General features: G+C 43.4%; 6 protein-coding genes across 6 annotated transcripts; all 6 read left to right on the top strand.

The window, feature by feature from the left end:
- Positions 1 to 62,267: 62,267 nt before the first annotated feature.
- Positions 62,268 to 63,842, top strand: LOC138104560 (inositol 1,4,5-trisphosphate receptor-interacting protein-like 1). Its single transcript, XM_069003846.1, has one exon. It carries the CDS (start codon positions 62,268 to 62,270, stop codon positions 63,840 to 63,842), a length of 1,575 nt encoding a protein of 524 aa, XP_068859947.1.
- A 6,364-nt stretch (positions 63,843 to 70,206) lies between these two features.
- Positions 70,207 to 71,781, top strand: LOC138104559 (inositol 1,4,5-trisphosphate receptor-interacting protein-like 1). Its single transcript, XM_069003845.1, has one exon. It carries the CDS (start codon positions 70,207 to 70,209, stop codon positions 71,779 to 71,781), a length of 1,575 nt encoding a protein of 524 aa, XP_068859946.1.
- A 7,094-nt stretch (positions 71,782 to 78,875) lies between these two features.
- On the top strand, positions 78,876 to 80,375 carry LOC138104558 (inositol 1,4,5-trisphosphate receptor-interacting protein-like 1). Its single transcript, XM_069003844.1, has one exon. It carries the CDS (start codon positions 78,876 to 78,878, stop codon positions 80,373 to 80,375), a length of 1,500 nt encoding a protein of 499 aa, XP_068859945.1.
- Positions 80,376 to 87,321: 6,946 nt separating this feature from the next.
- Positions 87,322 to 88,821, top strand: LOC138104457 (inositol 1,4,5-trisphosphate receptor-interacting protein-like 1). The gene has a single exon (XM_069003759.1). The coding sequence runs from the start codon at positions 87,322 to 87,324 to the stop codon at positions 88,819 to 88,821; it is 1,500 nt and encodes a 499-aa protein (XP_068859860.1).
- Positions 88,822 to 95,767: 6,946 nt separating this feature from the next.
- Positions 95,768 to 97,267, top strand: LOC138104456 (inositol 1,4,5-trisphosphate receptor-interacting protein-like 1). The gene has a single exon (XM_069003758.1). The coding sequence runs from the start codon at positions 95,768 to 95,770 to the stop codon at positions 97,265 to 97,267; it is 1,500 nt and encodes a 499-aa protein (XP_068859859.1).
- Positions 97,268 to 104,213: 6,946 nt separating this feature from the next.
- On the top strand, positions 104,214 to 105,713 carry LOC138104455 (inositol 1,4,5-trisphosphate receptor-interacting protein-like 1). Its single transcript, XM_069003756.1, has one exon. The coding sequence runs from the start codon at positions 104,214 to 104,216 to the stop codon at positions 105,711 to 105,713; it is 1,500 nt and encodes a 499-aa protein (XP_068859857.1).
- The last annotated feature ends 38,466 nt before the right edge of the window (positions 105,714 to 144,179 follow it).

Below are 144,179 nucleotides of genomic sequence, written 5' to 3'. Positions count from 1 at the left end.
TTTCTTCATTTAGTATTTATGACTGAATTGATAAATCAATCCTTTTTCCTCACAATCCATGATTTTTTTCTTCAAAATGGAGTCTGTAATTCAATTTGTGGAATAGTCTAAAAAAAAAATCTAGGACTAATGAGCTTTTTAGATACAAAAATATTACACATTTTCTAAAATGAGGAGTTACATTTCTTTGATAGGATATTTTAACTAGGTGACTCATATGATCCAAAAACCTTTTCATTATGAAAACTTAATTATGAAATAAAATATAAAATCTACATCTGTATATGGCAAATATGAACAGATAAAAATTCATATCTGTCAGATATCCTGTTATAAGCCACGTAGTATGTTGCTACATTCCAAAGCCTGGACTTGGCTAAATCTAAGCTGTGCTCCCATTTTAACTGATTAATTTTTTGACATGTAAAGTGCACTATTGAGCTTCTCAGGTTTACAGAATTATGACATTTTTGAGGGAATATCTGATCCAGGCTTGTCCATTTCACTTTCCAAAGATTTTTTTAGTATACACCACTCTGTAGTGAAAGACATGCATCAGTTCTCTTGCCATACAAAGTTATAAAGCTGGAGAGTGATCTGAAGGTTACATTTATTTGCTTTAATGAGACTTTACCATGCTTAAAGTACAGTGTATTGAGCAAAAGGTGAAGAGCTTTAATCGAAATCAAGTATACTGCAATAATTGAACAAGGGTATCATGTAAGAGAGGAGAAAAGAGTACAAGGGTTAAACATTACTTTGGATATTTGGATTGAGAACATGTTAACAAAGTGAGTTTGTTTTAAAAAGCAAGGATTTTCAGTCTGAGTGGGTCCTTTTGTGGCTGCAAAGATTTATATCATTTTAAAGCTATTTTCTAGCATAAATGCCTTCTTACTTAGCATGACAAGAAGCAAATAAAAGCTGTCTGATGTGCTCAGCAAGAACTTAATCCAGCTGGACAGAATGAGGTACAAATGCAATTAATATCTCTTTACCAGCAAATATATTATGGTTTATAGGGTCTTATTTTTCAGAAATTATTCCAGTAAAGCATCCTGATCAGTATCTAGCCTAGAAGATGAGATATTTTTTTAGCCATTAGGAGTTCTCTGAGCAATTGAATTTGCATTTAGTAGGCTCAGCTGCTAAAACTAACTGGAGATTTTTGGTTCTACCTCTTAGATATCTCAGTTAGAAACTGATTTTCCAGGTCAGTGCTCCCTAGTCCTTCAAATGATGTCTCCATTAAAATTACACAAGCTGGACTGAAAACTTCTCTTGTGATCTTGGTTTTACCAGCTTTCTCTGCACTAAGAGAGCTCCTCTAAAGATAGTGAGGATGTTGCTGGCCTTTCTTTTGCACTGTTTTGTACAGAACCCAAGAATTGGCATGATTTCCACCTCTATGGAAATGCCAGAGGATGCCAAAGATCAGCTCTTCATGAATAGTCTTCTATTTGTTATTCTTCTACTGCCTATCCTGTCTCTATGGCCCCTGGAATATGTTTTTTTTCTTGTCTGGACTTTCTCTGTTCCTAATGCTACTTCCTGGAGGAAGAAGGTTTAAGGATACTGAAGACCTTGAGAAGAAAGTTAATGCTGAGAAAGAAAGAACAAGGAAAGATGGTCTCTGCTCTACAGCTTTGAGTATTTTCCACTTCTTTCAAAGGTCTCAGTGAGACCTTGGCAAAGCTAAAAGGCCATAGAAGGACCAAAGCCACTTCATTTTTGTACTGTTTCTTTGTGTGTGGGTGGGGTTTTTTGTCATGTGTTTCAGAAATAGTCCCTGGATAAGAAAGGTTGATGGACTTTTTGTCTGGTTGGATTGTTCAGGCTCAACACACTGTGTTGTCCAGTACCTGTGGAGAAGGAGAGTAATTTTTGCAAGTCAGCAGTGAATGCTTTCATTCTTTTGGTTAAATACATTTTTAAACAGAGTGTCATATCTTCAGCAGACATCAACAACATAACTCCAGGAACAAATGTAGCTTCAGGAATCTATATCAGACCAGAACTCAGGCATCTTCCCTTCTCCATCATTTTTCCTAGAAGCTTCTAGGCATGTGGCTATAAAACTAGGAGCCAGGGGATTATAAGTACTAGTTCTCACTCTTTTCCTTTGTAAATGTGGGTATTTGGAGGGAAGCAAGACTCTAAAACCAGCAGTAAGTTTCAGATGTTATTACTCTGACATAGACTATCAAAAGATGATTTTTAATTCCCATGCTGTTTAGTTATCAAGCAAACAAAGGAAAACTATGTTATACAAATGGTTATACCTTCCAGCTTCAATGTAACATTCCTAAACTACAGATTACAACTGTGCATGAGAAGAAAATTCATATCCACACATTATATATAATATTCTATGTACTTTCCATTTTTTTCTTCCACTTGAGATAGGATTTCAAAGTCACATCTAACCCTTCATTCACAGGGCTTATGCAAGCTTGCATTGATGGATGAAACTCATACTCACCATGTGTATGGGAAAAAGCACTTTGTGTAATCCTCATAAATCCTGTAGTGATGTGAGTGCAGTTTCAGCTGGGATATTCCAAAGGAAAATGGAAGATCAAATTCCAACTGCATGTGTTAATTAGATAATATTCCTTTTTGTGCAACTGCTATCTCACGGGATTTGTGTAAGGATAGACAAATGTGTAGTTGATTGGGATATTCACTGATTGTCTCTGGAGGTCCAGGTTCTACCAAGAGCCACATGCATTAAGTTATCCCTCTTAATTTGCTATTAGACAAAACCATGACTTAATGTGGTAAAACTGGTTCTTTGTGTTCAAGGAGAGGTCACAGGCTATACTGACAGAGATGCTGTAGTTCAGGCCTGAGATGTGCTGGAAGGTTTGCAGGAGGAATCCAGCAGAGCTTCTTCTCCTACTATGCCCTGCTTAAGCAAACGCATCTCCATGGGGTAGTGAGGAGAAAAACTGGAAGAGCACCAGCAGCTATTTACACAACTGGAACCATTCCATCCTCAGTCAAGTGAAGCAAATAGCTGTAAAAGCGTTCTCTATTTCAGCCATCCAAGAACAACACCACAAAGTGGACATCACCAGAAGTCAGTTGCCATGGGCACACAAGCGTCTAACTGGGAGAACACCCACAGACACTGAACTTTGGTTCAGCAAACCCCACCTCCAGCTCTCTTTAGTGCAAGTGTTGCTATCATTCAGTTTTAAAAGCAACCTAGGAGCTTCAGGGGAAATATGTGGAGGCATTGGATAGATCCACTTCTGAGATGAGACAGGAAAGAGGCAAATACAAAATGCAGTTAGGCAGAGGTGGGATGTCTTGTTTTCTCACCCCAGGCTCCACAGACACTGGTTTCACTTGACGAGCTCTCCAAGTCTGTGTATCTAACCTAACACAGCCTGCCCAGTGTTCAAGTCTCAGGGAATCTTCAGATGAGTTCTGATAGGGATGGATAATTGTTGTAATTAATTAGAGAACCAGAACCAACAACTTGAGTGACACAGTCTCTGGAAGCACACCAAGCTTTTAAAATCTTACCCATGTTTTTTCAGTTTTGAACATGGCTAGCAGATTTCTTCCTCTGCTTGACTAAAAATAAAGCCCAAGGGCAACCAAGCAAAATTGGACCAAACTAGTTGGACAGTAAATTCCTACTTTTACACATTATTAAAGCTGGGCTAAATGAAAGAGGTCATTCTCTTTGCAGATGCTCCTGCATGTTCTTTTTATTTTAGAAACAAATTGTTAATTTTTTTTTTTCCATTTGAATGAGGCATGAACATAAATTCCTATAACGACACAGCCATTTGGTGCCAAATGCAATAAAATGTCATGACAACAAAAGCAATGATTATTCATAAGTCATCATTTAGTTCTGTTGCCTCCCTTCCTCCCAAGTAAGCTTCCCTCACTCTCTGCCTCCAGCCTTCCGTTCTACCCCTCATAAAAGAATTGAGTGGAAAAGAGATTCTTAATCCATGGCCAATGCCTTTCTCCAGGCTTCTTTTTTTTGTTTTGGACTGGCATGGACTTTCTGAAGAGCACAAACCTTTATAAACTGCCAAAGGAGAGGTTTTATCTCGGTGTCCAATGATCTAAACACACTGAAACACACTCACCTAAAGAAAGTGCTCCACAATAGCCTCCCACAACAATTTTATGACCCAGCCAACAGAGGTCAAAACTGTTACTCTTTGGAAAACATGATCTGCATCTATGTTAGTCTGAGTAGTGATCTCCAAAATAAGCAGTTCAAGAATTTAATCTAGGAACACCTACTAATTGTAGGTCATTTTTTTAGTTCAGCTTCTCTCTAAGTGAATTCTACATGTCTATTCGATTTTGGCTTTAGGAAACCCTGTGCCATGGGAGTTGTATTTCTTCAAATAAAGTATATCACAGCAGATGCAGTGTAGAACACAGTCTGACCAGGCAGTAAAAGCATTATCCTCTACCCAATATTTAATTTGTTGCTCTCTGATTTGGCTTGTTCGGTTTTCTCCCTTCTTGCATTCCCAAAAAATCCTAGTGTGCCTTCCATCAGGAATCATTGTCTCACTGTATCAGGAAGCCCATAGATCAATCACATAGCTACAGTATGAATTAGAAGATGCAGAGAATTTACAGAATAAATAAATAGCAAAATACTGATGTGTGAACACAGTAATGAGACCCTGAACTGTGTGGTGCATCAGAGAAAACTGAGAAGCCTGGATTAGGTTAGGTTAGATTAAATGTAAGAATAAAATTTACTGTGAAAGTGAGGTAATTTGGAATATTTTTTTTCCTTCTTCGTGTTTTTTTTTTTTTTTTTGAGAAATGGTGGCACTCTTGAGTTCTGTGTCCAGGAAATTTTATGAGTTTGGAAGGAAAAAGGCAAGTTTCTTAAGTCTGCCTTAAAGAGAAACAGAAACAATGTCTCAATTTTTACTCAGTAATAATAGAATTCATGCAGAATTTGGAAAACACAGGATCAAATTTTGTTTCTAACAACAAAAAAGTAATTGAAATCTTTCTCCTCCCACAGCAATCCTCTCACTGTTCAATAAAACAGAGTATGATTTCAAGTGAGTATGGCAATCTTATAATGTCAGAATGCTGGAGGTTCCTCCAGTCTCTCCTTTGAGAACGTTGATTTAAATATACATAATTCCATATAAAAATATCAGCCCTGGTTATCCCACACACTTTTTTTGAGGTGTTCACTTGGGAAGTGGTAGTTAGGTTCCACTTTTGTGCATCTTAATCTATGGAAAGTGAAAGCGTTGAACCATAATGCTGCCATGAAACTGCACTTAAGGCATTCTTCCAGGTGGGATGAAGTAGGTTCAAATGTCCTCAGCAGCGGGATGCATTGAACCTGTCCCTAAAAACCTGAAAAATCCTGAAAGCCTTGAATCCTGCCCAGGGCTTGATAGCTCATACTGACAGGATAGTGAGTCAGAAGAGCATCAGGCTGTTTTCCAGGAGTAGCTTTTTTCAGGACTGTCTTTTAGGTTGAGTTGCGGGACAAAGGAACAGGTTTTCAATTTTTAACCTTTCCAGAACTGATTTACCTCTTGCACGTTGTTAAACATGACCTTTTTTTTCTTCCTCTCTCCTTTTTATACAGTTGTGGAACAAAAATATACAAATTTACAGGTCTACTCTTTTCACAGCCCCCTCACAATCTATGCCAGCTGAGTAATTGCTATCAAGCCTTTTGTGGGCCTCACACTTGAGACAACTGCAGAAAAGTCTGGAAGAAGGGGAAGACAAAGACTAGCTGTGTCCATCAATGCACAAGGGTGGCACAGAGAATCCCTCAGACTATGTCACTTGGGATTGGAGAGACAGCAGAAACCCAAACTGAGCAGGGATACAGCGATGCTTTGACAGCAGGTTAGAGATAACAGGCACAGGATGACCTGTCAGTGCTCAGGCTTGGTGGGATGAAAGAAGACCCCTCCACTGATGCCAGTCAAGTCAGCTTCAAGTCAGGGGGTGTAGTTTTCTTGTCAATCACATATTAGACAGGACTTTGGAGAAGAAATCCAGTACCTCTGAGGAGGCTGCATTGTTCAAGAATAATATGTGATATGTTTTACTGGTTTGGATGCTTTGGTGTATGTCTGTAACTCAATTCCCCTCCTGTTTTTATGTAACATTTACTGGCTGTTTTCCCTTTCCCAACACCAGAACGATTCCTGTGAGAAGGCCAGCCAATTTTTCTCTATTAAAAAAGAATCAAGATTATAAGAACCATAAAATTATGCAAAATACTCAGCCAAAATGTCTCTCAGTGATCAGCTGAAAATTGTCCCCACAGGAAGAAAAGACATCTTCAGTTCAAAGGAGACAAGGGACCATCTTGTACTCTGCCTTAAAGAGCTGCTAAATCAGACTGGCTTGTGATATTAGCATAATGTTCACATTTAACACGTATGCTGCAGTAATTCCCACTAGTTGGCCTTTAAATTGCCTCAGCTACTGTAGCAGAACAAACCAGTGCAGAAACAACGAAGAATTTTCACATACTACACTTCCAGTGACTGTGGCAGTGGTCTCACTGCAATAAACACAGCAAGGGTCACAGTCTCAGTCTGAACAAATTTGCTGGTTAATACCATTGCAACTATCTCTGTCAGAGAAGATTGAATGGTTGTTTTATTTCATTTTATTTATTTTCTACATTTTATTCTATTTGGAAGTCACTGGGAAGACTGCGACAAGCCCTATCCCATTGTTACACTGCCATTAAGTCACATTAATTCCCTGGGGAATTTTTAAGAGCTTTGCTGATTCTGCATGCCCAGCTGTGTGAACAGAGCTTAAAAACTTGGGTTTCATGTGGAAAAAAATGCTTTTCTCCCATAGCTTTGTGGTAATTGACTTTGGGAAAAAAGGAACTTCAACTTTGCACACTTTAAGTCATATAAGAAAGCCAGAATAATTATATTGAGTAAAATTATCTGCTTCTGATAGCTGCAATCTGGGCATGTTCTTAAAATACCCACAGTCTGAGTAACTGTGCTGATCATCTATTAAAGCCGTGTGGAATCTTCAAGCTATGTTTACATTTTAATTGACAAAAATGTCAATATTCACAATGTATACAGTCAAGGCATAATGAAATCATGCTGCACTTTCCCTGCTTTATTACAAAAGTCTCAAGACACAGCAAAAAAAAAATTTAAAGATTCAGTGTATTATTATTTTTTCTTGGAAAAAATATCTCTAGGGGAAGCCATATTGTATTGTTTTAAAGCCCAACTTTAATGAGTGGAAGTTCAGGATATTTGGAGCCTACTGGGACTGTGCTGTTTGTTTGTGATCTTACCCACATTGCTGGTTTGGAACAGCAGGAGATGGTGCTGCAGACAGTTCTGGCATTCATGTTACAGTTTACTTCTTCACAAGAGTAACTTTAAAAAAAAAAAAAAAAGGATAGGAAACTTACTCTAGGTCCATGTTAAAAAAAAATAGAAAAAGAGAAGAGAAAAGAAAAACCACAAAAAACTGTATGAATTCACAAGTCCCCAGTTTGTTTTGCATGTAAAATAATTAAGATGGGACAGTTTTGATCTCTTTGTGGAAGAACATTGCAATACTAATATCAGAAAGAAAGTGACTTTGCTGGAGGTAGATTTATTTCACATTTATTTTCACATTGAGGAGATCTGATCCTCCTTCTTAATGTTTTTGTCATTCAAGTTATTACTCTGACAAGACAACTGGTCTAAATTCATGTGACATATTTGACTTACAATTTTGTACACTTTTTTACTGGTTTTATTCCCTTTGTGGATGCCTTTTCAGAAGGACATCAAGTATAACTTGCTTGTCCATATTTTCAAACTCTTATAAGTCTATTTCTACAGTTTCTCACATACCAAAGGAGCTGTCAGTCTCACCTATTAGGCTGTTATATGGTAACTGATTTAACAGTAGTCATCTTTGCAAAATTACCTTTCAGGCTTGTTTTTAGATTTTCCTAGCTGTGCTAGTTTGGACAAATTTGGAGGAAAAATATCCTCTGATAGAAGGCAGGTTACAACCACCCCTACTCCACCAGGTTCGGGAAAAAAAAAGGAAATTTTCCTCAGAGGAAAGTGAAAGAAACTATTTATTTGACAAACACACAAGAAAAGGATAATAATGCTAAATAATAAAACCTCTTGCTGTGGAGAGAAACCTGGGAAAATTTCAGAGTTCTTCTGTAGATATGGTCTCTCTCCTCCTCCTCGGAGCTGGATCGTGGGCCCACCTCCAGGGCCTTGGTGGAAAATTCTCCCAATGTGGTCTGATGTTGAAACAGTCCAGAAGAGAAGAAGAAGAAAAAAAAAAAAAAAATGAAGTCCCAGGAAAACAAAGTTCAACTCTCCATCTCCCTACGGAGAAAAGGAGCCAAAAGCTGGCTGAAAAGCAAGAAGGGTGCAGAAGCAGAGGAGTGTGTGTCTGCGACCTTGAAAAACTGCTTTGAGAAGTTTGGTCAGTTTTTTTCCTCTTCCCCCTCTCAGGATCAGTTTAAAGGCACAGAAAGACACAAAGTTAATTTCTGGGCATAGAGCAGTGATAGGGGAAACAACATCATAAAGTCACCCCAAGACATTCTACCCCTTATCCCATATTGTTGGCTCAATGCCCAAACTAATATATTCTAATTCTACACACACACCCCCCAATACATATATATATGTATACACAGCTGTGTACAAACAGTGACAGTGACCCTCAGCAAGCAGTGGTATGTAGGAATTTCACACTACAGGTGGTTTTCACCCAACAGTCAGATCTCCCTGCGGTGCACAACGTGTTGTTCCATCCTTCTGCATTACCCACCATGTGCAACCAGGTCCCTGAGCAAAGACAACTCCACGGATGGGTTTGTCTGTACTTGAGGCAGAATTAACCAGGTCCCTGAGCAAAGACAACTCCACGGATGGGTTTGTCTGTACTTGAGGCAGAATTAACCCAAACAGTCCTTCCTAACAGACCTCTGACATGCACTACTAGGACTTTATCTCCATCTGTTGTATGCAGGGATTCAGATTGGGCTGGACCAGCTCTATTGGTGGAACCTCAGGTGTTAACTAACCAGGTGGCCTTTGCCAGATGCTGCTCCCAATTTTTGAAAGTTCCCCCACCCAATGCCTTCAAGGTGGTTTTCAACAATCCATTGCACTGTTCCACTTTGCCTGCAGCTGGTGCATGGTAAGGGATGTGGTACACCCACTCAATGCCATGTTCACTAGCCCAGGTGTTTATAAGGCTGTTCTTAAAATGAGTCCCATTGTCAGATTCAATTCTCTCAGGGGTACCATGCCTCCAAAGGACTTGCTTTTCAAGGCCCAGGATGCTGTTCTGGGCAGTAGCGTGAGGCACAGGATAGGTCTCCAGCCATCCTGTGGTGGCTTCTACCATTGTGAGCACATGGCGCTTGCCTTGGCGGGTTTGAGGCAGTGTGATGTAATCAATCTGCCAGGCCTCCCCATACTTGTATTTGGACCACCGCCCACCATACCACAGGGGCTTCACCTGCTTGGCCTGTTTGACTGCAGCACACATCTCACAATCATGGATCACCTGGGAGATGCTGTCCATGGTTAGATCCACCCCTCGGTCTCGTGCCCACTTATAGGTGGCATCTCTGCCCTGATGGCCTGAGGCATCATGGGCCCATCGAGCTAGGAACAGCTCTCCTTTATGTTTCCAATCTAAGTCTACCCATGACACTTCTATCTTTACACCCTGATCTACCTGCTCGTTGTTTTGGTGTTCCTCATTAGCCCTACTCTTGGGGACATGGGCACCTACATGGCGGACTTTCACAACCAGCTTTCTTACTCGGGCAGCGATATTTTTCCACTCTTCAGCAGCCCAGATTGGTTTTCCCCTACACTGCCAATTAGCTTTTTCCCACTTTTCCAGCCATCCCTACAGAGCATTGGCTACCATCCATGAATCAGTGTAGAGGTAGAGCTTTGCCCACTTTTCTCTCTCAGCAATGTCCAGGGCTAGTTGAACAGCTTTGAGTTCAGCGAGTTGGCTTGATCCACCTTCTCCTTCAGTAGCTTCGGCAACCCGTCGTGTGGGACTCCATACGGCTGCTTTCCACTTTCGTTTCATCCCTACGATGCGGCAAGAACCGTCGGTGAAAAGAGCGTAGCGTGTGTCTTCTGATGGCAGCTGGTTGTACGGTGGAGCTTCTTCAGCGCGTGTCACTTGTTCTTGTTCCTCTTCATCAGTGAGACCAAAGTTTTCACCTTCAGGCCAGTTTGTGATTATTTCCAAAATCCCAGGGCGATTCAGTTTTCCCATACAGGCACGCTGTGTGATGAGAGCAATCCATTTGCTCCATGTGGCATTGGTGGCGTGGTGGGTAGAGGGAACCTCTGCTTTGAACATCCACCCCAGCACTGGTAGTCGGGGTGCCAGGAGGAGTTGTGCCTCAGTGCCAATCACCTCTGAGGCGGCTTGGATTCCTTCATAGGCTGCCAAGATTTCCTTCTCTGTCGGCATATAGTTGATGCCTCACAAAATTTTCTTCCTGTGGGCTGATACTCCACTGTCGTCCTCTGTTGCCACTTTCCTTGTGCTTCAGCTGCAGACTCCCTGGCTGTGTCTGAGCTGTAAAAATGGACAAAGACCATTCTGTGCCCCTGAGCCCTGATGACATGGCATGGCCTGACTTCACACACTGGGTTTTGCTTCTCTCCAAAGGATGCCAGGATGAAAATACCCAAACTGCCCATGGGAAACAGGCATGTGAAGTCTCTTGAACTGTGCCCAGGTATTGTTTGGCAACACTAAATGGGAAAAGGCAACACAGGGATTATGGCAACTGTTAAATAACAGAGATATTGGTGTGTTTAAGCTCTAACCTGTACCCTGGTCGTGGTTTTGTACACTACTAGTATAGGCATAATCTCTGGGGCTGGGACCAGCTTTTATTTTTGTTGGTGAATCAATGTTAGTCCAACAGGTTCTTTATTACTGACGAAAGCTCTTTGGAATGACGGAAAAGGTATCCTGTTACTATGGTACACTTCAGATTTTCCTGGGAAACTTAGCTTGTGAAATTAGAGTAAGATGAAAATGACTTTGCAGTGATATTTTTCCGCATTTTTTAAAATTATTATTTTTTTCTCTGTAACCTGAAACAAAAAGTCTTGAAGTCTTCTAAGTGAAACTACTAAAACCATCTGTAATATTTTCTGTTCAGCTGGAAAACAGAGAATCATTTTTCTTTCTGAGTACCATCGAAAGTGTGGCTGTCCACACAGCCCCTGTCAAGAAATAATATGGATGATCTAAGAGAAAGAAAAGCAAATCAGGAAACTGCCTGCAGAGATAAGAGGGAGGAGGATTTAAAAGGATAGTGTTTCCATAAATCAAGGCAACCGGTGACAGCTTTAAAGTAAGGGTCAAAAACATTGCGAGAGGTGTCACTTGGATAAGAAGTTAATCCAAGTTTCCATCTCTTTGCCTTTAGTGCTTGTTCAAGTGGAAGTTAAAGATCTCATGGCATTATTTCAGGATCATAAGAGATTGATATCCTGCCCAAATTCTCTCTTTCAGGATCATCAGAGACCTTTGCACCAGTATCAATACACACAGATTTATGTGATTGCTATAAACAAAGGGGCACATTTGTCTGCATACCATTGCTACAGTTTGTTCAGTTCACATGGCAGCAGAGAATTTTAAATTGGCACAAGAATGCTGGGTAGGGTACACTGCAAAACCCATCAGGATGGGTTTGCAATAAGAAAATAGAAAAAGAAATATAATAGAACTCTCTATCACAGAGGATTCAAAGCAAACATGAGAAATGGGCATCAGAGAGTTTCCCGATACCAACTGAACCAAATAAGAGGTTTGGCACAAATTTCTTAAAAATTCCCTGAGATACACAGTCTTTGGCAAGATGCTGTCACATCTTAATAGAAATTACTATTTCCACCTCAAAAAGGTGGAAACAGCTCTTGGGAGTCTGAAACTAAAGAGCTGAAGTGCCAACATTATAATTTAAGGACTGTGATTTTTTCATTGCTTTGCACAGAGTAAGTAGCCTTTACTCATGGGACATCCTTTAATGTGGGATTATTTTCTTGCAAATGAATTCAGTTGGTAGGTTTTGAAATGGAAAGTGCATGAGATAATTGGCCTGAGGAGGAGGCAAATGGTATTTGTGTGTCAATGAAGCAGAAGTCAAGCACCTGTGCTACTCCCACAGCATATCATCAACAGCAAAGGTATGATGTAAAAATGCAATAAAAAAAATCTTTAAAATAATCTGCTGAAAGTAAAATAAACTGTAGTAAATTTAGGCATCCCCAATCCTGTTTCATCCTTCCTTAATTTCATTGGCAGTCAGTTAAGCTGCTAAAGAGCTTTCATGAATAAGAGATCTATCCAGTGAGTTAAATTTGAAAGTAAAGACTTAATATTGCTCTGTTTAAAAATAGGAAAATAAGGGTTCCATATTCAGAAAAAATAGATATATACAAACTCAGTAGGGAAGCATGGTGCTCAGGAAGGGGAAACTGAAGGAAGTGCTAATATGATTTCACTGCTGTAATACTGCCATGAGTCTTACCCATCTATTTTCATTACCCAAATGGAAAAGGGGGGAATGAAAAAGGTCGAGGAAGTGACATTTTTCAGTATTAATAGCAAAAAAAGGAAATTAACTGAAAGGCACTTAATAGCTGGAAAAAATTGAAAATTCTGAGTCTGATTTTCCTCTTACACCAGTCTTACACCAGTAGACTGCTGGAAAAGTCTCAGGGCTTGATTCCCAGAATGATGATGAAGTGGAAAGGAGTTTCTTTAGGTGGCTGAGTTCCTGTCTAAATGATTATTTGAATGCTAAAGAGATTTTGGTCTAAGTGGACTTTTGGTAATCTGCAGTCTTGCAGAGAAGCCTTTATTATTCAAATCCAAATATAATAAGTCTTTTTTCAAAGATTCCTTTGGCTTCCACCAGCTATATTCTGACATATCCCAGTGGAGTGAAAGCAGTTCTTTCTAAAGGGAACAATATTGCAGGTGTAAGGTGGAATTTAAGTGGCTGCTCTAAGGGAACATACAAGCCTGGGCGATGCCAATTCACACAATCCCTGGGGAGGCAACAAGGCGATTTGCATCTATATGAGATGATTTCAGTTTTAAAGTGAAACACATGTGTTAGAGAGTTTGAAGCAAACTGACAGAATCCTTGTAACAGAACTGGAAATTATGAGCACCAGGAGTGGCCTGGCCCCACAGAGCACTAATGTTTAATCTACTTATCAAGATAACAATCAAGGAAGAATCAATAACATAAAAACAGTGGGGTTTCCTCCTAGGTAACAAGCAAATAAAGGAGAAAAAAGGCTTCCTGATTGATGCTTCAGTGATTGCCCAGACCATGGTAACTGCCTTTGCTTTGATGGCTAATTCCTGGCGGACACTGGGAGGTGGCTTTTCTAAAAAGGTGTTGAGGTAGCAGAAGGGCTTAAACATTTGAAGAGTCTTCAGCTGCAGTCATGACAACTAAATGCAGATTCAAGATTATGATTGAAATCTGTGCAATACTGCTATGAAATCAATGATTTCTTACAGTGAGAAAGCTGTCAGGATTAATTCATCAAGAAAGCAGAACACAGTCCAAAGGGTCATTACTGAAACACTGCATGTTTGGAGTCATTAGAAAACAAATTAAGCATAAAATGATATTTTAAAATATGCAAATCCCTGCCACTAATAACAGTTTTGAATTGTAATGGAAAATTGCTAGTTTAGCCAGGGAACCTTTACATTGCACAGAGATTGTAACAGTTTGCTGTTACATGAGTACTGTTAATGATCTTTAAAATAGTCATGGGCAGCACAGCTGGAGAGAGCAGGCATCACAGCTGTTTGGGAATTTATTTAAACTCATATGATTGCAATGACTACCAGAGTGGCTATTGCCACCTCACTGATGAATGTACCACTGTAAATAAATCCCCTGTAATTTCTTAAGTGGTTTCTTTTTGTTATCCAAGAACAGAGGGAAGCAGAAGAGTGTCAAAATGTCAGTGGGATGGCAGAAGGAAAATATTACCTGTCCTATCTAAAGAAATAAATTACTTTTTATAGAAATACCATGTTAAAAAGTGACTCTTCATATAATTATATTTCTTTTAAAAGCTTCTGGAAAAGCACTGGAAAATATTTAATAATATGTTTCACATGTTTGACTAAATGAAAAGTAATATAATAATTTTTTAAAAAATAATTTTATTTGAGATAGAGCAAAGAAATTACTTACTGATCTGAGAAAAAAAAATATTCTTAAATGGAAGCAAGAGCTCTTTTGATCAGGGAACAAAGAAATGAATAGTTCACAGTTAGCTGTAGATCCCAGAGCACTTGAAACAAGAACCGTAATTCCTATATTGCAGGTGGGGTGGCAAATAGACCTCAGTGCAACTTCTCTGTGAGTTCTCCAGGATTAGGGTGGGAGCAGAGCTGGAACACATTTGGTCTCTCCAGGAGAACGAGGCCAAGCTGGCGTAACAAAGCTGCTTTCAGTACACCAAGGTGTCTGTTTCCTGCGACAAGGGACATCTCCCTGGGTTGAGGCGCCTTGCAGGTTGGCGACCTCCCCACTACACTGCAGATCACAGCACGGACCTCAAGTTCCACATGGAAAATTCTGGCTTCAAATCACAGCCTGGCACTCCATATGCCTTCCCACTCTGCTGCTCTAGAGTGTTTTGCACAAATTTGGGTTCTTGGTCATGAAGCAGTTACATTCTCAGCTTTACACTTGAGTTTCTGTCCCCCAAGCCTCTGTGTGCTCCTGCCTCACATTTGATGGGCACAGACCACTCCTCCTGCACAAGAGGACATAGGTCAGTGTCCCTCACAGGGACAGCTGCATTTCTGGAAGATGTTCAGGCTTTGTGATGAGAGAAGGTTGAAATTTGCCTCCCTCATCACCAGGTGGGTGGGAACGGATGGCAGGCAGCTCTCATTTGGCGAGAACTAAGCAAAAAGTAATCAATGCCTGTAAGAGAGATGGCATCAATCCTTTTCACGCTCTCAGGGAAAATGAGGACCAGTTTGATTCCTGCCCTGCCCTGGGAGCAGCTATACACAGCTCCATGCTCAGTCTCACATGGGCTTTAAAACTGAGCTCAATTCAAACTTCTTTTTTTTTTAATTTTTATTTTCTTTAATAGTATCTTTTGTAAAATTCAATTCTATTCCTCCAGTTCCTATTTTCCAGGACAGTTCAAGTGTGCTGGCTGCATTACTCAAGTCAGGCTTTGGTTGGTTGGCATTTCTGTCCCTGGGGCATTTTGCTGGATTACTCTTCTGTTGCCTGTGCTGCTGCACTGTGGGGACTGAAAAGTGCCAGAACAAATGCAGGAGATGTGCCAGCTCTTGGTACACACCAAAGAATCCTGAAGCAACAACAACATTTGGCAGAAACAGAGACATTGTTAATAAAGCAAGCCACTAAAATCTGTGTTTAATCACCAGAGCACAATCTCCCCGCTTGCAAGAGAATTTTCAAATGAGAGGAAAACTGAAAAGACAGTTCTGAGTGTCACAGAAAGTGGAACAAAGTATGTGATCAGAGGTTTAACTCCTTAAAGCAGAATTTTGCTTCTTAAGCCACTTTTCTTTTACAAGTTGGAAAAAGATCATGCTTAGATGTACGTGTTTTATCACAATGTGAGTGAAATGGCCATATTTCACTTAAGTCCCCAGATACACACTAAACCATGCTTGTGTTGAAAGATTTTGCTAAAATATGGAAGTAAAAAGACCTACTAATGCTAGTTCTGCTGGTTTCCAGCACAGATTTCTCTCCTACAGATCATTATCTAGTATTTTGGGTGGGATAGCAGAGTCACTGAGAACTCTGGTAAAGACAGCTCCTTCTTTTGATGTGAATAATCCACATTCTGCCTCAGATTTGTATTTGTCTATAGGTCTAATTTATAACTTCCCACCACACACACCACTGAAAAGGAAGTTCAATACTTAGAAATTGCTGCAATAGCATAGGAATGCAAAATAGTCAGCAAGATATGACAGATATAAAGGCCACACTGGCGTGTTTCTCATCTTCCTCATTTCACAAGAGTGTTGGGGGGGGGTATTGTTTTGTTTTGCTTTATTCCTGCCAGGTTAGGTAAGTCAATTGTTGATTTTAAGGTATGCAAAACTTAAGGCAACTGGAGATGTGAACATGCCACTCTAAACAGAAATGTGACCCCTAGTTTTCCATCCCAGCTCAGTGATTCTCAAAAGCTATGACCACAGCTTTTGAGAATCACATGCTCATCTGGGATTAATCAGTGTTGCTCAGTGAAGACTGGTAAATTTACAACTGAGGATGGAGACCCTCTTCTAAGCCACTGGCAGTACAATGATTACTTTCCACTGAAACATGGTGTGCAGTTGTGAAATGTTTGCCAGGTAGAGTAGAAAAGAGTAAATGAAGTTATATATGTGCAATCCTTCAGCCAGACAGTTTTATAGGCTGGGTTAAGTTTCTAGGATCACTAATAAAAACAAATTATATCTCCCAATGAGTATTTTGGTAAAATTATAGCGAACTATCTAGGTGTTCCAGCAATCAAAGAGAAAAATACACCATTTTTGAATGTGGACTTACAAATGTGCAGCAATAAAAATAGCATTATATACAATCAGAAGTTATTCTTTGCCCAAAGTACTTCCGAAAGCATCTTAAGACTTCTCCTTTAATTTCTTGGGAAGCAACTGCATGGGCAACTGGCTGCTTCCCAGACACTCTATATTAATGCTCCATTCACAATTTACAATTTCCAAGGCTTTGACAAGAGTATGAAATTTAGTAAGGACACATCTAAGTTCCAGCTGACCCAGAAATGTGAGCTGCCATTCACTGTGCTGAGTTCTGTTGCTCCACTAATCATCTTTATTTTCCAGTGATTTCTACATTTTACTGAGAGTACATGTAGGATGAAGGACCACACACAGCTCTTCCTGCAAGGAGGAGACTTAACAGTCTCTTCTATGTTTCCTTATGGTTTGTGACTATTGCACCGCTAAGCCACAAAATGTTGCCTTAAATTAGGGTAACACCTCAGCCCAGGCATGCCTAAACATAATTAGCTTGTTCAGATTTTCACAGATGAATATTATTAAAGCTGTAATTTCTTCCAGGTCACAATAAGCTAACTTAAACAGAAGTGTTCCCAAACATTCCCGAGAAAAATCCAAATTGAACAAGATTCAAGGTTTCTCCTCAGAGTTATTAATGTAGTTCCCATCTTCACTATTAGATTCCAACAGAGAGTTCCACCTTGCTTTGTTTTCCTTCTGTCTGAATGTGCTCTACTGTTGGCTTGGAGGTTTTTTGTTTGTTTTTTATTACCATTCAGTTTTCAAACACCAGAAGTACAAATCACATCAAGCATTTCCAAAAACCCCTCAATGTCAGAAAGTAAACACACTGTGCTCATGCTGCTCAAAGAAAAGCTTTTAGTTCTTAAGTATTAAAAAAAACAGAGGAGCAAGAACAAATTCTTGGCCAATTTATATATTTTCCCCTCCAAGGATTCTGTGACAGTGCTGATTGAAAGCTGAGATTTTGGGGAATGGGGTAAAAAAGAGGACAGAATCCTGACCCTCATAAGCACCCCATGCAGCTGTAAAAATGAGACAGCAAGGGATAAATCTTGTTCAGTTACAACAAGACTGTTCATTGGTTTTACTGAGTTGCCTTGGTATTAAAAAAAAAAATCCAGCTGGACCTTGATGTGAACAGTTGTCTCCCAAATACACACTTTGCTTTCCAAAAGTTGCATTGTGTACTTTTATATAATGTTAGTTTTTCTCTTCAATTGCATAAATGCACATGGACAGAAAAGGTTTAATGCAAATGAAACTAAGAACATATGTTGCATTAACACAAACATTGTGCTGGCCCATTTTGTTTCCAAAGCGATCTCTCCACACCTGCTATTACTTCCATCAGACTAAGACCAGCCTCCCATCAGGTGCCCTGGACAGCATTCCATTTGGAATTGCTGTCTAACCAAGTCTTTAGGCAGCAAAATACAACACTTTTGGACTGAGCATCTTCAGGGATGTTTTTTGACTGTGGAGCACAAAGCCAAAACCGCAGGTCAGCTGGTCTCGAGGGTATGAGTGTGGAGTGCTACCAGCTACTGCTGTCCACTGCTGACTTACATGGATATACTCCCTGCTGCTGTCCTGGATCTGTGTATTTGAACATGGGGAGGTGGAAAGCCTGTCCCTCTGCAGGGGTACTGAGAACTATCAAAAGACTGGCATAAATAAAATTTAATGTAGTGCAGATTTAGATTGCATAAAATGTGCCTAGATATAGGAATATATATGCAGACTTTTATATATTCAGTACATGTCTAAGATCTTATAATTATCAACAGAGATTTTGATTTAATACCATTGGCAGCACGTGGAAAAGCCACTCAGCTCCTCTGAAAATAGACATCTATGGCATGACTCGTTTGCATGATGTATATGCATCTCGTGCCACACAAGACATGCTGCTTATCAGATGATACAGAACAATGGGGAGATGTATGACAGTGACAGCTGGAGCCTGGCTGAGATTCTATGAAATATTTCAAATGGCATTAGATTAGATTAGTTTAGGCAACCTGGCTTTTGGCCAACTGTGATCTCTAGCTTTTACTGTATTCAGTTAATTTATCTAAAGGTAGGTGTCTGACACCAGTTGAAATTCTGTAGGGAGTCTGAGACTTTCACAGGACTGGAAAATACAACAAGGGACTTACAGGGCAGCCATGTCCTTCTCAATTGGCAGAGGAAGGCCAAGCAGCTGCCACAGGGTACCTGAAATGCCACCAGAAATCTAACCAGACTAAATCCTGTGCTAGGTCTCCACTGACTTCTATGAGAGAGAGAAACATATCTCTTACTCACCTGAACATATATACATCATAGACTCCCAAATTTAGATCTAAATCAGATTTAGACCTGAACCCTACAAATTGCCAACTGCTGAGTTGTTAACAGCTTTTGTTTCCTCCCAATTTTTAAATTCAAAGTAAAAATTTGATTTTTTACTTGAGGTTGCATGGCACAATACTGTCCTGGTTTAGGTCATGGAAGCAACAGTAAGGAAACTTCTGTGATTTCTATTCTGAAAATCTATCCATTAATCCCTTTTAAAAATCCCTTCTTATCCTGGTATATATTCTCTTCTCTAGTTTTTCTGCTTGATATAAGTAATACAATGATTTTTAATGTGCTAAAGTAAAAGGATAATATCAAGATAATCGTTCAATGTTCTAATTAAATTGAATGATGGTGAAATGTGGCAGATGACAGCTGACAGATTGCCCATAAGAAATGGCAAACATTGTGATCATTGATAGGTGGTGGACCTCATACACAGGGCTATGAATTAAGTCCAACAGCAGAACAAGATCTGGAAAAGAATGAAAGAGAATAGTGTGCTGCTTGCCTCTGATGTGATGAGGAAGGCTGGTTTAATAGTTTCCCTGAACGGGTCACCACCAGTGAAAAGAGTATAAAAAAGAGATCTAAAAGCATGAACCCTTGCTCAGGATTTAGTAGTCTTAATGGCTACAAGCCAGAATGGTCTGAAATCACTTTCTCTGATTACAAGAGACAATGTGACTTAAGTTTAAATTATTCTAATATTAGCCATAAACCTACTGTACAGCCAGATGTTTGCTATGAATATTCTTTGCTTTGCTGAAGCTCCATCACTTATACCCTTACATACTCTATTTACAAAGCAAAGGTTTCTGCTAAAGAATTGTTTCTAGTAATGCTACCGTAAAACTGCTCTGAGTTTCTCTACTTCCACAAAGTAGAAGTATTGTTTACTGCAACAATTCCAGCTTTATAGAAATAATTTTCTATGTGTTTTAGCAGCAGATGGGTTTATGTCCATGATATAAAAATGAACACAAAATTATGAATGAGAAGAAATTGTCTAAAGCTCTCAGCTCTTTATCTGAAATGTTCAGCATAGCAAGGCTGCAGATGCTGTACATCCCAAGCAACGCTTCTCCAGTTCTCATTTGTTTGTTTCCATTTTTCTGAGGTTTTGTTTACTTTAGATTGGTTTGTATGGAGTTTTATCCATGTATCAGATAACAAAACTTTAGAGTGACCAGACAGAAAAAAAGTCAGCCAAACTCTAGTCATCACCACTGAGTGAAAAAATTCTCCAAGTGAAAAGACCAGAATAATTGTTTCAGGCAAATGAAGCACAAAGCTATTAGCTTGGCTTGCTGTGCTAAATTTCTGAGGACCATATGAAACAATCTTAATTTAAGCAAAATAAGTCCTAAGCAGTGGAACTGCTTATCCAGTGACTGATAAGGGGGGAGCATTGACTGACTTTGGGGATGTACAGTAAGATGATGTGTTTCCATTGTAATACTTAGCTCTCCAAGACTTTCAGGTGTCAGTATTCATTAATCCTACATATTTCTCTGCGAATAGAAAATATTTCACAGTAAAGTAAATTAATTGAAGTTTTCCAGAGCCTCCATACTCAGAGGACCATCATGAAAAAATGTCTTCCTTTATGTTTTAAAGACACTTGTAGCTTTATTCAGTTTAAGGAATGCTTATGTGCAGCCCTATAAACATACTCACTACTAGCTGTAGTCTGACATCTGTATTAGGAACAGTCAGCCTAAACTCACTTTATATGTAACAGACTGTACTCAGAGGATTACATTGTAATGGGGGACTTGAATCATCTTCTGGACCTGTCACTGCACAGAGGGAGTCTGGATTACAGTACTTATAAAATCCCACTCTGTATGTGAGGTGAACAAGGTAAACCTTGTCACCTCCAGCCTGGAATTCAGGGTCTCTCAGCTCTAAAGAAAGATCCTAAAGATCTAAAGATCCTCACACTTGATAATCCCTAAAACCACTGATTTTTTTAAAAGTAAGGTGCAGAATATTAAAGTACTGATTTTACTGTGGGTGAATTTGGGGTGAAGATTAGGATTGTGTATAGAGGCAATGTTCTACTGCTAGCGACTAGGTTACCAGTGCTTAATGTTTTAAAATACTAAGCTAAAGGTAAATAAAAATACAGAACTGTAATAGTCATCACAATATATAGAAAGCAGGTTATACATTCACTCATAAAAGAGAAACTATATCAATGTTATTGTGTAAACATTTATATAATGATAGACTTTAACCACAGAAAAGGAAAAATCAACATCCACATAAAAAAAATCAAGTTCCAGTTAAATGACTTACACATAGATTTCAATTAATGTGACCTTTATAGGGTTTAATAGTTCAGGCTCTTCTCATTAAATTGTTTAGCATTTTGTTGTTACAACAGAGAATTCAAACTCCTGAGTTGCCATTGGAAGTACCTAAAGAGGTATTACCATTTTTATTCCAAACATTTAAATAACCTCTGTAATGGGTCATTTGTTAGCTCACTGCTCAGATATCAGTCTGTTCCATGCTCTAGTTATAATGAGCAAGGATCCGTTTTCCAAGCTTTTTCTGAGGTTTTACTGGGCCTTTGCAATGTACAAATCTTGTGATGAACACAGTGTTAGAAACATGCACTTTACAAACTACCCATGACAAATGTACTTGATCACATCATGGGGGAAAAAAAAGAGATTTTGTTTCTTTTAGAATTATTTTATTGGACAAAAGTTTTGCTTTCAGTAAAGGAGAGAAGTTTTTTGTGTCTTATTATTTGAAAAATTCAGCTATTTCAGAACATTGAATTTTTCATTTAATCCTGCTTTTCACATTCTTGAAGAAGTGCCAAATGGACATCCCAGATCCTGAAATATCCCTTTTATACTCAATGTATATAAAAGCTGCAGAGGCCTCCACAACCACATGACTCAGACTTGAGCCCTTCTCTCCCTCAGAGATGCCTATAGTGAAACAGAAATGTATGACTACTTTCTGGAAGTATTTTGGATGTCAATGGTGGAGTATCTCTGGTATCTTAACACCAGCCTCCTGAGGATTTACTCAGTGTGCTAAGCTAACTTATGTCAATTTGAAGCCAAGTTGGCTACAGTGATCCTGTTACTGAAACCATTTAATTTAGGATGTGCCTTGTTGTATCAGAGAAAAAAGTTCCATGACCCATTAAAATGTCTGCTAAAACAGTAGTGGGCCATCTAATTTTCATTGTTTTAAAACAGGAACACAAAGAGAGTGTGAGATGTCAATGCTGCTAAACCTAGAACCTGAAATATCAGCTAGGTAGGTGATGATTGCTTTCATAATTAGACAGAAGACATTAAGTTCTTGAGGCTGCTCAGTCTCAGAGACCTTTATCTAAATCAGTTAGTTTCTACATATGGAACTGTGAAAGTCTCACTAAAGTCCCTGAGTAGGTAAAGGTTTTAATAATTCTGAAGAATATGGAACAGCCTAAACACATACATCCAAATTCCTGACTATTGTTCCAAGTTCCACACATGCTCCAAAAATTTTGTAGAAGAAATTGTGTCATTGGCCAGCTTGATGAAAGGAAAGGATTGTAAAACTCCTCCACAATGATGGGAAGCAAAAGGAATATTTATAAATGGTTCTATAAATACAGAGTATTGTCAATGACCTTCATAGCCACTTCTGCTCATTACAGTAAGAGCATGTCTAGTTGTATGCATTAAGGAGAAAAAAACATCTTTAGCCTTTAAGATAATATTGTTCAGTCACTGAACCTCTTCTCTGAGGTTTTATAGTGCTTGGGGCACATTAAGACCCTTAACCTTTCTCCACTGGTGATTATATGAGCATTGTCCTAAGTGATTAAGGCTCACAATGATGCAGGGAAATGGACAAACAACATCTGACAGATTGGATGAGAAAAAGTCTGGGTTGAAGGAAGTGCCTTATCACCCAGCTCACAGTCCCTGCCTGAATACGGGCTTGGTGTGCCAACACCATATTCCAAGAGTTCTGCTTCGGGAGGAGCATCCTAGTCAAGGAATGCATTGTGGTATTTTGTTGTTTTTTCCACTTCCAAGTGGTTTTTATACACTTGATATTTAGTTAGGTTCATAAAGAAAGATAAAGCAAGACCAAATGAAGTAAGGAAGGAGCAAACTTCCCTCTTTTGCTCCTACTTTCAAACACAGGTATTGTATTGGGACACTGCCTTGTGAGAAGATCTGCATTTGCCAGTAAATTCACTGAGAAAACAGGTGTGATTTGCTTTTTTCTTTATGCAAGGCACCTTCAATCCCACATTATACTAGGCAACCTTCTGCAATATGTGAAATTTTGTTCTGTGCCCCCTCAATGTAAATAGGATCTTTTATACAATTTATAGAAGGTAACAAAGGATGAAATTGTTTATGTTGATTAGAAGTTCCATCCATGCCTGAAAGAACATCTAAAAATAAAAATGCTTTTTGATTCACAAAGCAACACAGCAGTGATGCTTTAGGCACACAAATACATTACAACTGCAATCAAACGAAATTTGGAGGGGTTTTTTTTAGAGAATTCTTGTATTCTGTTTTAATATTTCCTACCATGATTTTTGTGTGAAAACAGAACATGCATGCATATTGTGGATTTGGACATGCTTGAATAACAGAACAGGTTTTCCTCAATAAGCCTTTTGTGGGAAATATTTTAACACCTCGCACTTTAGGCTCATTTAAATAGTTGTGTGGAATTTTGTTTGTTCTTTTGAAGATAAAAAAGAGAGAGGTGGGTGATGATTTCAGATCTGTATCAACCCAGGAATTCAAAGCAGTTGTTTTCTGTGTAAGTCCTCTGAGACAAGGTAATCACCATCAAAGCCAAGTCTCTAGGGCCAGAGAGAGTAAGGTGGGAATCAAGCTCACTTCCCCCATTTCTTTGGGCAATTTCAATAAAGATAAGAGGATTTAGAAAGTTTACCTGCAGGGCCATCTTAGCAACATATAAAATAGAATCATCTTCCATGAAAAAAATCAAAAATCAGTCAGGTCAGAGCAAATACATGTTTTAGTCCCTTTAGAAAAAGTAGCAAGTGTTAATGCTATATGAACACTGACTATTTGGCAGCAGCATGGGAAACAGTCATGTATTATCTTTCATTGGTTAGATTACAAGTCAGTCATTGCACCAAAATTCAGGTTCAATTCAGAAACTATGATAATCAATTTAAACAGAGTAATTTAAACCTTGTTGTTTAAATCTTCTTCAACACTTAACATTTGAAATTCGCAGTTGTGGCATTCCTCAGTGCACATGTTACCATTCTTGGGAATCGGGCACTGCTCCACCCCCACTGCCTTGCGTGGCCATCACAGTCTGGGGCTGACTCTGGCCCTCCTCCCTCATTTGGATCCTGACCCCCACCCACAGGACAATGCCACAGGCTGGCCTCATCCTGTCCCCATCCCTGTGGAGATGTCTGATGCCCTGGCCTGCCCTGCTCGTGGTTGAGGGGCACTGGCCCTGATTGAGATGTTTTGCCCCAAGTGGCCTCCTTGTCTTCTCTCTCCCTCACTAGTGGATGGCCCTTACTACTCTATGGCACATCCACTTTCCTTGGTAATGCTTTCCAGACCTTTTCAATCTGCTGTTTACTGGTTTTGCTGAGTTACTTTTCATGGAAATATGTGTGGATGACTTCTTGAAGTGCCATATCCATCATCTGTGAGTAGGTGATCTGAAGTAATCCTGAAGTAATTCTCATGCTTTTACTGCTGTCACAGCCCATCAGGATTGTAGAGCAAATGTTCGCGGCTACAACATAGACTAATTTTTACTGCTTCCTTAAATCAAGGTAATTGCAGGAATTTTATAAATCAATTTTGTATTGATGAGATACTCTGGGAGTCTCTAAAGCAGCCTGAATTTGTCTCATCTTCCTCGATGCAAACCTGCGTGGTAACAAATTACTTCTGCTCTCTCTGTACTTTATAGCCACGATCCCTGCCTGTAGGTGGTAATATTTTTCACTGTCATCTCTAGACTTCTCTTATTCTTCTGCTCTGTGTTCCACACTCTCCCATGGGATCCATCTTCCAAGTGGCATTCCCAAGCTCAAGACACCCCTCTGAATTTTAGTTCTCCAATCAGAGTTTCTCTGTGCTTGAGCTTCCCTAGCCCCTGCATCCATCTACATAGGACGGACTTCACCTTCTTCAATTAATCTCCTGCACATCTTCACCTACATATTGTGACTTCTCCAACTCCAGTTGTCTGGGGTTTTTTCATCCTAGTCTTCCAGCTGCAGCAGTTTTAAGTGCAATGAGCTATGGTGGCCGGTGAACATACACTACAAGGGACAGAGAATTCGCAGTATGACAAGTCCCCAGTACCACAGGAACCACTTTACGTTAGGGTGACCAAAAGGGCTTTTCCCGGGATGCTTGTTCTGTTATGCTAATCTATCCCAGTTTGGATTCCCCGGTTGGCTGTCAGCCTCTACCCCTCGTTACTCCCCCAGAGTTCCCCATTGGTCCCCGTTCCCTGGTCCCGCCTTTTCCCCGCCTCCGGATAAAACTGTGAGCTTTGGGCTCATGTTGGTATCTGCCTCTGCACCCTTGGACGCTGCAGCAGCAATAAATGCTCCTGGTGGAAAACACAAACGCCCTTCTGGACTCTTTGCTACCGACTGTAGCACTGAACCCACCCGTGCTTCTGTGGGGGCACGCGGGACCCCACAGAGCCGGGCGGGGACAGTATTAATGAGCAATTAAGTATTTATTTCCCTGGGACAGTGTAGTTCTAGTCATGAATTGCCTATTGCCATCTAGGAGCAGTTTCCTTCAGACCTTGATCCAACCACTGGAATTTAGCAAGAGCACACCATCACTCTCAATCCCCTAATTCCTCTCAAAATACAGACCCTACAATGAATTTACTTGCAACACTGATTTATTGGGGGGTTTTGCTTGAACATGTGTTATGTACTCCCCCAGATTTATCTAATCACTTTGAATTCTGGACTTAATAGGAGGACAAATTGTATTCCAGCTAAGCAAAAGAGTAAGATACATCATTATAAATATACATCATTGTAAAACAGGACGCACCTATAAAATAAATTGATAAAAATAGGGAAACAAAATGTGTCTTATCCTAGCTGTCATATGGGAGGGTATTTCTCAACGAGTGAACTGAGGAGTTGCTGAATGAATTTATTCTTCCACTGTATTTCTGCCTTTCACTTACATTTGAGGATTTTCTTCTGAGTGCTGGCAAAGTTTCAGTCTGTGTCTCAGGAATCCTTTTATTTCTCTACTGTTTGAGAGCCCCAGGAATAGCATGGCCTTTCTTCTAGCTGATTGCTGTCTATCAGAATGCAGAAGGAATGTTCCTAAGCTTATTTGAGAATAAATCTCTTTTAGGTACAGAGCAGTCATGGAGTGCTGATTCTTCTATCCTGTTTACCTTTTCTCTCGGAAAATCAGCTGAACTGCAGTGATAAAAATGAGTTACAGTAGTAAACCTACAGTGTACCATTCAGTCAGCTACATATCATGAGATGTTTTTGGCACAAGCAGACATTTTATTTCTGGTTTACTGGCATATTATAGAGACTGCATGTAATGCATTAATACACTTTTGGGGCTGGGTCACTGTGTCACAGTCCTATTCAGGGAAGCACTTAAGCATCTGTCTAATATGAATCATATGCTTAGGTCCCACAGGTGCCAATGGAAATTAAGCAACTACTCCAGTGCCGACTTGAACAGAGATTTATTCTTAAACCATGCTTCTAGAATAAAATATTTTCCTTTAAATTAATCAAGGATGGAATAAACTGAAATGAAATGCTTCTCATACAGGATTTCGGTTGGTTTTTCTGTTGTTTGTGTTGAGTTTGGGTTTGGTTTTCTTTTAAGAAGCTTTTTCAGAATATGTCAAAGTTTCCTATTCATTAAATGTGTTTATCTGCAATTATGCAAATAGTAACATTTACTTAAAGCCTCTGAGATAGATAACAGTTGCTGTTTGTACAGAGATGAATCTGATAAGGTTTCACTGAAATATTTTCTTCTTCATTTCTGAAAAACATTGATTTTCAACTCACAGCAAAGGCACTACAATTTGTATCACCCAGTGAAGGCAAAACTATCATAATAGCATAGCCAAGGTCTCCAGTTCAGATGCTCTTTAATGCCTTACACAACCTCTCATTTTTCTTTAAAAACCTGTGGCTTTTGGAGTTCAACCCTATTCCATGCTCAAGCCTGTCTCCAAACTTGTCTCATCTCCACTGTAAAATTGTCTACAGCTCAGCCAAGCTGCTGTGAAAGCTTAGGCCAGAGATCATTTCAGCCAAGCTGCTGTGAAAGCTTAGGCCAGAGATCATTTCTGCCTCTACTTGCTTTCCCAGACTTGCTCCTTTCAAAAAACAATCAAGTCCTCCTTTCCAGAACAAAATCCTGAAAGCAGCAACCCAAAAATTTTGTAGTTTCCACTTTACAGCTTTCTGTTTTCAGCTTCTTCTTTCACTAATCTCCCACTTTCTCGTCCTTTTCTCCCTTCTCCCTCTCTCCTTCAACCCCTCTGTCCTCTGACTTACAGAACTTTTCCATGAGGTCTCCATCAGGGAACAAGTTTTCTTGTACTCAAGAAACAAGCAGCACAAAGTTGGCATTCTCCTGTCATGTCACCTCCCAGTTTTAATCAAAAAAACTTTCAAGAACGTAAAAATGAAAGGAAAATGAGTTATGTTTCCAACCAGAAGCCAGAATTAATTCAAGAACTGTATTGGAGAAATAGGTGGTTCTTATTCCTTTTCCAGGCTAGCTGGGAGCCTGGGTCTCATTTCAGAGCTGGTAATTTCTAATGCTTTTGGAAAAAACAGACAGCCTGCTGTTCCCAGTAATTTTTATAATATTTTCCAGTACTGGAAATTGTTGACTAGCATGGCCTTTGAACAAAAACATTCACTATGCTAAATTTAGGCTACAGTCCTGTAGAAAATGTATTTTAAAAGAGCAATTACTAGATCAGAACCAGTTTAACCACCAGCTAGATCAAAATAAGTCTTCTTTACTAGACTTTCAGAATGTGTTCTCTTCTGGAAGGAAAGATACAAGCAACTTGTCCAGCTGGTATCTTTTATCTACATCATAGACTGAGTGGTTTAGAGGGAAATAGTTCTGAGAAGTGTGTCTCCCTTGGTCTTGGCATCAGGCATTAATCACAGGAATTGCATAGGTTTAGAAATAGACAGTTTGCCAGACTGGGGAAGACCAAATGAACACATGCACAACCCCAGGAAGGTGTCTATAGAAAAGAATTTTGGATATACATCTGAATAGAGATAATATTTATAATGGGCTCAAGGTAGCTCATCACTCATACAAATTTCCCAGTGTTTTTCTGCCACAGATACTTTGGCTCTCCTTCTAAATAACAGAATAAATTTACATAGTCTAAATTACCTTCTACATGCAAAATGTGGAATTCAGACTAAGGATGCAATTTAGACCTCCATTGTAATTTGAAATGACCTGAAGTGTTGCTTCAAAAGATCATTGGTAGCGTGTGAGATGTCAGTTCTGTCTCTCTATCTTGGACACTCTCAAGCATCCCAAATGTCTTTAGATGCCTAAGTCTGAGACACTGACCTGAATTTGTTTTGTCTCTTTAAGGTGAATTGTAGGGCTTCACAAATCCTATTGATGATGTTGACTATCTTGTCAATAAATAAGAAAGGATCTTAAATACCTCACATGAAAGTGTCTTTCTTGTAAGTCTGCTAATCTTGATCTAAATCCCGTTGCCAAGTCTGTTTTTATAAAATGCCACAGTATTTACATTGTATGGAGAGGAGGCCTACTGGACCTTGAGCCCATATTACCAAAGGCTGAAAAATAAATGTGGAGGTGAAACTGTTATGCAGAGGCAGCCAAGGGCTTTTAAGGAAATTAAATAATATTGGTCTATCTGGTGATCACTAATAGTGGTCAAAGGTCTTATCTTGATGTTAGCTTGCTTATTTGTAAGCAGCCCAGAGAACAATTTTTGGGAAGGCTTTGGAAGTTAAAGGGATAGCTCTGTGGATGTAGCATGAGAAGCAGCATGGACAAGAATATGAATGTAATCTTTCTGAAGCTGAGCAAGTGACCATATTTTGACATGTTGGAAAGGAAAGTATTTCTGTTCTTATAAGGCTGAGGTTGGAGTCAGTTCCATTAAACAGAAGAACAAAACAAAAAGAAGCCTTTAAAAAAATCATACAGTTTTTGAAAATGCATACATTCCAATCAGGCCTCTTCCATGGGATTTCTGGTATAAAGCTAGTAATTATATTGGAATTTCAGAAACAACTTGTAGAGCTCCCAAAACACAGGGAGGAGTCCCTCCCAGGGCTGGAATATTAAGTTGGCTGGAAGAGTTGTTGGCTTTACAAAACACCCAGGACCATATTGTGATCATATTGAGGTTTTCTTACATTTTTTAAAGATTTACATTAGAGCACTGCACGGATACAGACCACTTATCAGATAACTCACAGAAAAATAACTTGTTTGGTGTGACAGGCTTTCTCTGAGGCTGCCAGATACAGTCCATAAGCATACATAGTCTGATTTTTAAAAATGCAGTTTCTTAAAACCTCATTAGCAGCTGGTAACTATGCAAAATGTCATTGCATAATGGAAAATACAGCCATACCATCAATTATATTTATAAAGATCTATGTTTAAAACACAAACAATCAAGTTTCATTTACTGCATTAATTTAATACATTCATTTCATACATCAAGCTCTATGGAAAAAATACAGAGTCAGTCTAATAGAATAAACCCTACCTAGTGTATACTTTATTCCAAATCAGCTGTTAACAACCCTACCCCGCAGCCTTAGGTGTGAATTTAAATAGCATAATGAAACTTTGTGGTTAAAGACTCCTTGACACTTAAGTTGTTTATGTGCTTTAAGGATATGAATGTTTCAGGTATGGATTCAACACCTCCACAGTTATGAATTATGAAACATTCGCTGCAGGTTACTGTAACTGGAACAGATTGCATCTTTTAATGATTCTCCTATAGGCTGCCAAGCAGGCTCATGTCTAACTGTAGATTTAAAGGAAAAAACAGCATGCTGGTAATTGCATATAGGAAGTTAGCATGTTTCCTTAAAAAGTCCCACTTTTCATGAGTACCCAACACCAACACCAGAATTTTCTTTAAACAGATCATTTTTTGCTTTCCATTTAGACACAAGAGCAGTGTTTCAACACCAAGGAGACTCTGCTGGGAGCAGATAAGTCTGTTGGCTGTTGAACAATCAAAACTCCTCATTTCTCTTTCTAAATGGACCCTTGTGTGTACTCTAAACCTGGTTAATTTACATTGGAAAGAAATTTATAAATGCATTTCCCTTTCAGTTACTATCATTTGAAAGACCCAGAAACTTAAATATTTCATGTTTTTCTTTAGAACTGGTTGGAAAATTTAATTAACAGCTTAATTCAGGAGTGGTTTATTGAACTCAGATTGTTTTGAAGCATTTCCAGTTCAATGACCATTTTGCTAACTCCAAGAAAGGGTTAAGTGGATTTTTCCCTAGAGTCTCCTTCCCTGTAAAAAAACAGGTAAGCCACAGCTTCCATGGTTTCCCTTGGAAGAGTAATTAATCTGACAGACTGTAATTCCTGATTCAATGAAGTCACAGAGCTTTAGCTGGGCTAAACTTTTAGGATTATAGTGAGGTGTCCAGTGGCCCTGAACTCAGTTTTCCAGAACAGTCCGCATTTAATCAGTTTTTAATGATCTTTTATGGTTTTGTTGTCTTCAGGGACAGTCTTCCTTTAAGAGAGGTGCACCAGAATTAGTTTTAATGAAACTAATTAAATAACTAAGACCGGTTTCCCTGTACATAAGAATTTGTGAATAAAGAGGAAAAAAAAAAAACAAAACCAAACAAAAAATCCCAGAAATGAACACTGCAAATTTCTGATCCATGTGATACTTTGGAAGTGTGTGATTTTGACCTGATTGGATTAAATCCGTTCTTGCAGTAAAACGTAACTTCTCAAAAATTGACCTGTCTGCCTTTTGTGAATGCAGATTTCCTTTGTTGTCGTCTTCAAAAATCATGTTGATTTGGAAGGAGAAAGTTGTCCTAGACAGTTTAAAAATTTGTTGCTGCATGAAATCAAGGTTATTTTTTCCATAGATATGAAAGAAGTACTGCATGCTCCTTAGTGACTGCGTGTCGATCCAAAGGCTCAGTGACTTGAGTACACAGCCTAATTCAGATTTAGACAAGTTATTGCACATTCATATTTGAGCTCATCCTGTTTTAGACATGACACAATGCAAATCAATTTAAAAATCTCACAAATACTTTATAACCTCACAGCTGGCGGTGGGCTAATAATATCCATTATTTCCAGAAAACCATTTGAATTAGGTGACAGACAGTAATGAGTTCAACTATGATAATTCAATCTTGTATCCCACGTACTGATACTATGGTTTTGAATACTGGATAAACAACATACATGTATTTCTATTTTTGTCTTTCTTTCTTTCTTTCTTTCTTTCTTTCTTTCTTTCTTTCTTTCTTTCTTTCTTTCTTTCTTTCTCTCTTTCTTTCTTTCTTTCTTTCTTTCTTTCTTTCTTTCTTTCTTTCTTTCTTTCTTTCTTTCTTTCTTTCTTTCTTTCTTTTTCTTTCTCTTTCTCTCTTTCTCTCTTTTCCTTCCTTCCTTCCTTCCTTCCTTCCTTCCTTCCTTCCTTCCTTCCTTCCTTCCTTCCTTCCTTCCTTCCTTCCTTCCTTCCTTCCTTCCTTTTCCTTTGTAGTTGAATAAATCCCCATTTTTCCTTACCCTGTGTTACACACCAGAAAATGTGCACTGTTCCAGAGGCACTGGTTTAATTGCTACTGGATCTAACCTCCGTATGTCCAGGGGCTTTGCTCAAAACAAGGCATGATATGTATTGCCTCCTTAATGGAGGTAAATTATACCTCAGAATGATGGTTGTTCTATTTTTGTTAAGGTTTATTTCCCCCTGCCCCAGATTTTCCAAGGCTTTTGGGCATATAAATTAGAGCTTGCTGTCAGACACACCTTCTAAACTAAACACTACCTTATTTTCTTATCATATTTGGGAATCAGTCATTTTTCCACACCTTTCTTTCCTACTCTACAGAAATGAACTTGTTATCAGTTAAAAATACAGATTGTTTTCATGAAGTGAGATAAAATACACTCATGAAACTCCCTCCAAGCTATTGGGGTTATCTTTATATCAAATATAGCAAGACTTTTGGTTTGAATCCAAGAACTGTCAATTATCAACAACTCCGAAAGACACAGAAAGAACTACTTGGCCCTCTTCTGCTTGTAATTTTATCTTCTGTCATCCTATTGTGTTCTCTGCTGTAACAATTAGTTTCTTTATCCTCCCTGACCAAAACTCTTTGTCTTCAACTGCTCTAAATATCAGGGTTTGGGTTTTTTTTAGTACTTTAAGGAATTTCATCCTTTTGAGCCTTACTATTGCTTTCTTTCTTTTTTTCATGACTATTCATGTCAAGCAGAATACTTGTTATCACTTAATATTTCTTTCATTGCTTAGTGCAGCCTGTACTACTGACAAAATGTGAACTTGGTGCTCATTAGCTGTCATGTCAAGCTGCATTGCCTTCTCATGAATTTTGCAATCAGCACACATAAACCTGTGCCCCTGCATGTGCCACTGGAATCCCAAAGTCAGAGAAAATGAAATTATCATACCTCCAAATGGATTTTTTTTTTTTAATTCTCATTGTGGAATAAATACATCTCTTCAACAGCTGGACAGATTTGGAGTAGATGCCTCAGGAACGTTTCTCCAATCATATCAGTGCTATTTGCAAGTTCCTAATCATATCTGACAATGAAAGTATAAACACTTGTGCTCAGATTTCTGCAGCAGACATCAAGAGCTGAGTTTGCAAATGTCAATAGACAGAAATCAGGACTTCCAGGGTATGATACACTTGACCCATTTTTGACATTTATTTTAAGATGTGATGAAATATATCTCTGCTAACTATGCTGTGTGCAAAGAGAGTCTCAGGTGACCAGCTGCAGATTTTGATGTTGAGATTCTGTCAGTTACAGCATATACTTACACTCTGCATGAATGCTTTGAATCCTTAATGCATATAAAGGCAACACAAAATAAACTATGATTTTAAGCCATATCCAGAGAGATCAGAAGTTACCAAGAACACACTGATATTGATAATACTAAAGGATGTAACTGGTGGTATCAATCTCGTGTAAGATCTGGAGCTTGAACAAAAAGTCTCAGAATGATCAGCCAAATATTAGAAATTTGGTAGTTTTCCAACCAGAACAGTATTTCCTGGATTTCTTCAGGAGATTCATTGTTTTAAATCCCTGGATAACATCTAATAAACACAATCTTCTTTTATTATATCAAAGAAATAAATATTTCTGCCCTACAAGTTTGTTTTCATCTGACATATAGAAGATTATTTCAGACCTTTATTGTCTAGTCTAATAACAAAAAAATTAATAGCTTGGATGAAAAATTCCCATCTTCTACTCTCAACATTTATTTGTATGTGCACAAGTGAAATTATGAGTCTGAGATGAATATTTACATGAGAAAACATAAGGCTTTTACAAATGTCTTCTTGCAGATAAGATTCACTCAAAACATTGATTTGAAGTAATACATCATATTAGACACTTGCCAGATTTAAAGTACATATTAAGCATGGTTCATTGTCATTTTTCTAGACCTGATAATGGCAATATAAAACCAAAGGACTGTAACAGTTTAACTATTTTTTTTTTATTTTCTTCTTTCTGATCAAACATGCTTTTCTAATTATAATTCCCACCAAAGCTTGCATTCTAATTCATCCACGCTCAGCCACAGAAACTCTAAAACATTTTGTTTAACTAAAATATAATAATAATAGAAAATAGAAGGGCTTACACACCTCAGTTTAACATAAATCTAGAAGTGTTGCATGAGATGAAATGAATGTTGGGCAGATAACACTTGCAGAACCTGAAAGCTTTCTCCTAACCAAAACCAAGTGTCTCAATTTGTTAGACTTCCAGGATAATCAGGATCTTTCCAGGCAGATTTATATTTATTGTGGTATTAGATAGCCCATTTCCACTAGCAAGGTCTTTAATGTTTCCACTGGGACGCGCTCTGAGAATTTAAAGCCCTCTCTTGCCCATGCTTGTGTGATTAAAGCATGGTCAGTGTTGGGAGTGCTGGATTGGTTTGAGTAGGTTTTTTACCCAACCTATTCAAAGCAATGACACACAGAGAAATTTATTCTTTACAGTGATAAAACCTAAAGATTTATTCTCGCAAGCAAAATGAGGGTTAAACTGGGTTAAGTGCATCTGTATTAGACATTTCCTCCTTTTGTCCATGAAGATTTCAAGTTGGCAGTATTTTAATGAGCTTAATTTAGTCATATAAGCCCTTTCAGTCATGTTGAAAATGTCAAAATCCCAGTATTGAGTGTAATGACTGACAGTACAATTGTGCAGTATTAGACACAGAAGGTGGAGTTGGGGCTTGGTGATTTTTATGGCTGGTCAAAATTATCATCCAAAAAGAGTACTTTTATAGCACAGAATGTGAATGTGTCTCAGTATTACAGCATTCACAATGAAGTTTATCATCTCAAATATCTTCCAGTGGTTTCTTCTTGAAAGGTCAGCATATAAATTTTATATTGTTTAAAGAGATAAGATTTTGCAGATAAAGTTAAGAATTTTCCTAGTAGAGCATTCTTTCTTTATCTGCTCACATTAAATGGATGAAAAATTCATTTGTTTTTCACAAGTTTAAGAGTTTAAATACATCTAAAAATATCAGTATGATTTTTTGTTATCATTACTAATTAATTGTAACAGTTCTTTAGTTGTACTGCACTTGCCAGAATTTAAATTTCAAGGAATGTGTTTGCTCAGCATATGAATTTTAATTTAATATCCTTTTCATGAAATGGTAATTCTACCTTCAAAAATATCAGTTGGAACCAAGAAATAATTTGAAAAGCCAGGTAATTTTATCTTAATTCCAGAATATGGACGTGAGCATTCACATGTTACCTTCTGGTTCAGCTAGTTCTAATCTCTGCCGAGGCAAAGACAACAGAACCAAGCTTCACTCTGAATGAGCTTGCTTGGTCCATACCAATCAGCCAATCAGGTAATTAATCCCAGAGAATTCTCCTCTTCTCTAGAATTCCTGTTTATCATCCATCTCTGTATGTGAAGGCTTTCTGGCCAGGCACTGCTGTAGGAAAGCCAATGTCTGTAAGAGCATTACTTTTGTCAGGAAGGATGTCAGGGAAGGTCTTGAAAGCATTTGCACATCTCATAAATACAAGATCATGTTTATTTCCTTAAACTTTTTACTATATTTATCCTGAAGCATTTTTCAGTTGCTTCTACTTCTTGACAATACTTGATCACTTACTACAAATGCTTAAAATTTTGTGATTATTTGGTGATGGACTTGTTTAACTCCTCTCCATACCGGGTGTCGCGTTCCACTGTGAGGAACTGGGGAGAGTTCTTCTAACAACGGATGGTCGGGAACATAATGGAGCCAAACGAGGCAAACATTGTATCTGAGAACTGCTTACTGAAAACAAAAGGAGAAGGAAAAGGAGTTGCCTGAGCAAAAGACGGCTAGAGGAGACAGAAAAGAAGAAAGGAAAATGGAAAAGGACTGGGGGAGAGGAGAGAGAGGGGACGGACAGAAATAGAGGCGTTACCCCCACCGAGGCAGGGCAGCGCTGTCGGTGCCCAGGCAGGGCCGTGCTCGCTGCCTGCCCGCGGCCCGGCCGCCTCTGACCGAGCCTGCGCGGCTCCCGGCGGGGCGCGGCTCCCTCAGCGACGGCCCCGGGCCCGCGGGGAGAGGGGGCTCGGACGGGAGGAGCGGGAGCTGGGCAGGGTCATGGGAACCGGCTGGATCGGGGCACGGCGGGCAGCGACGGCTGGATAGCGGCGGCAGGGAAGGATGCAGGCAGCCCAGGCAGGAACGCAGGGCGAGGCGGCGGTCAGGGGCACAGGAAGGCAGCACAGGTGCCAGGGCAGGAGAGCCAGAAGGCGGGCTGGGGCTGGGGCTGGGGCTGGGACCAGGGCAAAGGAGGGAGCGATCGGGAGCAGCCAACAGTAGTGAACCCCACCCGCCCCAGCGAGCAGCAGCGAGCCCTGAGGCAGTTTTTATACCCCCCGGGACCTCCCAGAGCCGCCCGCTGACAGGGACCCATTGGCCCCGTCCGACCTTTCTGTGCCGTCCAGTGGCGGACACCTTTTGGTGACCGGATGGGAGAAGCTCCCCCACAGTGTCTCCTGCTGCCTGCCTCGGTGGGGTGTTGCCAGGCGAAGTCACCTCAGAGACAAAGCTTCTTCTAGTTGCCTCCTGCACATGGGACATGTGCACCTCTCCTCCACATGCCTCTGACAACCCTTGTTAAGGCAAATCAAAACTGAATCGGTTCCTCGCACTGGGTCTGCCGAGGATGGCATTAACCCACCGCACTGTTAACCATGTGGAGCAAGTAACATCTCATTAAGTGGAGCATTCATTTAAGAAGATAACTTTGCTGAGTCCAGAACAGTCACAGGCAGGGCTGCCTGCTTTAACTTACTGAGAATTGTTTTTCAAGACAGAGTAAAGAAGACATTATCTCTGGCAAGTTTCTCTCCTTTCTCTTTAAGCTCTTGTTTTAAACTGTTTTGTAAACATTTCATTTTAATTCGAGAAGATCCTTTCCACTTTGCCGGTATGTATTGCCTCTTAGGATGCCAGCTAAGCCAAAACCTCCATATCCCAAAAAAGTTCCATGTGTGTTTATAACACCTGACAGTTTCAGCAAGGGGTGTAGCCATTCATGAGTCAATAAGTGATTTCCTGGCAAACAGAGAGCCATTGAGAGCATGATGTTACTTTTCAGAATACAGAATCTGTGCCAATGAAAAATGTGACAACATTGCAATGGTTTCTCTTAGTGTTAAAACAAGAGTAGTAGAGGTAAAAAAGGGGAAATGAGAGAATGAAAAGGGGTTATTCCTTTCCTCTCCCACCCTCCCAAGCTCTCAACCTAACATCATGATGATGAGGGAGAAGAATTTAAAAGACAAAAGTAGAGGGAAGAAATAAAGAAGACATTAGCAAGGCAGAAAGTCTTGAAATGATTCACCGGATCAACTCCAAAGTCCTTGAGGAAGTTGAAACCTTCAGGAGACCAATTAATTTAAATTTAAATTTTAAATATATATATAAATATATATATATGAAAATAAGCAAAACTTGTCTTAGGATCAGAGTTCTCAAACTAGAGGCAAAGAGAATGAAAAAGAAGAGGGGGCACATTGCCAGGCAGATTCCCACAAGAAGCAGTGGCAGTTAAGAGTCAAGAAGTTTCTATCTGTCCTAGAAGTAATTTTGATTAGGGGCACAGATGGACCGCACACGCAGAAGCAGCAAACAGGGGCTATAGTTCCTGGGAGCCATAGACTCAAATAATTATTACTGTGTCCTATCCCAAGGCCCCCCCATTGAGAAGCACAGGAAAAAATTAGTTTGAGAATCACTGACCTATCTGGAAAAAAATTCGTTTTATTGCTGCCTAAAGAATAATCACACCCCCCGCTGCTGTCTACAGAGAACTTGTTTGGTGTGAAACTGGGTGGCCCAGAGCCTAATAAATTACTAAAAGCCTAGAGAAGGGGACTATATTTTCTTTGAGTTATGCCAAAACTGTTAAACATTATGTGAATAAGTTACCTCACCTACCAGTTGTCATTCTTATCCCAGCAAGAACTATGCCATCAAACAAAAATTCTCTCTTCTTGTCACCATTACCAGTTATGTGTCTGAGTACACACGTGTCCTAACCTCATGGCTGTCTCCTAAGCTGAGGATTTCCTTATTCACCTGTGATACATCCAGTCTTCCTTGTCTTCTGGTATTCTCTCCTCTTCCAGCTATGTATTTCTTGGCATTTCCTTAAGCCTCATGTCAAACTGTAAATAAACTGTAGTAGTCACACTGTATGGTGCCTCAGAAAACAGACTCTCGAGGCAAAAAGCTCTTATTCATGGCAAAAGCAGGACTAAGCTGAGGCTCTGAACACCTAGAGGTCAAAAGTATTTCCAGAGAAGCATATTAATGTGTGTATAACTACTATGCACAGCAGCAGAGTGTATTATGTTCAGTGCTTCATTCAAGCTTCTTACTCCCTTTCCATCCTTGCCCAGGGCTTAAAAGATAGGCAAGGCTTTGACAATTTCCGCTACTGCATGAATGTTATCCAAAGTGTACAGCATAAATCAGGGCAGAGGATGAATAGTTGATTGTCTCTGTTCTAAATATTATCCTTTCAGTAGTACAGAAGAGGACTCCAAGCCCTGGGGGACTCTTCGGCCATGATTGTTGCAAAAATACATAGTTCTTTTGAGGAAACCAGAATGCTTCCATTAAGTTTTCCATCTCTGAAGTTGCATCTTTATCAAATTTCCAAAGTTACATAATATCCCTTTCTGCTACTAAAAAAAAGTGATGTGAATGAAGTTTTTGTACTTTTTTTTTATTGGTTAGGCCAATATCCCAGGAAATACAAAGGTTGAGTGTACGTACCATCAGAACTGTGTTCAGGAAACCATCAGCATTTGAGGCCATAATTTTCCCAAGTTAGTCAGAACCCTTTTACTGCCATTAGTGAGAGAGAAACTAGATGAGGGCTGGTTATGAAGTGGTATATAAAGCACAATGAGTTGAATTGTGTTTTTTATACCTCCCCACATAAGTGATGGGAGAACAAAAGTGGCTTTAAGTTCCTTTGGTGCTTTTTATATACCAGACCCTGCCAGAGAGCTGATTAGTCAGTAATGAGTTAGAACCAAGTAGAAGAAGTTGTATGCCAGAGTAAAGTTAATCCACGGGTTTTCTGTCTGGAGTTTCAGTCAAAAGGGAGTTACACAATTGTGTTAATGTAGTTTGTGTGTGTAGGGAGAGGTTATAATCTGAAATATTGCAGTGGATTTAACTTAATATTTTTCTCAGATACTTATTATAAATTTGGGCAGTGAGAACATCTAAGAGATTCCATGGAAAGTTAATAAAATGTAAAAATTCACTGAGGATTGTGGCATATGGTACAAAAAAAATTATTCATTATACTATTCATAAAGTGTATTTAACATTCAAATTTTCAAAATTCTTAACATGACTTCCTTTCCAATTTTAGGACACTGTCAGTGACCATTGCCTTGCATGAAGAGCTGCAGCAGAGACCAAATATATAATCTCTGAAGGCAGAGAAAAACTGGAGGAGAAAACATGGGTGAGACAAACAGAGCTTCAGAGAGGAGTCTCATTTTCAGTGTGGAGCAGGAAATTCAGTCCAGCTATGGTGTTTGGTAAAGGTAATCTTGGCTTATATATAAAATATATATAAATAATAATATAAAAATTATAAGCTCCAGAAATAGTAAAGGAAGTTGAGGTCAAGCAAATGTGTCCTACTGACAGAGGTCTAACTTATTTGTATGTTGTTCCTGCAACCTCCTTTGACATAAACAGAGCAATCACAGGTCAAACAGAGAGCTTCTGCCTTCCAGGCAGAGGTCTGGAGTTTATGGCCTGCCCAATAACCTAAGCACTGAAAAAGTTAAAAAAACCCTGAACCCCTCTAGGCATATGAGATCACTTTAATGGGTCACCCATGGAATGGGCAATTTTACAGATCTTAAGGGTGACACATCATTTAAGCCTTCACATAGATCTGTAATGATTCCGTAATCAGCACAAACCATGCTAAATTTAATTTTATATCTGCTCAATGCCTATCAACACATACATAGATTTGCTTCCAGCCATGAATATTTTGCCCCCCTTCAAATTCAGAAGCACTGACACATGGCTTGTCTAATGCCTGGGAGCTTATAATAAAGAGATAATTGATGATTGATCTTTTGCAAAATATTCCCTAAAGATTGCCCTGATTATATTGCAATCATCTGTTCCCCCCCCCAAATTCCTCCTTCAGACACTTCTGGCATGAATTGTTGGGAAATTCCCAGACAGCAATGAACATTAGTGATTATGTGAGTAGGTTTAGGAATATCACAATTTATAAATTTCTCTTTTATAAATTTATAAAGTCTAAAGCCAGTTTATTTGGCTGTATATGTAACTAATAAGCAGACCATATGTGTGATTATGTCCTCTAATTTCAGTAATTTCAAGATTAGAAATCTAAGCTCCTTCTAGCCCAAAGAGAACAAAATGGACATCCCAGGGATCGATTCACCTTGGCATGAGAGAGGAATATAAGATGGATAAGAACAAGCATCTTCTGGAAGTAGCTTTTCCTCTTCTGTCTAGGAAGGTGGACTAAAGACCACAGCACTGAAGGCAAGGTTGGGTGGGATGAATCTGATTCCACCTGAATACGTCAAGGCAGCACATCAGGTACCAGTAGCTTTATCCTCACTATCTATTGATAAGGAAAGAGAATATGTCTCATTAAACAGAAATGTGTGCAGATTTTGGTTGGGGTAGAGTTAATTTTCTTCACTGGGGCTGGTAGGAGGCTGTGTTTCAGATTTCTCCTGGACACAGGGTTGATGATACAGAGATGTTTTTGTTATTGCTGAGCAGGGCTTACACAGAGCTTTTCTGTTTTTCATACTGCCATGTTGGTCAGGGAGCTGAGGGTGCATGGGAGGTTGCAAGGAGACACAGCTGGGACAGATGACCCCAACTGACCAAAGGGATATTCTGGACCGTATGATATCATGGTCAAGAAGGGAGAATGGAGGGACACATTTGGAGTGATGGTGTTTGTCTTCCCAAGTTACTGTTACACGTGATGAGGCCCTGCTCTCCTGGACATTGCTGAGCACCTGCCTGCCCATGGGAAGCGGGGACTTAATTCCTTGTTTTGCTTGCATGTGCAGCTTTTGCTTCCTTTATTAAAGTGTCTGTATCACAGCCCATGAGTTTCCTGGCTTTTATACCTTTCCAATTCTATCCCTGATCCTGCTGGTGAGGGAGGAAGTGAGTGGCTATGTGGGGCTTGGCTGCAGCTGGGCTTAAGCTGCAACAAGTAAAGGGGAACTGACACAAAGAGAGTGAGCACTTTCCAAGGATAATATATAAAATCTCTGAATTGCAACTGCATGTTTCTTAAGACCTTGGGCAGTATTTTGGGGTTTGCCTTATCATTCCTAGTTTCACAATGTATTATATCTTATAAATATATTATGTATTAAAATTATCTATAACTGCTTTTGTATATATAAACCTAAAAGAAAAAAAATATATATACATATATACATACAGGAATATTACATTGACACCAAATCTCACATGTACGGTACTGAGTCAAGTCAAGAGTCTTATAAAAAAAACCAAACTTATGTTGAAAGTCAATTCCAGATTCCAACAAATAAAAGACAAATACCAATGTAACCATAGATTCCAAAAATGAGTAACTGAAACATCATTTTGACTAGGATTGCTCTGCCTTGCAAATGAATCCAAGTGATACATTCTTATTATGTCTTCTTGGAAAATATTTGTTCTAATTTAATTACTTCAGAAGAAGGCATTAATCGTTGAAGATAGAGGCTGAGTAATTTATAGAAACAAATCAGAAGTACGGAGGAAAAGTGGAAGAGAGAATTTCTCCAGCACAGAAAGTATTACATGAAACATTTGAAACTTTTACAAGTGAAATCTTCAGTTGAGGATTTAGTCCAGAATTAACTGGCATAACTCCACTGAAATCAAAGTAACTATGGCAGTTTGCATCAGCTGAGGACCTGACCCAGTCTCATTCTGTGAAGTAATCCTCTTTCTGTCTTCCAGAAAACATTACTATGAATGTGTGATACTTTGCAGGTGGATCAGTCTACTAGTATACAATGCAAGTTACAATATATGAATCTAAAGTATCCTCACCATACTTACATATTGTGGTATTGGTCCATCTGGAGTTTTATTTCACCTAACACAGCAAAGCTGAGCAGTTGTTGAATAATTTTTTTATTTAATTTTTAGGTTTTCCTAATGTCTTTTGTTATCAGTCTCTTAATTTTTGCACATACTTGAGTTGTAATTTAATTTACTTTCCAAACTGTCTGAATTCATTTCCATCTGTCTAGCCATCTAGAAATGGTTCCAGTTGCCCTTTATACTCTCCTGCTGCTACTTTTACTCTTCCTCACAAAACTGTCTGCCTCTCTACTGCTGTTCAACCTACACCTAATATTTGCTGCTGTCAAAAGGAGAACCTCCATCAATCTGCCAACCAAATACCTGTCCATAAGTACGTGCCTAGTGATCCACAGCTGTTCTGGAAGGTATTTTAACCAAAGATAAGTCAGCACTATAATAACATGAGATCTTTTGTTTATGCCTTAGAATACATGTTCTTTCTTGTTTCAACTCCCAGGCAAACAGATTGTATCTGCACTGAGTGAAAGTTTAATTACTGATAAACCTTGCCAATAGTGCTTTTACCCTCAGTCATATGTTAAAAAACCCCAGCTATTGACATTTTATTTTGAAGACTTCAGGCACCCAAAAGTTTTACTGCCAATGACTAAGTTGCTGGATATTCCATTTGGAACAAGAAAACAAAACTTGTATTTTGGATGAGAGAAGGTTTCAGAGGAGACCTGTCCACACACACAAACATACACATGCAGCGTCAAAGCCTCTGTTTACCTTCATCTCTCTGCAGGGAGTAGTCTTAAAATACATCCCAGGACCATTCAGTAAATACAGTTAATTAAATCATTTTGGAGCCAAGGTTTCAAACTATGCTAATTTGTAGTAATATTTATTGCACTGAGTTCTCTTCAGGGATGCCAGATGGCTATGCCTTAGCACACATGGAACTGCTCAGACAAAATATCTTCTCCAAAAGGTAAGAATTTGACTGTCTTCTTAACTGATGAGACAATAGAAGACTCAAGCTGTCTTGGAGATAACTGAGCTAGTCTGGAAATACACTTCTGAAACAGCACAAAAAAGAGCAAAGAACACACATGATACAAGACTTATTAATTTACATCTGCTCTTGGATAGCACAGTTTGTGCTATCACTCAAATATCTTAGACTACCACATAAAATTTGAATTTTTACGACATATTTCAGTGTACTGTGTCTGCAACGTCATTTGTACAGATGCTAAACCACTCTGGGATATATTTGTCAGGGAAGTGATGGAGCTGGATTCAAATGCTGAAATGGAAGTACAATTGGAATTGGAAAATGTAGGCTGATTGTGAAAGTGCAGTTGGATAGTGAGAAAAGACTTCATCATGCCAGTGTCAGGATATGAAGGCCACTGCAAAGTCACTTGAAAGGTGATGGAGAAAACAGACATTCCTGAGGAACCATAAAATCATAGAATATCCTGAGTTAGAAGGGACACAAAAGGATCATTGAAGTCCAGCTCCTGGTCCAACTCCTGGCCCTGCACACCAATCACACCCTGTGCCTGAGAGTGTTGTCCAAATGCTCCTTGAACTCTGTCAGGCTTGGTGCTGTCACCACTGCCCTGGGTAGCTGTTCCAGTGCCAAACACCCTCTAGGTGAAAAACCTTTTCTGATATCCAACCTAAACCTCCCCTGACACAACTTCAGGCCATTTCTTCAGGTCCTGTCACTGGTCACCAGAGAAAAGAGATGAGTGCCTGCCCCTCTGCATCCCCGTGTGAGGAAGTTACAAATGATCATGAAGTCTCCCCTCAGTCTCCTCCAGGCTGAGCAAGCCAAGTGACCTCAGCTGCTCCTTGTACGGTATCCCCTCCAGGCTCTTCACCATCTTCACTTACCCTTACTCACAAAGTGTTTCACACAGGAAGAATTTAATTAATCTCTAAAATGTAGTAGACAACAGTTAGGAATTGAGAAACTGATTACAAAACTTGAGGTTCCTTGATATTTATTGGATGGGCCTAAAAAATCATGGCAGGGTTCTGATTCAAATATGCCTCACCCTTAGTATCTGACACTAATGCTGAAGCCTTTGTGCTTTATTTTTGTAAGAGCATACTGGTATATTTAATGACCCCTGAGCTCTAAGCATAACATCATCTCTGGCAGAACAAATTCCTGAGCATCCAACTCTGCTTTTGATTTGGTTCAGAGTGAAAAATGCAGCAGTTTTTTGACATTTTTTACTAGCAAGTGAAAGAAAATCACTTTGAAAGAGCTCTTTTGAGGTCTAGAATTGCATTGTATATTCAATATGTATGCAACGACCTTCTGCAAGAGAACAATATGTTCTTAAGCATTGTACAAGACTGGGCACATAATCAACACCCAGAGGAGAATCAGAAAGAGCAGAAACATCCTGAACTAGCTGCTGTGTGTTGTGCAGACAAAGACACAACGTATCTAGAACAGGGTCTAGTGCATGGAACAGAGCAGAGGTCATTTGAAAATCACCTGGACTTTCCCCTGGTTTGAGAGCCTGGTACACAGGAAGTTTTAGATTACACAGTAGGAAAAAAATCTTCACTGAGACAGTGGTCAGGCACTGGAATAAGCTGCCCAGGGCAGTGGTAGAAGTGCCATCCCTGAAAGTGTTCAAAGCAAGCATGTGGATATGACACTTGGGGACATCATTTAGTGGTGAACAGGGTGGTGCTGTGTTAAGGGTTGTGCTCAATTGTAGAGGTCTTTTCCAGCCTTAATGATTCTATGGTTATGATTCTAAGTGATCAGTTTTGCTCTCCGTACTACCATTAGTGTTCAGGTGCCTGTAAAGATAGCAATGGCCTGGAGTGAGCAAGCAACTGATTTATCTAAGTCTAACACAGGCTCTGAAAACACCTTGCTTCTGGAGATCAAGAAATCTGAAGGAGAAAAGGTGGTAAGAGGGTCATTGAACAGGCAGTGAGCAGCAAGACTAAAGATGAAGAATGGCCAAGCACAAGAAGAAAACCTTCATGATAAATGAAGATAGGCTTTTCCACTTTAAAATATTCAGAACAGGACTGCACTGGAGTCCTTTTTCTGTTATCAACTAGAGTCTCATAAAAAAACTTTTGTAACCCTTGGTCAGCAAAATCATCTGTGTAGGAGCCATTTTTTTTTTCCTGTGACAGTCTCCCAGATCATAACCCAAGATAGTGCTACTGTTTTAATGAAAGCAGAGAGAGTTAATATTTAACAGGAGTAAAAATGAATGTGGAAACAACATTTTTCATTATTTGATGTTTTGAAAGAAAGGACATTGGAAGATGTGAGTGTACTTCTTATTAAACAAAACTCAGAAAGCATTAGAATAATTTTCTTTAGCCTGACAAAAGTATTGGAAAAAGACGGATCAAATTCAGTTTACCACAAAGCAGTATCTACAGCAAAAAGAATTCAATAATACATGTCTTTAAAAAAAACCAATTGGAACACATAGCAAACTGAATGAAGCCAGAAAATGAAATGAAACAATTTTTTTATAAGTTGTTTTGAAAGACTAGCTTAATTTCCATTTCCTAAGTATTTCTGGGGGTTTTGGTTTGGTTTTTTTTTATTTAATGCTTGCCGCAGTGCGTATTTTTCTCTTCTTAAACAGGGGCTTCTGGCCACTTAAACAAAACTGATTATATTGCTCTGCTGATGCTAAGGATATTTATAATTAGACTGACCTGAAAAAAAAATCTTCTTTTTTTTCACAGATTTTAGATTGTAAAGTGTGCTTCTCTTCTGATGGAGAAGGAAGTCAAATCAAACCTGGCAAAACTTCTTCAGAGGTGGGGGAAAGGAGACAAGCAGAGGGGGAGATGGAGGAAAAAGACCTAGAACTGCCAACAATGTGGAGGATTAGCTTCTTATCTGGCATGAAAGGAACCAAGCCTCATATTCCTCTTCTGAATTGGGCAGATTGCCCCCAGTTCTGGCCTTTATGGATTTGACATTCCTACATAAAAATTAAATCCTGAACCCAAGAAGCTAGTTCAACAAAAGTTTTGTCACTTCTGAGTAAAAGACCAAATTATATACTTACGTTTTGTGGATAATCTTTGTTTCAAGCTGTGTTGAAAATCAAGGTATTATCATTTAAATGCTAAGGATAATCAGGACATCTGTTTCATAGGAGGACAGGTAGAGGACAGAAAATAAAGAGGTATTTAAAAATTAGGAATATAACTTGAGACTTCTTCAATGGAAAGGTTTACTTAATATCCACTCTATAAATTCTGTTTATGGCTGCCTGGACAAATGTACGTCTTTTGTGAGAAATGTTTATTTTTTACTCTGAAGTGTTTGTTTCTCCCCACTAAGCCTAAATGACTAGGTCAGGTGAAGATGTACTTACCAGGCACTGAAACCTGGTGACGTGCATCCAATATTGAATTATCCTCTAGTCATTGCATAGTCAGCAAATGTCTTTTGAAAGCCAGTTTCAACTGAAAATCCAATTTAGAGATTCAGAATGACCTTAGGAAGGAAGACTGTCTTCTCTGGGTTATACAGATAACCCAGGAAGACTTTTGCTAAGTTAAATTTAGACCTGCAGTACCTTAAATTTTGATATCTATAAAACCAACCAAATAAACTAATCACCAAAAAAAAATGAAATCCAAAAGCCTACCCATGGTCAAAACAGTACATTTAAAACACTTTTGATTATACCAATTATACTGGCTAAAACTTGTTACCATCTGAAATATTTTTTAGCTAAATGATTGAGAATTATGCTAAAGGCAGACAGGGAATAGTCTTTTCAGAGTCTCAAATAATGTTTCAGCACCTTGTACTCCACCTAAAATAGCCCTCCATGAAATCAACTTATCAGTCCATCACCTCCAAGAGGTATGCAAGTACTACAGTAATTTTACAAGTAGTTGTTCAAAGGGAGAGAGAAATGGACCAAACAGCTTATTTCAGTGCCTAGTCCATCCTGATATTTTGTTTTTACCATACAATTTTCCTTTCACTATTACTTAACATAGCTGGGCTGTCAGCTGGAGTTGAAGCTGCAATGAAATGCATGTTTGTTGTAGTCAGTTTAATGCAATTCCTGCCCCTAAAGCTACACAAAGATTTCTCTGAGACCTCTTTCAGTTCCATTTACCTCTCTGTTTTAATTTTTCCATCTGGAATAGCTTGTTTCTTCTCAGTCCAAGTAGTAGTCTGAAATTATTTTTTCCCTAGAAAATCCAATCTTCAAAAATAAGGGATGGCATTTTGCATTATTAAAAAGGCTTACCACTGAATTGCAAACTCATCGTGACTGAAGGATTTGGATGGCAGACACTTGAAATATAATAGGCAGGTCAGAGACTTGTTGGCAAACAAGTGCAAACTCCACATATTTCACATCAGCCCATTTCTCAAGCCTGTCAAGGTCAAATGATAGCCATCAGTCATACTGGGGGATGTCAGACATTGCAGAGAAGTTCTTCATAACAGTGCTGCAGGAAAGTAACCATATTTCCCTGTAGAAAATTTGCATAACCTGCAAGAAGAGAAGGCTTACCATTCTCCCTTTTGAATGAAATTTGTAGTGGGAATGGAGCATTAGAGTGCTGTGAGGATGGAGCAGCATTAGGGGCAAAAGCTGGGGCAGCTGCTCTATCCCAGTGCTAGGAGACAGCAAATACCAGAAGAGGTAAAACTCAGTTTTCCAAACATCTGTCCCCCTTAATGTGGGACTGGCTAATGGGAGCAGAGTCCTTTGGCTGTGGAAGGCAGTATCTGGCACCACAAGACACTTTCACTTATTTTGTCACCATCTCAGTATTGAATCATAGAATCAATTCTGTCATTTCACTGCTGTCCTTCTACAGACTACTGTCCAATATTTACCCAGGAAACAGAGCTACAAAGTGGAATTTCTTCTTTACCACTGCACAATTCAACATAACCACTCTGAGTCTGTCCCAGTGACTTTGGGAAACAGCCATTAAATCCCAAAGTGATCTTAGCCCTGCCATTGGGTTTTTGCTACATGAGCCCACTGAGTTCCACAGTGCTCACAGCAGCTCCTTGCTGAGCAGGGAGTGCCAAACAGCACTGTGCTGCAATGATGTTTGCTAGTCTTAGTACTCTTACATACATTGAAGAGACTACAAGGAATAGTGATTTAAACCACCAAGCACAGAAGAGATTAGGGCACTAGAGTGCAATCTGAGAGAGCTGGATATTTTTTGAGCCCTTGGCATTTGCTCCTTATATCATACAAAGAAAGTGGCTTAATCTCTTCCTTCTCTGCCAAATGTGTGTTCTACATTTTGCCCCAAACTGGGAGCTAAGGAGGAGTTTTTTCTTGTTGAAGATGTGCTCAAATACTCAAATAACTCAGAGTAAGAATCAGAGGAGTAACAACAAACAAGATTCTTCTGTGGAAACTTCAGATAGTGTGGAGTAAATGAGGCATAGTCTTATACTGAAGGGTAACAAATGGAAAGAAATCTCAGCAATCTCAGTCATGGAATACTGCTCATCGTGTGCTCTGCTGGATGCAGCTGTACTGCAGGAAAGAGAGGCTCACACAATGCAGTAGGATTACAATCCACTTGTGCAAGGTGGCATGTAATGATCTGATTCTGAGTCCTGTTGACATGTCAAAGCAGGGGCTTGACATGGACTGTGTTATTCATACTTTTACTCTCTCTGGTCATGCCTACAACCCAGAGCAGTTTAGTACTTAGGTTGGTTTATTATTTTTGCTCTCAGCCCATGAAAGGGTTTTGTAATATTATCCATTTGTCTTGCAAATAATGTCCATTTCCAGGTAATTATTTGTTCTTTGAATGTAGTATATGCGTCCAGATGGAGATGTTTTCTTACAATGATTATTTCATACCACTTATGACCAAATTTTGTTCTGTTTTACTCAATACAGAAATTAGATGAAATACAGCATTCTTCTTACATCTGTGTTCATTGGCATGAATAAGAGTTTTCCACACGCAGGTAGATCAGGAGTCAAACCTTGCAAAAATAATTACATGAGTACAAGCCCCATAGCAGTTTGCAGTGCTGTTGAGGTATTTTCTTCCTGATTCATTGGCAATGTGGAAAACAAAAGTACTAGCTAGGCAGTGGCTAAGGATTACAGGTCCTATTACAGGCCCTATTTCTAAACTACTGGAGTAATCTATGAATCTAAAATACTCCAAAGAACACATTTGCTTCTTTTCTTTGCCAGCTGCAAGTTTCCAAGTGCTCAGTCTGCCAGTCAATAATTTATTTTCTTTTGAATTCTATTACTTCATTAAAATGCTTATAATATTTTTGGCTTGTTACATTTATTTTAATTCTTTAACTATGATTCTTGATCTAGCATGACCTTTGAGTCTAATCAAGCTTCTGTTGGTTTGTTTTTCAAAGGCGGTTGACCAAGGCCAGACCACTTTAAAAAAAAAAAAAAAACAAGTAATACTCAATTTATGCTGAGTTTTTTTTAAGTTTTCTCATAAATATCAGAAAACGAAATTATTGCCTTCTTACTTTGTACTTTCCTAAGTCAAAGCTGGAAAAATAGAGAAGAAAAAGGGTGTAAAACTTAAAAAAACCCCAGTTGCAGCAAGTAGTTACAGATACACTCTTCAAAGTTCTCAGTGAATCCAACACGTTTTTGAATTAGCTCGGCTTTTCCTGTAATGCAGGAAAAAAGTCTTAGTGCCAGGTTATACTTGTATTTGAATTCAACTCAGGATATTACCCAGAAATCCAAACCAAGTGTGATTATTGATAGTCTCAGCATGTGTAGTGGAAGACAGCTGAGTGATAATGGATTTGTGTATATTATGGTATCTCATCAAGTAGTATGGTACCTCATCAAGTATTGGATGTATTTGTTCCTCCTGCTATTTATCTCTGGCATGTCAAAAAAACATCTTGAGTACTTTAAGATGTGAAGCATGATGTGTGTATTTCCTCTCCAAGGAGCATGCTTTCCTCATTAGCATGAGGAGCACTTGCACACGCAGGGGGAGGGATTCTAGGGATCTAGGTCGGGTGGAGCTACACAGTTTTACACATTAATACTTACTATACTGTACCACTCACATTATCTACAGCAAAATGATCACCTTTCTACGAGATGGGGAGAAAGCACCACAAACCAGTGTTTGAAGCATTAAAATCTTTTCCTTTTGTAAGTTAGCAGATTAAATTATCTACGGAGGTAACTGCAGCAAGAGATAGGAGTAAGGATGAGTTCAAACAGCTACTTATCCATGTGCACTGCAATGTTTATACAACACAGGATGAGCAGTCTTGTCACAGGGATATTTCTCCAAATGCCTAAATGGTTCAATCACTGCAGTGATTGAGGATACTCATGCATTTGGCAAAATTCAGATCTGCCTTTTAGATCAGATCTCTGAGACTTTCAAGATCTGTCATCACAATGACTGTTGTGTACCCAAGCTGCAAGAACATCACTAGAAACTTAGGGCCTGCTGCAAAAGGCTTATCATCCTCTGTCAGATCAGTACAAATACCCTGAAAATCCCCATGATAATGTCATGGCAGATGTGTTGCTTTGGAGATGAACGTGTGGCTTCTGGAAGCTTGAAACAGACAGCTGTGATCAATATGAATCCTATCTCTCTTGGAATATGACAGAGGTAACGAAAAATGTGTTGGAAGAGGATGTATCTGAGAGATGAAAAGTTTTAGGGAAAGGATCGCAGGTTTAATTTTCTGTGCTAGTACTGCCCACGAGACCCTTTCAGAAAAGCCCAGAGTACTGGCCCTGGGACAAACTCTCAGCAGCATGTGTATGACCTCTGGTTTTCCATTCCCATACTATCACCTCTTTCCCCCAAGCAGTGGCTGTCCACAATATACCCTCCTCCCACCTTCCACTAGAATACTCTGGGGTAAAAATGGGGATCCAGTATTTATACCCCATCTGTAAATTTCTGTGGTTGGTACTGTGAACAAAGCAGTATCAAAATGCTGCTACCAGCAGATCAACGATGGGGCAGCCATGCCTGGGGCAGCACTGTCTAAACCACAGTAAGAGTATGGAGCATGGAGGTGGCACCTGGGACTTGGAAACCTTTGGTTTAAAAGATCATGGATGGCATGTAGAGGCTACTGCTCCTGCTCAGCAGTAAACCAGCATCATGAAAGTGATGGGGTTCTGCACAGGAAGGACAAAATGTACGTTGGAGTCCAGAGGCCACAAAGATGATTTGTGGAACACCTTTCCTATGAGGAAAGGGTTAGGGGATTGTTCACCCTGGAGAAAAGAAGGCTTCAAAGTGATCTTATAGTGCCCTTCCAGAGACTAAAAGGGGTTTATGAGAAAACTGGAGAGGGGCTTTTTCCAAGTACATGTAGAGATAGGAAAAAGGGGAATGGCTTTAAGAGAGTAGATTCAGATAGATATAAGGAAGAAATTATTTTCTGTAAGGGTGGTTAGGCACTGGCACATGTTGCCAGAGAAACTGTGGATATGTCATCCCTGAAGTGTTCAAGACCAGAATGGATGGGGTTTTGAGCAACCTGATCTAGTGGAAAGTGTCCCTATCTGTGGCAGGGGGATTGAAACTAGATGATCTGTAATGTCCCTTTCAACCCCAAGCATTCAATGATTCTGTGATTTTAAAGTCTGGCTACTCTGATAATAGTGACTAGTTTCTTCTTTATCCCCTGTTCACTAGGATAAAACATAGAACATCTCTGTCCATATTCACTTATCATATGGGGGTCAACAGTGCAGATATAAAATTTAAACAGCTTTCTTGGCCTCAGTCTGAGAAGCATTAGTACAGAGAGCAAAGGAAATGACTCCTAGTTGAGAAGTGGGAACAGATTCCTATGTTCCTCTTTTGCTATCATACATAGGGAAAAAGTACATTTTGGTTTCTGGACCGATGACTTCCCAGGAGCTTATACTGATTAAAAACAATTGCTTACAGCAAAAAGAAATCCAAAAGCCTATAAATATTTATGTCAGAGTCAAAGCCACAGAAAGATGAGTATGAAAAAAGAAGTTTAAAAAAAAAAAGCAAGTACAATGGCTGGCATGTGAGGCAGAGTGAATTCCATACTGCACTCAACTCCACTATGAGGATTCTGCAATGGGAAAAGGTGATGCAACAGAAGACTTTTGGCAAGATATCCAAAGGAAGAAGAGACCTTGCTTTCTGTGTGCATGAAAAATTCTAGGTTGTCCTGGATGGGAGAGGAGCCTCCCTGTGCCAAAGGTTGAAACAATACATGGTGTTGGTGCAGAAGTAAGTGTTGTTCACAGGGTGTCTTCTGTTTTGCTGCAGGACTGTAACACTTTGTGTTTTATCTGATACAAATAGACCACTTTTAAGGGTATTTCAGTCACAGGAAAGGAGACAACAGCTACTATTGACTTCCCACAGATCTTCCCTATTCATGTTCTTCTAATCAAGACAACATTCGGCTCTCTTTTCTCTTCCACTGAAAGAAGGGATGCAGTTTGCTCAAGTGGCTGCAAATTTCATTGATTTAAAGTCTTTACAGCTGTACTCTGTATAAACCTTAAAAGGACTCCAGCTCACTTTCAATGTTCAGAGACAGCACAGGGACACAGCAATATAGCCCAGAGGTAGGCACTTCCAGTGGATATTTTAAGTTTACTAATGGCATGTGGTGCTCAGAAAAAGGAATTAAATTCTGTAGTTTTGAATAAATGGTGGAGGTTTCTCCTTCCTGGAGACACTGAAGAATTGTCATAATTACACCATATTAGCTACATCTGGACAAAACTTGTTTTTAGATGTGTATTCAAATTTGATTTATGTGACATGATGTATGTATGTCAGGAGATGTCTGTAAATATAATTAAAAAAAAAAGAAATATTATACCTAATACTTACAGGCTCTATAAAGGTATGTAAAATAAAATCTTCTTCAGAAAAAAAGAAACATTAAGAAAATTAATGTCCTATGTGACTGACCCAGTGTAGAGATACTCACATGATGCATCTCATATTTGGTGTTATATGTAATTACACATATACAAAACACATTTTGGATACTCCATACAGTTTAAAAGAGTAACACACTTTAAAATATTCTAGATACAGTCTGCTTCTCAGACATTTCTGAACAATAGAGCAGCACTAATCAGCCTAGCTCAAAGAATGCTTTTTTAAAAGCAGCTGTGGATTTCACTTTGTGATTAGAAAGGAATTCCCATCCCCTGCATCTTCATTAGTCACAGAGGTTTGAGACTCTCACACTGGGTGCAACCCTATGTTTTAGAGAGATTTCCTTCAGCCTAAACAGAGGGTTCAGAAAGAGGAAGAGTGTCATAGTTCAGTGTAGTTTGGGTTTTTTGTTAGAGGTCTCCATCAACCATGGAAGTGGTTCTCTTGCAAGGAGGTGCTTGTAGGAGCTTGGGTGGGTTGGATGTTCGGGATGGACGGAGACGAGAGATCTCTGAAGTCAGATCTTGGAACACGCGGTTTATTGCAAAGGGCGTGGGTACAGGGGCACTGCTTGGAGCTGCCAGCTGCAGCTCGGAGCAGGCCCAAGGTGAGAGCGGAGTGAGTAAGTAAAAGAGAGAGAGAGAGAGGGCGAGAGTAAGTAAAAAGAGGGTGAGAGAGAGAGTAAGAAAAAGAGACTGAAGTCCCCGTTACAATACAATAAATCATCTTCTGTACTGAATATTCTAATTCTCACTAGCCAATCTAGTACAAGATACAAATCCTATAGCATTTACATACAGCCTATAAGAGTTATTACATTACCATAGAGTGTTACCTTTTAACTCCTAAAAGTTACTCCTTGGACCCCTTCTGCTGAGCTAGTAGGGTCTGCTCTGACCCTTGGACCTGTCTGCAAGCAGAGGGTATTGTTCAATCAAGAGGGGATTACCTTCAGTCGGCCATACCATTGTTTTCCAGTTGTTCAGTAACTAAGACTTGGTATCTCAAAGGTGGCCTTCATTTCCATGTCGCTTATGGTTTTCATATTCCCAAAATCTTTTGTCAGGCAATCAGATTTATAAGGCTTTCCTGTTTCATCTTCCCCAACAGTGCTTACAGGTACCTCTATGACCTGACAGAACCTATCAACTGGCTAGTTTGAATATTGGCAACTTTTTAAGCCACTTAAGAAGCCTGACACACCTCTGTGATCCACAACAAACAGAGCCCAGGAAAGCTCTCTTGTCTTCCAGCTTTCAGACAGGTAGCGTTGGGGGCGCCTGCAGGTGGCCTAGCGGGGCCAAGCCAGGCCTTGCTCAGCCCAGCCGGGTGAACCGTGGCGCGGCCCTGTTCCATCCGCGGCCCCCCACAGCCCTGCTCCATGCAGGCAGCCCTTAGTGCGGCCAGGGCTCGTCTGAGACCGCTGCCCCACTGCCTGGCAAAGATCATCTGACCAACAGCGATATGTGAACTCCAGCTGCAAGGCCCGGGTGAGATTAACCCTTTTAGTGCTGTAAGTTTCCTCCAGAACAGATGAAGCCTGCAGACATCAATCCTCTTCTGAGTCAACACCATAAAGACACCAAAGTCAGTGAAGAAGGAAGAGCTGAAACCCTGAGGGAGGAGAAAGAGGAGATGCTTCGAGCTTAGAAGTTGAAATTCTGTTGTAAAGCTATGGTGATAGACTATGATATATCAGAGTACCCGATGTAATTTCATGAAAGCATGGGGGGTTGGAGCGTTCAAACTGTAATTGTGAGCAGAAGTACTTGTGCTGAAATAAGCAAATGACAGCAGCTGTAAAGTGATGAGGACTCTTGCTCTCAGGGGAGGAGGCAGGCCTCTATTCCTAGAGATGAAAGTGATGATCCCAGAGATAGGTGAAGAGAACCTTTGTTTCTGAACAGCTCAGCCTTAAAATGGTACCCCAGTAGCTCAAGACTGGACCCTCGAAAGCAGTTGTGGGGAAAGCTGTAAGTCGAGGGAAGGGACTTCCACATGCAAGCAGAGAACCAACCCGGGCGGCTGTCTTGCTGTGATACTGAAGCCATGAGAGAGCTTCTTGTGGAGATGTCTCCATAGCACGAGCAAGAGAGACTCGAACTGAGAAAGATTATTATAGAGGTGGTAAACTGAAAATCTCAAGGGTTGTCTTTTTACATTGTCAGTGGGAGAAGGGAGAAAGGTGGGGGGGGGAGGAAAGTGTTCTGAAGGTTTAGTCTGATTTTTTCTTTCTTTCTTTTAGGTCTGTTAATAAACTTCTTTATATTCTTTTAAGTTTTGTGCCTGCTTTGCTTTCTTCTAATTCTTATCTCACAGAAGCAAAATAAGTGAGTAATAGATATTTTGACCCAAACCACTACACTAAGGTTCTATGTCTCCTGGTTAAGAAATACACAACATACAGGAAAGATCTCCTGTACCACACTGGTCATGTATTCTTTAGGTCTTATTCCCAATCCCCTCACTTGTCCATATTTTTGGAGAAGTGCTATGGTAGCCTAAAACTTTTGCAAGAAGATAAATATTCATCTTCAGCAACTCTAAAACCAAAGGCCATCTCCTGGAATGCAGTGGAAGTCAAGGAGCCAAGGGGGCATGTGTTCAGGAAGATTGGTGAGCTGAGGAGAGTTGGACTGGACACAGAGGTATAAAAACCACATGAGAGGAAGAGGAAACTGAGCAGCTATGAGGCCAGTCACAGACCTGCCATGCTACCAGGAAAGGCTGCAAACGTGTGTCCTCCCCTCCTCCTGAACACAGGCTGAAGGATCTCTGACAAACCCCTGTATGCCTAAAGGAACAAAGCATCTTTCTCTGTGAGCTAAATGGTACAGAGAGAGGTCCCAGAAGAATGGTGGTCAAAGACAGAGAAGTATTTGAACATGTATAACTGAAGGTCATACGAATGCTTGTCACATCATGTCCTGAAATCATAAATATTTTGTTGTCCAATTACTCCATTCTTACCTGAGGCTCCTTGAGTTTGCTGTAGTCCTTCAGCAAATCTCTGTTTTTGTGCTTCTTTTACAGTTCATTTCTTTCCCCTCATTACTTCATTTCAGACATGAGGAGAGAGAGGGGAGAGGGAAAATAAAATAAAAAAAACCATTCAGTGATCAATCAAATCTGAGCAGGAAGCCTTCAGGAAGAGGGGCAGACTGGAAAGTGAGGATCGCCTCTTAAGAATCATAGGTCAAATCTCATAAAGACAGATAAAGGCAGCATCTGCTCCATTTTTATTGTGTTTCATGGGTGTAAATGCTGAGAAAAATGTTCAGGCTGGCTTAACCACGCACCTCTGCAGGAAGAATCACTGAAAAAGGGACATTGTGACTATGTGGATACCCATCCTTCATAACTTTGAGTGTCATAAGGGCAAGATAGCCATGTTGAAGATCTCAACTCAACAGAGGCCTTTACATACCATTATGCCACACTTTTGCAAGGGATAGGAAGCATGACAGCAACTCACTATTACACCTGCCACTTCCTGGCCTCCCTCATGCTCACTGTTGTACATTTCATCCAAGTAAGAAGGAAGAAAAGAAGGCAAGACCAAATGGTTGATTTGACTTCTTCTGGATGCACAGATATTTGTGCAGAAAGATCTGAGCATAAAGAATACAGCAAATGCCTTCTTTTTCCCTATTGTACTTCAGCCTTGTTTCATTCCCATCTCCACTATGGCCCAGAAGTTCTCTAGATCTCCTTTCAGAGAAGAACTTTTCCTCATAAGAAAATACTAATACTAAGTACTAATTTCTGAACACTGGTCAGAAATAGCAGAACAGAAGCCCACCATATTCAGGTTTAGTAGAGGCTGGTTTAGATCCTGTTAGAGCAGGTTTCTATCCCAAAAGCTGAAAATATGTGAGCACAGGAACAAGGTGGCTCTTCTCAGACTACAAAGAAGGAAACATGCTGGCATTGGTTCAAAATAATGTCTCAGACCAGAATTTCTTTAAGCTTTAACCATGAAATTATTTCATCAGTAAATTAAACCTTTTCTTATCACTTTACCTTTCCTGGCAACTGTTTACATGCAACACACAACATCACTGATAAAAGAATGGAACAGCTCCTGGAACAAAAATTTTCAGTGCATTCTCTCCTGAAAACCCTGAAGTATTTCTTGCCCTTACATTCAGCAGGGAGGAATCAAGCTACAAGAGAATGAGCTGTTCATGTAATGCTTCTCCTTAATGTTTTATTGGCTAGAATAGAATTCCCCATTTTTCCTTCTCCCTTTCTCATCACTCAACACAGCTTCTTAGGAGCCAAATCACTCAATACAGCAAACGCATACCATCCCTAACACCTCCTTCCTTTCTCTTCACACATTTAAACCTTCACCTTCCTATCACCTCATGAGAACAATTTTTAAAATTTTACTATAGGTTTTGAGAGTGATGAAACAAACTTGCCATGAGGTTTTCCTCCTACAGACTCTTAAATCTTCCAGGTCTTTTCCTTTCATATGCTGATTTTATATTGTGGATTTCCAAGCGCTTTATTTTAGCTCTCCCATTACCATCATCTATCACAATGTACAGACTCAAGGAGACCTTCACTGGCTTCATTGCAGCTCTTAGCTGCTTGTATTTACCCTTAATGAAATCAGATTTCAGGATCAGAGACTTCAAAAACTGTTGGTCAGGAAGCTGCATAGTGGTTTCCATGGAAGACTTTTCTACCATCTTCATGCTTCTCTAGAATCAAAAGATGGATTTACCACTAAAATAGAATAGAAATTCACTGCATTTCAGGAAAGCCCTGAAAGTGCAACTTGTGCTTTCCTGAGTAATTAGGAGATAAGACAGTCTTGTAATGTCTGCTGAACAACTGATAGCCATCAGAATTGTTAAGACAATTTTTATCTTTATTTCCAGGACTACTGAACTAAATGAACTGTTTCAGTTGTGCTGAGGAGGAGAGAAAGGGGGGAGAACAGAATGGTAAGGTAAGATTTTTCACTGACCATTTGTTTTCGGCGCGTAACATACAAGATATAAATGAAGATGAAAGGTGCTGTCATTAAGAATTAGAATGAGTAGGATTCTTGGCAGAACCAAAGAAAAAAAGTATTAATATGCTGACCAATAAAATACATAGGTACGAGTCAAATCACAATAAAATGAGTTTGCCAAAAAGCAATAGATATGGATAGAAAAAAAAAAATCCATGCTTTTTGATTTTTAACATCACTCTGGTCAGCCAAGACCATGCTGTCCTTTATCTTTCCTATGGCTGAGGAATCTAAATTGAGAGTAACAATGGCTACAAAGTAACTGCAGATTCATGAGAAACATAAATATAAAACAGTAATTTACATTTTCCTAGAAGGAAAAATTGACAATGAATCTGACATGAGAAAGAAAGTAAGGAGCTGGTTTAAATTGCATGTGACTACAACGAAAAAAACCGTCCTTAATTGGACGGTTATCTGTGCCCTCAAAATAGTAGTGCCTGTTATCATTCTTATAAAGTGGTGTCTGGAAGCCTTTCCTTTACAAACCTGTTTTTCAGATATACACAACTCTGCTCTTAAATGGAATGAGAGCCCATAGAGATTTAATTTTCATTTGGTAAAAATACATTTTCTGAATTTTTTTTTCGTTTTATATCAAGGGCTGTGTCTGTGGCCATAGACATCTGGGCTGTAAGATGTAGCAAAGTCATTTATCTTGACTCAGCGTTGCCGTGTTCATGTCCAGAGAATGGCCTGTTGTCAGAAGCCTTTCTGAAGACGCAGTTAGTTGAAAATTGCAGGTGCGGGTGCTTGCAACTACTCTAACCTTTTGTGCATCCTTCTGAGGGAAGCATAGTCTGAAATGAAGAAGTGGCAGTATTTTGAAGGCAAGTGCAATAGAAGGAGGGTAATTTGTTTGGAAAGGTGGGGATAGCACTGCCTATCATTTCACAAAGCATTCTTTGAGAAGGGAAGAGCTGCGTGCCTTAAGGTGCTAATCATGATCAGCATGTTCCATTCTGAACACCTGGACATGCTTGCAAAATACAGGACATGCCTCCATCCAGGCTGGAAAGAAGGAGCCCACTGCTGCAGGGTGGAGTGGGTTCCTTTGTGCAAGTCAGCACAAGTCCCAAAGCCTTGAGGTGGATTGGAAGGTAGAGAGTTTCTAGACACAAGCTATTGCCAGAGTGTTTGGTTGGTGTTGCCTGTTCCTCAGAGTGTGGACTAATCTCCACTCTTCATTCCCCGTGACTGTTTCCTTCCTAAGGAAGATTCACGCCTTTCTGATTGCAGGTCGTGTGCTTATGCAGCTAAAGGTAGCTGGGAGGCTGCTGAGCTGAGCTGAGCTGAGCTGAGCTGAGCTGGTAGGCTAAGTGGAGCAGTAAAAGTCATTCACGGTCAGTGAGTTGACCTCAGGTCCTTCAAATAATGCAGTCCAAGAAGATTTTGCCAGTATTTCCACTGGAAGCCTACCACGGGTCTCTTGCTTTTTCTGTGTTTGACTGGCTGGTAGATTGGGAGGGACAAGAGGGTGTGAAATGCTTGAGCAGGGCATGAATGAAATGGCTTTTTTCTTTAGTTGGTCCTAGGCATCTCAACCTGAAGTTCTAGGGAGAGAGAGTGGGAGTGGCAGAGTTTGTTTAAAGCTGCCTTTTCTCCAGGGTCAGCAAATGAATAGGCTCTTTACCACTCTGGGTCTGGTAGTGTGGGCTTTCTGAATAGCTTTAGCTACAGGTGAGTTGATAAAACATCTTCCTTAGAGTAGCGTGGAGATTTTCTCTTACCTGCTTGATTCTCAGGTGACTGGAGGTCAGAAGAAATTTTTCCTTACATTCTGCATCTTAGTTACTCCTGTGGATTAGGAGAGCACTGTGCTTGGACATGAAGCTTGTCATCAGAAGACATTTAAAAGGAGCAGGGTGACATAGGCTGCTGAAACAGAGTAGCCTGTGAAATTCCTGACTCTCTCGTCTTTCTTTGTGGCGCTGCCTGTGAATGACTGATCAGTGGCTGCTGTGATCCTGTCTTCCTCTGCTTCCCTCCCTGCTGGGTACCACTTGGGACATGGAGCTGTTCAATGGCGACCTCATCTAGATGGCAGAAATTATAAGGAATTGATTGTTATTATATAGGATGGTTCAGAAAACTGTTTTCTGAGTGCACCCGGCTCTTGTGTCATGGCTGGAGAAGAGAAGGGTGATTAATCAGATATTCTGTGTTTTGTCAGCCCTCAGCTGATAAAGAGTATTTCAGAGATCACCCAAGAGGAATTTGAGTAGCTCAAGAGAGCAAAAAGGGAGCTCCTGCTGTGCTGTGCTGTGATCAGCATCAGAGAAACTCTTCCCAATAAACAGCACCATCGTAGCCAGTAGCAAGGATCTCCAGTCAGAAAAAAGCAAGGGAGGAGGTTTGTACTGAGGATGGCGTCTAAATGCAGACACATCTACATCCCTATACAAAATAGAGTTCCTCTTGGAATGGCAAGAGAGAAGCCAGTTGCTGCAAGTGTCAGGAGGAGCACATCTTTATGTGGCATTGAGGGAGAGCACATTAGAGTGGAGTGATCTAAGCTTCAGGAGTTCTGTGTTTTGAGGACTTTTCTTTTTCCTTTTCCAAACTTGTATTTCTTGTTACAGTGGCTTGTCCATTTCTCAGCCAGGCTATTGATCAGCCACATCTAGCGTAAGAAGTAGTTTGGATGGTTTTTTGTGCTACTGTGCAAACCATCAGTTGGATGTAGGTGATCTTTTGTCAAACAATAAACAGATCTTTGAAAGTGTTCCTAAATTCAGGAGAGAAACCCTCCCAAAAGGGTTTATCTCACAAAAGATGTGTGAGGCAGGACAGTGCTGGTGTAAAAGAAGGGTAGGCCTTAACATTGGATGACGTTTAAACTTCCTGTGCATCATTCAAGCAGCCTCTAATTCTTGCTTTCTCACTAAACCTGTAACTAAAAATTAGCCTGTATGACAGGCTGTGGCCAAAGTAATAAATATTATTGTTAATAGTAAAGAACATCTGCCTGCAATCATCAGTAAAAGCCTGCACCTTTATAGAGAGCGTATCGGGGTCCTGTCACCCACATTTATATTTGACAAGGGTTTGTGTGGGAGGGTGCTTGTGCCTGCTTTGTACAGGGAAGCCCTGGGGTTCCCAGGTTCACGACTGATGGGTCTGCACTTTGTGTCTGTTGAGGCTCTGGGTGCCCAGGGCCATGATGAGTTCCCGGGCTGGGGATGGCGGGTGGGGCTGGCCTGTGATGCGCTCTGGGGCTTGTGACACCACAGGGGCCGTGTCACAATGGGGGCAGCTAGAAAAGGCCCCGTTGGTTGCCGTTGCCGCCAGTAGAGCCTGGGCAAGCGGTGAGTGCACACAGGTGGTGGGGAGGCCGGGCTGGGGGAGGGCTGGGGCAGAAGCGCCGGCAGCCGGGGCGTGTGTTCTGTCCCTGCACGCAGGGCCCAGCCCCTGGCGGGAGCGCCTTGCTCCGGCTCGGTGCTCGCTGGGGCAGCGGTGCAGGCCTTGCCTCCTGCCAGCTGCCGGGGGCCCTCTCCTTCCTGCTGCCACATCCCTGTGGCTCCTGCCCCGCACCGGCTGCCTCCATTCCGGCCCTACTGAACCCCTTCTGTGTGTCCTCTTGCAGACCATGGCTTTATTGTCATTGCTCTTCGTGCTCGTGCAGAGCCTGATCCAGTACCCCCAGCCAGCTGGGGATGGGCTGGATGAGGCCACGCACCGGCGAATGCAGGAGCGGGAGGAGCTGCTCGACCGCGAGATGGCTCGGCTGCTGCAGGAGCTGGAGCAAGGGCCCCCGGAGCAGCAGGACGAGGGCTGGGGAGCCCTGCTCTTTGGTGCCCTGCAGCAGTGGCCATTCTGGGCTCTTGCTGGACTCCTGCTCCTCTTGGGCCTGTGGTTTAGCTGCAGGAGGAGTCCTGAAGCCAGCGAAACCAACAGCAGCGGCAAGGACCAGAGCTCCTGCAAGACCTTGGGAGAGGAGAAGGAAAAAGAAGAGGAAGAAGACAATTTGGATTCTGAGGGAGACGGAGAAAACATTGATGTGACTGTGGAGGCAGATGACAGTGGCAGCGGAAATGAAGGAGAAGGCAGTCCTGTGGCTGCAAACGAAGGAGACGACGATGATGCCAATGAACAAGATGAAGATGTGAAGTTGAAGAAAGAAAGTGATGTTAAAAGTGACGATGGCCATGATGCAAAGAAAGATGAAGGCTGGAGTGATGGGAATATGCCAGGAGACAATACTGCTGAAGCAAATGAAGAAGAACCTGGCAATGTTACTGGAGGTGTGGAAGACCTAGATGAAGTAAATGAAGGAGAAAACAAGGATGTGAAGGTGGAGCCAGACAAGGATGCTGGAAAGGAAGAAGGAGATGGAAGTGAAGAAAAAGCCAATGATGTGCATATGAAGGCAGGCAACAGGGATGATGTAAATGAAGGAGTATACGAGGTAGATGGAAAGGAAGAAAAAGCAGATGTGAAGGTGAAGGAAAGCAGTGATGCCAGTGAACAACAAAGCAGTGATTGGATTGGGCAGGAAGACAACAGTGATGGTGGGAATGCAGTAGACCACAGTGGGTTTGCTGCATCTGAGGAAAAAAACACTCGCCTTGGAAATGAAGAGACCAATGTTGCAAACAGAGATGAGAAACAGGGTGATGCGAATGCGAATGGAGAGAAGAATGAAGATGCAAAAGAAGGAGAACAAGGTAATGTGGCTGCCAGTGAAAAAGAAGGCCGTGGTGATGGCAAGGACAAAGGCAGCCGTGGTGGAATTGAAGAGAAAGAAGACACCCGGGACGTTGGGAATAAGCGAGGGATCCTTTTAGTGGATCGCATACAGTGTCCTGTCGAGGACGTGGAGAGAGGTCGCTCAGTGGCAGCGGAGCTGATGGAGAGCTTCACGCGTGTCTTTACTGACAGCGTGAGCAATAGTTTCTACCCGGTGCCTCAAGAAGCCATCGGGGTGGGCAGTGCCTTTGAGGGTTGGAGTCCCCGTGAGCAGGATGTGGTGTACCGCATGCTGGTCCCACTGAATCCCCCGCCGGGACACGCCTTCCACCTGGAGCTGAACAGTGCCGGGCAGATGGCAGCAAGGACCTTCTGCGTCCGTGTGGAGCTGGTGTGCACGTGCGAGAGGGAGCAGCTGGGCGAGAAGCTGTTGTGCTTCCTGCACCACTCGCAGAAGGAGCTGCGGCGGAAGCAGAAGCCCAGCCTCCTAGAGACACTCTGCACTGGCTCCTACCTGGACGTGGAGAAAACCTCCCACTGGTTCTACAAGCTGGTGAGATGCTCGTGGCTGCATTTGCCTCAGTCGTACTCGTGGCACTTGGTGTTTCAGCCCTGCAGCCGGTCCTGCCAATTCCGGCTGAGCAAAGGCAAGGAGAGCCTGATGGTGGAGATGCTGTTTGGGGTGCGCCACGGGGACTCCGACATCTTTGTGGTCAGCCAGCCCACAGAGGCCCAGAAAGGCGGCTCCAGCAGCTCTGTGAGCAGCCGGCCCGCCAAGGCCGAGTCCATCGCAAGCACAGCGTGGCCTGAGACGTACGCTGTGGCAGAGGCAAAATTCTTCCAGCACGTGGCCAGGCAGGTGCCGTGTGAGAGCTTGCACCTGAAATGCCTGCAGCTCTTCACCTACATCCTGAGGGGCACAGGTTTTTCCAGCTCGACCTGGAAGACTGTGGTCATGCACGTGCTGACCACCGTACCGCTGTCCAAGTGGCGCAGGAGGGAATTTGAGCGGCGGCTGTGGGACATCATGGCATACCTGCGCCGCTGCCTGCAGTTGAAACGCCTGGAGCACTTTGTCCTGGGCAACAAGAGGCTTCCTGCGGAGATCAGCTTGCCGCCGGCAATGCGAACGGTCGAGCCGCTCAACCTCTTTGAGCACCTGGCCCGAGATCCGGCCGCCCACGCGGAGGCGATGCAAGCTTACGGTCAGCTGCGATTCCGCCTCTGGACGCTGCTCTCCAGCCACTGAGAGGAATTCCCTGCACAGAGCTGTGCTGGGGGGGCTCACACCCGATGGCAGCCACGTGAGCACGGCATCATTCTTGCTTTTTTCGCTGGCAATCCTGAAGCTGCTTTCCTGCTCCCGTGGATGGAAGATGCTGCGGCACATGGATTCACCGTGCAGACACACATCTCTGCGTTGCCTTGCCCTTCGCCTTCCAGTTTACCACGGTGCTGTTGCAATGTTCCTATGTCTATGAGGCAGAAACTGGCTCCACCTGCACATCCTTACAGAAGACTATGAACTGAGAGAGGTTTCTTGGCACACCTCCTAGACCAAAAAACAAGCCTGTTAGGGACTTAATGTAGTTCTTCAGTAAGCTGTGCTAATTGTAGTTTTTTAAGGATGTAGTTTTTCTTAGTGTATGAAAATACAACAGATAGTTTTAATTCACTCTACCATGGACTACCATTGGTAGTCCAATTTTTCATAATGGGAACTGGATATATTATCCATGCTTCAAGAGGCCCTTTAGTATTGTCAGTGTATAACCTATTTTGTAAAGTTACCCTTAGTTTAGGCAATTAAACTACACTGCTGTAGTTGCTTGGCTGCTTTTCAGTAATATCCAGATATCTATGTTTGGAAAAACAATAAAAGGAGAGAAGTTTCTCAAATTGCCTGAAAAGTGTCCTTCTTTATATTTAACCCAATGGTTCTTAGAGAATGTCCATCCATTGCAGCTACCTGAAAAAATGACAAAGTGACTCAAGGGTGATTGTGTCCAGCAGTCACATCTCGGTATTGCATTTCTGCAACACTCTAGAGCCAGGCTATTAATTTTGTCTCATGAACTCAACCAGAAGTCATGATGGTTGAAACAGCTAAAATATTAATTAATCCTCCCAGTGCTGCTTAAAACCTGCCCCTCCTCATTGAGAGCATGGGAAAGAAAGCTGCTGTGGCCCACGTCAGAGAGGGAAGTCCTCTGAGGGGCCAGGAACAAGCAGCTCCGTGTGAGGAGAGCAGGCCGGAACCTCCCAGAGGATCGCTGCCAACAGCAGAACTCGCTGTTCCACTGAGAGGGAACTATGCTCGCTGAGCTCCCTGCCTTTTGCTTCCTCTGCTGGGCAGGCACTGCTCCCACCACAGCCCCTTTGGCCCAGCTTGTGGAAGGAGGAGAACACCCTCCTTGCTCCCTTCTCCCCAAACACACACGCCTACTTTGTTCCCCTCTCCTCTGCCCCCAGCTGCAGAGACCTGCCCTGTCCCTTGCCCCAGCTCCAGTGCTCATCAGCCCCTTCCACAAGGACGTGTGCTCTCAGTGGGTAGGACTTGATCTCTGTGTGACATTGAGCCTTACGGCCTGACCGCACAGCTTGTGTGGCCTCCGGAGCGATGCTTGGATTCGGGGAGAAGCACGGCCCCCATGGCTTCTTGTTGCACAATCCACCCAGGGCTAGATTGGCCAGGGCCAAAACTATTGCAGGTGGTCAAACTGTGGGTGTGGCTGTGAGTTTTGGTGCATGTGCAAGTGTGCTGTGTGTCTGAGGAGCATGCTGGGAGAGGGGAAGGGCAGAACCTACAGCTGTCCAGTGTTGCCACTGAAACACTGTTGTGTAGCTCAGGTGCTGGTTTTAACTGGTCAGTAGTATGCAACCCCACTAGGATGGAAATTGAAAACAGTGTTCCATAAGAGCAAGCATAGCCAAAGGATCTGGATGCCTTTCTGGCACTGAGCTGTTCTTTCAGGCCTTGAAAACAGGGGAGCTCTGATAAAGTAACTGAGCACCTGGTTGGTATTAACTCTCCTTTGCACTGTCAATTCCCCTTCTTTGGGAATACCTCACCCTGCGGGCTCTGTGTCTCTCCTAAGCCTGTTCGTATTGATGTGAGTGTGCTTTTTATGCCCATGCCATCTGGCACTGGTATTACACCAGAGTTGTTCCTGCCACTGCGGTTCAAGGTCTCTCCATTTCTGCATGAAACTCTCGCCTCCTTTGTTATGGACACTGCACTCCTTAGGAAGCTGAGAAATACATTTGAACATAGTGGGAAAATCTTTGAAGTGGAAGTGTTGCGAAGATGTGTGGCCAATTTCACAACATCTTTCCTGTGGAACTGCTGCAGGCTGAATGGAGCAAGTCCTGCTGTCAGATGTGCATTCGGAGAAAGCAGGTTTGAATGAAATGAGTCACAGCCAGAGAACTGTCAGCGCTTATCAGTAGTATCAGGTACAGGTTTCTGTAGCCAATTGTCCTTTGGATTTACTGAAGAAGACCCCTTAGCGGTTTAAATCCTGGACACTGAAATCCACAGAAAACTCACATTTGCTCCGAAGCAAAGTCTCTTTCCCTTACTTCTGTTTTCCTTCATCAGTGGAGCACAAACTGAGTTAGAATTTAAAACTGTGTTGTTCTCTGTACAGCTGCTACCAGAGAGGATGAGCAGAAGTATCAGGACAACCTGCTGGTGTCTTCTCTGGCCATAGACATCTGGGCTGTAAGATGTAGCAAAGTCATTTATCTTGCCTCAGCGTTGCCGTGTTCATGTCCAGAGAATGGCCTGTTGTCAGAAGCCTTTCTGAAGACGCAGTTAGTTGAAAATTGCAGGTGCAGGTGCTTGCAACTACTTTAACCTTTTGTGCATCCTTCTGAGGGAAGCATAGTCTGAAATGAAGAAGTGGCAGTATTTTGAAGGCAAGTGCAATAGAAGGAGGGTAATTTGTTTGGAAAGGTGGGGATAGCACTGCCTATCATTTCACAAAGCATTCTTTGAGAAGGGAAGAGCTGCGTGCCTTAAGGTGCTAATCATGATCAGCATGTTCCATTCTGAACACCTGGACATGCTTGCAAAATACAGGACATGCCTCCATCCAGGCTGGAAAGAAGGAGCCCACTGCTGCAGGGTGGAGTGGGTTCCTTTGTGCAAGTCAGCACAAGTCCCAAAGCCTTGAGGTGGATTGGAAGGTAGAGAGCTTCTAGACACAGGCTATTGCCAGAGTGTTTGGTTGGTGTTGCCTGTTCCTCAGAGTGTGGACTAATCTCCACTCTTCATTCCCCGTGACTGTTTCCTTCCTAAGGAAGATTCACGCCTTTCTGATTGCAGGTCATGTGCTTATGCAGCTAAAGGTAGCTGGGAGGCTGCTGAGCTGAGCTGAGCTGAGCTGAGCTGAGCTGAGCTGAGCTGAGCTGGTAGGCTAAGTGGAGCAGTAAAAGTCATTCACGGTCAGTGAGTTGACCTCAGGTCCTTCAAATAATGCAGTCCAAGAAGATTTTGCCAGTATTTCCACTGGAAGCCTACCACGGGTCTCTTGCTTTTTCTGTGTTTGACTGGCTGGTAGATTGGGAGGGACAAGAGGGTGTGAAATGCTTGAGCAGGGCATGAATGAAATGGCTTTTTTCTTTAGTTGGTCCTAGGCGTCTCAACCTGAAGTTCTAGGGAGAGAGAGTGGGAGTGGCAGAGTTTGTTTAAAGCTGCCTTTTCTCCAGGGTCAGCAAATGAATAGGCTCTTTACCACTCTGGGTCTGGTAGTGTGGGCTTTCTGAATAGCTTTAGCTACAGGCGAGTTTATGAAACACCTTCCTTAGAGTAGCGTGGAGATTTTCTCTTACCTGCTTGATTCTCAGGTGACTGGAGGTCAGAAGAAATTTTTCCTTACATTCTGCATCTTAGTTACTCCTGTGGATTAGGAGAGCACTGTGAAGGGACTGGAAGGTAGTGATCAGTAGAGATTTAAAAAGAGGAGGATGATATGCGCTGCTGAAACACAGTAGCCTGTGAAATTCCTGACTCTCTCGTCTTTCTTTGTGATGATGCCTGATCAGTGGCTGCTGTGATCCTGTCTTCCTCTGCTTCCCTCCCTGCTGGGTACCACTTGGGACATGGAGCTGTTCAATGGCGACCTCATCTAGATGGCAGAAATTATAAGGAATTGATTGTTATTATATAGGATGGTTCAGAAAACTGTTTTCTGAATGCACCCAGCTCTTGTGTCATGGCTGGAGAAGAGAAGGGTGATTAATCAGACATTCTGTGTTTTGTCAGCCCTCAGCTGATAAAGAGTATTTCAGAGATCACCCAAGAGGAATTTGAGTAGCTCAAGGGAGCAAAAAGGGAGCTCCTGCTGTGCTGTGCTGTGATCAGCATCAGAGAAACTCTTCCCAATAAACAGCACCATCGTAGCCAGTAGCAAGGATCTCCAGTCAGAAAAAAGCAAGGGAGGAGGTTTGTACTGAGGATGGCGTCTAAATGCAGACACGTCTACATCCCTATACAAAATAGAGTTCCTCTCGGAATGGCAAGAGAGAAGCCAGTTGCTGCAAGTGTCAGGAGGAGCACATCTTTATGTGGCATTGAGGGAGAGCACATTAGAGTGGAGTGAGCTAAGCTTCAGGAGTTCTGTGTTTTGAGGACTTTTCTTTTTCCTTTTCCAAACTTGTATTTCTTGTTACAGTGGCTTGTCCATTTCTCAGCCGGGCTATTGATCAGCCACATCTAGCGTAAGAAGTAGTTTGGATGGGCCTGAGTATTTTTATCCTGCTTTGCAAAGCCTAAGTTGGTTGTGTGTGATCGTTTGTCAGACAATAAACAGATCTTTGAAAGTGTTCCTAATTCAGGAGAGAAACCCTGACATCCTTGTCTTCACAAAAGATGTGTGAGGTGGGACAGTGCTGGTGTAAACAAAGGGTAGGCCATAAGACTGGATGACATTACAACTTCCTGTGCATCACATAAGCAGCATGAATTTCCTTATTTCTCACTAAATCAGTAAATAAATATTAGCCTATGTGATGTGCTGCCTCCAAAGTAAATGTCACAAACAAGTGTGCTTGAGATCGCCAAATAAAAGAAAGAGCTGAGCCCAGGTGGTGTTTTCAAGGCCAAGGCTTAATAAGAGTTCCTCAGATCACACTACAGCCTGGAAAGGAGGGGGGAGGGGAGATGTACCAACACAGCAATAAATATAAATATTTGTAGTAAAAAGTTCCACCATGAATAAAAAAATAAAAGCCTACACCTGCATACCAAGAGCATCCATGGATCATGTCACCCATATTTATATTTGACAAGGGTTTGTGTGGGAGGGTGCTTGTGCCTGCTTTGTACAGGGAAGCCCTGGGGTTCCCAGGTTCACGACTGATGGGTCTGCACTTTGTGTCTGTTGAGGCTCTGGGTGCCCAGGGCCATGATGAGTTCCCGGGCTGGGGATGGCGGGTGGGGCTGGCCTGTGATGCGCTCTGGGGCCTGTGACACCACAGGGGCCGTGTCACAATGGGGGCAGCTAGAAAAGGCCCCGTTGGTTGCCGTTGCCCCCAGTAGAGCCTGGGCAAGCGGTGAGTGCACACAGGTGGTGGGGAGGCCGGGCTGGGGGAGGGCTGGGGCAGAAGCGCCGGCAGCCGGGGCGTGTGTTCTGTCCCTGCATGCAGGGCCCAGCCCCTGGCGGGAGCGCCTTGCTCCGGCTCGGTGCTCGCTGGGGCAGCGGTGCAGGCCTTGCCTCCTGCCAGCTGCCGGGGGCCCTCTCCTTCCTGCTGCCACATCCCTGTGGCTCCTGCCCCGCACCGGCTGCCTCCATTCCGGCCCTACTGAACCCCTTCTGTGTGTCCTCTTGCAGACCATGGCTTTATTGTCATTGCTCTTCGTGCTCGTGCAAAGCCTGATCCAGTACCCCCAGCCAGCTGGGGATGGGCTGGATGAGGCCACGCACCGGCGAATGCAGGAGCGGGAGGAGCTGCTCGACCGCGAGATGGCTCGGCTGCTGCAGGAGCTGGAGCAAGGGCCCCCGGAGCAGCAGGACGAGGGCTGGGGAGCCCTGCTCTTTGGTGCCCTGCAGCAGTGGCCATTCTGGGCTCTTGCTGGACTCCTGCTCCTCTTGGGCCTGTGGTTTAGCTGCAGGAGGAGTCCTGAAGCCAGCGAAACCAACAGCAGCGGCAAGGACCAGAGCTCCTGCAAGACCTTGGGAGAGGAGAAGGAAAAAGAAGAGGAAGAAGACAATTTGGATTCTGAGGGAGACGGAGAAAACATTGATGTGACTGTGGAGGCAGATGACAGTGGCAGTGGAAATGAAGGAGAAGGCAGTCCTGTGGCTGCAAACGAAGGAGACGACGATGATGCCAATGAACAAGATGAAGATGTGAAGTTGAAGAAAGAAAGTGATGTTAAAAGTGACGATGGCCATGATGCAAAGAAAGATGAAGGCTGGAGTGATGGGAATATGCCAGGAGACAATACTGCTGAAGCAAATGAAGAAGAACCTGGCAATGTTACTGGAGGTGTGGAAGACCTAGATGAAGTAAATGAAGGAGAAAACAAGGATGTGAAGGTGGAGCCAGACAAGGATGCTGGAAAGGAAGAAGGAGATGGAAGTGAAGAAAAAGCCAATGATGTGCATATGAAGGCAGGCAACAGGGATGATGTAAATGAAGGAGTATACGAGGTAGATGGAAAGGAAGAAAAAGCAGATGTGAAGGTGAAGGAAAGCAGTGATGCCAGTGAACAACAAAGCAGTGATTGGATTGGGCAGGAAGACAACAGTGATGGTGGGAATGCAGTAGACCACAGTGGGTTTGCTGCATCTGAGGAAAAAAACACTCGCCTTGGAAATGAAGAGACCAATGTTGCAAACAGAGATGAGAAACAGGGTGATGCGAATGCGAATGGAGAGAAGAATGAAGATGCAAAAGAAGGAGAACAAGGTAATGTGGCTGCCAGTGAAAAAGAAGGCCGTGGTGATGGCAAGGACAAAGGCAGCCGTGGTGGAATTGAAGAGAAAGAAGACACCCGGGACGTTGGGAATAAGCGAGGGATCCTTTTAGTGGATCGCATACAGTGTCCTGTCGAGGACGTGGAGAGAGGTCGCTCAGTGGCAGCGGAGCTGATGGAGAGCTTCACGCGTGTCTTTACTGACAGCGTGAGCAATAGTTTCTACCCGGTGCCTCAAGAAGCCATCGGGGTGGGCAGTGCCTTTGAGGGTTGGAGTCCCCGTGAGCAGGATGTGGTGTACCGCATGCTGGTCCCACTGAATCCCCCGCCGGGACACGCCTTCCACCTGGAGCTGAACAGTGCCGGGCAGATGGCAGCAAGGACCTTCTGCGTCCGTGTGGAGCTGGTGTGCACGTGCGAGAGGGAGCAGCTGGGCGAGAAGCTGTTGTGCTTCCTGCACCACTCGCAGAAGGAGCTGCGGCGGAAGCAGAAGCCCAGCCTCCTAGAGACACTCTGCACTGGCTCCTACCTGGACGTGGAGAAAACCTCCCACTGGTTCTACCAGCTGGTGAGATGCTCGTGGCTGCATTTGCCTCAGTCGTACTCGTGGCACTTGGTGTTTCAGCCCTGCAGCCGGTCCTGCCAATTCCGGCTGAGCAAAGGCAAGGAGAGCCTGATGGTGGAGATGCTGTTTGGGGTGCGCCACGGGGACTCCGACATCTTTGTGGTCAGCCAGCCCACAGAGGCCCAGAAAGGCGGCTCCAGCAGCTTTGTCAGCAGCCGGCCCGCCAAGGCCGAGTCCATCGCAAGCACAGCGTGGCCTGAGACGTACGCTGTGGCAGAGGCAAAATTCTTCCAGCACGTGGCCAGGCAGGTGCCGTGTGAGAGCTTGCACCTGAAATGCCTGCAGCTCTTCACCTACATCCTGAGGGGCACAGGTTTTTCCAGCTCGACCTGGAAGACTGTGGTCATGCACGTGCTGACCACCGTACCGCTGTCCAAGTGGCGCAGGAGGGAATTTGAGCGGCGGCTGTGGGACATCATGGCATACCTGCGCCGCTGCCTGCAGTTGAAACGCCTGGAGCACTTTGTCCTGGGCAACAAGAGGCTTCCTGCGGAGATCAGCTTGCCGCCGGCAATGCGAACGGTCGAGCCGCTCAACCTCTTTGAGCACCTGGCCCGAGATCCGGCCGCCCACGCGGAGGCGATGCAAGCTTACGGTCAGCTGCGATTCCGCCTCTGGACGCTGCTCTCCAGCCACTGAGAGGAATTCCCTGCACAGAGCTGTGCTGGGGGGGCTCACACCCGATGGCAGCCACGTGAGCACGGCATCATTCTTGCTTTTTTCACTGGCAATCCTGAAGCTGCTTTCCTGCTCCCGTGGATGGAAGATGCTGCGGCACATGGATTCACCGTGCAGACACACATCTCTGCGTTGCCTTGCCCTTCGCCTTCCAGTTTACCACGGTGCTGTTGCAATGTTCCTATGTCTATGAGGCAGAAACTGGCTCCACCTGCACATCCTTACAGAAGACTATGAACTGAGAGAGGTTTCTTGGCACACCTCCTAGACCAAAAAACAAGCCTGTTAGGGACTTAATGTAGTTCTTCAGTAAGCTGTGCTAATTGTAGTTTTTTAAGGATGTAGTTTTTCTTAGTGTATGAAAATACAACAGATAGTTTTAATTCACTCTACCATGGACTACCATTGGTAGTCCAATTTTTCATAATGGGAACTGGATATATTATCCATGCTTCAAGAGGCCCTTTAGTATTGTCAGTGTATAACCTATTTTGTAAAGTTACCCTTAGTTTAGGCAATTAAACTACACTGCTGTAGTTGCTTGGCTGCTTTTCAGTAATATCCAGATATCTATGTTTGGAAAAACAATAAAAGGAGAGAAGTTTCTCAAATTGCCTGAAAAGTGTCCTTCTTTATATTTAACCCAATGGTTCTTAGAGAATGTCCATCCATTGCAGCTACCTGAAAAAATGACAAAGTGACTCAAGGGTGATTATGTCCAGCAGTCACATCTCGGTATTGCACTTCTGCAACACTCTAGAGCCAGGCTATTAATTTTGTCTCATGAACTCAACCAGAAGTCATGATGGTTGAAACAGCTAAAATATTAATTAATCCTCCCACTGTCGTTATAGAAGTTTCCCCTCCTCATTGAGAGCATGGGAAAGAAAGCTGCTGTGGCCCACGTCAGAGAGGGAAGTCCTCTGAGGGGCCAGGAACAAGCAGCTCCGTGTGAGGAGAGCAGGCCGGAACCTCCCAGAGGATCGCTGCCAACAGCAGAACTCGCTGTTCCACTGAGAGGGAACTGTGCTCGCTGAGCTCCCTGCCTTTTGCTTCCTCTGCTGGGCAGGCACTGCTCCTGATGCCATGAAGATTTTTTGCCTTTTCTTTTATACCCCTATTATACCTTTTACAACTTCTGTATTCTTAGTGGGTTTTGCCTACATTCTTGGACTTGTTTGTCAAGCTAAGAGACTCAACATTTTAGAAGCTTCGTAGTTAGGGATCGGTGTGCCCCAGACCCCAAGGTCCTCTCCAGAACACATTCTGTAAACCAAGATAGAACCATCCAGTGGAAGGATCCTTGGGGAGGGGGGCTCACTTGAGCCTCTCATTGGGGAATCTTGGATAGATATGCTAATTAGTAAAACCTATAATGTTATACCTAATGTTGGGGACACAAACACACACACACACTCGGTGGGGCGCATCTCGATGCATATGACCTGGACGTGTGCACCTAAGGATCCTTAAAATAAATACCAAGGTAAAATCCCTTTTCCCCTTCTAACCGGGTATGATTCTTGATTTTAAGACCAGGAAAAGGCATCACTCCCACCACAGCCCCTTTGGCCCAGCTTGTGGAAGGAGGAGAACACCCTCCTTGCTCCCTTCTCCCCAAACACACCCACCCACTCTGTTCCCCTCTCCTCTGCCCCCAGCTGCAGAGACCTGCCCTGTCCCTTGCCCCAGCTCCAGTCTCTCATCAGTCCCTTCCACAAGGACGTGTGCTCTCAGTGGGTAGGACTTGATCTCTGTGTGCCATTGAGCCTTACGGCCTGACCGCACAGCTTGTGTGGCCTCTGGGGCGATGCTTGGATTCGGGGAGAAGCACGGCCCCCATGGCTTCTTGTTGCACAATCCACCCAGGGCTAGATTGGCCAGGGCCAAAACTATTGCAGGTGGTCAAACTGTGGGTGTGGCTGTGAGTTTTGGTGCATGTGCAAGTGTGCTGTGTGTCTGAGGAGCATGCTGGGAGAGGGGAAGGGCAGAACCTACAGCTGTCCAGTGTTGCCACTGAAACACTGTTGTGTAGCTCAGGTGCTGGATTTAACTGGTCGGTAGTATGCAACCCCACTAGGATGGAAATTGAAAACAGTGTTCCATAAGAGCAAGCATAGCCAAAGGATCTGGATGCCTTTCTGGCACTGAGCTGTTCTTTCAGGCCTTGAAAACAGGGGAGCTCTGATAAAGTAACTGAGCACCTGGTTGGTATTAACTCTCCTTTGCACTGTCAATTCCCCTTCTTTGGGAATACCTCACCCTGCGGGCTCTGTGTCTCTCCTAAGCCTGTTAGTATTGATGTGAGTGTGCTTTTTATGCCCATGCCATCTGGCACTGGTATTACACCAGAGTTGTTCCTGCCACTGCGGTTCAAGGTCTCTCCATTTCTGCATGAAACTCTCGCCTCCTTTGTTACGGACACTGCACTCCTTAGGAAGCTGAGAAATACATTTGAACATAGTGGGAAAATCTTTGAAGTGGAAGTGTTGCGAAGATGTGTGGCCAATTTCACAACATCTTTCCTGTGGAACTGCTGCAGGCTGAATGGAGCAAGTCCTGCTGTCAGATGTGCATTCGGAGAAAGCAGGTTTGAATGAAATGAGTCACAGCCAGAGAACTGTCAGCGCTTATCAGTAGTATCAGATACAGGTTTCTGTAGCCAATTGTCCTTTGGATTTACTGAAGAAGACCCCTTAGCGGTTTAAATCCTGGACACTGAAATCCACAGAAAACTCACATTTGCTCCGAAGCAAAGTCCCTTTCCCTTACTTCTGTTTTCCTTCATCAGTGGAGCACAAACTGAGTTAGAATTTAAAACTGTGTTGTTCTCTGTACAGCTGCTACCAGAGAGGATGAGCAGAAGTATCAGGACAACCTGCTGGTGTCTTCTCTGGCCATAGACATCTGGGCTGTAAGATGTAGCAAAGTCATTTATCTTGCCTCAGCGTTGCCGTGTTCATGTCCAGAGAATGGCCTGTTGTCAGAAGCCTTTCTGAAGACGCAGTTAGTTGAAAATTGCAGGTGCAGGTGCTTGCAACTACTTTAACCTTTTGTGCATCCTTCTGAGGGAAGCATAGTCTGAAATGAAGAAGTGGCAGTATTTTGAAGGCAAGTGCAATAGAAGGAGGGTAATTTGTTTGGAAAGGTGGGGATAGCACTGCCTATCATTTCACAAAGCATTCTTTGAGAAGGGAAGAGCTGCGTGCCTTAAGGTGCTAATCATGATCAGCATGTTCCATTCTGAACACCTGGACATGCTTGCAAAATACAGGACATGCCTCCATCCAGGCTGGAAAGAAGGAGCCCACTGCTGCAGGGTGGAGTGGGTTCCTTTGTGCAAGTCAGCACAAGTCCCAAAGCCTTGAGGTGGATTGGAAGGTAGAGAGCTTCTAGACACAAGCTATTGCCAGAGTGTTTGGTTGGTGTTGCCTGTTCCTCAGAGTGTGGACTAATCTCCACTCTTCATTCCCCGTGACTGTTTCCTTCCTAAGGAAGATTCACGCCTTTCTGATTGCAGGTCATGTGCTTATGCAGCTAAAGGTAGCTGGGAGGCTGCTGAGCTGAGCTGAGCTGAGCTGAGCTGAGCTGAGCTGGTAGGCTAAGTGGAGCAGTAAAAGTCATTCACAGTCAGTGAGTGAGTTGACCTCAGGTCCTTCAAATAATGCAGTCCAAGAAGATTTTGCCAGTATTTCCACTGGAAGCCTACCACGGGTCTCTTGCTTTTTCTGTGTTTGACTGGCTGGTAGATTGGGAGGGACAAGAGGGTGTGAAATGCTTGAGCAGGGCATGAATGAAATGGCTTTTTTCTTTAGTTGGTCCTAGGCGTCTCAACCTGAAGTTCTAGGGAGAGAGAGTGGGAGTGGCAGAGTTTGTTTAAAGCTGCCTTTTCTCCAGGGTCAGCAAATGAATAGGCTCTTTACCACTCTGGGTCTGGTAGTGTGGGCTTTCTGAATAGCTTTCGCTACAGGCGAGTTTATGAAACACCTTCCTTAGAGTAGCGTGGAGATTTTCTCTTACCTGCTTGATTCTCAGGTGACTGGAGGTCAGAAGAAATTTTTCCTTACATTCTGCATCTTAGTTACTCCTGTGGATTAGGAGAGCACTGTGAAGGGACTGGAAGGTAGTGATCAGTAGAGATTTAAAAAGAGGAGGATGATATGCGCTGCTGAAACACAGTAGCCTGTGAAATTCCTGACTCTCTCGTCTTTCTTTGTGATGATGCCTGATCAGTGGCTGCTGTGATCCTGTCTTCCTCTGCTTCCCTCCCTGCTGGGTACCACTTGGGACATGGAGCTGTTCAATGGCGACCTCATCTAGATGGCAGAAATTATAAGGAATTGATTGTTATTATATAGGATGGTTCAGAAAACTGTTTTCTGAATGCACCCAGCTCTTGTGTCATGGCTGGAGAAGAGAAGGGTGATTAATCAGACATTCTGTGTTTTGTCAGCCCTCAGCTGATAAAGAGTATTTCAGAGATCACCCAAGAGGAATTTGAGTAGCTCAAGGGAGCAAAAAGGGAGCTCCTGCTGTGCTGTGCTGTGATCAGCATCAGAGAAACTCTTCCCAATAAACAGCACCATCGTAGCCAGTAGCAAGGATCTCCAGTCAGAAAAAAGCAAGGGAGGAGGTTTGTACTGAGGATGGCGTCTAAATGCAGACACGTCTACATCCCTATACAAAATAGAGTTCCTCTCGGAATGGCAAGAGAGAAGCCAGTTGCTGCAAGTGTCAGGAGGAGCACATCTTTATGTGGCATTGAGGGAGAGCACATTAGAGTGGAGTGAGCTAAGCTTCAGGAGTTCTGTGTTTTGAGGACTTTTCTTTTTCCTTTTCCAAACTTGTATTTCTTGTTACAGTGGCTTGTCCATTTCTCAGCCGGGCTATTGATCAGCCACATCTAGCGTAAGAAGTAGTTTGGATGGGCCTGAGTATTTTTATCCTGCTTTGCAAAGCCTAAGTTGGTTGTGTGTGATCGTTTGTCAGACAATAAACAGATCTTTGAAAGTGTTCCTAATTCAGGAGAGAAACCCTGACATCCTTGTCTTCACAAAAGATGTGTGAGGTGGGACAGTGCTGGTGTAAACAAAGGGTAGGCCATAAGACTGGATGACATTACAACTTCCTGTGCATCACATAAGCAGCATGAATTTCCTTATTTCTCACTAAATCAGTAAATAAATATTAGCCTATGTGATGTGCTGCCTCCAAAGTAAATGTCACAAACAAGTGTGCTTGAGATCGCCAAATAAAAGAAAGAGCTGAGCCCAGGTGGTGTTTTCAAGGCCAAGGCTTAATAAGAGTTCCTCAGATCACACTACAGCCTGGAAAGGAGGGGGGAGGGGAGATGTACCAACACAGCAATAAATATAAATATTTGTAGTAAAAAGTTCCACCATGAATAAAAAAATAAAAGCCTACACCTGCATACCAAGAGCATCCATGGATCATGTCACCCATATTTATATTTGACAAGGGTTTGTGTGGGAGGGTGCTTGTGCCTGCTTTGTACAGGGAAGCCCTGGGGTTCCCAGGTTCACGACTGATGGGTCTGCACTTTGTGTCTGTTGAGGCTCTGGGTGCCCAGGGCCATGATGAGTTCCCGGGCTGGGGATGGCGGGTGGGGCTGGCCTGTGATGCGCTCTGGGGCCTGTGACACCACAGGGGCCGTGTCACAATGGGGGCAGCTAGAAAAGGCCCCGTTGGTTGCCGTTGCCCCCAGTAGAGCCTGGGCAAGTGGTGAGTGCACACAGGTGGTGGGGAGGCCGGGCTGGGGGAGGGCTGGGGCAGAAGCGCCGGCAGCCGGGGCGTGTGTTCTGTCCCTGCATGCAGGGCCCAGCCCCTGGCGGGAGCGCCTTGCTCCGGCTCGGTGCTCGCTGGGGCAGCGGTGCAGGCCTTGCCTCCTGCCAGCTGCCGGGGGCCCTCTCCTTCCTGCTGCCACATCCCTGTGGCTCCTGCCCCGCACCGGCTGCCTCCATTCCGGCCCTACTGAACCCCTTCTGTGTGTCCTCTTGCAGACCATGGCTTTATTGTCATTGCTCTTCGTGCTCGTGCAAAGCCTGATCCAGTACCCCCAGCCAGCTGGGGATGGGCTGGATGAGGCCACGCACCGGCGAATGCAGGAGCGGGAGGAGCTGCTCGACCGCGAGATGGCTCGGCTGCTGCAGGAGCTGGAGCAAGGGCCCCCGGAGCAGCAGGACGAGGGCTGGGGAGCCCTGCTCTTTGGTGCCCTGCAGCAGTGGCCATTCTGGGCTCTTGCTGGACTCCTGCTCCTCTTGGGCCTGTGGTTTAGCTGCAGGAGAAAGAGCCGCGAAGCCAACAGCAGCGGCAAGGACCAGAGCTCCTGCAAGACCCTAGGAGAGGAGAGAGGAAAAGAACAGCAAGAAGACACTATTGATTCAAAGGAAGATGGAGAAAACCATAATATGACCGTGGAGGCAGATGACAGCGGTAATGAAAATGAAGGAGAAGGCAGTCCTGTGGCTGCAGATGAAGGAGAGGAAGATGATGCCAGTGAAGGAAATGAAGATGTGAAGGTGAAGGAAGACCAAAATGTGAAGAATGAAGATGCCTGTGACTTAAAGAAAGATGAAGGACGGAGTGGTGGGAATGTGCCAGGAGGCAACACTGCTGAAGGAAATGAAGAAGAACCTGGCAATGTTGCTCGAGATAAAGAAGGCCATGCTGAAGCAAATGAAGGAGAAAACAAGGATGTGCAGGTGGAACCAGACCATGATGCTGAAAAGAAAGAAGGAGGAGATGGAAATGAAGAAAAAACCATTGATGCAAATACGAAGGCCGGCAACAATGATGATGTAAAAGAAGGTCAATACGAGGGAGATGGAAAGGGAGAAAATGCGGATCTGAAGGTGGAGGAAAGCAGTGATGCCGGTGAGCAAAGAAGCAGTGATTGGACAGGACAGGAAGACAGCAGTGATGGTGGGAATGCAGTAGACCATTGTGGTTTTGCTGCAACTGAGGAAGAAAAGAATGACGTTGGAAACGAAGAAGGCAATGATGGAGACAAAGATGAGAAAGGCAGTGCTGCCGATATGAAGGGAGAAAAAAATGAAGATGGAAATGGAGAGGAGCACGGCAATGTTGCTTCAACTGAAGAAGGTGCTGATAAAGCAAGTGAAGGAGACAGCAACAATGTGAAGGTGAAGGAAGACAGGCATTCCAGTGAACACAGAACCAGTGATCGGAATGGGAAGGATCAGGAAAACAGGGATGCGAATGTGAAAGGCAAGAAGAATGAAGATGGAAAAGAAGAAGAAGGTGGAAATGTGGCTGCCAGTGAAAAAGAAGGCCGCGGTGATGGCAAGGACAAAGGCAGCCGTGGTGGAACTGAAGAGGAAGAAGACACCCGGGACGTTGGGAATAAGCGAGGGATCCTTTTAGTGGATCGCATACAGTGTCCTGTCGAGGACGTGGAGAGAGGTCGCTCAGTGGCAGCGGAGCTGATGGAGAGCTTCACGCGTGTCTTTACTGACAGCGTGAGCAATAGTTTCTACCCGGTGCCTCAAGAAGCCATCGGGGTGGGCAGTGCCTTTGAGGGTTGGAGTCCCCGTGAGCAGGATGTGGTGTACCGCATGCTGGTCCCACTGAATCCCCCGCCGGGACACGCCTTCCACCTGGAGCTGAACAGTGCCGGGCAGATGGCAGCAAGGACCTTCTGCGTCCGTGTGGAGCTGGTGTGCACGTGCGAGAGGGAGCAGCTGGGCGAGAAGCTGTTGTGCTTCCTGCACCACTCGCAGAAGGAGCTGCGGCGGAAGCAGAAGCCCAGCCTCCTAGAGACACTCTGCACTGGCTCCTACCTGGACGTGGAGAAAACCTCCCACTGGTTCTACCAGCTGGTGAGATGCTCGTGGCTGCATTTGCCTCAGTCGTACTCGTGGCACTTGGTGTTTCAGCCCTGCAGCCGGTCCTGCCAATTCCGGCTGAGCAAAGGCAAGGAGAGCCTGATGGTGGAGATGCTGTTTGGGGTGCGCCACGGGGACTCCGACATCTTTGTGGTCAGCCAGCCCACAGAGGCCCAGAAAGGCGGCTCCAGCAGCTCTGTGAGCAGCCGGCCCGCCAAGGCCGAGTCCATCGCAAGCACAGCGTGGCCTGAGACGTACGCTGTGGCAGAGGCAAAATTCTTCCAGCACGTGGCCAGGCAGGTGCCGTGTGAGAGCTTGCACCTGAAATGCCTGCAGCTCTTCACCTACATCCTGAGGGGCACAGGTTTTTCCAGCTCGACCTGGAAGACTGTGGTCATGCACGTGCTGACCACCGTACCGCTGTCCAAGTGGCGCAGGAGGGAATTTGAGCGGCGGCTGTGGGACATCATGGCATACCTGCGCCGCTGCCTGCAGTTGAAACGCCTGGAGCACTTTGTCCTGGGCAACAAGAGGCTTCCTGCGGAGATCAGCTTGCCGCCGGCAATGCGAACGGTCGAGCCGCTCAACCTCTTTGAGCACCTGGCCCGAGATCCGGCCGCCCACGCGGAGGCGATGCAAGCTTACGGTCAGCTGCGATTCCGCCTCTGGACGCTGCTCTCCAGCCACTGAGAGGAATTCCCTGCACAGAGCTGTGCTGGGGGGGCTCACACCCGATGGCAGCCACGTGAGCACGGCATCATTCTTGCTTTTTTCACTGGCAATCCTGAAGCTGCTTTCCTGCTCCCGTGGATGGAAGATGCTGCGGCACATGGATTCACCGTGCAGACACACATCTCTGCGTTGCCTTGCCCTTCACCTTCCAGTCATGACGGTGCTGTTGCAATATTGCCCAAAGTCTGTAAGGCAGAAACTGGCTCCACCTGCACATCCTCACGGAAGACACTGATGCTGAGAGGTTGCCTGGCACACCTGGAAGACCAAAACCGAGCCTGTTAGAAAATTAGTGTAGTTTTTTCAGTGACCTGTATGTACTTTATAATGGTTTTGTAAAGATGTAGTTCATCTCAGTCTGTGGAAGTGAAGATAATAGTTTTAACTCACTTTACCATAGGAGAATAGGTAGTCCAAGTTTTCCTAATAGGAACTAGTTTCATCATCATCGCGTCAAGAGGTCCTTTAGGATTGTTAGTGTGAGATTATTGCCCAGTTACCCTTAGTTTAGGCAGTTGAGCTACTCTGGTATAGCTGCCCTTCAGTAATATCTACATATGTATGTTTGAAGAAATAATAAAAGGAGAGAAGTTTCTCAAATTGCCTGAAAAGTGTCCTTCTTTGTATTTAACCCAATGGTTCTTAGAGAATGTCCATCCATTGCAGCTACCTGAAAAAATGACAAAGTGACTCAAGCGGTGATTGTGTCCAGCAGTCACATCTTGGTATTGCATTTCTGCAACACTCTAGAGCCAGGCTATTAATTTTGTCTCATGAATGCAACCAGAAGTCATGATGGTTGAAACAGCTCAAATATTAATTAATCCTCCCAGTGCTGCTTAAAACCTGCCCCTCCTCATTGAGAGCATGGGAAAGAAAGCTGCTGTGGCCCACGTCAGAGAGGGAAGTCCTCTGAGGGGCCAGGAACAAGCAGGCAAGAGTGAGGAGAGCAGGCAGGGACCTCCCAGAGGAGGATCGCTGCCAACAGCAGAACTCGCTGTTCCACTGAGAGGGAACTGTGCTCGCTGAGCTCCCTGCCTTTTGCTTCCTCTGCTGGGCAGGCACTGCTCCTGATGCCATGAAGATTTTTTGCCTTTTCTTTTATACCCCTATTATACCTTTTACAACTTCTGTATTCTTAGTGGGTTTTGCCTACATTCTTGGACTTGTTTGTCAAGCTAAGAGACTCAACATTTTAGAAGCTTCGTAGTTAGGGATCGGTGTGCCCCAGACCCCAAGGTCCTCTCCAGAACACATTCTGTAAACCAAGATAGAACCATCCAGTGGAAGGATCCTTGGGGAGGGGGGCTCACTTGAGCCTCTCATTGGGGAATCTTGGATAGATATGCTAATTAGTAAAACCTATAATGTTATACCTAATGTTGGGGACACAAACACACACACACACTCGGTGGGGCGCATCTCGATGCATATGACCTGGACGTGTGCACCTAAGGATCCTTAAAATAAATACCAAGGTAAAATCCCTTTTCCCCTTCTAACCGGGTATGATTCTTGATTTTAAGACCAGGAAAAGGCATCACTCCCACCACAGCCCCTTTGGCCCAGCTTGTGGAAGGAGGAGAACACCCTCCTTGCTCCCTTCTCCCCAAACACACCCACCCACTCTGTTCCCCTCTCCTCTGCCCCCAGCTGCAGAGACCTGCCCTGTCCCTTGCCCCAGCTCCAGTCTCTCATCAGTCCCTTCCACAAGGACGTGTGCTCTCAGTGGGTAGGACTTGATCTCTGTGTGCCATTGAGCCTTACGGCCTGACCGCACAGCTTGTGTGGCCTCTGGGGCGATGCTTGGATTCGGGGAGAAGCACGGCCCCCATGGCTTCTTGTTGCACAATCCACCCAGGGCTAGATTGGCCAGGGCCAAAACTATTGCAGGTGGTCAAACTGTGGGTGTGGCTGTGAGTTTTGGTGCATGTGCAAGTGTGCTGTGTGTCTGAGGAGCATGCTGGGAGAGGGGAAGGGCAGAACCTACAGCTGTCCAGTGTTGCCACTGAAACACTGTTGTGTAGCTCAGGTGCTGGTTTTAACTGGTCAGTAGTATGCAACCCCACTAGGATGGAAATTGAAAACAGTGTTCCATAAGAGCAAGCATGGCCAAATGATCTGGATGTCTTTCTGGCACTGAGCTGTTCTTTCAGGCCTTGAAAACAGGGGAGCTCTGATAAAGTAACTGAGCACCTGGTTGGTATTAACTCTCCTTTGCACTGTCAATTCCCCTTCTTTGGGAATACCTCACCCTGCGGGCTCTGTGTCTCTCCTAAGCCTGTTCGTATTGATGTGAGTGTGCTTTTCATGCCCATGCCATCTGGCACTGGTATTACACCAGAGTTGTTCCGGCCACTGCGGTTCAAGGTCTCTCCATTTCTGCATGAAACTCTCGCCTCCTTTGTTACGGACACTGCACTCCTTAGGAAGCTGAGAAATACATTTGAACATAGTGGGAAAAACGTTGAAGTGGAAGTGTTGCGAAGATGTGTGGCCAATTTCACAACATCTTTCCTGTGGAACTGCTGCAGGCTGAATGGAGCAAGTCCTGCTGTCAGATGTGCATTCGGAGAAAGCAGGTTTGAATGAAATGAGTCACAGCCAGAGAACTGTCAGCGCTTATCAGTAGTATCAGATACAGGTTTCTGTAGCCAATTGTCCTTTGGATTTACTGAAGAAGACCCCTTAGCGGTTTAAATCCTGGACACTGAAATCCACAGAAAACTCACATTTGCTCCGAAGAAAAGTCCCTTTCCCTTACTTCTGTTTCCGTTCATCAGTGGAGCACAAACTGAGTTAGAATTTAAAACTGTGTTGTTCTCTGTACAGCTGCTACCAGAGAGGATGAGCAGAAGTATCAGGACAACCTGCTGGTGTCTTCTCTGGCCATAGACATCTGGGCTGTAAGATGTAGCAAAGTCATTTATCTTGCCTCAGCGTTGCCGTGTTCATGTCCAGAGAATGGCCTGTTGTCAGAAGCCTTTCTGAAGACGCAGTTAGTTGAAAATTGCAGGTGCGGGTGCTTGCAACTACTCTAACCTTTTGTGCATCCTTCTGAGGGAAGCATAGTCTGAAATGAAGAAGTGGCAGTATTTTGAAGGCAAGTGCAATAGAAGGAGGGTAATTTGTTTGGAAAGGTGGGGATAGCACTGCCTATCATTTCACAAAGCATTCTTTGAGAAGGGAAGAGCTGCGTGCCTTAAGGTGCTAATCATGATCAGCATGTTCCATTCTGAATACCTGGACATGCTTGCAAAATACAGGACATGCCTCCATCCAGGCTGGAAAGAAGGAGCCCACTGCTGCAGGGTGGAGTGGGTTCCTTTGTGCAAGTCAGCACAAGTCCCAAAGCCTTGAGGTGGATTGGAAGGTAGAGAGCTTCTAGACACAAGCTATTGCCAGAGTGTTTGGTTGCTGTTGCCTGTTCCTCAGAGCGTGGACTAATCTCCACTCTTCATTCCCCGTGACTGTTTCCTTCCTAAGGAAGATTCACGCCTTTCTGATTGCAGGTCATGTGCTTATGCAGCTAAAGGTAGCTGGGAGGCTGCTGAGCTGAGCTGAGCTGAGCTGAGCTGAGCTGAGCTGGTAGGCTAAGTGGAGCAGTAAAAGTCATTCACGGTCAGTGAGTTGACCTCAGGTCCTTCAAATAATGCAGTCCAAGAAGATTTTGCCAGTATTTCCACTGGAAGCCTACCACGGGTCTCTTGCTTTTTCTGTGTTTGACTGGCTGGTAGATTGGGAGGGACAAGAGGGTGTGAAATGCTTGAGCAGGGCATGAATGAAATGGCTTTTTTCTTTAGTTGGTCCTAGGCGTCTCAACCTGAAGTTCTAGGGAGAGAGAGTGGGAGTGGCAGAGTTTGTTTAAAGCTGCCTTTTCTCCAGGGTCAGCAAATGAATAGGCTCTTTACCACTCTGGGTCTGGTAGTGTGGGCTTTCTGAATAGCTTTAGCTACAGGTGAGTTGATAAAACATCTTCCTTAGAGTAGCGTGGAGATTTTCTCTTACCTGCTTGATTCTCAGGTGACTGGAGGTCAGAAGAAATTTTTCCTTACATTCTGCATCTTAGTTACTCCTGTGGATTAGGAGAGCACTGTGAAGGGACTGGAAGGTAGTGATCAGTAGAGATTTAAAAAGAGGAGGATGATATGCGCTGCTGAAACACAGTAGCCTGTGAAATTCCTGATTCTCTCGTCTTTCTTTGTGATGATGCCTGTGAATGACTGATCAGTGGCTGCTGTGATCCTGTCTTCCTCTGCTTCCCTCCCTGCTGGGTACCACTTGGGACATGGAGCTGTTCAATGGCGACCTCATCTAGATGGCAGAAATTATAAGGAATTGATTGTTATTATATAGGATGGTTCAGAAAACTGTTTTCTGAGTGCACCCGGCTCTTGTGTCATGGCTGGAGAAGAGAAGGGTGATTAATCAGATATTCTGTGTTTTGTCAGCCCTCAGCTGATAAAGAGTATTTCAGAGATCACCCAAGAGGAATTTGAGTAGCTCAAGAGAGCAAAAAGGGAGCTCCTGCTGTGCTGTGCTGTGATCAGCATCAGAGAAACTCTTCCCAATAAACAGCAACATCGTATCCAGTAGCAAGGATCTCCAGTCAGAAAAAAGCAAGGGAGGAGGTTTGTACTGAGGATGGCGTCTAAATGCAGACACATCTACATCCCTATACAAAATAGAGTTCCTCTCGGAATGGCAAGAGAGAAGCCAGTTGCTGCAAGTGTCAGGAGGAGCACATCTTTATGTGGCATTGAGGGAGAGCACATTAGAGTGGAGCGAGCTAAGCTTCAGGAGTTCTGTGTTTTGAGGACTTTTCTTTTTCCTTTTCCAAACTTGTATTTCTTGTTACAGTGGCTTGTCCATTTCTCAGCCAGGCTATTGATCAGCCACATCTAGCGTAAGAAGTAGTTTGGATGGTTTTTTGTGCTACTGTGCAAACCATCAGTTGGATGTAGGTGATCTTTTGTCAAACAATAAACAGATCTTTGAAAGTGTTCCTAAATTCAGGAGAGAAACCCTCCCAAAAGGGTTTATCTCACAAAAGATGTGTGAGGCAGGACAGTGCTGGTGTAAAAGAAGGGTAGGCCTTAACATTGGATGACGTTTAAACTTCCTGTGCATCATTCAAGCAGCTTCTAATTCTTGCTTTCTCACTAAACCTGTAACTAAAAATTAGCCTGTATTGTATGACAGGCTGTGGCCAAAGTAATAAATATTATTGTTAATAGTAAAGAACATCTGCCTGCAATCATCAGTAAAAGCCTGCACCTATATAGAGAGCGTATCGGGGTCCTGTCACCCATATTTGTATTTGACAAGGGTTTGTGTGGGAGGGTGCTTGTGCCTGCTTTGTACAGGGAAGCCCTGGGGTTCCCAGGTTCACGACTGATGGGTCTGCACTTTGTGTCTGTTGAGGCTCTGGGTGCCCAGGGCCATGATGAGTTCCCGGGCTGGGGATGGCGGGTGGGGCTGGCCTGTGATGCGCTCTGGGGCCTGTGACACCACAGGGGCCGTGTCACAATGGGGGCAGCTAGAAAAGGCCCCGTTGGTTGCCGTTGCCGCCAGTAGAGCCTGGGCAAGCGGTGAGTGCACACAGGTGGTGGGGAGGCCGGGCTGGGGGAGGGCTGGGGCAGAAGCGCCGGCAGCCGGGGCGTGTGTTCTGTCCCTGCATGCAGGGCCCAGCCCCTGGCGGGAGCGCCTTGCTCCGGCTCGGTGCTCGCTGGGGCAGCGGTGCAGGCCTTGCCTCCTGCCAGCTGCCGGGGGCCCTCTCCTTCCTGCTGCCACATCCCTGTGGCTCCTGCCCCGCACCGGCTGCCTCCATTCCGGCCCTACTGAACCCCTTCTGTGTGTCCTCTTGCAGACCATGGCTTTATTGTCATTGCTCTTCGTGCTCGTGCAAAGCCTGATCCAGTACCCCCAGCCAGCTGGGGATGGGCTGGATGAGGCCACGCACCGGCGAATGCAGGAGCGGGAGGAGCTGCTCGACCGCGAGATGGCTCGGCTGCTGCAGGAGCTGGAGCAAGGGCCCCCGGAGCAGCAGGACGAGGGCTGGGGAGCCCTGCTCTTTGGTGCCCTGCAGCAGTGGCCATTCTGGGCTCTTGCTGGACTCCTGCTCCTCTTGGGCCTGTGGTTTAGCTGCAGGAGAAAGAGCCGCGAAGCCAACAGCAGCGGCAAGGACCAGAGCTCCTGCAAGACCCTAGGAGAGGAGAGAGGAAAAGAACAGCAAGAAGACACTATTGATTCAAAGGAAGATGGAGAAAACCATAATATGACCGTGGAGGCAGATGACAGCGGTAATGAAAATGAAGGAGAAGGCAGTCCTGTGGCTGCAGATGAAGGAGAGGAAGATGATGCCAGTGAAGGAAATGAAGATGTGAAGGTGAAGGAAGACCAAAATGTGAAGAATGAAGATGCCTGTGACTTAAAGAAAGATGAAGGACGGAGTGGTGGGAATGTGCCAGGAGGCAACACTGCTGAAGGAAATGAAGAAGAACCTGGCAATGTTGCTCGAGATAAAGAAGGCCATGCTGAAGCAAATGAAGGAGAAAACAAGGATGTGCAGGTGGAACCAGACCATGATGCTGAAAAGAAAGAAGGAGGAGATGGAAATGAAGAAAAAACCATTGATGCAAATACGAAGGCCGGCAACAATGATGATGTAAAAGAAGGTCAATACGAGGGAGATGGAAAGGGAGAAAATGCGGATCTGAAGGTGGAGGAAAGCAGTGATGCCGGTGAGCAAAGAAGCAGTGATTGGACAGGACAGGAAGACAGCAGTGATGGTGGGAATGCAGTAGACCATTGTGGTTTTGCTGCAACTGAGGAAGAAAAGAATGACGTTGGAAACGAAGAAGGCAATGATGGAGACAAAGATGAGAAAGGCAGTGCTGCCGATATGAAGGGAGAAAAAAATGAAGATGGAAATGGAGAGGAGCACGGCAATGTTGCTTCAACTGAAGAAGGTGCTGATAAAGCAAGTGAAGGAGACAGCAACAATGTGAAGGTGAAGGAAGACAGGCATTCCAGTGAACACAGAACCAGTGATCGGAATGGGAAGGATCAGGAAAACAGGGATGCGAATGTGAAAGGCAAGAAGAATGAAGATGGAAAAGAAGAAGAAGGTGGAAATGTGGCTGCCAGTGAAAAAGAAGGCCGCGGTGATGGCAAGGACAAAGGCAGCCGTGGTGGAACTGAAGAGGAAGAAGACACCCGGGACGTTGGGAATAAGCGAGGGATCCTTTTAGTGGATCGCATACAGTGTCCTGTCGAGGACGTGGAGAGAGGTCGCTCAGTGGCAGCGGAGCTGATGGAGAGCTTCACGCGTGTCTTTACTGACAGCGTGAGCAATAGTTTCTACCCGGTGCCTCAAGAAGCCATCGGGGTGGGCAGTGCCTTTGAGGGTTGGAGTCCCCGTGAGCAGGATGTGGTGTACCGCATGCTGGTCCCACTGAATCCCCCGCCGGGACACGCCTTCCACCTGGAGCTGAACAGTGCCGGGCAGATGGCAGCAAGGACCTTCTGCGTCCGTGTGGAGCTGGTGTGCACGTGCGAGAGGGAGCAGCTGGGCGAGAAGCTGTTGTGCTTCCTGCACCACTCGCAGAAGGAGCTGCGGCGGAAGCAGAAGCCCAGCCTCCTAGAGACACTCTGCACTGGCTCCTACCTGGACGTGGAGAAAACCTCCCACTGGTTCTACCAGCTGGTGAGATGCTCGTGGCTGCATTTGCCTCAGTCGTACTCGTGGCACTTGGTGTTTCAGCCCTGCAGCCGGTCCTGCCAATTCCGGCTGAGCAAAGGCAAGGAGAGCCTGATGGTGGAGATGCTGTTTGGGGTGCGCCACGGGGACTCCGACATCTTTGTGGTCAGCCAGCCCACAGAGGCCCAGAAAGGCGGCTCCAGCAGCTCTGTGAGCAGCCGGCCCGCCAAGGCCGAGTCCATCGCAAGCACAGCGTGGCCTGAGACGTACGCTGTGGCAGAGGCAAAATTCTTCCAGCACGTGGCCAGGCAGGTGCCGTGTGAGAGCTTGCACCTGAAATGCCTGCAGCTCTTCACCTACATCCTGAGGGGCACAGGTTTTTCCAGCTCGACCTGGAAGACTGTGGTCATGCACGTGCTGACCACCGTACCGCTGTCCAAGTGGCGCAGGAGGGAATTTGAGCGGCGGCTGTGGGACATCATGGCATACCTGCGCCGCTGCCTGCAGTTGAAACGCCTGGAGCACTTTGTCCTGGGCAACAAGAGGCTTCCTGCGGAGATCAGCTTGCCGCCGGCAATGCGAACGGTCGAGCCGCTCAACCTCTTTGAGCACCTGGCCCGAGATCCGGCCGCCCACGCGGAGGCGATGCAAGCTTATGGTCAGCTGCGATTCCGCCTCTGGACGCTGCTCTCCAGCCTCTGAGAGGAATTCCCTGCACAGAGCTGTGCTGGGGGGGCTCACACCCGATGGCAGCCACGTGAGCACGGCATCATTCTTGCTTTTTTCACTGGCAATCCTGAAGCTGCTTTCCTGCTCCCATGGATGGAAGATGCTGCGGCACATGGATTCACCGTGCAGACACACATCTCTGCGTTGCCTTGCCCTTCACCTTCCAGTCATGACGGTGCTGTTGCAATATTGCCCAAAGTCTGTAAGGCAGAAACTGGCTCCACCTGCACATCCTCACGGAAGACACTGATGCTGAGAGGTTGCCTGGCACACCTGGAAGACCAAAACCGAGCCTGTTAGAAAATTAGTGTAGTTTTTTCAGTGACCTGTATGTACTTTATAATGGTTTTGTAAAGATGTAGTTCATCTCAGTCTGTGGAAGTGAAGATAATAGTTTTAACTCACTTTACCATAGGAGAATAGGTAGTCCAAGTTTTCCTAATAGGAACTAGTTTCATCATCATCGCGTCAAGAGGTCCTTTAGGATTGTTAGTGTGAGATTATTGCCCAGTTACCCTTAGTTTAGGCAGTTGAGCTACTCTGGTATAGCTGCCCTTCAGTAATATCTACATATGTATGTTTGAAGAAATAATAAAAGGAGAGAAGTTTCTCAAATTGCCTGAAAAGTGTCCTTCTTTGTATTTAACCCAATGGTTCTTAGAGAATGTCCATCCATTGCAGCTACCTGAAAAAATGACAAAGTGACTCAAGCGGTGATTGTGTCCAGCAGTCACATCTTGGTATTGCATTTCTGCAACACTCTAGAGCCAGGCTATTAATTTTGTCTCATGAATGCAACCAGAAGTCATGATGGTTGAAACAGCTCAAATATTAATTAATCCTCCCAGTGCTGCTTAAAACCTGCCCCTCCTCATTGAGAGCATGGGAAAGAAAGCTGCTGTGGCCCACGTCAGAGAGGGAAGTCCTCTGAGGGGCCAGGAACAAGCAGGCAAGAGTGAGGAGAGCAGGCAGGGACCTCCCAGAGGAGGATCGCTGCCAACAGCAGAACTCGCTGTTCCACTGAGAGGGAACTGTGCTCGCTGAGCTCCCTGCCTTTTGCTTCCTCTGCTGGGCAGGCACTGCTCCTGATGCCATGAAGATTTTTTGCCTTTTCTTTTATACCCCTATTATACCTTTTACAACTTCTGTATTCTTAGTGGGTTTTGCCTACATTCTTGGACTTGTTTGTCAAGCTAAGAGACTCAACATTTTAGAAGCTTCGTAGTTAGGGATCGGTGTGCCCCAGACCCCAAGGTCCTCTCCAGAACACATTCTGTAAACCAAGATAGAACCATCCAGTGGAAGGATCCTTGGGGAGGGGGGCTCACTTGAGCCTCTCATTGGGGAATCTTGGATAGATATGCTAATTAGTAAAACCTATAATGTTATACCTAATGTTGGGGACACAAACACACACACACACTCGGTGGGGCGCATCTCGATGCATATGACCTGGACGTGTGCACCTAAGGATCCTTAAAATAAATACCAAGGTAAAATCCCTTTTCCCCTTCTAACCGGGTATGATTCTTGATTTTAAGACCAGGAAAAGGCATCACTCCCACCACAGCCCCTTTGGCCCAGCTTGTGGAAGGAGGAGAACACCCTCCTTGCTCCCTTCTCCCCAAACACACCCACCCACTCTGTTCCCCTCTCCTCTGCCCCCAGCTGCAGAGACCTGCCCTGTCCCTTGCCCCAGCTCCAGTCTCTCATCAGTCCCTTCCACAAGGACGTGTGCTCTCAGTGGGTAGGACTTGATCTCTGTGTGCCATTGAGCCTTACGGCCTGACCGCACAGCTTGTGTGGCCTCTGGGGCGATGCTTGGATTCGGGGAGAAGCACGGCCCCCATGGCTTCTTGTTGCACAATCCACCCAGGGCTAGATTGGCCAGGGCCAAAACTATTGCAGGTGGTCAAACTGTGGGTGTGGCTGTGAGTTTTGGTGCATGTGCAAGTGTGCTGTGTGTCTGAGGAGCATGCTGGGAGAGGGGAAGGGCAGAACCTACAGCTGTCCAGTGTTGCCACTGAAACACTGTTGTGTAGCTCAGGTGCTGGTTTTAACTGGTCAGTAGTATGCAACCCCACTAGGATGGAAATTGAAAACAGTGTTCCATAAGAGCAAGCATGGCCAAATGATCTGGATGTCTTTCTGGCACTGAGCTGTTCTTTCAGGCCTTGAAAACAGGGGAGCTCTGATAAAGTAACTGAGCACCTGGTTGGTATTAACTCTCCTTTGCACTGTCAATTCCCCTTCTTTGGGAATACCTCACCCTGCGGGCTCTGTGTCTCTCCTAAGCCTGTTCGTATTGATGTGAGTGTGCTTTTCATGCCCATGCCATCTGGCACTGGTATTACACCAGAGTTGTTCCGGCCACTGCGGTTCAAGGTCTCTCCATTTCTGCATGAAACTCTCGCCTCCTTTGTTACGGACACTGCACTCCTTAGGAAGCTGAGAAATACATTTGAACATAGTGGGAAAAACGTTGAAGTGGAAGTGTTGCGAAGATGTGTGGCCAATTTCACAACATCTTTCCTGTGGAACTGCTGCAGGCTGAATGGAGCAAGTCCTGCTGTCAGATGTGCATTCGGAGAAAGCAGGTTTGAATGAAATGAGTCACAGCCAGAGAACTGTCAGCGCTTATCAGTAGTATCAGATACAGGTTTCTGTAGCCAATTGTCCTTTGGATTTACTGAAGAAGACCCCTTAGCGGTTTAAATCCTGGACACTGAAATCCACAGAAAACTCACATTTGCTCCGAAGAAAAGTCCCTTTCCCTTACTTCTGTTTCCGTTCATCAGTGGAGCACAAACTGAGTTAGAATTTAAAACTGTGTTGTTCTCTGTACAGCTGCTACCAGAGAGGATGAGCAGAAGTATCAGGACAACCTGCTGGTGTCTTCTCTGGCCATAGACATCTGGGCTGTAAGATGTAGCAAAGTCATTTATCTTGCCTCAGCGTTGCCGTGTTCATGTCCAGAGAATGGCCTGTTGTCAGAAGCCTTTCTGAAGACGCAGTTAGTTGAAAATTGCAGGTGCGGGTGCTTGCAACTACTCTAACCTTTTGTGCATCCTTCTGAGGGAAGCATAGTCTGAAATGAAGAAGTGGCAGTATTTTGAAGGCAAGTGCAATAGAAGGAGGGTAATTTGTTTGGAAAGGTGGGGATAGCACTGCCTATCATTTCACAAAGCATTCTTTGAGAAGGGAAGAGCTGCGTGCCTTAAGGTGCTAATCATGATCAGCATGTTCCATTCTGAATACCTGGACATGCTTGCAAAATACAGGACATGCCTCCATCCAGGCTGGAAAGAAGGAGCCCACTGCTGCAGGGTGGAGTGGGTTCCTTTGTGCAAGTCAGCACAAGTCCCAAAGCCTTGAGGTGGATTGGAAGGTAGAGAGCTTCTAGACACAAGCTATTGCCAGAGTGTTTGGTTGCTGTTGCCTGTTCCTCAGAGCGTGGACTAATCTCCACTCTTCATTCCCCGTGACTATTTCCTTCCTAAGGAAGATTCACGCCTTTCTGATTGCAGGTCATGTGCTTATGCAGCTAAAGGTAGCTGGGAGGCTGCTGAGCTGAGCTGAGCTGAGCTGAGCTGAGCTGAGCTGGTAGGCTAAGTGGAGCAGTAAAAGTCATTCACGGTCAGTGAGTTGACCTCAGGTCCTTCAAATAATGCAGTCCAAGAAGATTTTGCCAGTATTTCCACTGGAAGCCTACCACGGGTCTCTTGCTTTTTCTGTGTTTGACTGGCTGGTAGATTGGGAGGGACAAGAGGGTGTGAAATGCTTGAGCAGGGCATGAATGAAATGGCTTTTTTCTTTAGTTGGTCCTAGGCGTCTCAACCTGAAGTTCTAGGGAGAGAGAGTGGGAGTGGCAGAGTTTGTTTAAAGCTGCCTTTTCTCCAGGGTCAGCAAATGAATAGGCTCTTTACCACTCTGGGTCTGGTAGTGTGGGCTTTCTGAATAGCTTTAGCTACAGGTGAGTTGATAAAACATCTTCCTTAGAGTAGCGTGGAGATTTTCTCTTACCTGCTTGATTCTCAGGTGACTGGAGGTCAGAAGAAATTTTTCCTTACATTCTGCATCTTAGTTACTCCTGTGGATTAGGAGAGCACTGTGAAGGGACTGGAAGGTAGTGATCAGTAGAGATTTAAAAAGAGGAGGATGATATGCGCTGCTGAAACACAGTAGCCTGTGAAATTCCTGATTCTCTCGTCTTTCTTTGTGATGATGCCTGTGAATGACTGATCAGTGGCTGCTGTGATCCTGTCTTCCTCTGCTTCCCTCCCTGCTGGGTACCACTTGGGACATGGAGCTGTTCAATGGCGACCTCATCTAGATGGCAGAAATTATAAGGAATTGATTGTTATTATATAGGATGGTTCAGAAAACTGTTTTCTGAGTGCACCCGGCTCTTGTGTCATGGCTGGAGAAGAGAAGGGTGATTAATCAGATATTCTGTGTTTTGTCAGCCCTCAGCTGATAAAGAGTATTTCAGAGATCACCCAAGAGGAATTTGAGTAGCTCAAGAGAGCAAAAAGGGAGCTCCTGCTGTGCTGTGCTGTGATCAGCATCAGAGAAACTCTTCCCAATAAACAGCAACATCGTATCCAGTAGCAAGGATCTCCAGTCAGAAAAAAGCAAGGGAGGAGGTTTGTACTGAGGATGGCGTCTAAATGCAGACACATCTACATCCCTATACAAAATAGAGTTCCTCTCGGAATGGCAAGAGAGAAGCCAGTTGCTGCAAGTGTCAGGAGGAGCACATCTTTATGTGGCATTGAGGGAGAGCACATTAGAGTGGAGCGAGCTAAGCTTCAGGAGTTCTGTGTTTTGAGGACTTTTCTTTTTCCTTTTCCAAACTTGTATTTCTTGTTACAGTGGCTTGTCCATTTCTCAGCCAGGCTATTGATCAGCCACATCTAGCGTAAGAAGTAGTTTGGATGGTTTTTTGTGCTACTGTGCAAACCATCAGTTGGATGTAGGTGATCTTTTGTCAAACAATAAACAGATCTTTGAAAGTGTTCCTAAATTCAGGAGAGAAACCCTCCCAAAAGGGTTTATCTCACAAAAGATGTGTGAGGCAGGACAGTGCTGGTGTAAAAGAAGGGTAGGCCTTAACATTGGATGACGTTTAAACTTCCTGTGCATCATTCAAGCAGCTTCTAATTCTTGCTTTCTCACTAAACCTGTAACTAAAAATTAGCCTGTATTGTATGACAGGCTGTGGCCAAAGTAATAAATATTATTGTTAATAGTAAAGAACATCTGCCTGCAATCATCAGTAAAAGCCTGCACCTATATAGAGAGCGTATCGGGGTCCTGTCACCCATATTTGTATTTGACAAGGGTTTGTGTGGGAGGGTGCTTGTGCCTGCTTTGTACAGGGAAGCCCTGGGGTTCCCAGGTTCACGACTGATGGGTCTGCACTTTGTGTCTGTTGAGGCTCTGGGTGCCCAGGGCCATGATGAGTTCCCGGGCTGGGGATGGCGGGTGGGGCTGGCCTGTGATGCGCTCTGGGGCCTGTGACACCACAGGGGCCGTGTCACAATGGGGGCAGCTAGAAAAGGCCCCGTTGGTTGCCGTTGCCGCCAGTAGAGCCTGGGCAAGCGGTGAGTGCACACAGGTGGTGGGGAGGCCGGGCTGGGGGAGGGCTGGGGCAGAAGCGCCGGCAGCCGGGGCGTGTGTTCTGTCCCTGCATGCAGGGCCCAGCCCCTGGCGGGAGCGCCTTGCTCCGGCTCGGTGCTCGCTGGGGCAGCGGTGCAGGCCTTGCCTCCTGCCAGCTGCCGGGGGCCCTCTCCTTCCTGCTGCCACATCCCTGTGGCTCCTGCCCCGCACCGGCTGCCTCCATTCCGGCCCTACTGAACCCCTTCTGTGTGTCCTCTTGCAGACCATGGCTTTATTGTCATTGCTCTTCGTGCTCGTGCAAAGCCTGATCCAGTACCCCCAGCCAGCTGGGGATGGGCTGGATGAGGCCACGCACCGGCGAATGCAGGAGCGGGAGGAGCTGCTCGACCGCGAGATGGCTCGGCTGCTGCAGGAGCTGGAGCAAGGGCCCCCGGAGCAGCAGGACGAGGGCTGGGGAGCCCTGCTCTTTGGTGCCCTGCAGCAGTGGCCATTCTGGGCTCTTGCTGGACTCCTGCTCCTCTTGGGCCTGTGGTTTAGCTGCAGGAGAAAGAGCCGCGAAGCCAACAGCAGCGGCAAGGACCAGAGCTCCTGCAAGACCCTAGGAGAGGAGAGAGGAAAAGAACAGCAAGAAGACACTATTGATTCAAAGGAAGATGGAGAAAACCATAATATGACCGTGGAGGCAGATGACAGCGGTAATGAAAATGAAGGAGAAGGCAGTCCTGTGGCTGCAGATGAAGGAGAGGAAGATGATGCCAGTGAAGGAAATGAAGATGTGAAGGTGAAGGAAGACCAAAATGTGAAGAATGAAGATGCCTGTGACTTAAAGAAAGATGAAGGACGGAGTGGTGGGAATGTGCCAGGAGGCAACACTGCTGAAGGAAATGAAGAAGAACCTGGCAATGTTGCTCGAGATAAAGAAGGCCATGCTGAAGCAAATGAAGGAGAAAACAAGGATGTGCAGGTGGAACCAGACCATGATGCTGAAAAGAAAGAAGGAGGAGATGGAAATGAAGAAAAAACCATTGATGCAAATACGAAGGCCGGCAACAATGATGATGTAAAAGAAGGTCAATACGAGGGAGATGGAAAGGGAGAAAATGCGGATCTGAAGGTGGAGGAAAGCAGTGATGCCGGTGAGCAAAGAAGCAGTGATTGGACAGGACAGGAAGACAGCAGTGATGGTGGGAATGCAGTAGACCATTGTGGTTTTGCTGCAACTGAGGAAGAAAAGAATGACGTTGGAAACGAAGAAGGCAATGATGGAGACAAAGATGAGAAAGGCAGTGCTGCCGATATGAAGGGAGAAAAAAATGAAGATGGAAATGGAGAGGAGCACGGCAATGTTGCTTCAACTGAAGAAGGTGCTGATAAAGCAAGTGAAGGAGACAGCAACAATGTGAAGGTGAAGGAAGACAGGCATTCCAGTGAACACAGAACCAGTGATCGGAATGGGAAGGATCAGGAAAACAGGGATGCGAATGTGAAAGGCAAGAAGAATGAAGATGGAAAAGAAGAAGAAGGTGGAAATGTGGCTGCCAGTGAAAAAGAAGGCCGCGGTGATGGCAAGGACAAAGGCAGCCGTGGTGGAACTGAAGAGGAAGAAGACACCCGGGACGTTGGGAATAAGCGAGGGATCCTTTTAGTGGATCGCATACAGTGTCCTGTCGAGGACGTGGAGAGAGGTCGCTCAGTGGCAGCGGAGCTGATGGAGAGCTTCACGCGTGTCTTTACTGACAGCGTGAGCAATAGTTTCTACCCGGTGCCTCAAGAAGCCATCGGGGTGGGCAGTGCCTTTGAGGGTTGGAGTCCCCGTGAGCAGGATGTGGTGTACCGCATGCTGGTCCCACTGAATCCCCCGCCGGGACACGCCTTCCACCTGGAGCTGAACAGTGCCGGGCAGATGGCAGCAAGGACCTTCTGCGTCCGTGTGGAGCTGGTGTGCACGTGCGAGAGGGAGCAGCTGGGCGAGAAGCTGTTGTGCTTCCTGCACCACTCGCAGAAGGAGCTGCGGCGGAAGCAGAAGCCCAGCCTCCTAGAGACACTCTGCACTGGCTCCTACCTGGACGTGGAGAAAACCTCCCACTGGTTCTACCAGCTGGTGAGATGCTCGTGGCTGCATTTGCCTCAGTCGTACTCGTGGCACTTGGTGTTTCAGCCCTGCAGCCGGTCCTGCCAATTCCGGCTGAGCAAAGGCAAGGAGAGCCTGATGGTGGAGATGCTGTTTGGGGTGCGCCACGGGGACTCCGACATCTTTGTGGTCAGCCAGCCCACAGAGGCCCAGAAAGGCGGCTCCAGCAGCTCTGTGAGCAGCCGGCCCGCCAAGGCCGAGTCCATCGCAAGCACAGCGTGGCCTGAGACGTACGCTGTGGCAGAGGCAAAATTCTTCCAGCACGTGGCCAGGCAGGTGCCGTGTGAGAGCTTGCACCTGAAATGCCTGCAGCTCTTCACCTACATCCTGAGGGGCACAGGTTTTTCCAGCTCGACCTGGAAGACTGTGGTCATGCACGTGCTGACCACCGTACCGCTGTCCAAGTGGCGCAGGAGGGAATTTGAGCGGCGGCTGTGGGACATCATGGCATACCTGCGCCGCTGCCTGCAGTTGAAACGCCTGGAGCACTTTGTCCTGGGCAACAAGAGGCTTCCTGCGGAGATCAGCTTGCCGCCGGCAATGCGAACGGTCGAGCCGCTCAACCTCTTTGAGCACCTGGCCCGAGATCCGGCCGCCCACGCGGAGGCGATGCAAGCTTATGGTCAGCTGCGATTCCGCCTCTGGACGCTGCTCTCCAGCCTCTGAGAGGAATTCCCTGCACAGAGCTGTGCTGGGGGGGCTCACACCCGATGGCAGCCACGTGAGCACGGCATCATTCTTGCTTTTTTCACTGGCAATCCTGAAGCTGCTTTCCTGCTCCCATGGATGGAAGATGCTGCGGCACATGGATTCACCGTGCAGACACACATCTCTGCGTTGCCTTGCCCTTCACCTTCCAGTCATGACGGTGCTGTTGCAATATTGCCCAAAGTCTGTAAGGCAGAAACTGGCTCCACCTGCACATCCTCACGGAAGACACTGATGCTGAGAGGTTGCCTGGCACACCTGGAAGACCAAAACCGAGCCTGTTAGAAAATTAGTGTAGTTTTTTCAGTGACCTGTATGTACTTTATAATGGTTTTGTAAAGATGTAGTTCATCTCAGTCTGTGGAAGTGAAGATAATAGTTTTAACTCACTTTACCATAGGAGAATAGGTAGTCCAAGTTTTCCTAATAGGAACTAGTTTCATCATCATCGCGTCAAGAGGTCCTTTAGGATTGTTAGTGTGAGATTATTGCCCAGTTACCCTTAGTTTAGGCAGTTGAGCTACTCTGGTATAGCTGCCCTTCAGTAATATCTACATATGTATGTTTGAAGAAATAATAAAAGGAGAGAAGTTTCTCAAATTGCCTGAAAAGTGTCCTTCTTTGTATTTAACCCAATGGTTCTTAGAGAATGTCCATCCATTGCAGCTACCTGAAAAAATGACAAAGTGACTCAAGCGGTGATTGTGTCCAGCAGTCACATCTCGGTATTGCATTTCTGCAACACTCTAGAGCCAGGCTATTAATTTTGTCTCATGAATGCAACCAGAAGTCATGATGGTTGAAACAGCTCAAATATTAATTAATCCTCCCAGTGCTGCTTAAAACCTGCCCCTCCTCATTGAGAGCATGGGAAAGAAAGCTGCTGTGGCCCACGTCAGAGAGGGAAGTCCTCTGAGGGGCCAGGAACAAGCAGGCAAGAGTGAGGAGAGCAGGCAGGGACCTCCCAGAGGAGGATCGCTGCCAACAGCAGAACTCGCTGTTCCACTGAGAGGGAACTGTGCTCGCTGAGCTCCCTGCCTTTTGCTTCCTCTGCTGGGCAGGCACTGCTCCTGATGCCATGAAGATTTTTTGCCTTTTCTTTTATACCCCTATTATACCTTTTACAACTTCTGTATTCTTAGTGGGTTTTGCCTACATTCTTGGACTTGTTTGTCAAGCTAAGAGACTCAACATTTTAGAAGCTTCGTAGTTAGGGATCGGTGTGCCCCAGACCCCAAGGTCCTCTCCAGAACACATTCTGTAAACCAAGATAGAACCATCCAGTGGAAGGATCCTTGGGGAGGGGGGCTCACTTGAGCCTCTCATTGGGGAATCTTGGATAGATATGCTAATTAGTAAAACCTATAATGTTATACCTAATGTTGGGGACACAAACACACACACACACTCGGTGGGGCGCATCTCGATGCATATGACCTGGACGTGTGCACCTAAGGATCCTTAAAATAAATACCAAGGTAAAATCCCTTTTCCCCTTCTAACCGGGTATGATTCTTGATTTTAAGACCAGGAAAAGGCATCACTCCCACCACAGCCCCTTTGGCCCAGCTTGTGGAAGGAGGAGAACACCCTCCTTGCTCCCTTCTCCCCAAACACACCCACCCACTCTGTTCCCCTCTCCTCTGCCCCCAGCTGCAGAGACCTGCCCTGTCCCTTGCCCCAGCTCCAGTCTCTCATCAGTCCCTTCCACAAGGACGTGTGCTCTCAGTGGGTAGGACTTGATCTCTGTGTGCCATTGAGCCTTACGGCCTGACCGCACAGCTTGTGTGGCCTCTGGGGCGATGCTTGGATTCGGGGAGAAGCACGGCCCCCATGGCTTCTTGTTGCACAATCCACCCAGGGCTAGATTGGCCAGGGCCAAAACTATTGCAGGTGGTCAAACTGTGGGTGTGGCTGTGAGTTTTGGTGCATGTGCAAGTGTGCTGTGTGTCTGAGGAGCATGCTGGGAGAGGGGAAGGGCAGAACCTACAGCTGTCCAGTGTTGCCACTGAAACACTGTTGTGTAGCTCAGGTGCTGGTTTTAACTGGTCAGTAGTATGCAACCCCACTAGGATGGAAATTGAAAACAGTGTTCCATAAGAGCAAGCATGGCCAAATGATCTGGATGTCTTTCTGGCACTGAGCTGTTCTTTCAGGCCTTGAAAACAGGGGAGCTCTGATAAAGTAACTGAGCACCTGGTTGGTATTAACTCTCCTTTGCACTGTCAATTCCCCTTCTTTGGGAATACCTCACCCTGCGGGCTCTGTGTCTCTCCTAAGCCTGTTCGTATTGATGTGAGTGTGCTTTTCATGCCCATGCCATCTGGCACTGGTATTACACCAGAGTTGTTCCGGCCACTGCGGTTCAAGGTCTCTCCATTTCTGCATGAAACTCTCGCCTCCTTTGTTACGGACACTGCACTCCTTAGGAAGCTGAGAAATACATTTGAACATAGTGGGAAAAACGTTGAAGTGGAAGTGTTGCGAAGATGTGTGGCCAATTTCACAACATCTTTCCTGTGGAACTGCTGCAGGCTGAATGGAGCAAGTCCTGCTGTCAGATGTGCATTCGGAGAAAGCAGGTTTGAATGAAATGAGTCACAGCCAGAGAACTGTCAGCGCTTATCAGTAGTATCAGATACAGGTTTCTGTAGCCAATTGTCCTTTGGATTTACTGAAGAAGACCCCTTAGCGGTTTAAATCCTGGACACTGAAATCCACAGAAAACTCACATTTGCTCCGAAGAAAAGTCCCTTTCCCTTACTTCTGTTTCCGTTCATCAGTGGAGCACAAACTGAGTTAGAATTTAAAACTGTGTTGTTCTCTGTACAGCTGCTACCAGAGAGGATGAGCAGAAGTATCAGGACAACCTGCTGGTGTCTTCTCTGGCCATAGACATCTGGGCTGTAAGATGTAGCAAAGTCATTTATCTTGCCTCAGCGTTGCCGTGTTCATGTCCAGAGAATGGCCTGTTGTCAGAAGCCTTTCTGAAGACGCAGTTAGTTGAAAATTGCAGGTGCGGGTGCTTGCAACTACTCTAACCTTTTGTGCATCCTTCTGAGGGAAGCATAGTCTGAAATGAAGAAGTGGCAGTATTTTGAAGGCAAGTGCAATAGAAGGAGGGTAATTTGTTTGGAAAGGTGGGGATAGCACTGCCTATCATTTCACAAAGCATTCTTTGAGAAGGGAAGAGCTGCGTGCCTTAAGGTGCTAATCATGATCAGCATGTTCCATTCTGAATACCTGGACATGCTTGCAAAATACAGGACATGCCTCCATCCAGGCTGGAAAGAAGGAGCCCACTGCTGCAGGGTGGAGTGGGTTCCTTTGTGCAAGTCAGCACAAGTCCCAAAGCCTTGAGGTGGATTGGAAGGTAGAGAGCTTCTAGACACAAGCTATTGCCAGAGTGTTTGGTTGCTGTTGCCTGTTCCTCAGAGCGTGGACTAATCTCCACTCTTCATTCCCCGTGACTGTTTCCTTCCTAAGGAAGATTCACGCCTTTCTGATTGCAGGTCATGTGCTTATGCAGCTAAAGGTAGCTGGGAGGCTGCTGAGCTGAGCTGAGCTGAGCTGAGCTGAGCTGAGCTGGTAGGCTAAGTGGAGCAGTAAAAGTCATTCACGGTCAGTGAGTTGACCTCAGGTCCTTCAAATAATGCAGTCCAAGAAGATTTTGCCAGTATTTCCACTGGAAGCCTACCACGGGTCTCTTGCTTTTTCTGTGTTTGACTGGCTGGTAGATTGGGAGGGACAAGAGGGTGTGAAATGCTTGAGCAGGGCATGAATGAAATGGCTTTTTTCTTTAGTTGGTCCTAGGCGTCTCAACCTGAAGTTCTAGGGAGAGAGAGTGGGAGTGGCAGAGTTTGTTTAAAGCTGCCTTTTCTCCAGGGTCAGCAAATGAATAGGCTCTTTACCACTCTGGGTCTGGTAGTGTGGGCTTTCTGAATAGCTTTAGCTACAGGTGAGTTGATAAAACATCTTCCTTAGAGTAGCGTGGAGATTTTCTCTTACCTGCTTGATTCTCAGGTGACTGGAGGTCAGAAGAAATTTTTCCTTACATTCTGCATCTTAGTTACTCCTGTGGATTAGGAGAGCACTGTGAAGGGACTGGAAGGTAGTGATCAGTAGAGATTTAAAAAGAGGAGGATGATATGCGCTGCTGAAACACAGTAGCCTGTGAAATTCCTGATTCTCTCGTCTTTCTTTGTGATGATGCCTGTGAATGACTGATCAGTGGCTGCTGTGATCCTGTCTTCCTCTGCTTCCCTCCCTGCTGGGTACCACTTGGGACATGGAGCTGTTCAATGGCGACCTCATCTAGATGGCAGAAATTATAAGGAATTGATTGTTATTATATAGGATGGTTCAGAAAACTGTTTTCTGAGTGCACCCGGCTCTTGTGTCATGGCTGGAGAAGAGAAGGGTGATTAATCAGATATTCTGTGTTTTGTCAGCCCTCAGCTGATAAAGAGTATTTCAGAGATCACCCAAGAGGAATTTGAGTAGCTCAAGAGAGCAAAAAGGGAGCTCCTGCTGTGCTGTGCTGTGATCAGCATCAGAGAAACTCTTCCCAATAAACAGCAACATCGTATCCAGTAGCAAGGATCTCCAGTCAGAAAAAAGCAAGGGAGGAGGTTTGTACTGAGGATGGCGTCTAAATGCAGACACATCTACATCCCTATACAAAATAGAGTTCCTCTCGGAATGGCAAGAGAGAAGCCAGTTGCTGCAAGTGTCAGGAGGAGCACATCTTTATGTGGCATTGAGGGAGAGCACATTAGAGTGGAGCGAGCTAAGCTTCAGGAGTTCTGTGTTTTGAGGACTTTTCTTTTTCCTTTTCCAAACTTGTATTTCTTGTTACAGTGGCTTGTCCATTTCTCAGCCAGGCTATTGATCAGCCACATCTAGCGTAAGAAGTAGTTTGGATGGTTTTTTGTGCTACTGTGCAAACCATCAGTTGGATGTAGGTGATCTTTTGTCAAACAATAAACAGATCTTTGAAAGTGTTCCTAAATTCAGGAGAGAAACCCTCCCAAAAGGGTTTATCTCACAAAAGATGTGTGAGGCAGGACAGTGCTGGTGTAAAAGAAGGGTAGGCCTTAACATTGGATGACGTTTAAACTTCCTGTGCATCATTCAAGCAGCTTCTAATTCTTGCTTTCTCACTAAACCTGTAACTAAAAATTAGCCTGTATTGTATGACAGGCTGTGGCCAAAGTAATAAATATTATTGTTAATAGTAAAGAACATCTGCCTGCAATCATCAGTAAAAGCCTGCACCTATATAGAGAGCGTATCGGGGTCCTGTCACCCATATTTGTATTTGACAAGGGTTTGTGTGGGAGGGTGCTTGTGCCTGCTTTGTACAGGGAAGCCCTGGGGTTCCCAGGTTCACGACTGATGGGTCTGCACTTTGTGTCTGTTGAGGCTCTGGGTGCCCAGGGCCATGATGAGTTCCCGGGCTGGGGATGGCGGGTGGGGCTGGCCTGTGATGCGCTCTGGGGCCTGTGACACCACAGGGGCCGTGTCACAATGGGGGCAGCTAGAAAAGGCCCCGTTGGTTGCCGTTGCCCCCAGTAGAGCCTGGGCAAGCGGTGAGTGCACACAGGTGGTGGGGAGGCCGGGCTGGGGGAGGGCTGGGGCAGAAGCGCCGGCAGCCGGGGCGTGTGTTCTGTCCCTGCATGCAGGGCCCAGCCCCTGGCGGGAGCGCCTTGCTCCGGCTCGGTGCTCGCTGGGGCAGCGGTGCAGGCCTTGCCTCCTGCCAGCTGCCGGGGGCCCTCTCCTTCCTGCTGCCACATCCCTGTGGCTCCTGCCCCGCACCGGCTGCCTCCATTCCGGCCCTACTGAACCCCTTCTGTGTGTCCTCTTGCAGACCATGGCTTTATTGTCATTGCTCTTCGTGCTCGTGCAAAGCCTGATCCAGTACCCCCAGCCAGCTGGGGATGGGCTGGATGAGGCCACGCACCGGCGAATGCAGGAGCGGGAGGAGCTGCTCGACCGCGAGATGGCTCGGCTGCTGCAGGAGCTGGAGCAAGGGCCCCCGGAGCAGCAGGACGAGGGCTGGGGAGCCCTGCTCTTTGGTGCCCTGCAGCAGTGGCCATTCTGGGCTCTTGCTGGACTCCTGCTCCTCTTGGGCCTGTGGTTTAGCTGCAGGAGAAAGAGCCGCGAAGCCAACAGCAGCGGCAAGGACCAGAGCTCCTGCAAGACCCTAGGAGAGGAGAGAGGAAAAGAACAGCAAGAAGACACTATTGATTCAAAGGAAGATGGAGAAAACCATAATATGACCGTGGAGGCAGATGACAGCGGTAATGAAAATGAAGGAGAAGGCAGTCCTGTGGCTGCAGATGAAGGAGAGGAAGATGATGCCAGTGAAGGAAATGAAGATGTGAAGGTGAAGGAAGACCAAAATGTGAAGAATGAAGATGCCTGTGACTTAAAGAAAGATGAAGGACGGAGTGGTGGGAATGTGCCAGGAGGCAACACTGCTGAAGGAAATGAAGAAGAACCTGGCAATGTTGCTCGAGATAAAGAAGGCCATGCTGAAGCAAATGAAGGAGAAAACAAGGATGTGCAGGTGGAACCAGACCATGATGCTGAAAAGAAAGAAGGAGGAGATGGAAATGAAGAAAAAACCATTGATGCAAATACGAAGGCCGGCAACAATGATGATGTAAAAGAAGGTCAATACGAGGGAGATGGAAAGGGAGAAAATGCGGATCTGAAGGTGGAGGAAAGCAGTGATGCCGGTGAGCAAAGAAGCAGTGATTGGACAGGACAGGAAGACAGCAGTGATGGTGGGAATGCAGTAGACCATTGTGGTTTTGCTGCAACTGAGGAAGAAAAGAATGACGTTGGAAACGAAGAAGGCAATGATGGAGACAAAGATGAGAAAGGCAGTGCTGCCGATATGAAGGGAGAAAAAAATGAAGATGGAAATGGAGAGGAGCACGGCAATGTTGCTTCAACTGAAGAAGGTGCTGATAAAGCAAGTGAAGGAGACAGCAACAATGTGAAGGTGAAGGAAGACAGGCATTCCAGTGAACACAGAACCAGTGATCGGAATGGGAAGGATCAGGAAAACAGGGATGCGAATGTGAAAGGCAAGAAGAATGAAGATGGAAAAGAAGAAGAAGGTGGAAATGTGGCTGCCAGTGAAAAAGAAGGCCGCGGTGATGGCAAGGACAAAGGCAGCCGTGGTGGAACTGAAGAGGAAGAAGACACCCGGGACGTTGGGAATAAGCGAGGGATCCTTTTAGTGGATCGCATACAGTGTCCTGTCGAGGACGTGGAGAGAGGTCGCTCAGTGGCAGCGGAGCTGATGGAGAGCTTCACGCGTGTCTTTACTGACAGCGTGAGCAATAGTTTCTACCCGGTGCCTCAAGAAGCCATCGGGGTGGGCAGTGCCTTTGAGGGTTGGAGTCCCCGTGAGCAGGATGTGGTGTACCGCATGCTGGTCCCACTGAATCCCCCGCCGGGACACGCCTTCCACCTGGAGCTGAACAGTGCCGGGCAGATGGCAGCAAGGACCTTCTGCGTCCGTGTGGAGCTGGTGTGCACGTGCGAGAGGGAGCAGCTGGGCGAGAAGCTGTTGTGCTTCCTGCACCACTCGCAGAAGGAGCTGCGGCGGAAGCAGAAGCCCAGCCTCCTAGAGACACTCTGCACTGGCTCCTACCTGGACGTGGAGAAAACCTCCCACTGGTTCTACCAGCTGGTGAGATGCTCGTGGCTGCATTTGCCTCAGTCGTACTCGTGGCACTTGGTGTTTCAGCCCTGCAGCCGGTCCTGCCAATTCCGGCTGAGCAAAGGCAAGGAGAGCCTGATGGTGGAGATGCTGTTTGGGGTGCGCCACGGGGACTCCGACATCTTTGTGGTCAGCCAGCCCACAGAGGCCCAGAAAGGCGGCTCCAGCAGCTCTGTGAGCAGCCGGCCCGCCAAGGCCGAGTCCATCGCAAGCACAGCGTGGCCTGAGACGTACGCTGTGGCAGAGGCAAAATTCTTCCAGCACGTGGCCAGGCAGGTGCCGTGTGAGAGCTTGCACCTGAAATGCCTGCAGCTCTTCACCTACATCCTGAGGGGCACAGGTTTTTCCAGCTCGACCTGGAAGACTGTGGTCATGCACGTGCTGACCACCGTACCGCTGTCCAAGTGGCGCAGGAGGGAATTTGAGCGGCGGCTGTGGGACATCATGGCATACCTGCGCCGCTGCCTGCAGTTGAAACGCCTGGAGCACTTTGTCCTGGGCAACAAGAGGCTTCCTGCGGAGATCAGCTTGCCGCCGGCAATGCGAACGGTCGAGCCGCTCAACCTCTTTGAGCACCTGGCCCGAGATCCGGCCGCCCACGCGGAGGCGATGCAAGCTTATGGTCAGCTGCGATTCCGCCTCTGGACGCTGCTCTCCAGCCTCTGAGAGGAATTCCCTGCACAGAGCTGTGCTGGGGGGGCTCACACCCGATGGCAGCCACGTGAGCACGGCATCATTCTTGCTTTTTTCACTGGCAATCCTGAAGCTGCTTTCCTGCTCCCATGGATGGAAGATGCTGCGGCACATGGATTCACCGTGCAGACACACATCTCTGCGTTGCCTTGCCCTTCACCTTCCAGTCATGACGGTGCTGTTGCAATATTGCCCAAAGTCTGTAAGGCAGAAACTGGCTCCACCTGCACATCCTCACGGAAGACACTGATGCTGAGAGGTTGCCTGGCACACCTGGAAGACCAAAACCGAGCCTGTTAGAAAATTAGTGTAGTTTTTTCAGTGACCTGTATGTACTTTATAATGGTTTTGTAAAGATGTAGTTCATCTCAGTCTGTGGAAGTGAAGATAATAGTTTTAACTCACTTTACCATAGGAGAATAGGTAGTCCAAGTTTTCCTAATAGGAACTAGTTTCATCATCATCGCGTCAAGAGGTCCTTTAGGATTGTTAGTGTGAGATTATTGCCCAGTTACCCTTAGTTTAGGCAGTTGAGCTACTCTGGTATAGCTGCCCTTCAGTAATATCTACATATGTATGTTTGAAGAAATAATAAAAGGAGAGAAGTTTCTCAAATTGCCTGAAAAGTGTCCTTCTTTGTATTTAACCCAATGGTTCTTAGAGAATGTCCATCCATTGCAGCTACCTGAAAAAATGACAAAGTGACTCAAGCGGTGATTGTGTCCAGCAGTCACATCTCGGTATTGCATTTCTGCAACACTCTAGAGCCAGGCTATTAATTTTGTCTCATGAATGCAACCAGAAGTCATGATGGTTGAAACAGCTCAAATATTAATTAATCCTCCCAGTGCTGCTTAAAACCTGCCCCTCCTCATTGAGAGCATGGGAAAGAAAGCTGCTGTGGCCCACGTCAGAGAGGGAAGTCCTCTGAGGGGCCAGGAACAAGCAGGCAAGAGTGAGGAGAGCAGGCAGGGACCTCCCAGAGGAGGATCGCTGCCAACAGCAGAACTCGCTGTTCCACTGAGAGGGAACTGTGCTCGCTGAGCTCCCTGCCTTTTGCTTCCTCTGCTGGGCAGGCACTGCTCCTGATGCCATGAAGATTTTTTGCCTTTTCTTTTATACCCCTATTATACCTTTTACAACTTCTGTATTCTTAGTGGGTTTTGCCTACATTCTTGGACTTGTTTGTCAAGCTAAGAGACTCAACATTTTAGAAGCTTCGTAGTTAGGGATCGGTGTGCCCCAGACCCCAAGGTCCTCTCCAGAACACATTCTGTAAACCAAGATAGAACCATCCAGTGGAAGGATCCTTGGGGAGGGGGGCTCACTTGAGCCTCTCATTGGGGAATCTTGGATAGATATGCTAATTAGTAAAACCTATAATGTTATACCTAATGTTGGGGACACAAACACACACACACACTCGGTGGGGCGCATCTCGATGCATATGACCTGGACGTGTGCACCTAAGGATCCTTAAAATAAATACCAAGGTAAAATCCCTTTTCCCCTTCTAACCGGGTATGATTCTTGATTTTAAGACCAGGAAAAGGCATCACTCCCACCACAGCCCCTTTGGCCCAGCTTGTGGAAGGAGGAGATTCACAATGCCAAAAGTCACAGTAAGGCCACAGTATATTTAGGTTTTCGTTTTTACATGTATTTTCAGGCTAAACTTTAGGAGGGTGTTAATTTCTCAGTAATGAAATCACCCAGCAGAGCCAAGAATGACAGATCTATTACCATCTCTACCAAAGCTGTTCCTCTTGTCTTCTAACTTTGGCTCCTTAGCCTCTATGTATTACCTTTTCTTGATACTCTTTTTAATAATTGGACAAACCTCTAAAGTGACCTGAAAAATATTTTTGATTGTACAGGGGTTTTCAGAAAAAAAATGTTTCCTTTTCTCCAGGAGAAGGGAATGCAGACTGGATCGGAAAGAGTCAATGGTTAATTCAGGTTCCTAATCCACAAACAATATAGATAAAGCATTCAGTGAGTTGTAGTGATAATTGTCCTCTCTGGACACTTAGTTGTCCCTAGTGAAAGAAACCCCAGGAGTTAAAAACACATTAATATAAAATTCCATTTTTTATAAATTGAAAAAAATAATAATAATAAATATATATATATATATATATATTTACAGCACTACTTATTCACACAAGGGAGAGGCGAACTTTATCAGACGTAGAGATCTCCAGCTCATTAGTACAAATATCCAGAAAAACATTTATCATCCTTTAGACAAACACATTGTAAAAATCAGTATGAAAAGCATTAAAAAGGGCATAAAAGCCCTTCTTAATAGCACCTGAGCAAGTAAGAAGCCTTTGAATAATTTTTGTCCTGTTTTTGTATACATTCCGTGTGATACTAAAGTAAAAAAAAATTATTTCTTTTCATCAGCAGAGAGAAAAATTAAAAATTCATAACTTCAGTTCTTAACTTTTGTTCTTAGCTAGGAAGAATCAAGGAAACAAAAGAAGAGGAAAGGTCTGAAAAAGAAAACCTGCAGTAGAACTTTTCCATTTGGATTCCTGCAGAGCCTTTTTCTTTCCAGGAGATCATACTGATTTCTATGAATGTTTACTCATATAATATGAGTCTATCTATCTCTATATATTTTTTCTTTGGTCACAGAGTACTTGGATCAGAAGGATAGATGATCTAAAACCTGATCATAATATAACTTGCCTGATAATTTACCAGTAGAATATTTTCCTGGTCCTAAGACTACTTGCTCAGGCATTTCTTGGGCTCACAAGACCTTATACTCTGCAACTATCTTGCTGTGCAGATAAATGGAAAACTTTCCAGGTCTGTCATAGATCTGTAACTGGGGGAGAGCTCTCTGTCTGTCTTAATCTTCTGGGCTTCTTATCCAGATGCAGGGAAACCTTTCTTCCTCATGCTACCAATGCTTACTTCCTTCAGCACTATGAGGATCTTCCTGAGTCAGGGCAGCAGCTAAACCTCTAATGCCAGAATCTTTGGTAAAACTTTTAGGAATTTTGTTTTCCAGAAGAAACTTCAAACTTTCTGAGCTTTGTTCAGATTTAGAATAAAACTTCTCCTGAAGTACTGGATTTTCCCACTGAAGAGACTTTTTGATTTTGGGTCTTTTTAAGTATAATAATACATCTGTATTAGTATTCTGATCTCATCTGCAAAGGAGCTTTTAATATCTAGTAAAATCTTCTTTTAAGGTTATAAAATCAAATAACCAGTTTTCTGCTGTACTGCAAACATTGCTATATTTCTACCAATTAGGAAAACTGATGACTGTTGATACCATAACAAAAGTTTGCATAACATAAAACTTGGAAACTATGGCTTCAAATTCCCTTGAAATGGTTTACTTTTGTGTGTGTTTTATCCTCTAAGGCAAGATATTTATTGCTCTTTCAGAAGTGGGAGATTAGGTCACCAGTAGAGAAGTGATCATAGTGTTTGTTGTGTTATTACAATGTAGATCAGTAATGACATTATCTCATCAGTGTGTGACATACCATCAGTTATTCTGTCATCATGGATTTGCAACTGCATCACTAGGAGTAGGCTGAACCTAACTTGTAACTCAACAGCAACTTCCAGACATTTAAACTAAATTTTCATTGCTCTTCAAGGTAAGAACACATGGTCTTGTGTTATGTGCCAGTTGAAAAGTACTCCATGATTTGAATTACTTTTTTGAGCCAGGGATGATTTTGTAGTGGACAAGCACAGACCAGCATACCAGAATTGGTTCCATCTGTCAGCTGAGTTATGATTCTATCACCCTATATATTAGTCCTTTCAGTTTTTCTGGAATTTCTTGCCAAAATTAGCCTGGCTTTGGATTCAGCAATTATTCAAACCAATGTAAAGGCAAATTCAAGTGAAAAAAAAAAAAAAATAGCAAGTCAGGGTAAGATCAGGGAATTTATTTGGCAGCCTTGCTGAACCTCTCTAAGGCATTTGATTGCAAGGAACATACTCAATCTTTTATGGTACTCTTTATCTACAGCCTAAAGGAATATTTAGCTTTATCTCTTGATGTGCCTTCTTTAGGCAATAAATACACAAAGGGTGCTGTTTTAAGTTAATATTTACCTCATGATATTTATTGCTACCCATACTTATCTACTCATTTTCACCAAAGCTCCCCCTCCAGATAGGTACATTTTTAAACAAAGTATTTACTATTTGTACTGTTTTCTCCAATCATTCAATTCCACTTAAAAGCTACAGAAATTATATCTGAGCTGAATTACACACATACAAAGGAAAATGAAAGAACAAGTAAGAATAGGAAGATAATTTATATTAGCCTGTCTGTGTTTAACTAATTATTTTGTTTAATTCTAATCCTTGAGTTTACAGCTAACCTGAATCTCCAAGAGAAACCAAATGAATCTTTATTGCACATTTAAAGGTTGAGCCTAATAATTTTTTTAGTTAAAACTAAAATAACTGCAGTTTCTAATAACCAAGGGCACAGTCTACCCTCAACACCATCATCTAAAATTTTAATTCCATTAAATTCTGTAAGGTTTTTCTACGAAGTAGACATCTGTGAGCTAAATTTCCATACAGCTGAGTGAGTGGGACATTTGGAAGTCCATTCCTCTGATGCCTTTTCCTGGTCTTAAAATTAAGAGTCATACATGGTTAGAAGGGGGAAAGGGATTTTACCTTGGTATTTATTTTAAGGATCCTTAGGTGCACACGTCCAGGTCATATGCATCGAGATGCGCCCCACCGAGTGTGTGTGTGTGTTTGTGTCCCCAACATTAGGTATAACATTATAGGTTTTACTAATTAGCATATCTATCCAAGATTCCCCAATGAGAGGCTCAAGTGAGCCCCCCTCCCCAAGGATCCTTCCACTGGATGGTTCTATCTTGGTTTACAGAATGTGTTCTGGAGAGGACCTTGGGCTCGGGGGCACACCGATCCCTAACTACGAAGCTTCTAAAATGTTGAGTCTCTTAGCTTGACAAACAAGTCCAAGAATGTAGGCAAAACCCACTAAGAATACAGAAGTTGTAAAAAGGTATAACAGGGGTATAAAAGAAAAGGCAAAAAATCTTCATGGCATCACCTACCCCACGGTACTGCTGCTGCACAGTGTCAGAGCTTACAACTTCACAATCGTTGCATGCAACCACAGCACAGAGCATCACTTGTGGGATGGAAGAATGGGATAAACAGGATACATGGTTCCAATACTGACTGGTTTTGGAAGTGAATTGTGGACTCATACTCAGCACATCTTTCTAAATTTGCTTAAAAACATTCCATATGACTCAGTCTTCTATTTGAATATTAATCCCAATTTTCAACAATTTCATGTCCTGAGCATGGCAGTATATATCAATTACGACCTTTAATATTTGCAATATAGGCTGTATAAAATGAAACAGCTGGTTTAACTTTAAAGATAAGCCAGTAATCTCTTGCCTCCAAAATAACAACAGTCTCCCAATGGTGTTTGGCACATCTGATAAAGAAAAGAGTCAAGCAGTAGGTCCAGGAGCTGCAATGTGTAAGCAATCTTCATCCCATCTGTGGATGCATGCCACAGATGGGCTGGCCAGAGTTACAGATGTGATTGACTTGCTACCTAAATTGCTCTCCTTCAGAAGGTGATGATTATGGGATGTGGAGCTGCATGTTGAGAAAGTCCAGATTGGCTAATGGTGATTTCCTGCTGTGCCTTTGACACCGCTTGACTCTAAATCAACAAGGGGTTCCTTCTCTATAGCAAATGTCTACATTTTCATTTGACAATGCTAATTGAAAACTTCCTCCTCAAAATTTGAACACTGACATAGAAGATGTAATTGTGTGTTGACTTCTAATAATGAAGAGTTAATTAGCATTCAACAGTTCAGGGCAGAATCAAGTTTCATGTGCACAAAAGCCAAAACAACCTTTTTCAACATCCTATTCATTTAACATTAATTTCAGAAAATAATGAGAGGCCATGCAATAGACCAAGGTGTTATTGTCTTTCAGGTCAGGTTTGTTTGCTGAGAAAGGAAGGTTTAATTTGACTTGATCAGCTAAAACAGTGTCAGCTGTGCTTATTTCTAAATGATGCAAACATCTAGACAATGAACTCATAGATACTCTGACTAGACTGTTTCCACAATACTGGTAGGAAATAAGAAACCCTTCATTAGAAAGGATCACAGAATTTAAAGAGAAGGGAAAAAATAATCAAGCCAGGAAGGTATCTGGTGGTAGAAAACACAAATAACATATTTCTTCCATGTGCAACTTAGTTCAGTGATTAAACAACACTGCCATTCGTGTATTCCTTGTGTTTAACTGTATAGTAAACCTGCTACACCCTTCAAAAGCTACAGCTTTCCCTGAACGGGGAGTTCTTTTTGTGCCAAACCATGTGGTGGTTTTATACTGCAAACAAATGAGAACTGGTGAGATCAACAGCTCATTTTGGGCTATGATCTAAGATAGTATGAACAGTGTTCTCCAGAAATGCATTGCTGATGTTCCTTTCCATTGCACTGTGTATTAAAGTCTTTTAACAAGTAGCTGTGACTACAGTCAGTGGAAAAAAAATGCTCATCAAGCTAGAAGGTAGAATTGAAAGGATAACCCTTTACTCCTACTCACAACAATTGATAATTCAAATAACAGTTTGAGTACAGCAGAACTCCCTCCTTAAGGCAATTAAAGCTCTCAAGAATTGGCCATATTAAAGTCCAAGTTCCAATGAAGATACCTTTCTGTAAATCCTTCTCATTAACTAGAGGGTTTCAGGGTTTGTGCATAGTTTTTGTCATGCTGGAAACAGAATTTATACTCATATATCTTTGTGTTTGTAATCTACAAATGTGGGTTTCTTTTTTTCTCTATTTGTCCTTCCCCCCCCTCCCCTTTCCCCCTTATTACAGTTAAATAATGTTACTTAAGCGGGGAAGTAAACCAAACCAAACATACAAACAAATCTCCAGATCTCCAACAGCAGGATAAGAATGCCAATAACTCCATTCAATATTCTTCCTCTGATTCTTTTAGATTTACATAGATCAGGGTATGCTGCTACAAAAAAAAATGCCACCAAAGTCAGATTGTTTCCTGGTCACATTAGATGGAATTAGCTGTGTGAATTTCAAAAATCAATCACTATATACAATGTGTTCTGGTCACTTCAAAAGTATGGCCAAATTTAGAAAAAAAAGTTACTAAAATCATAATCCTTTTGCGCTAATTAGTTTTGACATCCCTAGAGCAAGTGGCTCCCTATAATTCAATGGTCAGGGTAATCTGAAATACAGTTTACAGTGAAAATCCTCTCTGTCATACTGAGAAGTATTGAACTGAGGAAACTGTAATCTAATAGTTTGAATATCCAGATCCTAATTTCTTGTTGTTTGAGCACTCCAGTATTTTGAAGAGTAGACCAGGTTTCACAGCAGAGATCAACATTAAGGAATCATAGTCTGAAAAGTTTATGGAAGAAAATTCTCAAACTGGAGTTGGCAGTAAAAAATAATGTTCTAAATCTTTTGCTCTGTTTCAAAGATTTAATATTTGACTCAGGATGTTTCAAGTCCTACATAACTCTGGCTTATACATCAAAGAACATGTTGTAACATCACCTCTCCTCAGTCTGGAGTCAGCCTTTTTCATATACTTTTAGTGCCCAGAGGGAAAAGCATAGGGGGAAGAAAAGCTTTAAAAAATTACTATCATGTCATTCTTTAAACCGTTTTGTTCAGACACTGGAGTTAAAAAGTAAATTGGACAAGAACCTGACAGTGAGTGACACACTAATAGTGAAAAAATGTTTTGATCCCCAGGAGACATTGTAAGCAAGGTATGGTCAAACACAGTATCTACACCTTCATAAAAAAACTGAAAAGCTAAAGCCTACATTAATTGAAGCAAGATATAGCACAGGTGTGTGGCTGATTAACAGCAGGACAACAAAAGTTTGAAGAGAGAGAAGTTAGACAATACTGGACAAGAAGATGATAAAAATTACTGGAAGACTGGAGGCATGGGAGACAAGAAGACAAACTCAAATTACATTAAGAATGTGAACATGGAGAAGTGAAGCTTCCAACAGCTGTGGAGAAAAACGAGCAGAAGAGATACCAGGAGGAATTAGTACTTCTGTCTCCTTAGAAACATTGAGGTTCAAACTGGCATTAGAATTTCAAAAGGGAGACATTAGAAAAATAACTCCATACTGACTATCCGATCTGGAATTGCTGAGGTAAAAGGGTAAGTATGAGTGATCCACTTATGAGGGAGTCATTCATATCCTGAGGTCATTAAAGGGAAAGGTAAGCAAAGCAAGACAAAAAGGAATAGACTACATAAGATTTTGAGGCAGTGGAAGGAGAAGGCAAAGCTGGGTAAATAATGATCAGATTAGACAGAAACAAAAAATACAGGTAAAAATAGGGCACGAAGAAGGCTATTGTGAGGCTGTGTCAGAGACTCCAATAAGGCAGAGAATAGTTTATTTATAAAGCATGAGAAATAAATATGCAGAGTAATGCTTAGGAGGTTTAGGCAAAGCAAGAATGAAATCTATCCAGGAATAAATAAGTCAGCTGAAAAAGAGAAAATGTGATTGCTCAGGTCCGATTCACAAAGTTTTGGAGCCGGCTGATTAAATGTCCTTTCAGGCTTAACTTGCTGGGTTAGGTTTTGGAGATGTAACTACAGCAGCAGGAATACTTTGACTGAAAGACATGAATGCAAAGGTAACATATTCAGTATGGTTATTAAATGCAAAGCCAAAAGAATAAGGAAAGGGCCAGACTCAAGCTTTCTTTGAATGTTGAAAATGTAAATCTCATTAGGTCATTATAGTCCATGTCTGGCCCTTGATATCCCAAGCCAGGAAACAATGCTACCTTTTAACTGCTCCTATGCACAGAGAGATTTTCCTTTAATTCATGCTCACAAGGGCAAAGTCAACAAAAATGCTCCTATGCTGTTCCCCACTACTGCCTTTGTCAGGCAATTACCGTGAAAGGAGTAATATAATAGAAAGGACAAAACAGCTACTGTGTCTCTGGCTTGAACTGTAACTGCAGCTCCTTTAGCTGTTTAAAACATTTCCTAGGCACCCATGCTGGGAGTCAGCCTTGGCTGTGCTGACAACTCTGGACATTTTCTATGCAGTGCAACAGTAGGAATCTTTCAAAGCCACAACCAGGACTTCTTTATTTAGTTGTGTTTATTTCTGCTACCATGTTTTGGATTAGTTTGGATGTCAGAGTGATTTCATGCACTAAATCTGCAATATATTGAACAGTGAAGTGAGGTAACAGCTGTATTGTATAGTTAACCAAAAATGTAAACCCATTACATTTCTGGTGATGTTAATGTTTTTGGACAGCAAGCTTCCCTTTGAAGAATGGGAATATCCATGTAACCTGCTTATTTCTTTCCTAATCACTGTCTCCTATTCCTCCCTTCTCTCTACATCCAGTTCCTTAAAAAAAGGCTCCAAAAAGCTCTAGTCAGTGCCAAAGCCCTGAGGAACTTAATTTGAACTAGAATTTAAGCCTATACATCAACTCCGACACTAACACCAGCTCCTTATCAACTAAATCATTAAACTTCAATTCCAATACGAAATTCCGTGTGGATTCTAAAGCAAACTCTCATTTTATGGTTTTATACAGTAATATTTGACAGTGTTTTTCTCATTCACTTAGTAACAAGTGATCTAAAACTTCTAAGACTTGGAAATTTGGGCCAATTTCCATTCAGAAAATATTCAACACCCACTTGAGCCCTTTCAATAGGTGAGACTTTTGTTTTCAAAGTCCTTTTCAAATAGAAGCTTCCCAGAATATATGCCTGGCCTCAGTATGTAAGAGGAGCTATGTAATTATTACCAGCTGACTGACAGGGGTCCTTCCATTGCTTCCTTTGAACTCTCCTCTGCCAACAAACTACTTGAAAACTACTAGAAACCCTTAGTGAGCTGTGAGGTTTGCTATGGCAGTTGACTGAGCCTGCTGAAGGCCTTTCAACCCCTTAAAAAACCTGAATATTGCTGCCTTAAGGAGAACTAAGAGGGTGAGAGGCACAATCAAGGAGGCAGGAGCCAGGGTGGGTTCGTGGAAGCCACTCTGAAAGAGCGCTTTTTCCCAGGGAGCTGGGAAGGTCATAGCTGTAATCTCTGGGATTCAGGAAGAGGCTGTTTTAATAAAATCACTCACAAGATTTGGGTGAAATCAATCATTTGGGTTGGAAGGGATCTTAAAGATCCTATCATTCCAAACCCCCTGCCATAGAAGGGAACACCTTCCACTAGACCAGGGTGCTCAAAACCCCATCCAACCTGGCTTTGAACACTTCCAGGGATGGGGCAGTCACTTTGGGCAATCTGTGCCAGTGTCTTAACACCCTCACGGTGATGAATTTATGCATTATATCTATCTAAACCTACCCTCTTTCAGTTTAAAATCATTACCCCTTGTTCTATCACTAAAAGTCCTTCTCCAGCTCTCATAGCCCTTTAGGCACTCAAGATGATGTGAGTTCCTTCCCTTCTCCAGGCTGAACAACCCCGACTCTATCAGCCTGTCTTCACAGGAGAGGTGCTCCAGCCCTCAGAGCATCTTTGTCCTTTGGACTCACTCCAGCACTTTCATGCTCATCTTGTATTGGGGGCTCCAGAGCAGGACACAGTGTTCCAGGTGAGATCTCACAAGAACTGAGTAGAGGGGAAGAATAACATCTTTTGATGCAGCCCAGGATATGGTTGGCTGATAATTACTAATCACAGCCCTCGTACTCCTATCTTCCCCCGGGGAGCAAAAACAAGCTTTGGTTTCCCAAGCTGGGCAGAGAGGTCATGGCCTTCCTGATGTTCCCAGCACCTCCTCTGCCCTGCCCAGCTGTCTGCTGGAGTCGCTGCTGGATACAGCAAATCTCTCCTTGGTGTGATGCTACCACCGCACTGCAAATCAGGATTCTAAGTGCTAAGGTAGTGCCATAAACAAACCGTATTTTGGGAAGCTTATTCGTATATTTTTACCATCCTCCAAGTTTCCTGAATATTTATTAATGTTTAAAAACAACCCTCCAAGGAGTCTGTGTCACACACTGCCAAGTGTCAGGAATCCTGCTCAGCTTCAGCCGGCAGATGCTCATTGCGACAGAGCAGGGACACTGCTGTTTGTTTTTAAATATTAGAGGAGACACTTTGACTATCATCTCACCAGATAAACATTTGGCCTTGTTTTGTACTGAGAGAAGAGTTTCCTTGATGCAACAGCAGATTATGTAGCCGTGCTCAAAGGCCCGGGAGGTGATAATGATTTAAAGTATCTGCCATAAACAATCACTTAGCCACAGCCAGGGGCAAGGGAGAAGAAAACATCAACGAAGTGAGAAGTGTCAGATTCCATCCTGGCAGGGGGTAGGAAAGAGATAACATCATCTAGGCCACAATGTCTGCCCATAAACACCCGCTTTGAATTGGTCAAGTAAGCACAGAGTTTTGCTGTCCACCTTTGGCATGGCTTCAATAAATCAGATCTACAGAAAGATGTTTGACAGGCTTTTAAAGTCGATGGGGAGTGTTATGCTGAGGGAGAGGCTGTTTTGCTCAAACTCTGAGATTTAGACTTCTCAAAAAATATAAACAAACAAATCAAGGAGCCCCTTTCACAAATCAGGATGAAAAGAGCAAATCTCCACTTTTAATACCAATAAACAAATGCAAATTGGGAAAGTGGAAATATTCTGAAAATATCAAAAGTATGTAATGTGATTACAGTGCTAATTTTTCACCATCTGTTTTACTATCTGAAATTCTTGTCCAGAAGTTTTTTTTATTCTAAAAGCCTTTTTTTTTTTTCAGCTACAGAATGGTAAAAATTTTCTGAGAGACATTTCCTGAAATACACATTTATGAAAAAAAACCCAACAAACATTTTCCATTTGTGGGTTCTGCAGCTATAAGAAAAGGCCAAAATTATCCATTAAAAGTCTTTGACTAGATTCATTGCCCCTCTGTGAGAGAGCTGCCACGTGAGATGTCCTGGCTCTGGCTGACTCCTCCAGTCCAGTTTCAGGATGAATGAGGTCAGGTAGGCACATACAATCATATAGCAGCTATATTCCATTTAGATGCCAGCATCAGAGCTAATAGCTGACCTCCTGGAATTAAGTCAGCCAGTCACATTTTTGGGAACAATCTTAAATTAGCCAAGTGACCAGCACAGTATGTAAACCCGAAACACAAACTGTATCAGTGCTTTACTTCAGATGATTGCAGAATTTTTGATCATGTAATAAAAGTGTTACAAATAGATTTACTGTCTTATGAAGTCACAGCCCTGGTCCTTTGAACCTAACAGCTTTTGCTGCTCCAGTTGGAGAAAGAATTAAATATGTAAATTATGACAACTGATTGTAGCTGTTTCAGTTATTTACAAGGAGGCTAATTACATTTGATGGGAAATATTCTGTAGAAATTGAATTTACTTTGTCAAGCAGATGAATGAGAATCAACAGATTTAATACAGTTTTGACATTCTCCACTGAAGAAAGGAGAATGAAAACAGTCCCAAGTAAATTAACAGGCAGGAAGTTTCTGTAGATAAAATTGCTTTGATTATCAATGCAGAAGACTAGCATGAAAACAAAAAGAAACCATCTCTTTCTGCAGGGATTCCTTTACATACAGGCTTCCCCAGGAGTCATTGTAGCTTATTCAATAATTGCATGGCTATAAATTTTCTGTCTGTCTCCTGCAAAGAATAATATGGCTGCAGGCCTATAGGAGGAAACCCAAAACTGCACCACACCTGCCCGGATTTACCCATAAGTAGCTGTAGATGGCTTAGATACTGACAAGTGAGTTCCTCTGCTTTATTGACAAGATTTATAGGGAAAGAGGTAGGCCCAGTGAAAGGCTTCATTGTCTGCAAGTTAAATGCAAATGGGCTTCATTTTTAGACATCCTGGTCCCCTGGAGTGGAAATTGGAAATGTCTTACTACAGCAGAGAGCAGTTTTCCAATAGAAAATTCGGGGAGAATGAAGTACATTAAGAAATATTGTGTGGCAGGTGGGTCATTTACAACTACCTGATAGAAACAGGAGCATAGGGTTGTATCCAGAGAAGTCTTATACTTGACTGAAGGCTGCAAGCAGTCACCTTCTACTTCTTGCTGAACCAAAGCTCAGGACCTTTCCTGAGAACAAGGGTCTGCCACGCCAGCTCAGGAAACTCAGCACGGCTGCAGTTTAGCCTATCCAGCAAACCAGTTAGCTTTGAACATGAAAGTGAAAGATGAATTTGAAAAAGCTGATAGGAAGAGAATCATTTTGAGGAGGAAAGTCCTAAAGATTCCACAACCCCAGTATGTGCTAAGCTGAAAAGTGTCAAGAATGACTTAATGAGAATAAGGTGAAGAACAGTAGTGGTCCATTTGCTCCTGTACTTTTATGTTATTTAGCAGCACTGTCATTATCAGGGAGCCCTGTGGCTGGTAAGGTGTGCAAACACATCCTGGATACCTCATGTGAATGGCTCATGACTCAGAGGTTCTCTCTTAATGTAAGAAGCCAATAGGAGGTGCTACCATTATCAGGGCTAACACAACTGTCCTGGGTGATTGAATGAATTTTGCCTGTGTGTTTATACCCTCCTGGAGAAATAAGACTTTCAGCTGAGTCTTGCACAGCTGCAAGATGATGCTCTGTATAGGGAAGAAGCACTGAGGTGTGGTGTTTGGGTGGTTTAGGGTGTGAATGGCCTGCATATGAGAATCTTTAGACTCCATGAACAACAAAAGGGGTTTTTAGGTACTTCAAGGTTCCTGTGTCATTCTTCTTAAGCATCTGGCTCTGGTGTACCCAGCACAGGAACAACATTGACCTGTTGAAGCAAACCCAGAGGAAGCCATCAAGATGAGTAGAGGGATGGAGCACCTCTCCTGTGAGGAAAAGCTAAAACAATTGGGATTGTTCAGCCTGGAAAAGAGAAGGTGACCTAATTGCAGCCTTCCAGTACCTGAAGGCAGCCTGGAAGAAAGATGGAGAGAGACTATTTTCAAGAGCCTGTAGTGACAGGACAAGAGGGAATGGCTCCAAGCTGAAAGAGTGTAGGTTTAGATTAAATATTGGAAAGAAATTCTTTATTGTGAGAGTGATGAGGCACTGGAACAGGTTGTCCAAAGAAGCTGTTGCTGCCCCATCCCTGGAAGTGGGGCTTTGAGCAATATGGTCTAGTGGAATGTGTCCCTGCCCACAGCAGGGGAGGTTGGATTAGATGATTTTTATGGTCCCTTCCAATCCAAGTCATTGATTCTATGGTTCTACGATTCTCAGATCTAGCTTTGAAACTGTATGAGGGTTATGGAAGAAAGCCCCCTAGTGCTTGGTATGTTGTTTTGTGCCATTAGTATTGTTCTGAGGTCAACAAGAGCCTCTATCCCAATTATCCATTCCCATGACTGCATGAAGTGCTGCTAAACCTCACTCTTCACTCTCATGACCAGTGACAGGACCTGAGGGAACGGCCTGAAGCTGAATCGGGGGGATTTAAGTTGGATATCAGGTAAAGGTTGTTTCACCCAGGGGGTGGTTGGGCACTGGAACAGGCTCGCCAGGGCAGTGGTGACAGCACCAAGCCTGACAGAGTTCAAGAAGCGTACAGGCACATGGTGGGATTCCTGGGGTATCCCATGCAGGGCCAGGAGCTGGACTCAATGATCCTGATGGGTGCCTTCCAACTCAGTATATTCTATGATTCTTTTATTTCCATTCCTGCAATACTTAAAAAAGCTGACACATCAGAGCAGCAGCTTAACTCCCTCATCCTTAAAGTATCAGTTATTGAGTGTCATGTACTTTAATAGCAAGCTTGTCTCTTTTCATGATCCTCTCTTCTCCCATCCTTTGTAAGGAATTTTGGCTAGACATATTCCTCTTCTGCTGTCAGAAAAGTAATTGTCCAAAACTAATGGAGAAACTCATGCAAAGGCTGTCCAGTGAATTAAGTATCAAATATTGATGTGTTTTTCTTATCAGAAGAGAATACAGCTTGATTTAAAAAAAAAAAAAAAAATTGATAGCACATATTCTTCAGAAACCAGTTTGTTTGTCAGGTCACACAGCAGTACAATCACCTCTCATCTTCTGATAAAGTCACAGATTCATCTCCTTTATCATCAGCTGTCTAAAGGTTAGGCATCTGGCCTTAGCTCATCATCTGGGCTCCCCCAGTAGTCTCTGATGAAAGACAGACTTCCTCCTCATCCTTCATATACATCTGTCATTGAGAAGATGAATTGTCCTCTGTAGGTGCCTGCCTCTTCATAAACTACAGAGTACTGGCATGGCTGGCTTAAATTCAATGCCTAGCTCTTAGATAGCTGAAATGGGGTGACATGTATCTCACCTCCCCACAGACGACATGATTTCCTACTTCTGTTCTTTCAATCCTTTGAAAGCCATGTCAATAATTTTTATTTTTCTCTGAGTGCCGCTTGAAAACACAGGGCCAGACATTTGTCTTGCAGGAGTGTTACTCCCTTCAGTTGAAGAATCCTGATCCTAGAATATCAACCTGGGCTCAGGAAACTTCCTCTCCCTATGTGTGCCACCTTCAGGTTTGGTGGGTTTCAGAGTCTCTGCAAATCTATTATTTTTTGACACTGACAGAAAATCTTCTTAATCCCATGCATAATGAAAAAGAATAACAGCAAAACCCCCAACAAGCCCTCAAGAGAAAAGAAGATAATTTTGGTACCAAACTTTGAGATAATCTCCTGAAAAAGGTCCTGCTGTATTCTGTCAGCTCTCCCACCTTTCTGTTCTCTTGGATAGAGGGAGTGTGGATATTCATATATCCCATTGTCCAGGAATCTGTCATTCAGATAAGCATGGAATTAGCCCCTCAGGGACAGTCTCAAGCAATCCCCCTTCCTGAGCTAAAGGGGGATTTGAGGAGGGTTTTTTAAAGTAAAAACTGCCTCAAGGGTCTGGAGAGCAGATGAAAAGAATTCACAAACTTCCACATTTTCTTCCATTAACACCTGCCTTTTCTGCATGCCTGGTAAGCAAGGTAAAGTTTAAAATCTATAATCTCTTTCACAATCACAGATGACAAGATCAGTGGGTATAAATTAATGCCATTTTTCTGTGAACCTACATACTATTTCTTCAGTTTGCTGTCTTACTACTTTAATGGCCTTCCTTATTTTTGATTGCAGTGATAAATGTAAATATATTTTTTAAGGTTGTAGTCTGATGATCTGTTTAAATTAGGTGGTGGGTTGTTGCTTGTTTGGTTGTTTTTTTTTTTCTTTTTCTAGTAGAGTGACAAGCATTGGTTCTTGTTGGCTTTTGTGTTTAATTTTCAGATTTCAACAACACTGAAAGGTCCTCTGCAATTTTAATGAGCCAGCCACATATTTATTTTAGATACTTAACTTCTGCCATCTGACTTTGAATGCCTTGTTCAAAGATCAAAGTCTCTGAATTTGACATCTCTAGTTCGATTCTTTTTTTTTACTGAAGGTTTTATGCTATTACACAATTTATGTGCACTATGTATCAAAGCTCTGTTGGTGACACAGGTAAAAACATGTTCTCATGGAGAAAATTGATCAGAGTAAAACTTTGGCTGCTCGGGAGGCAGGAAGTGATCCAGGACTCTCAGTTCTAGTTTCAAGCCAAATCTGGTGGGTCCTCCTGCTCCTTCAAGTCACTTCCTAGAAGGGTGTTTCCTGCCTTCTCCTGATCTCACTCCCTGCTCCCAGCACACATCACCTCAGTGTGTGAGGTTATGCAGTTCTGGGGTTGATCAGAGTCTTGCCCTGTACCTGTGTCCCTGTAGGTCCTGGAGCAGACTTATCCCTGAAAAAGCAGTATGGAATAGATGTACAGGGCTTGCCTGATGAGAATGTCCCACAAGGCCACTTCAGACACAACAAGCAGAAGATGATGGCAAATGGGAATGTCTCCAGAAGAAACAGAAAAGAGGAGATAAGCTAAGTTAGTTGCTGACTACCGTTGCCTCTAAGGAAAGTTGTTCCAGGAAGATCAGGGCATTGGAGAAAGCAGGGGCAGGAAAAGGTGAGTGAGCAAAGTAACACACAAGAAAGAGATCATTATGGGGACACTTTAGAAGAGAGAGGAGTAAAAAGGGACAGCAAGCAGTTTTTCAGTTAAAACTCTCCCCCTGTTGGACACCAGAATTTTCAAATTCTGAAAAGAAACCCCAAATGCCCATTTTCACATCATTCCTGATTTAAGCATCAGCCTTTTCCTACTGCAGGATAAAACCTCTGCTCAATGTGAGACATTATGCAAGCTGTGGTTAAAGCACCCCACTGAACTGAAATGGAGAGAGCTTTGATCACAGTGTCTGTTGGAATTGTTTTCTGAGCATTCACCTTCTCTTCCCAGGTAGATCAAACATAAAGGATATCATTCTGTGTTTGAGATAATAAAGACCATGCTGGAAGGCAGACATCAGCTGAAACAAATCTCTTCATTAACATGGTTAGCACACATTTGCTCTGGGGCTGCCTCTGTCAGCTCAAAGGACAGGATGAGCCAGATCACAGCAAACTACACCCATCTCTATATACACACTACTGCATATTTCACATAAACTTCTTATCTGTACCACTCCATCTCCTCTACAGTAAAATTTATAACTAAATAAGTCTGTTTTCTTATTGACGGATCCTTCACAGCTGGGGTATTTGGGGTGAGCTTTGACAGAAATCCTCCCTTTAATGGGCATCTTCATTATGTCACCCTATCTGGTGAATCTAAGCCTCCAATAAAGTCTTTCACTCAATGCAAAACAAATACTGTTTCCCTCTTTAGTCTGCTGCCTCAACACATGAAGGGGCAAAATATCTTTGAGAACTTCAGATCTCTGTCACAATGCACTGAATTTGATAAATGGATTCAAAAGGTATTGTGAGGAAGGGCATTAGACAAAATGGGTAGGTATACATAAGTGATCCCATAAAGTCTCCTTTCTTAAGAGATTAAGCTAAAACATCAATTTGCTACTCTCTGAAGCTTTCTTCTCTCTAGTACAGGGATCTTCTTTGGAGTCAAGAGAATAACCTTCTGACCTTGAGCCACCTCCCTGACTAACAGCTGGCCCATACAGCTAATCCTTCAATTTCATGAGCTGACCAAAATAAAGCCATAATTATGCTATTTGTATTTTCTCTGTTCTACAATTTTAGGCCATCCCTAAAAGACATGTGCCAGATGTTTGAGAAAGACACAATGTGCTTATGGACAAAACAGTTTTCCAAAAGGTGAAAAATAAAGGAGAAAAGAATTCACCTTTCTAGAGTGAATACTTTCACCTATAAAATAGTATATTATTTAATATGTCCCCATATTTTCAAGGATTCACAGCTTTTGTCTTCTGTTAGACTTACAATCAGTGTTGTGGTTACAGTGTTGTGCTAGAAGCTGTGGAAACACAAATAAGAAATCAAATCTTAGGCAAACAGTTAAGATAATATGCACATCCCAGGAGCATAATCCAAGTATTTATTTCCATGTGATCAGCTAATTAATAATATAACCCAACATTATGTTCAAAACAGTAGAGCAAAAGACAAGTCATGAGATCTCATTGTGCTTTTAAACAATGATTCTTAGGTGTTCGTGGTTGGACCAAACTGGTAAAACCCGCCAAGAGTTAAAGGGTGCATATTGGACATCCTCCCAAGAAAACCTATTCACCTACAGCCCATGGTATGGCACTGTATATCCCAGCCTGGCTGTGAGGGCAGCACTGATACTTTACCATCCTATCCAAGCAGCTCTGACACTCAGCATAGCAATGCTGAGCTAACACAGATCTGCTGAATCTGCCTCTGGACCCAGCTCTGGGGACTCTGGCATTGTTCTCTTTCAAAAATGAACAAATCCTCTCCATCCAACCTAAGTGAAATGGCCTCAGAATGGGGAAACAGATGTTGCTTCTGTAGAAGATGAGTGCTAGGGTCCTCACGGACTTCCTGACAAATAGTGTGGGGAGCACTGCTAAACTCTCCTTTGTACTTCAGCATGTAATTAGTATAAATGCAGTTCTTTGAAACAAACTGGCATTTTGTATATTGTTCATTGCACATCTATCTAAAAGCTTCATACATTTAGCTCACAAGGATAGTAAATAAGTTATTAAATTGCCTGTGGCACACCATCGCTGTAAACATTATGAACCAATACTTTACAAATTAAAAATGTCACTGAAATTTCAGCTGTGAGGAGAAGCAGTTTCCGTCACACAGTATAAATGACATTTTTACCCTGAAGAAGAAAGGAGTTGTTGTTCTGCTATTACAAAGTAGCCGTGGGAGGAGGAAGAAGAAAGCATGTTGGGGAAAAATAAGGCTAAGGGACATAGAACTGGCCAAGGGGATGCTAACATCCATTTTATTGTGATTTTCTATGAAAGGCTTTTGTCTTTTGTCATTCCTCCCTTTGTGTGAGGAGTAATCTCTTCATTTCATTGCTTTTGCAGAAGATCTGTTCCCTCAGGAGTTGTCCTAGTAACACACTGGCAGGTTATCTACAAGATAACAGAAATTTAAAAATTAAGAAATATGGCTAGCAGTTATAATTTATAATTTGAAACTATAATCATAATAACAATAATGTGTTTGTGGCCATTTCTATTTTGTGTCTCTCTCTCTGTCCAAAAAGTGGAAATTTAAAATGTCCTTGCATAAAATAATAGTGTTTCTATTTTTGTTCCATTATCAGCAGTGGTGATTTCTCTTTGGTGATCTCTCTTCTCTATGAGAATAAAGGCGTAAAATGGTACACTTTTAAAAATTTCACTACATGTTTCTTAATGCATTTTTAATTTATGGAAAAGCATGGAAGCTAGAAGTAGGAAAACTCTGAATTGAAATAGTTATGTCTTTTCCTGTCACTCTAGAGTCATATATTTTCAATGTTTTGTCTAACTTAAAACAAACACCTTTCTAGTTTCAAGCCAGTTTCCAACAGAAGCCCAAAATAAGCAATGTAGAAGGCAGAAAGAACACAGAAGCAATTGTAGGCTGAGCAGATGGGAAGAGAAAGCACCTAAAAGACAAGGGTGAAGGAAATGCCTAAGATAGTCTCCTATTTCAGTTTTCAGAGGATTTTCCAAGCTTCCCCACAGTGTTAGTCAGCACCCCATCATTTCCCTTCAACATATGGTAACAGTGGGTGAGCTAACTCCGAAAAACGCATTTTCTCCCCCAGTGAGTGAAAGGCAACTCCACGGGCCCTGCTTGGCGACACTAAATGTCAAACACGCCTTCACTCCCACGTGCTCTGCCCAGCCTTGCAGGAAGGCAGCCAAGTGGGAAGGTTTGTTCTAGCAAATATGTGGCAAGGACAAGCAAGACAAGAAACTCAGAGAGACATGGCTATTATTTGACCCATTAAGCAAAATAGTAAGAAGGACGTCAGAGGCTTACTGGGTTTGGGTTTGTTATGTTTGATCAGCTTTGGCACTGCTGTCCTAGGGGATATTACTCTTAATTATCAAACCTATTTATTCTAAGGCAGCAGATGTTAAGATGAACGCAACTTCACAGCAACTACTACAATCATGTTGATTTTCCCCTCAGTGGTGGAGTTCCATTAAGAGAATAATTTCCAATATCTTAGGGGGCTTAAACAAAAAGACCTAACTGGAGATGAGAGCACTGCCCTACTGTCTTGCCTGTGTGACAGACTCAGCACCAGAAAGACAGGGAAGTACTTTGAGCTTCATTTTCTTACCTGTAAAATGCTGTTATTTGTCTGCCTTCTACACAGAGTGCAGACTGGACTCTCCCATATAGGGAGGGAAGGATCTGCATTTGGCTGGGATCTTCCCTGAGCCACGGGGCTGCAACCCACTCTGGTCTTGAAAAGGCTTGAGCAATCTCAAGTGTATCTTTATTAGGTAGCACAATCCTTTTAGTAATTTTTGTCTCTGTTGGCTGGAGACTACTATTTATTGTCTCATTCCCCTGTTCTAAAAGACTTTATCTGCTGCTTGTAATCTTGTTTAGAGCTAGCTAGCCTGTATGGCCAACTTGTGACAGTGTTCATCACAGGGGTCAAACCTGACACTTTTTCAATTCATTTTGAGTATATATCATGTAAAAAGTAATTTCTATTTGAAAATTTCACATAGCAGGACCCATATCATACTTTGTTCACTTATGTGACACCTTCATAAACTTTAGAGCTTTACAGTGCTGTAACTTACATGCAACCTTCACACACAGCTTCTGAAGATAGATGTGAAACACATGTACCCTTAGATGTTATATTATACTGTATGAGAAGCAGGCTATATATGTTAGACCAATTAGTGACGTTTTAGTCAGCTGTGCTTAGTTAACATATCATTAAATGGCCAAGAACAACCACATAAGTGCAGATTGTCAGGGTTTGATTATACTTCTCTTTAGTCAAATAAAGTTTTGTCAAACCTTTGATGTATCCCTAACTCTCTGATGGTTTCCATATTTACACCAGCAGGCACAGCAATTCTCAAACTGCTGCTCAGTTCCCTAAGGGTACCATATCTTGCCATTTTGGACACCTGCAGTGCTCTCCAGTAGGTTTATCCTTTCACCAGCTACAGACTCTAAGTGAAACTGCATCAGTATGGATTGAATTTAACATGAACATATGCTAAGGAATGTATATCAAGAGATAACATTCCTGCTATTATAACCTAAGCAATGGCAAAAGAGATTTTTCGCTGATTTAGGGAAACAGTATACAAAGTATAGAAAAAGTCCGAATTTATTGTTTTTCCCAGGCAGCTAAAGTATTGATCATCTGCTAAAGCAAACAAAACCAGCTCCTTTCAAGAGAATAGAATAATAGAATTTAAAACACTAGTGTTTGACAGGTATTTAGTACAATTCAACATGTTGTTTTCGAGCACCATCAATCAAAATATATCTCCTTTGTGTCTTTCTGTCTTTTGTCAGATGAAAATTTACATTTTCATGGAATGATGATATTTTTTCTTTAGCAGCATCACTAAAAAAAAAAAGAAAAAAAAAGAAAAAAAAAGAAAAAAAAAAAAAAAGGAAAAAAAAAGAAAAAAAGAAATCCAGCAAAACAAAATCTTCCAGGAAACCAGAGATGTAACCTGCAAGTATCAACACTGTGTTCCTTACCCAAAATCCAGCCCCAGATGGGGAGATCTGTAGGATAAAACTTCAAACTAGTTGTAATGTGCCAGGAAGCCCCTTGGCATTAGTGCATTCCCAAACCTTATCTTCTGCTTTAGGAAAACAGTTGTGACTTAGTGAAAAGAAACAGTTTGTGTGCCTTGGGACTGCTTCTCTAAGCAAACCAAAAGCACAATATTTAGGGGCAATAGGCAACTTGCTTCAAATTCACACTTCTGATGTGAATTAAAACACTAATGAAGGTGTACTTGGATGGGTCATGAGGCCACACAGTACAGTTTCTGTGACAAAACATCCCACTAACCAGCTGCTGATGGAAAAAGTACAGCACTGTTTGTGGGGGAGTATTTTAAAATAAAATGTCAGCAATTTTGGTTTGCCTTAATCTTCTGCTCTGTAAATTGTGATTTCTGAGGAGCTGTGTCATGAGCAGCCCCTCTGCCTGGATGCCCACTAACCCAGAGGCAAAAATACTCTGCCCTGCTTGCTCCCATTTACATGTGAACTAGAATGTTTCCAGGCCAGGAGATAAGAGGGAGGTATGTACCCTGCAGGCTTTTGGGATCTGAGGGAAGAAGGACAGCATTGGCTCCCATTCCCTCTGACTTCACCTGCCTCCCATGTTGGGCAGAGCCAGCAGGGTGGAAGCAAGCTCTCTCCTCCTGCCTTTTTGCCCATGTGGATAATTTCTGTAATGTCACTGCTACCAGCTCCACACAACTTCTGTGTGCATTTCTCCGTATGAGGTCCCACCGTAGCGGCCGTTCTGTGTGTGCACATTCATTTCAACTCCTGGATTTGCACAGCTAAATCCTGGATGTTTGAAAAGTGGAGTTTTTACTGGAAACACTGTCATATCCTTAAGCGTAGCAGCATGAATGATGCTTCTATAGCACTGAGGTAATTTTTATAAGGTAAATAAATTCCAGTTATTGATGTTACAGAGGGTGCCTCACAAAAGGGATGAATTACTTTGGAGATATTCTGGCTTCTGCTGCTCAAAATGGCAACTTTTACTGTAAGTGAAGAAAAGTGTATATTTATTCTCTTTGTGTGTCTCTTTCCACATTACTCACGTTCTTGATGGGGGATGACAGTAATAAGATCTGCTGTTAATATTGCAGCTATATGGTAGCTGACTTCCACAGACTGCTCAGCCAGTGAGTCACACATCGTCCCAGCAGGTGCACTGTGAAACACATATTTTCCCCACTGTTTTAGAGGCCATTGTATTAAAATACTGAAATGAGCTGGAACGACAGAACCGAGTTACTCATACTGCCCTGCATTTCAGCAGCGATTCTGTTCTGGGATGTTAAAGAGATGCAATCAAGTGGGTTCTGGAATAAAATCTTTTTATTATTGCTACAGTAATATTGGGTTGGGTTTTGTTACAATAGGCAGAGGAAACACAAATTAAGTATTTTTCTGTGCACTTCTGTACAGAAAAAGGTTGCAAAGACTTGCAATTTAGCAACATTAAGGATTTAGTTTCCAAGTAATAAGTTCTTAAATGGTCTTAACAGAAACCCAAGTATTTAAATAAATGCTGCCTGAGGATGTTTATTAATCCACCTTAACATTAGCTATAGACAGGCTCTGATATCATCTCACAGCTTTCTCATAAAGTGTTTGCAAGTATTCAGCTTGGTTCATTAAATTACTAGATGACATGCCTACTCTTCAGGAAAACAAAAAGACCATGGAAAACAATGTTCTTTAAATGATGTCCATGTTGAACCATGTGTGTATAAATGAGAGCAGCTCAAATTTTTCTAGTTTAAGAACTCTGTGTCTTTGTCTACAGTATGTACTTGTCATAAAAATGAGCTGGGCCTTACACCGTACCATGTCTCCTGCTCACATTTTTAAAGACTTCTGCCTGGGCTATGTTGATCTCTGGTTAAGGTTTGGAAACGTTTGGTGGCCCAGAATAAAGGTATGCTGGTCCATGGCCAATACAGCTGTCATAGCTGTTCAGAAAGCTGTTTCTGAGTGCCTTACAGATACTGGTGGCTGCTTTCTTCCTCATTGAGTAGCTAGGTGCCAAACATGTTGCTCCTCCCTTAAGTTTTGGGAGATATAAGGACCAGGGAGCAGAGGGGAAATGGAACCATGTATGATCATGCTTCAGCCTTGGTAGGACAGTACTGGAGAGTCCCAGAACTGCTGATGAGAAATAAAACATCTGGGAGAGATCCTTCACAATGCTTTCATGCTATAAGTGTACTTTTGAAAATGATAGATAAACTAACCATTTCCAGTAGCCATGCAAAGTGTGGAGCAAGCCCAGCTTGCCTGAGAAAAATAAGATCTACTGCATACACAAATTGATTATATGGCACATAGATAGACTAAGGAAGGATGACAGCCTATAGCCTCTTCCTGCCACCAGAATATGTCATGTGGCCTGTCCAAAAAGGCTGAGCAAAAGGTTTGGGCTGGAGTTAGCCAAGCCCTCCTAAAAACTTGAAGGGTGAAAGCTGAATCATTAGTTTGAGGTTTTTCTGTGGGTTTTTTACTCAAGTACGTAAAAATACATCATGCTGACAGGATTCATAGATAGGACTCCCTTTTCTCATCCAAATATCCTTACCAAGCTATGAACAGATGTTCCTTTCTTAACACACAAAATTTGAGCTTCTTTATGAACAGCACCCCAGAGTCCCCAGGTAAGATGTAGAGTGCCACTGCCAAGTCATCTGTGGAAGCTGCACTATCAAAGTAACAGGTACTGCTGTGAATCCCTGGAGACCGAGCAGAAAACTAACCCAGAGGTCTCATTAGAGCTAAGAATTCAGCCACGTATTTTATGAGAAAAGCAGGCACCCCTAAACACACGTGAAAATAAAGCTGCAGATGTGTACAAAACTTTCAGGTGAAAGGAGAGCTGTGGTTCCAAATACATACAGGAATGACTGACTTCATTCTCCTTGCTCTGGTCATCTTTCCCATATAATTGCTTATGTAGCTGTTATCTCCCAACTTTTTCTGGAAAAAAAAGTATATTTATTGACACAGGGACCACCTTTACCATGTGTTTGCACAGTACATCACACCTTATAATAAACTCTTCCTGTGTGTGCTGTACAGGGTCATGCTTAATTCCACATCATGTTAGCAGAGTATTCAGCTAACTCTGAAGGCCTTTGCACCTCCAGAGCAGACGTAGCCACTGATTTTTATCTACACCTCAGGTATAACCATGGCATCGAGCCAATGTACACACAAAATACATAAAAATTAATGTGGACTTGATCCTGGTGTTGGCAGCAAAGAGGCAGCTCCTCTTGGCTCTTATTTGGAAACATTCAGCTAGGCATCAATGTATGCTCCAATGTAAGCTTCCAAGAGTTACCGCAAGAATTCTGTTAACCACAAGCAGGTCTGGTTCACTACTCCCAGTTCCTCCTGGTGTTGCAACACACAGGCAGAACCATTTATTGGATTTATACATGACAGTGCTTGTGAACTCCTGAAGGCTTGGACTGTGTGCTGTTTGTGGTCCCCACACCTACTACAGACCGCCCATGAGCATTTATGTGCAACCCCTAGACTTCACTGGAGTTTTTCATGAGACCATTTCACCCTATTGATTTGCTTGACTCATTCTGTGACCCCTTTTAGAATGAAACAGATACTTGGGATGTGATGCAGCTGCCTAAATCTATGTGTCTTATCACATGAGGTGCTAGATGTTGTTCAAGACAGGAGCAGAACAGACATGGGTTCCTAAGAGACACCCAGCAACCTCGTAGAGGGACAACAGGTGAACAGGCAGGATCCCTGGAGCACCACAGATGACATCGGCCTCCTGTGAATAGCCAGCTGATCAAGCCAAGATCCTAAATGCTTAGTGATGCCAACAGAGCTCACCAGGTGATCAAAAAGGTGAGCACTCTATGGAGGGCTGCACAGCTCCTTGGCCAATGCGTGCTAGATGACTAGTGGTGAGAGGAAAGTGTCCAAAACCTACAGTCAGACATCAAAATTGAGTATCTTGGTCTGTTTCCTGAAGTTTCTTCCCTTCATAGTCCATACCCACATTAGATGAATGCCATACATCCTACAGGAATGAAGTTAATGATGCAGTATAACACCAATTACGCACTGTCTTGATGATTTCCAAGTGTAAAACATCACTCCTAAAGATACGGCTAAAATATTTTATGAGCTCTTGGATTTATATTGTGGATATAGATGTCTCTCAACCCCAGTGTTAAGACCACATTTTTCTTCTAGGTAGGGTCCTGCAATTTTGTCCTGATTTTGAGGCATATTGAGATATCCTTTGGTAGATCTAGCAAATACACTGAAGCTGTCTAGCAAATACCTTGAGCTGCCTGTGACTGCCCATGACCTAGTGTTCATCATTTCTATAACTGAGATGTGGTAAAAGATCAGGTAGGAGCAAAATGGGCTGAGTGGCTTTGAGGGTTGTAATAAGCAGTTTGTGTGGCATTTACTGATGTGGGAAGGTTAGCCAGCTTGATGAGAGAGTTCATAAAAAACAGAAAGAGGCAGTGGTATCCTAAACTACTGTTGCAGCATCCAAAAAGGCAGGACTCATTATAGTCTGCAGTTCTGACCAGATCAGGGCATGAACCAGCTTTTCACTGTAAGTCTGTGCAGCAGTTGACACAAAGATGTACTGGCCTCTTACCAGGAATCCCAGTACCTCTCACCCATGCAATGAACAGCCTTTGGAGTGATTGAAAGACTGGGCCATCTAGACTGGTGTTCTATTACAGTTTTGCTCTGCTAACCCCATGACTTCAGTACTTGCTCCCCTTTTCCTGGCACTGCTTGCTTCTGCCCAGGCTTCACCCACTCATTTTCTCATGCATCTACTTGAGTGGATGGATTAGGAATGAGAGGAAGGAACACACCCAGGTTAAAAGCAGGATATTTATTTTTTAATTTATTTATTTTTCAGACACAACAGGTATGTCTAAGGACTCGGAGCAAATCATGAATTGGGAAGGAGGAAAGAGGAAAGAAGCAGTATTTTCTCAATACCCATTCAACCATGCTGTCATGCTCACAGGCTGTTCTCCATGAAGCTGAAAGCTACACCAGCCAGTATCTGCTTTTGTGTGGCTCATTTCACGATTTAAAGTCTGGGTTTTCACATCTCTCTGCACTTGCCAAAAAAAGGAAGGTTGTAAACAGGCTGGAAAAGCCCTGCACACTACAGAGTTTACAATTTGTAATAGGTCTGGTATGTTTGTCTTCAGAGATTAATTTTACAAAGCAAACTGGAGCACATTTTGTGTGTTTGTCGTTACTGCTCCCCTGGTGTTCATTTTTCCCCACAGTAAGTGCTTGAAGTAAACTAATGCATCTCTAATCCTACCGGTGATTTCTGCCCTCCTTGTCTGTGTCACAGAGGGTTTGTGCTCGCTGGAGGAGCCTCCTCCTGTGGTTTCACTCGGGTCCCCTTCTTTCAGCTTTTTGCTGAGACTCAGCACTCTGGGGGTGTGTAAAGCCTGTGCCACGGGCTGACTCCTGACTCAGCGTTATGGCTGGGTGGACACAGGGCTTTGTGGTCACCCACCCTGTCCTGGTGACTCAGAGATAAAAATTAATTCCCTGCCTGAACTCTGGTGTTTACAGCCTGCCAAGTTTGGCCTGGAGCATGCTATAAATCTCAGAGAGCAGACCTTAAACAAAAAAATGCAGCCCAGTACCAGTCCAAGCAGGGCTCCTAATATTATACTTTTCTTTTCTCAGAGTATGGAGTATGTGTGAGTAAGAAAAACAGCATACATCAATCACACTATCCATCTCTCAGCTAGAAATCTTTTTTTTCTACAGTAGCCACCACCACAGCCATGAAGTACTTATAGAGGTTTAGATTGGATCACCTTCACCTAAAGGGTTGTCAAGTACTGGGACAGGCTGCCCAGGGAAGTGGTTGAGTCATCATCCCTGGAGTTATTCAAAAGATGTATAGCTATGGCACTTGGGGGCATGGTTTAGAGGTGGACTTGGCAGTTCTGAGTTACCAGTTAGACCTGAAGACCTTAGAGGTCTGTTCAAACCTAAATAATTATATGATTCTCCTGCACAGCAAACTGCATTTGCAGGGTCATGCTGCCACTGGGCTTTGACAATGATTCTAGTCTCCCATCTGCAGCTGGGAAAGCATCTCTAAGCACAGAAGCAAACTTACTGTCTTTTCATTTGGGAAAGTCTTGGTTGTTTTATTTTCACCATAATTAGTTGGGTTTTTTTATTACTACTAATATGAAAATAGCACTTGTCAGCTGTGGTGAGGATCTCATTGTATCAGGAAGTATCTGTATATTGGAAGTAAGAGCCCATTTTGCCAAGCACTCTGTGAGCAAAAGGTCAGGAGCATCAACTATCTAAATATAACAACAGACAACTGAAAAGAAAAAGGATATTGCATCAATAAAATAGAAACATGAAAAAAACAAAGCAACAACTACAGTACTCCCACAACCTAAATTCTGAGTTATGGTAGAAAAAGTTTATCTGATCCACAGATTACCCACAATGCCAGTGAATTAGGTGGCTCAGAGGGGAATTGCCTGTGTCACCACAATTTGTTTGAAAGCAGAGCAGCTCTCCTCTCCCTTGTGCTAAAAATTATTTATTCACTCAGTATGTGGGTTTGGGGAACTAATGCAGTTTGTAAATTGGACTTTTTTCATTCAAGAAATAGTAATAAATTTGGAGATGCAGAAAGCAAGTGCTTTGTTAAGTGCTAGACATGAAAAGGCAATTCAGAAACTTGAGGAAGGGGAAGAGATTTTATCCCCTTGCAGTTGAGTGCAGTAGTGCAGTAATCAGGATGCTCACCTAAAACTGTAGGACATTTTACCTGGGATGAGAGCAAAACCCAGATGTCTGGCTCCTGTGTACATACTTAATCATCAGCTTATATGTATTTTCAGGCTCTGGTCCACTGACAAGGAAATTCAGATGCATTTGTAGGGACCTCTGTGAGATCTGTGGTCCATCCTGCTTTGCAGTCCGTGGATTGAGACTGATGCCTCTCTGGATGCTGCCTTTAGCAAAGTGAAAAGCATGTACAACAAATGGACATCTGTTCTGTGCCTTGGTCAAGCATAGCTGATGGGTTGCCTCAAGTTCCCAGCAGGCCTGTAGAATTTAAATTAGTTGCAGGTGGTGACAGTAGGCAGATTTGCTCTAGCTGTGGTCTGGCTCCATCAAGTTTTTGGCTTACTTCTCCAAGGCTCTGGAATCAGGCATTTTCTCTCAGCTGCCCACTATTCTCTGAACTCCACCCAGCCCTGGACATCCCTGGTCATTCTCATGTACACAATGCTTCACTGAAGGCTGATCTTATAGAGATTCTTCAGAAGAGAGTCAGAATCAACAGGTTTTTGTGTTCTAAGAGATAGAGACATTGAGACACTACCAAACCCTTCCACAAAATGCCAGCAGAGAGTCCCTCACCACATCTAGTACTCTCCATGTACAACACTGAGAACTATACTCATAATAAGGCTGCTGCTTTGTTTTTCTCCTTTCTCATTTGCTTTCCACTATAAACACGATGAGGTCACCGCCTGGTTTTGTGGATCACGGCGGGTCCCCTTCCTTCCGTCCCTGTCTTGGATCCCTTAGGGCTGTAGGTGCACATCTGGCCCCTCAGCCTGCCAGTGCCAACACTTCCCTCTCATTTAACCACCACGAGTGGGCACACCTCCCTCGGTGGTTGTGGTCAGCCCTCACAGTGCTGTGGGCTCACCCTGTGGTGCTGCTGTTCAGCTGAACCGAGGACCTCTGACTGCTGTCTGGGCCTGGACACATCTGAGATGGAAAGTTAAATGAACCTTAATAGTGGCAAATTATCGATGGATCACTCAGTTCTGCTGCAGCCAGAAATTTCAGGGTTCCCACGACCCTCCCTAGTGCACTTACAATGCTGGCACTTTAAAATGTCACAGCTGACAACCAGAAAGCAGGGGTTTTAGGCCTGCTGGACTTGTTCCCTATATTTTCATTTGAGAGTGCCAATCACTGTGGTATCTAAGTACTAGTTGTCCTTTGAACAGCCTGTGTCACGTAAAAAGGGATCCATCATGCTTACAGTCAGTTTTCTAAAAGCTGCCTGGCCTCCCAAGTTCACCAGGCTCCCTCTGCAGATGAGGTGGGGAGAAAAACATGTCCAGAGGGTTAATTTTCACACTTGTTTCTTTGTGTCTCTGTCTTGCAGTGGAAGTCAGGGAAGGTACAAGGCTGACAAGAGCTACTGTTCATGGACAGCTTTAGCTGGAAGGACTTCAGACTGCTGAAAGATAGGAGGAAAAATCAGCCTGCAAGGTACACATACCACAAGTAGTAAAAGAGCCCTTTTCATCTGGTATTTTGCTATTTTGAGATCTGGTATTGCAAGGTGCTGTGGAGGCAGACACCTCTGACAGTTCGTATTTAACAGATCAGAAATAACATGTGTGAGATCTAACAGCCAGAAGCAAATTAAGGCTAGAAATTCACATTTTAACAATATAAATAATTCATCATTGCAAAAGTTTGATGAAAGATGTGGCAAATTATCCAATATGTGAAATCTTCAACATGTGAACAATATCCAAGTGATGTTTATGCTGTGACTAATACAGGAATTACAACATGGGTGTGAACTGGAGGAGGTTCACTGCTCTATACAATACAAAGAATTAACTTTGAGAAAACAATGTTTCTTTCTAAACCCATCTTGCAAGATTCCTGAAGTGTACAGTGCCCAAGGATGGCAGCCAGAGTGAGAATACACAGAGAACTCAAAGCAGTAGGAATCTAAACCTCCTGGAGTAGAGAGGTACTTGGTATGTCTTTTCTATCAAGCTGTGCATTTATGGCATTGTGTGTTTTGTCTATCTTTTCCTTCACAATTTTGCCCTCATTCTAACTGCAAAAAAATTCATTATTGTAGTAATTACAGAAAAGCTCACTCATGTTACAGGCAGAGTGCAACCAGTGAATCTTCTGTCCTTTTCTGCTTTTGCTAGCCCCCAACAAGTCTGATCCTTGGGGAAGCAGGCTGCAGTGATAGGTGCAATGCAAACTAGTGCTACACTTGATGGCCTTGAACCAAAGGCAGTTGAAAGATGTTTAGTAGTGAGTGAATGACAGAAGAGTCCCCTATTCTGAATGGAATCCTGCTAAAAATGCAAAGATTTACATGCAAAGTACAGGTTCCTCTCCAAACCTGAAAGGGGTGCAACCCTTCTGTCTAGCTGCTACTTTACCTACACTCATCCCCAGAAATCCAGAGGGAAAAATCCACAAACCCTGCAGTGGACTCTGGGTTTTCCCTCGGACCTGATGATGTTCTCCCCTTATCCTGATGCCTTTGCTAACTGTCTGTAGTTGCCTAAGCCTAAACATCCCCCAGCTGGTCTGTCCCAGTCCCCAGGGTCCCTGGAGTCCCTCTTTCCCTGGTATTTCCCATGGCACATTGCCGCAGACCCGGAGACACAATACTTCCAGCAACCCAAGGTCCTGGATCGATTCCCTGGTAAAGACATCCATGCCTGGAGCTCTGTCAGCCAGTGGATGCAGCAGATGGCAAGAAGTCAAGACACTGCGTTTGGTGGAAGATGTTCAACAAATGTTGTGACCAGAAGATTTCAGATTTAGCTTTCTGAAGGAACAGAGCTGTACCACAACATTTACAAACAGCTCCAGTTACAACTGCGTAACACCAGCCAGTATTCAGAAGCTGTGCCAGGAAGCTCTCCACGTTGCTACACTCCCTTATTAATAGCATTTTGCCAAGCTGCCCTCTGGGACAGAATTATTGTAGAGTGGTTAAATGTCTGCTTGTGGAGGAATGCTTTATTTTACCGTGTAACCGCAGTCTGACTTGAATTCCAGAGCACAAACCAGGAGGTACCTGGGATGCATTATAGGCTGCATCTGGCTAGATTTTCTGGCCCACAAAAGACCACAGACATGAGTGAGATTGATTTATTGATCTCCTCTCACTCCCACAGCTTACACAAGCAGTGGCAACAAGCTACTCCCGCACACACACCTGCATCTTGATTTACCACATAAATGTTACAACAAGCAACACTAAGATCACACCCACCTTTTCTTTAGCCTTCCAAAGCTCCTAACCAAAACAGCTTTATCAAGAGAAGATATTTCCCTGATAAGAAAACCCTGTTATGAAGTATATCTTTTGAAGCAGAATAGGGAATATCTAAGAGAAGCCCATTTTTTAATATCCTGTGAGTGGGAGAGTGGCCTCAGTATGTCCCACTGCTGACCTCTTTTGTGCAATGATCTCCTTTTGTAAAGAAGGTCTGCAACTGCTTTATATTTTTCTGTCTAAATATTCAGTAGTCATTGCTGTGAGAAGGGAAAAATAAACAAAGCCCAAACTCACACACTGAAACACCAGCCAGCGAAGAGTTTCTCCTAATGGCACAAACCAGAACGAGCAATAAAGGCCAGGCTGTCTGCATCCAATACAGATCCCATGTGTGTTTTAATAACAAAGGATAAAAATCACTGCGTTTCCCTCCTGTATTGAAATACTAGATGATAAAAAATAATGACTAGAGCAACAAGATGTAGCCAGGGGGAAGTTCTAGGAGAGATTTCTGTTGAAATGAGACAGACATCATACAATGAGACAGAGTCCTTGTGTGAACCTTTTAAAAGATGATTTTCATCTTGTTCATACACTCGAACTACTGAACAAATGAATTGGAGTAATTAAAAACTACTACCCTTTGGTGTTTGGCTGTTCTACAAATATAGCAATGTTTTTAAGGCAAAAAAAAAATCTCATGACATGTGCTTAGTGCATTCCAGTTCTTTGTGTTTTTCATTTCAATTATATGAAAGCAAGGAACACCTCAGTTATGAGGAAAGGCTGAGAGAGCTGGGACTGTTTAGCCTTGAGAAGAGAAGGCTTGGGGGATCCTACTGATGTGTGTAAATAACTGAAGGGAGGCTACACAGGGGAAAGAGCCAGGATGTTTTCAGTGATGCCCAGTGACAGGACCAGAGCCTATGGGCACAAAATGAAACACTGGAGGGGTCATCTGAATACCAGGAAACATTTTTTATTCATTTTAAGTGCAACCAAGCACTAGAATAGGTTGCCCAGGAAGGTTGTAGAATGTCCATCCTTGGATATATTACAAAAAACTGTCCTGGGCAAGTAGGTGGCCCTGCTTGAACAGGAGGGGGTGGAGAGGATGAACTCCAGAGGTCCCTTCCAACCTCAATCATTCTGTGATTCTGTGATCTCTCATTCTGTGAAGGTGGTTGCAATGCATCAGGTAGTTTTCTTCATGATTCTAGTGCTACAAAAGAGGAGACTAAAGATGCATCTGCACTGATTCATGCCTTTTAACTCTGAATCATTGTTGTCTTAGCATCCACACACACCACAAGAGTATGCAAATTGTGTTGGAGCAAATCTGTTTTTCTTAGAAAATTAGACAAGATACACGATTGGCCTATGCCAGGGCTCATATTCATGTATTCCACCTGCACCAGATGTGAATTTCGGCATGCTCTGTTCTTGTGAAGAACTCACTTGTGCTCTCCCAGATCAGTCAGGAGTGTTAAATGTGATAAAAATTCTTAGGTTTTAGCAAAAGAAAAGCAAGTGTTTCTTGCACTGTTGTGATTGGCTGCTCATTGCTTGGCTTCTGACAAGCAGGACAGTGGGAATCTCAGTGCCCCAATGACTCTGACACAGGAATAGATGTGCACAAGTTGGGTCACAGCAGCTGTCAAGGGAGCTCTTTGGTGTGACTGTCAGCATGGACATAGGCAAGAGAAAGTGACCATTACAGTTCCTTTTTCTTTTACACACAAAGATTTATGTCATATCCTTTTTGTTAGTAGGGAATACATGTGAAAGCGAAGAATGACTGTTAACAATAGCTGCATACTGCTACCACTCCTTCATCCAGAACATCAAGCATGTGGCAGTCTGAGAAAGGAAAAACAAAACCCCCTCAACATCTAACATATGGGCTTGCAGAATAGCATTGCCATTCATATGGTTTGCACAAGTGTTATGAGATTTTCCTATGAAGGGGAAACCATGATCTATAAATTATAAAATCTCACATGCAAAGCAGGAAACTCAACAAGTCCATAAAAAAGGTTTGAGTTCAAGTTTTCCTGAAGAACATGAATTGATTATGAGACTTATCTCTACTTTTCCCTTTCATTCCCACTGTTAATTTGTTTTGCCCAAGTCCTAACTGTTGAACAGGACCAAAGTAAAGGAAATAGTGCAAGTAAATATGAATGAAAAATATGGTTGGATGTATCATCAGCGTGGTGGTGGATAGACTGGGACACTCTTAGGTTTCTTCTGTTTCTGGAAATTTCCCTCATTTGCTGTTAAGTGCACTGAACTGATGGATCCTAGCTATGCAGTTTCACTTCTGTCACTTGTATAATTAACACAATGGATGCAAAAAGTGCAAAGAGCTCTTGTGATTTGTGCAAGCAGGCTTCTGGAAACCTGAAGAGATGTGATAAAATAAGCACTAGAGTAAAGTAGGGTTGCCACTTCACACAAACCAAATGCCAGGAAGAGGAGAGCAGTGTTCAGTATATTGAATGCTTACCCATTGCTAATTTTATCTCAGACAAATCAGGTTTTAAGGCTGAACAAAGGAAAATGAGACGATCTCTGGACTTTGATATTCCTCAGTCTGTGTAGGAAATCAGGTCATGATAGTAAAGAAAAAATTAAAAAAATTATCAGGGAAGGATAGAAAAGTGTTTACCTCAATTTTGCTTGTAAAGATTTTTGTTAATCAGAATATAATTGTCAATATATATATGTCTATACTGTTTGAAATTAAAATTAGATCAGTGCAAGTACATCCATGTAGCACCAAATACCTGTTCAGGTTAGAGAGTTAAGGATCATTCTAAAATAAACAGAATATTATGGAATTGTAGGAAAAAAACCCCAACAACTTGAACAATGAGATTTTCCTTTTTTTTTGTCTCATCTCTCTCTATGAAACAGATACACACTGGAAAGATTCCAAGATTTCACTTCTCATGTTTTGTTTTTGCATGACTTAACTCTGAGCATCCAGAATACTTTGGAAACAGAAAAAATAACGTAGTCTTTACCCCAGGTGAAACTAGATTATGTACATATCCACCACAAATAACAGGGAAACTTATCAGACATGACAGTGATTCGGCCCCATGGAGCACTGACAAGAGCCTAAATTAGCATAAACCAAGCCACAATTCCCAGACAAAATTCTCTCAGGGAGTAGAATTTGCAGGAGCTTCCAGTGAAACAGATGGGAAGGAAACTTCATATTTCCCAATAATATCAGATTAAAATGGCACTTGGTATAGGTGCTACTATCCATATTTGAAGAATATGTTTTGCACACAAAATGTAAAGCCATTGAGAAAATAAAACTAACTATTTTGTATATGAAATGTCTATGGGTTTAAGTGAAGCAGTTAATTTTGTTTGGAATTTTGACACAACTACAGTCTTAATACCTGGATTCCCACGTGCACCAGACATTTTGCCACATCACCACAGACAACCATGAGAACTCAAGAAAATAATTTCCCAGAAGACATTTTAATGGTAGCCTTTAACTATTAAAATTGTTTCTGTTGGCTTTTTCAGACCAATACAGCAATTTCCATGAATGTAATTTAGGAACAATTAAATCTGTGAATACTGCTGCAGCAAATAGTTTCAGTCACAAGAAAGGATGAAAAAAATATTTAATTTGATCCTTTCTGAAGCTAGGGTTATGTTTTCTTTTGCTGGTTTTTTTTTTATTTTTCCCCAAAAGTTCTTTTCAGCTTGATTTCTTCTTCTAAAAACCAATGTGCTTTTCCTTTTCCTCCATTTTCCCCAACTAGGCAGTAGACAAGCAAGAAGAAGAAAACCCCTACATTCTCTGAGTGCATTTTTAATTGAACCAATTGATTTCCCCCACCCTAAAAAAAAAAAAAAGCCATTTTTAAGACCAATTTGGGCGCATGTTGAAGTGTGCATTGCTGCTTTGGTCTGTCGAGTTACATCTGTGGTGGGAACTAAACCAGTTCAAGTGCTGTGCTGTAGCTACAAATAGTTTTTCATTTCTCACATCCTTGATAAACATTTGCTTTGCGTCAATTCCCACTCTTTCAGAAATGCCTTGAAACGTGGCACAAGTCAGGACTGCTCCTGACAGAAAGATGAGTAAAGTTGTTTTGAATGGGGGTGAGCTACTTCAGTTTGTACAGTGACTGCTGCAGTGTGGCCCAGAACTGCATCCCTCTAGGTCACATCTGTGGGTGATGGAGGCCACCTTGAGGTCCTGATCTTCTCCCAGCTCTGACCCCTCAGTTCAGCTCCTCTGCAGCATTACCTCAGCTTTGCAAAGGGAGTAATCGGAGGACTGATGTAGCAGGAACAAGTGGAAGAGAGAGAAGGTGGTAGCAGTAGCTGAGGAGGTGTTGCTGTCTTCATGTGTGGGCACATCCAATCTGCTGCAAAACTCTCTCTACATTGCATCACTACTGGCAAGATGTCTTTGGTAGCAGATAACAGAGAAAGGGAGCAAAGTTGCATGAAAAATATTGGTGAAGACAGCTTAACAAAAGTAAAAACAAAGGTGACATCCCTCCCTCTTCAGCCCTCTTGACTGTATTGACTCAATCTTCAAGGACTTCAGCAGTGCCTTAGATACCTCACGCATATGTAGAAGTCAAGCTGTAACAAATTTGTGGCCAACTCCTACTCCAAATGCAGCTGTCAAGTCAGAATCTTTGTTTACTTTCCAGAAAGAACAGAAATTATTACTATTTTTTTGTCCGAAGAAAGAAGGACAGAGAAAGTGCTTCTTTTTGTTACGTTTCCTTTGTATGTGTCTAACCATGATCACAATACTTATGATCATTGTAACTGGAGGATTGTCATGCACAGATAAACTCAGCCACATGATCAGGATCAAACTACAGAACCACATGGTGATACTAGAGCAGGAAGATGCTTACATAGGAAGATGACAGAGTGAAAAAGGAGAATGGATCCAGCCATAGGTACTCCAATTCATAAAAAGGAGAATATTTTCAACTTCATACCAGCAAAGCATTAACAAACAAACCTTCATGGTGGTAAGCTAGTATTCAGCTTGTGGTCAGCAAAAGAAGAACAGAATATTTTTATTTCAGTAATTGATATAAAATATGGAAATGGCACACTAAGCAGCCAGTTGGAGCAATGGTTTTAAGGCATTTAAATACTGTAGTTGTATAGAAATGGAAAAGAAGAAAAAAGGTCTATTTGTTTATATATGTATGTTTCTTTGGTCTGAAGTTGCAGGACAAATCACATTTTTCAAATAACTTTGCTATGGTAAGAAAAGGGCATTTAGAAAAGTCATTACTAGAAGAAAGTAATAATTTTGTTTCAGTAAAACTCTCCACAGTATGGATTGCTAAAGTACATGACTCTATAATGGATATCCAGAGCTTTTAATAACAACAGCAGGAGCTATGCAAGCAAGCCTGAATACAACACTCTGTGCCAATGTATATTAACTTGTCCCATGTAACTTCTACTCTTCCAGCCACTGGCCCATGTCCATCCAATTTAAATGCTGACTACAGAAGGGAAAATTGTAAACCTTCTGTACTTACACACTGCATAATTTTTTTTTACTTTCACTGAATTTTTACCCAGGGAAGAATAGAGCAGAGTTATATGCTTCATAGAGTCTGCTTGATACGAACTTTTTAAAGGTTTTACTTTAATCCTGTACACCTGGTATTTCTGGGGGTTCAAACAGATTTATATTTCTTCCCTACCAGCTCTCCTATGACTTTACAAGAACAAAGCCAATAAATTCCACAGGATCAAAGACAGAAGCAGTTGGAAGCTGTTTTCTAATCCAGACCTACACAGCCGTGTGTCTTTCCCCATATCCCACATCCCTAATGACTGGATTCTCTCTCCCTATAGATATAAAACAGTCTATCATTTGTATTTGAATCCCTTTCTTTAATATTATTAGACTACATAGGCACATATTTAAAGAGGTCAGATGGCTTGTTAACACAGTGTATATTGCTAATGTGTAGCTCTCAGCAAGCAGATTTGGAAGAACAGATTTTTTAAGACTAACATGAGAACTTACAGAGTTAAAGAGAAAAATAAAAAGTTACTTTCTATTCTTAATAAACTCAATCTACCTTATGAAATAACCTCATTGAAAGAGAACAAGCCAGTTCTTTGCCCT

This window comes from Aphelocoma coerulescens, chromosome 1A (assembly GCF_041296385.1).
Source record: "Aphelocoma coerulescens isolate FSJ_1873_10779 chromosome 1A, UR_Acoe_1.0, whole genome shotgun sequence".
Lineage (NCBI taxonomy): Eukaryota > Metazoa > Chordata > Aves > Passeriformes > Corvidae > Aphelocoma > Aphelocoma coerulescens.
Note: the sequence above shows the minus strand (reverse complement) of the source record. Positions and strands in the feature narration are given on the sequence as shown.

Coding starts and splice junctions, on each gene's coding strand:
- LOC138104455 (XM_069003756.1), top strand. CDS start 104,214: ATGAAGGGAGAAAAAAATGAAGATGGAAATGGAGAGGAGCACGGCAAT.
- LOC138104457 (XM_069003759.1), top strand. CDS start 87,322: ATGAAGGGAGAAAAAAATGAAGATGGAAATGGAGAGGAGCACGGCAAT.
- LOC138104558 (XM_069003844.1), top strand. CDS start 78,876: ATGAAGGGAGAAAAAAATGAAGATGGAAATGGAGAGGAGCACGGCAAT.
- LOC138104456 (XM_069003758.1), top strand. CDS start 95,768: ATGAAGGGAGAAAAAAATGAAGATGGAAATGGAGAGGAGCACGGCAAT.
- LOC138104560 (XM_069003846.1), top strand. CDS start 62,268: ATGAAGGCAGGCAACAGGGATGATGTAAATGAAGGAGTATACGAGGTA.
- LOC138104559 (XM_069003845.1), top strand. CDS start 70,207: ATGAAGGCAGGCAACAGGGATGATGTAAATGAAGGAGTATACGAGGTA.